Genomic DNA, 139,986 nt, shown 5'->3' on the forward strand with positions numbered 1-139,986 from the left:
TTAATCCTGTTTACAGTTTATCTCTATCTATAATAATATTCAAGATAATAACCAAAAACAGCCAAATTTCCTTAAAATTACCAATTCAGGGGCAGCAACCCAACAACAGGTTGTCTGATTCATCTGAAAATTTCAGGGCAGATAGATCTTGACCTGATAAACAATATTACCCCCTGTCAGATTTGCTCTAAATGCTTTGGTTTTTGAGTTATAAGCCAAAAACTGCATTTGACCCCTATGTTCTATTTTTAGCAATGGCGACCATGTTTGTTGATAGATCAAAACTTCGGATACAATTTATAAATTAGATACCCTAAGGAACATTCAGTTAAAGTTTGAAAGTATTTGGCCCAGTAGTTTCAGAGGAGAAGATTCTTGAAATAGTTTACGACGACAGACGACGACAGACGACGGACGACAGACGACAGACGACAGACGACAGACGACGGACGACAACGGACGCCAAGTGATGGCATAAGCTCACTTGTCCCTTTGGGACAGGTGAGCTAAAAATAGATCTTTTGTTAGCTTAATGTTAAAAAGTTGTTTTATAAAGTTACATGGAATCTAGAAATATTTTAATCATGGTCTAAACATAAACACAGGTTGGATATGAGGATATCTCATTTTGAAAATATAATTATATAACAAATAAGAAAGTGAATACACAAATTATTTCATAATATGCTTCTCAAAGAGTCTACAAAATTTTCAAAAAGCAGACATGATTCAACGAACAAAATTCTTTTAATATGTCATCAGAGTATTATTCTATTCAACCATTACAGACTTTCAATTGATGGAAGCATTGATTCTTTGTGTCTCTTCTGTTTTGGCACATGGTATGCTAAATCATTATCTATCAAGATTTCTGCTGTTTAAATTTAGTGGCCATTGTAGAATTTTCTTTCTTCATTTGTTGGTAATCAGACGTGATCTTTTCTAGATTGGTTAACACCTTACTCTTACTCTCATGTTCAATCTGAAAAAGAAAATAGAACAGGAATTTAACAAACGAACACCTTGATCATAGACATGCTGAAATAACTGCAAATTCCTCATTTATATAAAAAAAGAAGATGTGGTATGATTGCCAATGAGAAGACTATCCACAAAAGACCAAAATGACACAGACATTAACAACTATAGGTCACCGTACGGCCTTCAACAATGAGCAAAGCCCATACCACATAGTCGGCTATAAAAGGCCCCAATAAGACAATGTAAAACAATTCAAACGAGAAAACTAACGACCTTATTTTTGTAAAAAAAATGAACAAAAAACAAATATGTAACACATAAACAAACCACAACCACAGAATTACAGGCTCCTAATATATTTTGTGATATTCTAAATATTGTAAAAATTGTGACAGGATAGAATTTTGAAAATATAAAAACTTGCATTTTATAAAAAAAATTGAAACTTTTTTTTCAGGCAGCATTTGTAATTAACTAGACTTATCCAACATAAGTTTAATACACCATTTTCTACATTAGGAATATGACAGTTGTTATCTTTTCGTTTTGATGTGGATGAGCTTTTGATTTTGCCATTTAATTTATATGGACTTTCTGTTTTTGAATTTTCCTCAGAAAAGTTTTTTTTGTGATTTTTTTTTTTAATTGAAAAGAATGTTGAACTTAATACCTGGTTTAGACATATCCCTTTGGTCTGGAAGAATGACTCTCTATCAGTAATAGTAAAGAATATGTACTTTTCATAACTTTTGTTGAAATCATATTTAAATCATAATTATTAAGTAGCTTTAACAGCTGCAGAATCACAATTAGATATGATTTTATCAAAAGAACACAATTAACATATATACTAATTGACAAATCAGATTTTTTTTAAATGATGTGACTGTTGGTTCATCAATAGTCAATTAGATTCTGAGGGGCAATTTTACACTGTATTTAGTACTGTTTTAAATGAGAGAAAAAAAATAACTCGTACCTGGTCCTCTAATTCTCTTATCTCTCTCATAATCGTACCAGTTTGTGTAACTGTTTGAATAAGCTGTTCAAAATTCTGTGAATAAATATATCTGTTAATGACCATGTTTGTTTAGAGGAATATTATAATAGGAATCAATATAGATTCAAGATGGAATAACAAGAATTACAAACTATTTTTAGGTTCTTTTTAGTTATAAAGACAAATACAGAGATTGTTGTTGGTGACTCCAAGGAGTTACACCATATACTGTAAACAAACATATTTTTGAGAGCGATTTATGTTTGAAACTTTCATTAGTAGCAAATTAATGTGAATATAAATAGTAGCAAATATGTAAAAATTGAATCTTTCGGTATTTAACACCATAATGTAAGTAAGAATATTATGAGATAAAATAGCTGCAAAGTGGACAAGAAAGGAGGGGGAGGACAGGGGTAAGAGAGACAGGGAGAAAGGGGGTAGGAGAAAGGAGAAAGGGGGTGGGAGAAAGGAGAAAGGGGGTAGGAGAAAGGAGAGGAAGGCTGGGAGAAAGGAGAAAAAGTTGGAGAAAGGAGAAAAAATAAAATATCTCTCCTTTTAAAAAAATTTCTAATATTTCAAGAAAAAATATCTCAAAAGGAGATGTTTTATTCTAATGGGAGAAAGGAGAACGGGATAGGAGAAAGGAGAAGAGGGGTGGGAGAAGGGAAAAGGGTACCCCCCTGTCTTCCCCCTCAGAAAGGGTTAAATGCAAAATAAAGTATCCAGGAGAATAAGTTGGTTCATTAAAAGTGAAAAGCTAAAAATGTCAATAACCAGTAATGCTAAAATCCTATTAATAAAATTTCCTTGTTTTAAAGATATACCTCATGTAATGCTGCTAAATTCCTGTATGCTTTCTTCACAGATTCATCCTTTTTAGCATCCTGTTAATAAGAAACACAAATCAATAACTTTTAAACCTAATTGGATTATCACTGACAGAGATTGACATAAAGCCTTATCTACAACCAAATGTATGTATTGTTCTCAATTTGTTACTACCCAGAATCCCATCACACCATGTGTCAGTTGAACTCTTTATAAATCAAAACCAGATATATCTAGGCATTATATTTTTCTAAATATATAGCTGCTATAATTTGCAATAATTACCTATGCATTAAATAAGTGTGAAAATAAACTATTCATCAATAAAAAATTGTGTGTTTAGCAAAGAAGCTGAAAATTGCAATTTTCAAGTCTTCCTTGTTCCATAGTCTGGGTATTTGCAATCTCCCACACTTAAGGTAAACATGCTACTTGAGGTAACAGAGGCAATTCTATGAAATATCAGAACACTATAATAACAAACTTACCCTGAATATAAGTTCATCTGTAACAGTAAATGTTCGATCCAGTTTACCAGACAACATGTTGATTTCTTTCTGTACTGATCTGGTGTCTACCAATACCTAGGAATAAACATAATGATAATGATAGTCTTCCTAACAATTTGGGAGAGGTAGAAACATGAAGGACATATACTAAGTTATTTGTTAAATTCCAACTGTGTATTAAATACTTATCTAATATGTGGTCTATAGCATAAAAAAAATACATCAGTAGGAAATAACTAGAGGCTCTAAAGAGCCTGTGTCGCTCACCTTGGTCTATGTGCATATTAAACAAAGGACACAAATGGATTCATGACAAAATTGTATTTTGGTGATGGTGATGTGTTTGAAGTTCTTTCTTTACTGAACGATTTTGCTTCTTACAATTATATCTATAATGAACTTTGCCCATTAGTAACAGAGAACTATATTTGGTAAAAATTTACATAAATTTACCAAATTAATGAAAATTGTTAAAAATTGACTATAAAGGGCAATAACTCCTTAAGGGGTCAACTGACCATTTTGGTCATGTTGACTTATTTGTAGATCTTACTTTGCTGAACATTATTGCTGTTTACAATTTATCTCTATCTATAATAATATTCAAGATAATAACCAAAAACAGCAAAATTTCCTCAAAATTACCAACTCAGGGGCAGCAACCCAACAACCGATTGACCGATTCATCTGAAAATTTCAGGGCAGATAGATCTTGACCTGATAAACATTTTTATTCCATGTCAGATTTCCTCAAAATGCTTTGGTTTTTGAGTTATAAGCCAAAAACTGCATTTTACCCCTATGTTCTATTTTTAGCGGTGGCGGCCATCTTGGTTGGTTGACCAGGTCATGCCACACATTTTTTAAACTAGATACCCCAAAGATGATTGTGGCCAAGTTTGGATTAATTTGGCCCAGTAGTTTCAGAGGAGAAGATTTTTGTAAAAGATTACTTTAATTTACGAAAAATGGTTAAAAATTGACTATAAAGGGCAATAACTCCTAAACGGGTCAACTGACCATTTTGGTCATGTTGACTTATTTGTAGATCTTACTTTGCTGAACATTATTGCTGTTTACAGTTTATCTCTATCTATAATAATATTCAAGATAATAACCAAAAACAGCAAAATTTCCTCAAAATTACCAATTCAGGGGCAGCAACCCAACAACCGATTGACCGATTCATCTGAAAATTTCAGAGCAGATAGATCTTGACCTGATAAACATTTTTATCCCATGTCAGATTTCCTCAAAATGCTTTGGTTTTTGAGTTATAAGCCAAAAACTGCATTTTACCCCTTTGTTCTATTTTTAGCCGTGGCGGCCATCTTGGTTGGTTGACCAATTCATGCCACACATTTTTTAAACTAGATACCCCAAAGACGATTGTGGCCAAGTTTGGATTAATTTGGCCCAGTAGTTTCAGAGGAGAAGATTTTTGTAAAAGATTACTTTTATTAACGAAAAATGGTTAAAAATTGACTATAAAGGGCAATAACTCCTAAACGGGTCAACTGACCATTTTGGTCATGTTGACTTATTTGTAGATCTTACTTTGCTGAACATTATTGCTGTTTACAGTTTACCTCTATCTATAATAATATTCAAGATAATAACCAAAAACAGCAAAATTTCCTCAAAATTACCAATTCAGGGGCAGCAACCCAACAACCGATTGACCGATTCATCTGAAAATTTCAGGGCAGATAGATCTTGACCTGATAAACATTTTTACCCCATGTCAGATTTGCTCTAAATGCTTTGGTTTTTGAGTTATAAGCCAAAAACTGCATTTTACCCCTATGTTCTATTTTTAGCTGTGGCGGCCATCTTGGTTGGTTGACCGGGTCACGCCACACATTTTTTAAACTAGATACCCCAATGATGATTGTGGCCAAGTTTGGTTTGATTTGGCCCAGTAGTTTCAGAGGAGAAGATTTTTGTAAAAGTTAACGACGACGGACGATGGACGACGACGGACGACGGACGCCGGACGCAAAGTGATGGGAATAGCTCACTTGGCCCTTCGGGCCAGGTGAGCTAAAAAATCAATTAATATTACCCAAACATTTTTTTTTATCAAGGTCAAGCAAAATTAAAATGTAGGTCAATGTAACCCAATAGACAATTTTCGAGTTCGATGCATTTCCATCAAAAACTTTGGTTTTAGTGAACATCACTTGTGCATTTAGGAGCATCGTTACTTTTGTTCCCATGTTGAGAGAGTGGTTGGAAAACTAGGATGCTATATTGCTGAATTATTCGGCAAATTGAATTCTCACAATTTACAATCAAAACTGCTGTCATTAGGGAATTGTGATAAAGTACCTACAGAACAAACATTATTTCTAGTTTATCCTGCACAATGATGATCACTAAGACACTTGATGAACCTTAATAGTGCAGGGATACAGGCATTCCCCTCTATCTGGTAAATGACATCATAAAGGCGCGCATAATTGACAAGTTTTTTCCTGTAAAGGACAAACTCAAAAGTGGTCTATTTTTTTTCAATGGGATGTATTGCATAAGAAGATAACATAGATATAGGTTCTGCAGAAGGGATTAATGGAAAATAATATATTAAGTGAGTTAATTCTTTACCCAAAATCCTTACAAACACTTTTATTCCTGTCCTACTTCTCAAAATCAGTTTATGTTTGTTAAATTTGTGATGTTAAGTTAATGTCTCAATAATGTTTAAAATAAGCACAATATTTCAATATATTATAATAGATGTATAAATGAGAATAGAGCATGGCAAGAAAGAATAATTTCTTCAATAACAATGAAATAAATACAGTTTACATATATATACGTATAAGATTTATTTTTAAATGAACCTTTATTCATTGAAATATGTTATAGATCAAAGCCATGAAAGTTGATAACCCTTTAATGTATCATAAAAAGAGACTGCAACCGTAGAATATAAATGGTTTTTTTTCCCAAAAAAATATTGACCTTTACAAAAGTCTGAAAAAAAAGTGGACTTCATCCATTCAAATAGATGAGGGTAAATAAACTTTGTTTAAGCCACAGATAAGGCATTTAACACCTATTCAATTTAAGAAGCATCTGCAATGCATATGTGATGAGCAATATACTGTACTTTATACCATTAACTAATGTATTTTAGACTTTATACCTGGTTAATGCCGTCTTTTTGTTTTTTGATATTTGACACAATCTCCATGATTCGTTTTGTATAAGCTGACCTGTTGACATCTTTTGTCATTCTCTCATATTCTGCTATCTATAAATACAAAAACAATTAGATGAAACAGTTAAAGGGGCACTAGCTGTCAAATTCATTGTAACCGATTTGACTCAAATTCTCATATTTGGTTTATAACAATGTAAAACATTTATCCAAACTATCAAAAGTCTAAAATAAACAGTTTACAGAGCATGGGGTAGATAATATATAGGTTCGTTTCGTGTGTATTTTAGTCCAGACGCCATCTAATTAACTATCGATTTGACCTCAGATGACCATATAAGCGATGTAAACAAAAATAAAGATACGAATAGATTAAACCAACACGTGCAATTGGATTTTTATAGGTCTGTTTGATTTTATTTTATAGATTAAAAATAGATGTTTCTCATTGTTTTTAACCGTATAAGAATGATTTTATGTGCATCGAATTAGTAATCAAATGATTTACCGTAGTTTCACTTTCATTGTTGACATTCTTTTTCTTTAAATAACCAGTACACGTACAATGCATGCGTTGTCAATCTCTAGCTAGGGGTTAACTTGAAGTTCACATGAATACCGGTTAGAATGAGGTCGACTAATTCACTTGCAAGTGAATGAGTTAAATATTATGTTTAATCGCTTATTTTAACAAAATTAAAGCAAATTGATTGCTAAAAGCAAATTATTATTTCATTATTCCAATTTGATTAATGATCGATCTAAAAAAAAATCATACTTTATTTTTTTTATATATCGTAGCTAGTGCCCCTTTAACTTTAAAAAATATAAATTTTATTTAGATGCCATTTTTTGTATACATGAATTATTTTTAGGTAGTATAATCTTTGATTTTAAACAATGGTAGATAAAGGCATGCTTTATGTACTTTTTTATGGCTGAAACTTCTTAAAAATTATGGTTTTTTTTCTTTCACAATTATGGACAATTATGGAGCTCCTTTCCTTGAACACCTAATCTGCTCTTGATGAGGTACAAGCACTGACCAATTGTTTTTGTAACTCCTCTTTCTGTCTAGCATCATCTGCCACTTCTTTCATTTTTGATCGGAATGCTTTTATCTCTTCTAACTTCTTCTCTGCTTCAGACTAAAAAGTAATACAATATATATCAATAATAGCAATAATGGTCCCTTCAAATAATTAAATTTTCATCATAGAGTATGTTCTTTTAATTCAAGCAAAATATTGTACATACATATGAGGGAGGATAGGAGGGGTCCTGATCTTAAAAACACGAAATCCCGAAATCCCGGGCTTAAAAATACGAAATCCCGAGGTCCCGAAATCCGAGAAAAAGAATTCCCGGATCCCGAAAGGGTCAATCCCGAAATCCCGAGCTTAAAAACACCCAATCCCGGAGTCCTGATAAAGGTCCTATCCCCCCTCACATATGTATAAATCAACAAATCATACTGCAGATTCCTTTATTTTTATGGTTACCAAATTCTGTGAATTAAAAGACATGTTTTTCACCTGAAATTTTGAGTCTGTAATTATGACAAATTATTTATGCAAGTTCATTGGAAAATTTGTATTTTCTTGTACACTTGAATTCTTGGTTTACCTTAAGGTCAAGTAACAGTAAATGAACGCCAGTCGGAATAAGTAAAAACCTTTAAAATTTAAGAAAAGGAAATGAACTACATAAATATACTGGTCATAAATTCTCAGCTGTGTCAAGCAGTTAGTCAACGACAACAGTTGACACAAAACGATTTTACATTTAAATTAATTAACCTTGAAGTTCTCCTAGGTTGCAACAATCATTTAATATTTATACAGCATATATTTTTTTGGATTATAACAACTAAATTATTGACATAAGTGATGTTTCGCGATTATGAACCCATCACTACATTTTGCATTCCACGTTTTTGTTTTTTGTTATGGTGTTTTCTTTCACGTCCGCAATTTCGAGGTTAAAAATAGAACAGAAATCTTTAAATAGATGCATGTATAAAAAGTATATTGTTTGAAGCGTTAAACCTGGTATATTCTCGGAATAAAAGAACATTCAGTGGATCCTTAAATTTTTTTCCTTTGTATTGATTCCTATAGTTTTCTCCTCAAGGAAATTGTAATATAGCCTGTATAGGTAAAAAAATTAACCGAATAAAAAATAGACATGTACCCTGCAAGTCTATCGATCATGTCTAGATCATTATCTACTACTATATATCTACTAAAAACAAATATGCACACACACTTTCTGTACTTAAAGTAAAATGAAAATTTCGTAAGTAGTCAGTACTTCAATAAAACAACAACCAGACAACAAAACCAGGCAGAATAGAGACATGTACCCTGAAAGTAGCATCTCAACTTGAATATAGAATAGAACAGTTTTCAATTCTATTTCACTGAATAACTTGAGGGTCGAGAACGATATTCTATCGATCATGTCTATATCATACTACTACTATATCTATACTAAAATCTACTAAAAAAAATATGCACACACACTTTCTGTACATAAAGTAAAATGACAATCCCGTAAGTAGTCAGTACTTCAATAAGACAACAGCCAGGCAAAAAAAAAATCAAAATCAAAAGGAAAAGACATCGATGATGATATGCATTTGTGAAGATGGACTATAACAAAACATACAATTTCCAGTCTGTGTTTTTTGTTGTTAGGGGGATTCTGGTAGCCAGTTAAACATTAATATGTACATCTGTTTTTATGTCATGTCTAAACCTCCGTATCTTTAGTTATTTTGTAAATGTTTTACACGATGTATCACCTTACTATAAAGACAAAGTCTCGAGAGAAAGCGAAATTCAGAGACAGAAACACATTAATTTATTGTCACATATTATTAGATCTAAAAGGGGGATTTAGAATAAAGGATACTGGCTAATGTAAAAATTGAACAAAAGAAATAAAGTTTGCAAAATTATAAAGAATAACAATGGAAAATAAAATAATAATTGAATGTAATACATATCACAGACAAGAAACATGTAGAGATTAAAGATATAATTTTATTATAGAAGAATTTTACAATTATTTTTTTTGAGGATTTAATAGAATAAGCGTTATATTTAAAGGTAAAGAACATTTAGGTTCACACTTCATGCAGACTCTTATAGTATAATCGTTGGATTATCTCGGTGTGTTCTGTGATAAAAAAAAAATATCACTGGTCAATTTAAAGGATGTTGTAAGTATTGCAATTTATTCATTTTTTCCTGTTCCTTTAACTTCCATTTTTATTGAGGTTTAAATCAATCAAAGCCTTAGTTTAATTTAGTTTTCTGTTATTACTACCCCCCTTTTTTGTCGCATGTTGTGTATCATGTACTGGTTCTGTATATGCTTCGAGCATACCCTTGAACACTGTTGGAGCCAGAACTTTAACATTTCTATAGACTTGTATACAATAATTTGTATACACATAAAAAAAAGATGTCAGTTTGTATGCATGTTTTTCTGTTAACTTGCAGATGTATTTATAACCGCACACCACTGTTTCAAGAATTTGTAGAATCTGATATAATGTTGTTTATATATGCCATGTTATGCAGCAGTATATGGACAGAATACGTTCTGTCGTGATATAGTACCAAAAACAAGCTATTACATGTCCCGCTGCTAAAGTTACCGGTTTTAAGTGGCTAAATCATATATATCGGAAAGGAGAAATAATGCAAACAGATGACATGCAAGATAGTCGAAGAGATTTACGAATTGGTTACCCAAAAATGAAAAGTTCAACTATCTCCCATAAGAGCAAATAATATTAAAAATCAAAACCCTGAAAACATGCACACCTTTAGTATTTTTGTACAAACTTACATCAAAGTGAAAACTTCCTAGGATTTAAACTGTATGAGGAGTTGTGCGGAAAAACTATATAGATATAGGAAGATATGTATATCCATAATGGGACGGAAGGGCGGAAGGGCGGACGGACGGACAGATGGACAAGGGTAAGACAATATGACCCCCCCCCCCCCCACTTTCAGTTTTAAAAAAATATTGCTTCAATCTTATCTTTTATTAAATCAAGCCATAATAGGAATGATTAAATCTATTTTTATGTTTTTACTATTTTTTACATGTATGTACTAACAAAGTATTTTTGTCTAAATTAATATTTTTCTTCAACATGTACATATTGGTAATGAACATATTGGTTTTTTTCAACATTAAATTTTCTTTAAAATAAGTGTCTATAAAAGACCGTCTGATTTAGGGTTTACGGAATACAGAATTACGGGCAAAAATTGCAGAATAAAGAGCAAAAACAGAAAATAAAGAAAAGAGAATAATGGGGTGCTAAAATATAAAGAATATAGAATACTGGTAATACAAAATAAAAACCAATGATAATTATCCAGACTCTTTAATATGATAAAAAGAATCTATCAATACAAAACAAATATTCATCGTGCATAATCAACACGAAGAACGTTGGAAATTATTAGCATGACGTTATGTAATAAAAGTGACGACGTCAAGATTTTTGATTTTTTTTTGCCAAAATGTTGAGTTTGCGTCGCTTCTACAGGGAAAACGAATATTTTTTTAAAGCATCATCTAATTTGCAAGACAAAGAGAAAGAACATATTAATTTTTAAAAATATTCTATGGAGCGGTTCATGTGATTTATTCAGGAAACCGAAAATTGTTGAAGAAAAATATTGATTTTCCCTATATATTCAACGTAATTTAGTGCCCTATCGGACCATTTTAAAAACGGATTTTTCTCGAAAACGAAGTCAGTGACATATACTTTTTTTTTACATTTTCTGATGTATATTTTCAATATATAATTGAGTTGAAAATTTAAAAAAAATCTATGGACTGGTCATTTACTGATCCTTGACCTTAAACAATGAAAAAGCAATATTTAGAACTCCGCATTTACAATTATCCACAATGTATCACTCTTAAACAGAATTAATGATAATTGACTTAATATCAATCAATAAAATAGCAAATAGTTGTGGCATGCAATTGACAACCCATAAAAGATTATAAATGTACATTCATGCACTCAAATGAATGTTTATCAGTTTCATCTCCTTCCAAATGAAAAAGTTTATTAACATCTCTATTTACAATTAATTTACCTCTTTCTTTGAGTTAAGATCTTTAAGTTCCCTGTACTGTTCTATCAATGGTGCTCTGTGTTTCTCCCATTGATTAGCTAAGGTTACCAGTCGTTGTGCACTACTATCTACAACTGACTGTTAAAAATATAAAAATCTGGTTTTGAATTAAAGAGCTTAAACTTTGTGAAATGGTAACATTAACTTACTTATTGACATTGTTTTTCACATCATGCTTGTATAAATTACATAAAAGATTATCAATTTGATAAATTTATGGTAAAAGTAGTATTTTATGGTGCATTTAAACTATGGTGTTTTTGTTTGTATGGTTTAATTTTTTATTTCAGAGTGTGGTTAAAGCTGGGGAATGCATTTCATTGTCATTGAAGAAATTACTTGTTCTTGCCATGATCTATGCTATTTTAGTGTCAGTTCCCTACAGGCATTAATTCTGTTTTTCATTTCTTTACCTGTATTTTGGTAATATTATTTTCAGCATCAGGTAACAAATCCAGTGTGCGTTTCTTGACTTTATAAGACTCTTCTTTATCTTGGTTCTGTTGTAATAGTGTTGACATTTGATCTTCCATTTGTTTCATTGAAGCTGTAAGCTTTTTAGATTCAAGTTCTAAATTGTCTATTTTTGATATTAAATTGTTATATTCTGTTTTTATATTTTCTATATCCTCTTCTCTTTCTTTTTGGAGTTCCTAAAATTAAAGAACATTATCTGTCTATCGTTGGTTAACAAAGCTAAATAATACAATAAAGATGAGAGTATATGGAATTCAAATGAGGTATATTGAAGTAATATTTGCACATCAGTTAAAACATGATTATTCCAGGTACAAACAGACAATGATGGGAGTACAAACAATCAAGACAACACAAATTCCAAGCACTTCAACAAGAAACTTCTATCTAAATTCACCATTTTATCAGAAGATTCACCATTTAAGGTGGTACCTAACACTACAGGGAGATAACTCTGTAAAATCAGCTAAACGTTTTAATTACGTTGTGTTGTTTAGGGAATATTAACCAGTGTAATTTTTCTGATAAAAACAGTTGGTTAAAATTTTTTGAAATTTTTATATTTTTGTCAAATGGTCAAAGTAAATACTTTGTCAAAATTTTATGAAAATTAAACAAGCCAAATTAATTCTAGTTAATGTGTTGAGTACCACCTTAATAGGAATTAACAATAATAAAGTAATTTCATTATGATGTATACATTTCAGAAAGCCTGATCATTTATGGTTAATGCAGACCATTTAACAGTTCCACTTCAAGTGTTGTTTAGTTTCCAATTTGAATCTTTATGTTTTTACATTTAAGCTTATTTATATGTTCTGAAGATTAGTGTACTTCCATTTTTACTGAACTAGTACACATTTTTGTTTAGAGCCTAGCTGAAGCCCGCCTCAAAGTGTGGGATTTTCTGTGTTAAAGACCCATTGGTGGCCTTTGGCTGTATTCTGTTCTTTGGTTGGGCTGTTGCATCTATGACAAATTCCAAATTTCCACTCTCTATATTATTTAAACACTTTATGTAGTGATATATATGTCATGTACAAGTTGCGATATTGTACAGTTTATAACATGTACAAAAATTTTGTACAGGTTATAATTTGTACAATGCAAAAATACAATTTATAACATGTACAAAAGTACCTCATACTTGTTATAACATGTACAAAATATTTCTTAAACATGGTTTTAGCCTGTACAAAATTGCAAACATATATACCTAGAGTACCAAGAAATAATAAAATTACCAATTTCTATTTATACCACTGATACCTGCTCTATTCCCCGTTAGTTTCTTACCTCCTCTGTATGACCTTTATCTATATCAGGTTTCTGTATCTGTGATAATGTCTTCTCTTCATCCTGAAAATTACAATTCAGAATAGCAATTAGGTGTTAGATAAATGATTGCAAGTTTCATTGTACGGTGGCAGTCTTATTGGATAAAAATAAAGATAGCACTTGTTTACAAGACAACAACTGTAACCCTATAATAACAGTTCTTGTTGAGTATCTAAAAGGTTAAAATTTTATTGTTGAATAATTCTTTAGATTTTCTGTCTTTTTTTTACTATGAAATGTTCAAAATCAGTGCATCTTTTGTAGCTTCATAATATGGGTGTACAATTGTTTTATTAAACATATATTTCTATATTGAAGCCAAGGATCATAAGGTTAGGAATTAAAGACATCAATTACTACAAAATATATATATATATACATATTTTCAACTGAAATTCCTGTTGTGAATAAAGGTGTGACTTTATTCTAATTTTCAGGGAAATAAATAAAGTAACATCATGAAAAGGAAGGGAGATAACTCATTAACTTTTTAATGGTCAGCTACAAATCAAACTGTCAATCATAAATAGAAAGAACATTTAGACATAATGAAACAACTTTAATTATTAAGAAATGATTTAGAAAAAAATACATTTAAAAAAAGTAAACTAATCTATCTTACATAACAGCATAAATGTCATTTTTAAATAGCATACCTTTCCATAAATAAGTTGTTCAGTATGTGTAAACCTTGACCCTTTAGTCTTTGCAGAACCAGATGATCTGTTACCCATTGCATCTATCATCTGTTGTAGGTCCATGGCAGATTTTGATGAAGTTAAATCTCCACTCCTCTGAACATCTGACCTTAAATTGTCTTTCAATCTTTTCTGTATTCTTTGTCTTTTCCTGGCTCTGTATTCCTAAATTGAAAATTAAAATGAACTTGAAAAGCGAAACATATTTACTAAAAATTTATATAACTTTGGAGCTAGTCAAGTTTCCACTTTCATCAGAGTTGATCAGAGTCATTATGTTTCCCCCTTTTTTTTAATAAAAAAATAGCAAGAGGGTGAAATAAATGTGAAGTACATGTTCATGGGTAATAAAACCTCAAGGTTTTATGCTTTACTTTGGCATAAATAATTAAACTTCTTTTCAAATTCATAAAGTTCTATTTCACAAACACATGTACATGTATGACATGTATGGTCACAATGAATCCAGAGAACAATCATCTCTAAGGCCACAATTAAAAATATTTTGGTTTGCCCAAACCCTACCTAAGGTTGAGACAGTGGATAGGTAGGTAGGTAGGCATTTTCTTTTTTTTTTTATTTAAAGAAATTTACATATCGGATGTTTATTAGTCTTCATGCCTATCTGATTAAAAAAAAAAATCTTCAAATCAGGACAATAAAAGAATTTGAGTACCGGTAGGCAGCTTTTTTTGGGTAGGTAGGGTTTGGGCAAACAAACCTATTCTTTTTTATGGCCTAAAACTAATATATAAACCAAATATGGACTACATAAAATCAAATAACCAGTTTTTCAAGAGATAACTCTCTTAAACATATTGTAACTTTACCAATCAATAAATATTAATTTAATAATGAATGTATATATTTCATTTTCTTTTTTATTTCATATATCTAGAGGGTAAAAGGTTATGATACAATTGAAAGTTTCCCTCAGTTTCATTGGACATGTTTGACACCAAATATGACATGTGAGTAAAGTAAGACTGAATTTTTGTTTAACAAAATTTGATACTCTCGAAAATCTCTTAAAGGATTGTAAAGTACCTGTTCTGAGAGTCTTGAAGGAAGACCAATTGTATTCCATTCATTTTCCCATTCTTGTTGTGCAGTTAGTTCTGAGGCCAAATCCTCCATGACAGATGGCGCTGTATCACAGTGATGTATAGTTTGATTGGTAATGTATGGAAGACTTTCAGAATAATAGGATCTTACTTCTACAAACAAATGTTACATTTTTGTAAGGAAAACTTATAGTAGACTTACGGAGGTACCAAACTTCTTGATTAGAATTAATATGGCTCATTCAATTTTCATAAAATTTTGACAAAATACTTAATGCGACCATTGACAAATATATAAAAATTACAGAAATTAGAATCACACACTTTATCGACAGAAAATTTTTCATTGGCTATATAGCAGTTTGACAAACACCAATTTTGATCATCGAGAAGCTTAATACTTCCTTAACAACTTGATGTAGACATTCAGCAGCTTTTTACAGAGTTATCTCCCTGTAGTATTAGAACCACTTTAAACTAAACATACTTTGACATATCAATTGTTACATGAAATGTTATAAACTTTACATTTGTGTCATGTAAATAATCTCTGTATCCTCTTATTTCAATATTGCAATCACTTAAAATCTTGATCATATTCCATGATATTGGATCAAACCTTATGAATTTTATTGTTGTTAGGTTTCCTTGACAATGATTTTTTTATCTTACCTTTTGATATTTTCTTTGTTAGGTCCCCCATACCATGTGGAGACCTTACATGGCAGGAATGATATTTACAGGCAGATAAAGCACCCTAAAATAGAAATATTAAAACACAGGGTAATAAAAAAAAATTGATAATATCAGGAACCTTTTAAAAACAACAGGTTTTTGCAACTACAAAATTTGTATATTTTTTAGGAATCTTTTATAATAAAGAAATATAGATTCCTACACTGCAACAAGTGTATTACGATATTTCTCCACTCGAGACCGTTAAATTTTATTATTTAAAGCGCGAGGCTTGCTGAGCATTTTAAATAATTAAATTTAACTGTCGAGAGTGGAGAAATATCGTAATACACGAGTTATAGTGTCGGAATCTGTTTCTCTGATGACTTTAATCATTCTTTTTCAAAGATTTTCAGAAACTTGTGTTCTTTATATGCGACGTCATCAGGCAAGGTCGCCTTTTTTCATGACGTCACAATAGGAAAATTTTGAAGAAAACAAAACATTTTGACGTCATAATCAAATTTCGAGATCAATCATTTGCCGAGAACAAATTTTTCACTAGTGAGGAGAATTATAGTATAACTAATCGCCGTATTTGAATATAAAAAATAAGACAACGCGTGACCGAACGACGCATGGATTAAACGAGTGCGCAGCAAGAGTTTAATCCATAGCGGCGTTCAGTCACAAGTTGTCTTATTTTTGATATTCAAATACGGCGATTAGTTTTTCTTTTTATTACATTGGCAAATGGCTTTTTTTTAATGAAATTAATTTACAAAATGTAAGGAACTATATCTTTTTCCTACGCATTGACAATTTGTTTTGATCCGACGTTATCGACGTCTTGACAACGCCTATTGTTGTATGACGTCAGAGAGTGAAATAACCACGTTTATTTCACATGTGAAATTATCGGTTTTTATCTAACTGGGAAATCAATGTAATTCATTGCAACCAATGTAATAAATATTTTTCTCACACCAGTCAGGAAATGTGAAAATAGAACAAAAATTAGAGAAACTACAAATCATATGATAAAGTGTTTTTCTTAATCAACTACACCATACCATATATACAAGACATGCACAAAAATACATTCTAAGATCTACATAATAAGATAATAATGTCAAACAAGTTAATAAAGCAAATAAATGCAGAAAAAGAGCTATATACTAAATGTTTACTTTCCATCATAAATCACTTTTTGACACAAGTAGAAAGTATGCTCGCATGAATTGGTTTTTAATAAGGCCTGTTTCATGAAATCACATGAGATACACATAAAAGGATCTCTTCAAATACAAACATTGCAATTGTGGTTTTCAACCTGTGAAAATGTTTATAACAGCCAATTATAAAAACATATGTCATACATTTCGTACAATACAGTCCAAATAATCCTTACCTCTTTTTGCCAGACTGGAGGTTTTCCTCTCCATGTTATATTTTTGCTCTTTAAATATGGAGGCACCCACGGAGAGTCGAGATATCTTGCTACAGAGGCAGATATTGTTCTTTGCAATAATGCAGAAGCACCTAAACACAAGAAATAATAAAATTACCAATTTCTATTTATATAATACATGTATATATATTAAGAGAACTGGAAATATTTTTATAGAACATAATATCGAGAATGGTCTTTTTGCCAATTCCATAATTGTATCCTGAATTTACAGATTCGTTTGAAAGAGTTCCCTTTAAAGGGTCATACCATTTTCATTAACAAGCTGTGCCTAATTCATGTAATCAGTTTTTTTAAACTTTTTTTTACAATTAATCTTTTCAGAAGCTTTAAAAAATCTACTTATAGTATATTCATTAAAATTACTAGAAACCTCTCTCAAAATTTCAGGGAACAGCCTTTTGGTCCAGTTGAGAAACAGACTACAATTGGCAAAAAGAAACAACTTGTGTTAAAAAGTGTAAAAAAAATACTAATATCAGCAAGTGGCAAAAGAATAAAAAAGTTGTAAAGCGTGGTAATTCAATATTGTAATTTAAAGATGGCTTTGTAAACCGTGGTAATTCAATATTGTAATTTAAAGATGGCTTTGTAAACCGTGGTAATTCAATATTGTAATTTAAAGATGGCTTTGTAAACCGTGGTAATTCAATATTGTAATTTAAAGATGGCTTTGTAAACCGTGGTAATTCAATATTGTAATTTAAAGATGGCTTTGTAAACCGTGGTAATTCAATATTGTAATTTAAAGATGGCTTTGTAAACCGCATACCTGTCAACTGACCCGGATTCTGCGGGTGTGACCCGAGATTTTCACAATTCTGAGGGATCACCCGGATCACCCGCCGGGTCATTGAAATAACCCGGAAATTCCAAAAATGACCCGATTTCACCCGTATTTCTTAGCCTTGAGATTGATTTTCATAAGTAATATTCCTTTGAAATACCGGCAAATTCGTAATTCTTCCATGAACATGCAGTTCATCTAGCTATGTAAACTGTCAAATTAAGTGACCCATTAAGTGCATGGCTTCACTTGACAGCTTTGGTGTCAAACACACTGATGATTAACACCAATTACCTTAGCTTTAAGTCGTAAATAAATTGCCCTGTTGTTTTACAAAGATATTTCAACTAAGAGTTACTTCCCCTTATTTGTCACCATTCAAAATTATTCCTTATATTTACGTTTTATGGGTGAAAAAGATTAAATCCTTATAATATAAAATTCAAATACATATATTAAAAATTACTTTTCATTATTTTTATACCTTTATACAATTTTAAAAAAAAAGTTGAAAATTATTTTTTACATTTATACTTCCTTTAACTGTATTACTATATTTTATCATAGTCTAATTTCCTTGTTAATTGATGGATGAATGTTCCTACATGTAATACCCCTACATGGTATGATTAAAGGCTAGTGGTCTCATTTTAAAATTACAATACAAAAATAAATTTTAGATGATGACAAAAAGTAAAGAACATAAAACTGTGATACACAAGTTTATAAAAATCTTTAAAAGTGTAATGAAATAATAATAAATAAGATTTAAAATGACTTAACCAAGTGAACATGCATTGATGTTTTGGTATCTTTGATATACATTATAACAAAATGTACCATAAATACTGAAATTCAGCTCGAAAAAGTTTGTACACGTTATGACCTGAGATTTGATTCTTCAATGCAGGTCATGACCTGCATTTTCATCGTCACAGGTTGACAGGTATGAAACCGTGGTAATTCAATATTGTAATTTAAAGATGGCTTTGTAAACCGTGGTAATTCAATATTGTAATTTAAAGATGGCTTTGTAAACCGTGGTAATTCAATATTGTAATTAAAAGATGGCTTTGTAAACCGTGGTAATTCAATATTGTAATTTAAAGATGGCTTTGTAAACCGTGGTAATTCAATATTGTTATTAAAAGATGGCTTGATTGTTCACTGGACGTTTACTAGGTCCAACAAATTTTTTACTGAAAACTAAAACTTTTAATTCTCTGAAATTTTGATATGAACATTCTGTTCACAAAATATTTAATGTCATGATGTTTGAATGAGAATGGATTTTTTTTTTTAAATTAGGTTCTTGATTGGGGGTATCATTCCATTTATCTCTTATTATTTTTGTTCTATATTTTGCAGATCAAGCCCTTTGTTCTCTTATCTGTAAACCTCATCCAGACCCTCTAATATCAGGTTTTCTCACTAAGAATTTTAAAGTCCAGTGATTCGTAAATTTTGGCCATGGTGAGTCTAGAAGTGAGAAGATGAAATTTTATTGATTTATGATATTATATCTATATATAATAAAAGTCTACATGACATAACTAGAGGCTCTAAAAAGCCTGTGTCGCTCACCTTGGTCTTGTGCATATTAAATAATGGACACGAATAAATTCATGACATAATTGTGTTTTGGTGATAGTGATGTGTTTGTAGATCTTACTTTACTGAACATTCTTGTTGCTACAATTATCTCTGTCTATAATGAACTTGGCCCAGTAATTAAAGTGGAAAATATTTTCTACAAATTTACAAAAATTTATGAAAAATGTTAAAAATTAACTATAAAGGGTAATAACTCCTTAAGGGGTCAATTGACCATTTTGGTCATGCTGACTTATTTGTAAATCTTACTTTGCTGAACATTATTGCTGTTTACAGTTTATCTCTATCTATAATAATATTCAAGATAATAACCAAAAACAGCAAAATTTCCTTAAAATTACCAATTCAGGGGCAGTAACCCAACAACAGGTTGTCCGATTCTTCTGAAAATTTCTTGACCTTATAAACACTTTAACTGCATGTCAGATTTGCTCTAAATGCTTTGGTTTTTGAGTTATAAGCTAAAAACTGCATTTTACCCCTATGTTCTATTTTTAGCCATGGCGGCCATCTTGGTTGGTTGGCCGGGTCATGCCACGCATTTTTTAAACTAGATATCCCAAAGATGATTGTGGCCAAGTTTGGATTAATTTGGCCCAGTAGTTTCAGAGGAGAAGATTTTTGTAAAAGATTACTAAGATTTACGAAAAATGGTTAAAAATTGACTATAAAGGTCAATAACTCCTAAAGGGGTCAACTGACCATTTTGGTCATGTTGACTTATTTGTAAATCTTACTTTGCTGAACATTATTGCTGATTACAGTTTATCTCTATCTATAATAATATTCAAGATAATAGCCAAAAACAGCAAAAATTCCCTAAAATTACCAGTTCAGGGGCAGCAACCCAATAACGGGTTGTCGGATTCATCTGAAAATTTGAGGGCAGATAGATCTTGACCTGATAAACAATTTTACCCCGTGTCAGATTTGCTCTAAATGCTTTGGTTTTTGAGTTATAAGCCAAAAACTGCATTTTACCCCTATGTTCTATTTTTAGCCATGGCGGCCATCTTGGTTGGTTGGGTGGGTCACACCACACATTTTTTAAACTAGATACCCAAATGATGATTGTGGCCAAGTTTGGCTTAATTTGGCCCAGTAGTTTCAGAGGAGAAGATTTTTGTAAAAGTTAACGACGATGGACGACGGACGACAGACGACGGACGACGACGCCGGACGCCAAGTGATAGGAAAAGCTCACTTGGCCCCCTCGGGCCAGGTGAGCTAAAAAGGGCAAGGAAATGACATCAAATTTTAATTTTATTAATTATTTTTTAACTTTTGCTATAAATTGATATATGTGCTCAGTTGGTGCAACATTTTACAATTTTGATGCATCTTTTGATTAACAAGTTTTGAAAATGATGAGTCCAAACAGATTTTGTCCAGGACTCATGGGCTCACCTAAGTGAGAAACCTGACTAAATCAATAAATAGAATATCAAACCTAATGGTTCCTCTTCTGTTTCAACTTTATCTTTAGGCAGTTTATCAATGAGAAACATGAACACTTTTCTAATTTCTGTTTCATTGGAATATAAAAATGTCTGGTAACCAATTTCTCCTTTGTATCCAAGTTCCTGGAAAGAAAGTATTTCTTTAAAAAAGGCTACATAAAACAAACAACTGATAAAAATTTAAAAGAGAAAGACCAGTAACTCTAGATGAAAATACTTGAAAGTTATTTGGCTTTGATATAATGACAAGCACAAATTTGATATTTTGAGTACTAGTACTTTAATAAATCTGATAAAGAAGACAATATTACAAAGCTTTAATTTGATTTTATTTTGCTTTTATATATCAAATATCAACAAATAATAAAATTAGAGGACACAATTAATTCTTTACTTATGTCTAAGTCATTGTATTTTTTCAGAACGGAAACATTAACTTGTAAATATTCCATGTTGAAGTGATCGCCTTCACTTTTATTTCCCCTCTACATGTATAGCACAAATAAAACTAAAAGGAGAAGAAAAAAAACTCAATTAAACAAAAAAAAGACATCTGATTTTCTTGTGTCAAATATGTGATGATGTCTTTTTTTTCACTCACAGTAATAGAAGCATGTATACCTGTATAATAGATGCCAAACTGGTTCCTGTTCTGAATCTAGCAGACATTCCACTTGGTAGGGAGTTTGGAAGGTCGACTTCATTGTTAATTACTTTGAGACAACGTATAGCAGACGACACAATTAATTCTGTACTAAACTGTCTCAAACTCTGGATGTCTTCGTCCAAATCACTAAAAGCAGGAAAAAATATGACAGAATAGAAACATGAGTTGTAATTTTTGTAAAGGAATATGCCATGTTTGCAAAATACACCTATAGAGGTGTTTAACAGTGTTCTTTAAAGAACCATGGTGTTATATTTTTTCCCATGGTCCTGTCCAAATAGATTTTATAACATAATCATGATAATGTATTATAAATGTATTGCTACATTATTTTCATGATTTAAGGGAAATAGTACTACATGTATTTCAATACCAGTGGTACTGTTTAAAAATACTGGGTTCAACACTACGACCAGTTTATTCGTCTTTTTGTTGTTAAAAGTTATTAGTAAATTGTGATGTGTAATGTTGTATCAGTGGCTGATGTATGAATGCATGTTGATAGCGATTAATTAATTGATGTTCATTTAATGTCCAGTGGCAAATAGTTCATGCATGTTCAGGTTGATTAGGATATATATAGACACAATAGACCAATTTAGAAATGGTGTTTCACTACATCATGGATATTGATTATACATAATTGCAGAACTTGCCACCTAGCCTTATATTTAAAGATTAAAAAATTGTAATGTCACACAATTTTCCCCTATAAAAAGTGCTTTCTCACAGAGGTGTTGTATAGAACACTTTGACTTTGTAATATTTCATTTAAATGTAAAATTGGATAACTAGACAACGCAATTAGAATTGCTAAATATAGTTTGAAATGAAGACGAATTTGGGGATAGTATAGAGAGTGTTAAAGGTTGTTTTTACCATCCGATCACATTTAGAGAGTGAATAACAATTTTATCCACCTCCTCCATCTTGTAACGTCATGTGATCAATCTATAAATAACTACCGGCAAATATTTATGTTTTTCGCCTCTTCTGAATCTTTAGCATATTATTTTTATATTGATTCACTTTAATATATTTAAATGTTATAATTCCAAATAAAAAACATAGTTTTTAACATTTTAAAAATATATTATCCCTTTTATTTGCTGCGGTACTGTTTGTAAACAATAATGGTGGACAACAAGCACTAGCATTCCAGAATACATAATATTTTCCGTGCAAACACCTTATTTCGAGAACATAGAACTCCCCTTTGATAAGATATCTCCAGAAAAAACTTACTGAATTGAAAATCAATAACTATGGACGATGAAGAAGTTGATTTTCTAAAGGATCAGGGTTAGTTTCAGGCGGGTCACAAGTTTAGACCTGTGTAAATGCATAATTTAAAAAAAAATTATCATGATTCTTGTACTTGTTTCCAAAAATAGCAAGAAATCTCCTCAATTTCCCAAATGATTCTTCATACCGGTTTTTAATTGGAAACATCTGAACCTTTCTGTGTAAATTTTTGAAAGTAGCACCAAGTATTTGTAAAGATTAGTATACAAATCCTTGGTAGCAAGTCATAGACAAATACTACAATATAAATCAGAGGGGCTTGTACATTTGTATCATAGATGCCATAAGCTGTGGTCACACCTTAACGGATAGCTGGAACAGATGCAGAACATATGAAAAAAAAGTTTCCGTTGACAAAATTTTTATCGGTTGGGAATCAGTTGGTGTACTGACCATATAAAATGGACTAGTAACGAATGACGAACGGACACACACAATATATGATAGGTACAAGAAACAGATACTTACCGGACAGAATGGATGTTGAACATACATCCAACAGATGAGTACTGCATAAAGCGTACACCTCACAGAAGCGTTCTGGATAAAACAAATGAACAAGATAAGCGTAAAATTAAATGCGTTTATATTAATACCATGACCTTAAAATAATTAAAAAGTTTACGTGTAACTTGTTTTAGTTTATACATGTAGTCTAGAAGGTTTATAGAATTTGCAACATTTAAGTTCAGTCTGGCCTAAATAAGAGCTGCTTGATAGTGAAGACTTGCTTTTACTCCATAATCCATCATGAATAATGAAAATTTATGACATTCAAGAAATCTGACATACCAATAATTGGCATTTTTAACACGAAGTTTTCAATTGGCATTTATTTGTTTTACATTCGATATGTATCCGTTTTATCTGTTATCTTACCATTCATGTCCTTTTCACATTCATTCATCATCCATTTTATGCGTTATACGCCCGTTATAAGTCTGGTAGAAGTCCATTGGCGAATTGGTCTACTGGACCTCCAAAAGATGTATAACAAACAAGTTACGAATACAAAACAGAAACAAAACGGACGACTACCGGACGTTAAACGGACACTTCATCCGTAAGACATCTGTTCAAAGTTAAAATTGCTCAAAATTTTGCACAAGACTGAATGGAAGACGACCAGACATGATCCAATATGGACATATATCAAACAGATATGAACAGACTTCTAACTGACTCGAATAGTTTGAAAAAAAGTTATACGTTCAGTGTCTGTTTGTGCTATCGGGTAAGGTGTGATTGAGGCTTTAGGGTGGAATAATATGCCAGTTGACTGAAATGCCAGGGGAAAAAATTAACGGTCGCCCAGTCGCCAATGGCGACCAGAAATTGACCTGGGCGATCTTTTTACTCAGTTGTGGTAGCCCAGGTGGCGAATTGAAAACAAGTTCTTGACTGACTGAAATTCGCCATTTACCGTGACTCCAAGTACTGGCTACTTCACGGACAAAAATGTAAATTCAAAAAGAAAAATCTTTTTAAAATGTATTGCATCAAAGTCGCGGTCGCGATAAACAAGGATGTCAAATCAGTGTTTACCTGTGACTAAATATAGTTCACGTTAATTCAGGTCACTGATTGGTCGTCTATTTAAAGTCGGAATGTATTGTATGCTTGCAAGGATAACAAGAGAGGTGTTCCGATGGTCATTAACACTATAAAGCAATCACGGTTTTGGCTTCAAGAAAGCGAAGAAAGCCAGGGAAGATGACAATAGCATGTCATGAAGTAATATCAGTCAAATAAAAGAAAGTATGATATATATAATGCTGCTAAGAATCTGGAAAACAGTACCTTTTGTAGTTAAATTTTCAAAGCCCACGTGGTGTACAGAGAATGAAGGTCAAAAACGAAAGTAGAGTATTGTCGACCACAATAAATAACATTTATAGTTAAAAATGATTTATGTTTCTTACTAACTGAACAGTTTACAAAAAAAAAAAGAAAATCAGAGAAGATATCAAGTTCATGACAACGCTTTTGGAATACATGAAATAGTCGCGAAAAAAGGGGGGGGGGGGTTCATTTGTTTACAAATGTACGTAGTTTAATACGCAAAATGAATCGACCAAGATATTTAATAAATAAGATTATTATAGAAATAAAATGAAATATTTCATCTATCATCTTCATGTATTCCAGAACAGAGAATTCTTTAGTTGTCTTTAAAAGATATGTAAAAAAATTCTTGTACACAAGGCATGAAGATTCCCATTTTGCAAATGATTTTTTTTTTTAATGAAATTTGATTGAAGTCAACAACAAAGATAATAAAAAAATAACTTTTTCCCAGGCATTTAAATCACCTCGAGGTATGCTCAGAATGCAGGATTTTGAGTCTGAAATTTCAAAATTTTCTTAGGAGGCATGCCCCCAAGCCCTACCTAGGAAGTTCAGTCCGCTTTGCGGGCTTCACCGGTGATAGTAAAATTATGTGGGCTACTGACTTTTTGTCTGGGCTAACTGATTTTCAAGTCTAGTAGCCCAGGTGGCTACTGGCCTTCATAAGTTAATTTTGACCCCTGAATGCGTATATATACACAATGTAGATCACATACCAGTCAACTGGCAAATATTTCTGCCCAAAAACCATCTATGAAACATTAGCCCATGTGGATAAATGTGTACAGTGTCAGTAAATGCTTGGTACAAGGATTTTTTTTTAAACTCCCAAAAACACACTATGAACTCAAGAACCATGATTGTCAATGAGACATATTTATTTCAATGTTGAGGAAAAAGTTCATCTTATTCATTTTATTTTTGTTTTCAGTCAAGAGACTAAGTGAACAACTCCAGAAATATAGAAATGTAACTGCTGAAAGTGTTGGTGATGAGGTAAGGATTTTATTTTATTTGTATTTCAATCTTTGTCTCCATATTTCAGACAATTGATAAGTGACTCATGTAAGATTTTTAAAAAAACATGAAATTATCAACTGATGTTTAATACTGGTTTAATTAAACTATGTAATGTTTTTAATTTTTACACTTTGTTTAAAATATTTAATATGTGTATGCACAAATGCAGAGTTAAGAGTTTGATATTATTTTCATGTCATTTAATCATCTTTAAGATTCTTTATATTTGCCTGCAATCTACTCAATATGATAAGAATACATGTATATATAATGGATATTCCCCCAAATGGCCCATTCAGCCAGCGACACAAATAAACCACAAAGACTAGAGGTTACCATATGCTGTATGGCCTTCATTTGATATAAGAAACATTTCTATACCACATACATGTATGAAGCTGTGAATTTATCAGTATTTTGGACAAGTTGTGTGAGAATTAATTTACCTAAATTACCAAAGATTGGTATCAATATAAAAAGTATAGAGATTTGATATGGTTGTCAATGGGACAAATATTTACTAGGGACCATAGGATGAATATGTGAATAACTATAACCCACTGTACGACTTCCAACAGTGAGAAAATGCATACCTTGTAGTAAGCTATACAGAGCCTCAATGTGACAAAATATAAAAACCAACAACCTGATTATGCTTAAAACATTTTTTTTTAATAACACAAAATATGGCAGACAGCATTCACACAACAAACAACATTTACTGAATAAACAGAACCTGAGTACCTTAAAAACATAAAAAATAGTGAAATAGCAAAAACATCCATTGGCAAGATGTCTCACTGGCAAAATTTCTGTTTACAAATAGTGTCAACTCAGCTTTTGAAATTATATTGTTGAATATATAATTACAGCAATTATATTGTTGAATTTGTAATTACAGCAATTATATTGTTGAATTAGTAATTACAGCAATTATATTGTTGAACTTGTAATTACAGCAATTATATTGTTGAATTTTCAATTACAGCAAGGAGCTTTGGATGGAGATGCTCCTGTTGCACCTTGGCTTACTGACAAAAGGTACTGATACGATTAATTAAATAAATGAATTATGGATGATCTTTGATATGATAGTATTAAACAAATGTGGCAAGTTCAATTTGATATTTTTAAAACTTTACAACAAAACACTTATATATATATATATATATCAATGTTTTGAATGGTAAATCAAATGTATTTGTTTAATAATTTGAAAGTTTAAAAGAATTGCTTATGAATTTGATATAATTTTGATTGGTCAATATTTCTTTTTCGTTTATAGCTGAGAATGATATATTTTTAATTTCCAGTGTTTTGTCTACATTTATATTTATAGCTGATCAGAATGATATATTGTCCTATGTTTTGTCTATATTGATTATGTTGATTGCTGAGAATGGTATATTTTTATTTTCCAGTGTTTTGTCTACATTTATATTTATAGCTGATCAGAATGATATATTTTCCAGTGTTTTGTCTATATTGATCATGTTGATTGCTGAGAATGGTATATTTTTATTTTCCAGTGTTTTGTCTCTATTGATAGCTGAGAACATTTTATTTTTTATTTTCCAGTCTTTTGTCACCATTGATAGCTGAATATGATCAACAGTTCCAGGCTCTGTTGGAAGAGAAAGAAATTCTGAGAGTAAGTTCATAAATTCATGCAGCAATTATCTTGTCAATCATTCAATAGTTATCAAGGGTACCAGGATTATAATTTAATACACCAAATGCACATTTCCTCTACGATCCAATCAAAATAGTTTTAAAGCCAAACAAGTACAAAGTTGAAGAGCATTGAGGACCCAAAATTCCAATAAGTTGTGCCAAATACATCTAAGGTACTGTAAATTCAGAAATTATTGTGTGCATTTATTATTGCGATTTTGTCATTTTAGACTTAAAGGGAAACTTCGCAAAAAAATCAAAAATTGATATTATGTTCATTCTGTATAAAAATGCTCAAATTCATAGATATTAAAGTTTTATTCCACTAGAAAAGCGATCACCATCGATTTTAAATTTAGAGTATCAATTCTCTGCGATCCGCCATTTTGTCTTCTTTCCCGATTAATAAAAACGATATGTCTATAAACCACAAAGAAACAAAACTACAGTAACCGATGTAGTCGTAATTGCGTGTCGATATCTTGTCAATCGTACGGTTGTTTTATCCGACTAACTAACTTGATACGAAAAATATTCTTACTTTTTTTAAATTACCATGGTCTGTTGTTTTTAAACTGTTGATATTGGAATTAGGTGAAAAGTCAAAGTTGAAATCATAAATAAGTGTTCCGTGAAAATTGTTTTCGAAAATCTAATTTGTTCATAATTCTTTAAAGTAATAAACAAATATATTTTGATCTTCCCTCATCTGATCACCAGCATGGCTAACGGTATTACTTCCAAAGGTATTGTGAGGGGTGTGAGGTGACACGTCCAGGTATTCAAGCGATTTCCCGTCGGGCTTGCAAGTTCATGCATCGTTTCACTTCTGCAGGTATTGATCAGTGTACACGGCTGATAACTTATAACTTATAACTTTCCATTTTGAACTATCAGATGAATAATATACAACTCTGTCTTACTTGTCATTACTAAACTCATACGCTTGTTTATAAATAACATTTCTGGTATAAAGAATATAATTCATAAACATATAAATAATACCCAAAAAATAAGATTTGATGAAATTAAAATCTATTTAAATATTTTTTCCAAGGGTGAATTTGGGAAAATGTAATATATAGTCATTGTCAATAGTGAAGGACAGATTGGAACATACCAGAAATATTGATTTGAAAAATGAACGCACTTGACGACGATTCGTTTATACGACTGGATAGAAAGTTACGGAACTATAGCGCAATTTAAAATATATACATGTATACATTGAACATAAGAAAAAATATATATTTTGAATAAATTGGGGTAAAAGTTTTGTAAATAGACTAGTCCACGTATGCTAACAGTATGTAATCATCGAATGTCGATAGACTATTGTATACCAAAAGAAGAAGAAGAAGAAGAAGAGAACCAATTTGATTTAAATACAGGTCGATGTATAACTTGCTTTGGTTCATCGAAGTTGTGGACATAGTATTATCACAGATTTATATTTCAATAAGATTGTTCTCGAACAAAGGAAGGAATTCGTCATCACAATTGTTATATATGCCACTGGACGGACACTAATTATAAAAATAAATTGCTTGTCCGCTAAATAGGGGTATTCTTGTCAGATAAAAGACTTTTAGTTATATTAAAAAAATAGGGAAATATGACATTAAATTGGTTCTGTCTTCTTTTTTTTAACATCGTTAAAAAGATGTGTGTCTAAGGTGAACGCCACAAGAACCCTGTAATACTAGTACGAGAGTATAACATGTAAACATTCCTTCTTAATAATATGGTTGAATTGGAAATCTTTTCATACAGATTGACAACTCATGGTCCGATATGCATGTAATATTTGCCACATGACGCCCATAGTTCTTTCTACCATTATCATCTTATTCTTTAATATTGCTGTTAACATCGATGGTTCACACCCAAGCAAAATGGGAGTGATGTACCTTCAGAGCTTCTCCGTGTTATAACTTGTGAATCTTAAAATATAGACGAAATTTCGGTATTGAAATGAATCTACATCTCACAAACAGGATGTTTAAATAATGATTTTGAGTAATCCCCTAACGAACCAATATAAACGTATGGCAAGATATAACCATGATTGAAGGAATTTAGTTTTTGTCAGACGCAAGAACTCATCACTATCATAAACGTATACGTATATATGCATGCAGTTTCAAATATCAAGAACAAGCTGTGGATGTCGATAGTCCGTTTTCTAACTGTTCAGAGTTAGACATGTCACTTGTTCATTCTTGGAAGCCTTCATATTCCCCGTCCAACTATTGGAACTCTTTCTGGTTGTGTTGACTGTATATGCTTGTATGGTTATTCTGTCGTTCAAGTTATCTGTACAACTGGTTGCATTTCCTCTCCTTTCCCAACAAACAAACTAACGAAACGCTACTAGTCTGCTTTCTCTGGAGCTCATCCTCAATGGCGCTTATACGTCAGGAAACTTACATGTATACTAATAATGATTGTTTCAAGAACAACGATGTAGGGACGAACTATTCTAATTTCGTCAATATCAGTTATGCATGACTAAAATATAAGTTTTATTACAACAACTGTATTTGGTCTCGAATGTATGTTAACTAATTAATGTGTTTTTATAGACTAGCTCAAATCCTCATCCAAATAATATAATCTATATGTAATAATCGTTTCCTACCACACCGAGATTTAATGCCAAGCGGTAGACATATTTTAGGTACTACATGATTAAGTAATTAAATGAACAATATTATTGATAACAATAATTAATCATTAATGTGCAAAGATTAAAAAACAACAGTAGTTTTTCTTTATTTGTACGTATTATATTCCGCTTCAGTAGAGTTATCTTCAAATAGTTTCAGATATTAATTAATACATGGGTTTCAAAAGTCTAAATGTAAGTATTCTCATACATTTTTTTGCCTAATAAAGACAATCAAAATGCTTTGGTAAAGCTATTTCTAATTTCTAAGTTCCCCTTTTTTATGAGACATAAATCAAGGACAAGAGGTGTATATCATTTCATTCTGACGCATGAATTAAGTTTCCCGTCTTTAACCGAAAATTGTTTATTTCTTAGTAAATTAATTTATTTGAATTCAAATAAATAATAGCACCAAATATAATTAAATAATTCCACGGCGATCTATTTTCATTTGTCACCAACTTGAATATGTATTTTAAATGTGTGTATTAAATGCTCCCTTGTTTTATAATCCACTGATCCGAATAGACAGTCACACCTGGCAAGGTGTGCCCTAGAGGCGTGGTTAACATGATACCGAAGTGCAAATAACAATTTACCTTTCAACAAGCCATCTACGAGTTTTGCCACAGAACCGTGAATACACAAATCGTATAAACCTAGTCATAAGCAGAGACAGTAAAAGGTCAATAAGAGTACACCAACATATTGTCTTTACAGATTATTGTACTTTAATTTGTTCACCTTATCAGTCCGAAAATGCATTAATTAAAAATAAATTTATAACATTTTGTGTTGTCTAAAAAAAAATTAATTTGAATATATACGTTTAACATAGAAAATTTATCTCATGAATATGTACAATTGCACGTCTGTACGTTTTATCTTCTTATTATCGGCTGGTTATTAGATAAAGCAGAAGTCATCTTTTTCACATTGTTTTTTATGCCCCATTTATGGGCATTATGTTTTCTGGTCTGTGTGTCCGTCCGTTCGTCTGTTACTCTTCAGGTTAAAGTTTTTGGTCAAGGTAGTTTTTGATGAAGTTGAAGTCCAATCAACTTCAAACTTAGTACACATGTTCCCTATGATATGATCTTTCTAATTTTAATGCCAAATTAGAGATTTTTCCCCCATTTTCACAGTCAACTGAACATAGAAAATGATAGTGCGAATGGGGCATCCTTGTACTGGGGAAAAATTCTTGTTTCTTTTCTTTTAAGGCACATGATCCATGTCTGACAAATGTTTTATTTTGGTTTAATACAGGCTGCATTATTGTCCTTTTAAACATATTTATGACTTTAAAGAAATCTTAATTTCAAATTTTATAGGGTGAGTTGGACAAACTCCGTCCAGAACTGCGAAGATTGATGGATGAAAACAAAAAACTGGTAGGAGATATGAAAGAAAGATTAGAGAACCAGTTAGATACTGATATGGATGATGAAGGAGGCTTCCAACCTGTAACAGACCAGGAACAAGTCATGAGTAATCTAAACATGCAGGTGGAAACATCCTTACAGGTAAAACATATTTTTAATTATAATGGTAATAGAGATATGATATCATTGATATTTATTTCATTAAGTTCCAAAGCAAAGAAGAGCAAGGTAGCCTTAGAACATCAAGGCTGTTGGGAGGTTTTATATCAGTGAAATTGCATGTCAGACTTAAATTTCTCAATGTCACTGAATTTTATCTGAGTTTGAAATCCTTGATTATTTTCAGTTATCTATTTGAAACTTTATTAAGGTGGTATTGGGAGTCTAAATTAAAAACAATACTTTGCCAAAATGTAGTTTATATTGTGATATGTTCAAAAATAAAATAAAAATGATGGTCACTGGGCATTTTCTCAAGCAGCAGGTTGTGAAAAAATTACACATTTGTATGGATTATACAGGAAAAAACATTTATGTGACTAGACGCTAAAAATTGTAAAATAAAATACCAGAAATTAGCTTTTAGTAAATGCTTTGAGAGAGCCATATCTCTTGCACTTAAAAGACTCATTTGTAGATTTCAAAAAAGAGCAGGCTAATGCCACTACAAGACAGTACTCACTACCGCAAAGTGGAAAGGGATTAATATAAGTTGCAAAACTTGTTTCCCAATCCACTTTAAATAAATATGTTTAAACTAAAATATAAAATAGCAAAATTTCATGTAGATTCCATCAGAAATGCACTATTTCAGAGTTCTCACCACCTAAAAATGCTAATTTTAAAAACATTTAAAAATGAAAATTTAGATTAGTGATCTACGTTCCTCATCAAATTTTTCTTATTCTATTGAAAATCTAGACCTTTGGTTCTTTGTTATTTTCAATCCAAGATGGTGAAAGACACCCATACCACCTTAAGGGGTTTCGCGGGTATAAACCAATTTTTTTTTTCTAATATAGGATTTCCCTTTATTTTTCTTTAAATGATCTTCATCTTATACTTAATAGAAAAATAAAATAAAAACATGAGGTCACCGTTCATTTAAGCTCACAATCTGCCTTTGAGAGAATACATTTTTGTAAATTTACTTTTTTTCTGTTGAACTAATAGGGGTAATAAAGATAATATCGAAATAAAAAAAGAACTAAATTACAGAAATCACCCAAATTTTACAATAGTTTAGTTTAAGTACAGCTTATTTAAAAAAAATAATAAAAAATATAGGTCACCGATGAGTTAAAGAGTTTTGCATCAAAGGGAGATAATTTGGAGCTTTTCAATGATATATGCAATTTGAAAGTCATCTGGGGCCAAAACGAATTGACTTTTTGGAATGACTTTTGTTCCGTATGATAAAGTAACAACTAATAAAGTAAAAAATGAAATTTGTGATGAAAACAAAACAAAACAAACAAAAATTCTGAAATGTTTATACCCACGAGCCTCCGTAAGTAGCTTTTATTAGATTTTTCCTTTCCATTTATGGGAAAATGAGATTTTCCTTCATTGACTTTACAACCATAGTCATAATTACTTGCTTTTTTTACAAATGCAGATGGCAAATTTCTTTGAAATAACCCTGCTAAAAAAAAACTATAGCAGGGAAACACAAAAAAAAACTATAGCAGGGAAACACAAAACCACCATAGTTTTCTTTTTCTCTTTCTCTCACAAAATTGAGAAATCATATTATATATTTTCAGGAAAAGGAAGCTGCTATGGAGAGATGGAGAGAAGCTGAAATGGAAATAGACAGGCTACAGAAAGAATTACAGGTAACATTCATTAAACAACAGAAACAAGTTCTATAGCATTCATTCATATAGCAGAAAGAAAAAAAATGTGTTTAAAGAAAATTAATAACCTCCATTAAAAGTATATTGCAACCTTACAACATAGGACAACCAAAACAAACATCTAGAGAACCATACATTCTGTAACAAATGGACAAACAATCATACTTGTTTTAAATTAATGCAAATAAAGACAGAAAAGTATGTTAATGTCAATGTAAAAGGAATAGATAGAAAATTCATTATTTAGAAAGCATGGTATACATTTTCCAATTTTCTTATTTTTAGAATGAGAAGGATAGTCATCAGTGGAGAATAGTTGAAGATCAGGCTACCAGAGTATGTATTCTAATTAACCTGCTTGTTTATTTGTCGTAATGTCATTTTCTGTTCATTCATAGTGTGTAGTGTTTGTCTTTCATATTGAAGTAATTCAGTGTATGCAGGGAATAATATTGGCTTTTACAGTAAGTACTGCAGATTCATTATTTTTCGTTGGATACCAATTTTTGTGGATTCATCATTTTTTGTTGGATACCAATTTTCATGGATTTTGTGGTATCCGGTGAACCAGGCCTTGCGGTCATAAAACTTTCGAGCACGATTTTTGTACTCAGACTCGAGAATCAACCAATCAAAATGCTGGATTTCATGTTTCGAGCATGATTTGTGTGCTCCAAGCACTGAGCAAAGTTTTATGACTTCAACCCCAGGAATTTAAATACTCAAAGATTTACAAAATTTCTATAGGCTTTGTATTCAGAGATTGGCAAAACCAGGAAAAATTAAATATCTATGAAAATGCAAGTTTTCTTCAATCCCTTAAAATAGATATCTCATAAATAAATGAATCCACAGTATAACCTAAAAATATCCCAATTAAATAGATCAAGTACACATGACCAACACTGTGAACCAACTAGTTTTCCCATGTAGAAAAAATAATGCAAATATATTCAGTTGTCAGTGTTCCAGCTAGGTTTTCAAAAGGGCAGGGTGCACTTGTAAAATGGGAAAGTTGGATCATCTCATGATATTAAGACATCACCATAAATAGAAATAAAAAAAAATGCAGCAAAATTGGCTGTAATGGACTAACTATGAAAAAAGAATCTGCAAAAATATATTGCTTTACAGTATTGTCAAATATTTACATAAGAACGAGCTTGGGTAATCATTTATAGATGTGAACTTTGAAAACAAAATAATATAATTTAGAATATGTAGCAAATGACTTCAGAGTAAGCCATCTTAATTTGGTAAAAATAAAAGCATCCAAAATACATTTTGATGTAATGAAAATAAATTCTGATAAAACATGTGACAGTGTATTTAACACAATTATGTTGATGATCTTTAATGTCTAAATGTTCATAATATTTCCAGTGTTATTTTCACTCCTCCACATATTCAGTCAATATAAATATTTATCAAACATTAAGTAGTAATGTAATTGTAAGGAAACCCAGGTGCTTCGGATGAATAATTAAGCAGTTCTTTTACAGCTTTTAAAACAATAGAGAATAGTACATGGCAAGTTCTGTATCGGTTTCACCCTCAACCAAAACCTAAAGGCCCTCTGGATGATACGACATATGCTACAGATTTTACCATGTATTATTCTCTATAGAAATAATTATTAATACAAAGATGTAATCCCTGATATTTATCTTTCAATAGATGCAATCAGAGTATCAAGAATCAGTTGCAGTATTAAACAGAGAAATTGAAGAACTCCAATTAGACAGCAGGTATTCAATCGATTTTTTTTATTTTCTTACATATTTTGACATATTTTAGTAAAGAATGTGCAAAATATAAAATTCGAATTAATTTTCCCAAAATATTAGTTATTTTTTATTTGATTTAGAAGTTGTACACACATTTTGACACAGCCTCGCGCTTTAAATAATAAAATTTAACTGTCTCAAGTGGAGAAATAGCGTAATACATTTGTTGCAGTGTAGGAATCTATATATCTACCTTTAGCGCAAACGTTTTAATACACAAAAATGGCTGTTCCGTGTTAAGACCAACTTATATATACTGCCAGATGATTTCAAATTTCGACATCAAACTCCCCAGTTGACAAAGGCCAAGATTCAGATACAATGTATTTATCTCTATTCTTCAGCAAAATAAACAAATCAGTCTATTTCAACTAATTTTTCCTAGTAAAATTTCATAAAATAAAAATTGCACGAAATGATGTTATTGTCTTAACATGGCAACGAAACAAGGTGACGTCACAAGTATTTTTCCGTAAACAAAAAATCAAATGTAAACACCAGGTTTTTTAAAAAGCTTCATGTACGCCTCAGAACGAATAAAATTACATTGGAAGAAAATATATAAGTGAAAAATGCTTTTAAAAAAGTATACTAATCATTGAATTATATAATATAACTAATATTATCAAAATTAGGTAAAACGGCTTTCACATTTAACAAAATTACCGAATTTGTCCTATTAGAATCAAAATGATTCATGGCAGCCATAGATTTGTTTTCATTTAACCATGGGTTGGGCATTTATATTCTTATTTTACCGCACGCTAACGCTCAATGTAAAAGAAAGTAATTGAAAAATAAATGCCCAACCCATGGTTAAATGAAAACAAATCTACGGCTGCCATGAAATATCTATTATTTACTATTAAATAGATGTAAATTTTTCAAATCTCCAGATTGATAGTTCTCTATCCTTTGGTAAGATTTAGACATCATGTAATTTTATGAAGCCCTTTCATGGTGAAGAACCAGCATGCACAAGAAAATTTTGAAAATATTACTTTATTTTGTGTGCTAACTTGCTTACTGCACTTACCATTTAGATACAATATGGGGTTCAACTTTCAAGGATAAATTAACTTTGTAAAATTGTTTTTAAATAATACATGGTTATTAGTTTTTTTATATATTTTACAAACTAATTTTTTCAGAGAAGCCAAACATGAATTGGAAAAAGCCATTTCAGAATTAAAAGAATTAAAAAAAGAAAATAAAGATTTTGAGCAGAAGTTACAATGGAAGGTATCAATTTTTTATTCATTTACTAAAGGATATGAAGATGGCATTTTTAGACAAAAGTATATATTGAATTTTGTAATTTTCTGTTCCTTTTGTCAGTGTAAAAATCAATGGATAATACAGAAAAGATATACTCTAGATGGAGCATTGTCATCAGATTCAAAGAAAAATACTGTCAAGTGCTTTTGTGGAAAATTGAAGTGCAGTCAGTTTTCTGATTGCTTTTTTAATCCTTTTCATGAATCAAGCTTGTAGTTTAACACAATACTAGTCTAAACTATAAAAAAAAAAATAAAAAAAATAACAACATCCTGGTAACGTCGTGGAAATTCAATTATTATGGTCAACTTGTTTTGTCCCTTAGAATAATGTCTTCAGAACAATATGAAGATATGAAACATATAGAATAATGTCTTCAGAACAATATGAAGATATGAAACATACAATGAAGTACTTAAAATGAAGGTACTGAAAGGTTAACAGGAAATGACGTCACAATAATAGGTATGACGACGTTAAAAGAAAAGTGAAAGTAAAAGTAAATACTAAATTGGAAAGTATCATTTGGACAAAATGGACAACACTTCACTGGACATTTGGTACCATTTCAACATATATCATAAAATTTTCACCTGTTCTTATATGGACTTTTAAATCACAATTATTTCAGAACTTTGTCATTTTATGTATGAGCATATTGATTACAGGACCAGGATATAGCAGACATCATAATGAAGGAAGGGATGTCAGATAGCCATATACGTGAAATGAAAAGATTACTGGATGAAAGCAATCATAAGTATGTTATAATATTTACATGACTGTACATTACTTTTAACAACTGTATTAGTCCTTCTATAATCCTTTGTTATGTTTTAGTTTCTACTGATATAAGTATAATTACTTAATCAGTTGAAAACTTTTTTTCTTTTAAAAAGCTGTAATGTTTGGTATTTTCCAGAAAAATAGGTCATTGGGGTTCAACAACACTTTTTTTATACCCCACCACCTATTATTTGATTTCATCCAAATTAATAACAACAAAAATATCATATGGTGTCTAACTCTCATATACACTTGTTCTTGGAATAGCGCTTTTAATATGTGTTGTCAAAGAATTCTGTTTCAAGGTGTTACTCTCAAATAGCATTGATGTGTTCAAAGTGTAAGCAATAATCTATGTATCAGATTTCATGCAAAAAATATATATATATATATATGACTGGTAACAAGTAAGCATTTGCAACATTAAAATTATATATATATTTATAAATTAGAATGAATTGGACCTGACCATATCCTAACTGGATAGAAGAGAAAGGTGGCTTTATATTTGAGCCTTATAAATATATTTCAATTGACTTTACAGATTATCTCAAGTTAATAGAGAGTTGGAAGAAACTAAAACAGATAAAGCTGGACTTGAAGCAAGAATAAAAGAGGCACAGAAAAGATAGTAAGTCATTAGAAGTTATGGCAAGGCTACAAATATTTCTATAAATGTCGTAGATTTATGAAAAACTTTTATTTTTTAAAAGTTTGTATTTCCAAAATATTTTGTAAAAATCAAATTAATTTATTTAAAAAGATGTAAAAATAATTAATAAATTTTTAATAAACAAGTTTTGGTAGAATGAATCCGTCATTATGTCATAATTTTACAAAACAAATATTGGAATGTGGTGTATAAGTTGAGTTTACTGTGGATTCATTTATTTTCTTGGGTACCAATTTTCGTTGCTTGATGAAAACTTGCATGTTTGTGAATATTTGATTTTACAGTTTCGCCAAAATGTGCATATTGCCTTATAGAAAATATGTAATTCATTAAATACTTAATTTTGTGGTTTACATGTACCAGTGGCGGATCCAGGGGGAGTTTCCGGGGGTTGGAACGCCCCCTTTTTTTTTGGACGATCAATGCATTTGAATGGGGACATATAGATGGAACCCCCCTTTGTCCTGGGTTGGAACCCCCCCCCCTTCCCCCCTTTTTTAAAATGGCTGGATCCGCCACTGCATGTACCCATGAAATCCAAGAATAATAATGAATCCAAAGAATCATATCTGTGGTCTAAATTATATCTTTATATCTATCTTACCAGGGCATTTTAGAACAACCTTTGACAGGGATATCTACCTCAGTGCTGTTCCAGCATTGGTTGTATATGGGTAGGGGTTTGGCTTTTTTTTTAAATATACTGCAGAAAGATAGCCTGGACAATAATACTAAATAATTGAAAATTAAGACTTAATTACTTATGATTCTTATAGAATCAATGAATTACTGATATTATAATTATAAATGCTAACTTAGTAAAACAAAAATAGGTATTTATTCCTGTCAAACAACATTTGGTAAATAGACCTTGATACTCTAGTACCTGGTAAAATACACACAAATCATGTGACATTAGTTTATCCAATCATTATTCTTGCAGTGGTGATATGGAACAGAGAGAATTAGATGCTGTCGCACAAGTCAGAGATGCAGTACAAATGGTAGAGAAAGCTATGATGGAAAAAGAACAGGTTGGTATATATTCCTATGATGACTTTATATTTCAACTTTAAGCCTGTCATATTTAAAAAGAAATGGATGTCTAGCTTTGGTATATATGGTTACCTAACAAAATATTTTTATGTTTCCACCGTAGTGGTAGCGGAGGGGGCATTAAGTTTTACTCTTGTTTTTGTTCATCCCAAATTTGGTTTGTAACTTTAGTTTGCCTCATTTTAATATTATAAAAATTATACAAAATGCTTCTTTCTAAAAAACAAAACAAATTTAAATTTTGGTGGCCTCACTTTTACCTTTCTAGAGTTATGCCCCTTTACAAATGGATAAAATCCTGGATTTTTCATTTACAATTTCTAACATAAGTATGCCTAAACTAAATGTTATGAAATGTATACAAAATGCTTTTTACCACAAAACTCAGATCAAGTTTTTGGGTAGGAATACATTATCAGTTCCTGCGTTATGTCCCTTTATAACAATATATGCAAGTTGGGGCATCATCTGTGTCTTATGAACACATTTCCCATTTATTTTAGAACATGTATTGATGAGATGCTGTCTCAGTATCCATTACCCTTATTGTCCTTGCTCTACTACTTATACATCAGTTTTATTTAAATTTAAGCATGTTGTTTCTTTTTAATTGTATAGGCAGAGATAGATCTGAAGCAGAGAGAAGAAGAGGCTGACTCGTTACAGGAAGCTATCAGCAAATTAATCAATGAAGCAGGACTTAAAACCAGACAAGAGGTCAATATTTTATTACATAGAATAAAAGTATTTGTTGTTTTTTTGTTTTTTTTTAATTATGTAATTAGACTTTTCAATTCATATCCTCCTCCTCCTTCCAAAAAAATATGGAAAGGGAACAAGGATTTATTTAGTTGAATTTACCCCCCAAAAAAATCAAAATAAAAAAAGGCAAAATTGTATGTATAATTGAAACAAACAAAAACACACACAGCAGAGGAGATGAGAATAAACAATTAATTCTATTCAGTTCAATGGACTGCATTAGTTAAAGGGTGATAAAAGATAAGTTTCAGTCTATTATGAATTTTATATATTTTGTTATTATCTGAAAGTATTTTAAATTTAAATCATTTGTCTGTTTACTTGTATTGTATCAGACTTCCGTTAAAATTAATGAGTTTAGGAAAACATTTATTGTAAGTTTTTATCTACCTTTCAACATAAAAGAGTAAGATAAAAATCCTTTCATAAAAGATTAACTTTTAAATTGTAATACAGTCAGTTAAGGGTAGTTTTCTTAACAATTTTCGTTGCTACCTGCATTATCAATACAATGCTTTGTTATCAAAGTTTTGATTTTATTTTTTCAAGGTTGATCTTGTAAGGAACCAGTGCAATGAAAGAATTACAAAACTCACTCAGGAATTAAATAACTTGGAAATGGTAAGTATTGCAGTCACAATTATATACAACTTTTGAATATTCATCTTTTAAAGTGCCAGTCTTTGTAAGAATCAGACAATTTAGGTAAAAATTAAAACATGATTAGAAAAAACCCACCTAGCTAATCATGCTATTTAATACTAACCATCATCCTGAGTTAAAAAGTATTAGTCTTTCGTTTGTGTTTGTCTGGTAATATCAAATAACTTGGATAGAAAATTGGTTAGAATGATAGCAAATTACAGAGTTATCTCCCCTTATTTGTTAATTTCAAGTGCATTTCAACCAAATTGTATCTTCTATTACCAGAACAGAAAATGGAAATGAATGTTATTTTTGTGCATAACTACATATTATGAACTGAAATTAGTGTCAAATAGGGTGGGTTTTTTTGGTCATGTTTTTACCACTGCCTGATTCTTAGGCAGACTGGCACTTTAAAAATAATTTACCAGTTATTGTAAAATTCATAATTATGTCGTATTATATCATACTCCAGCATTGAAGCAAGGGAAATATAACAAACTTCTTTTCTGTTCATCTGTTTGTCCAACAAATTTGTTCTTCACAATTTTCTCAAAATTTTTTCATATTTGTTCACCAGCTTGACAATGTTCAAGATACAATATATATCTATTTGAGTTTTTTTAGAAAACATTTTAGAGAAGTTTGATTTGATGCTAATTAGATCATGAAATCAATACTAACTTAAACTGCTTAATGAAAGAGTCCTGGTACCAACTGTTGTAATGAGCCAATCATAGAACTGGTTGCAAAACAGGACAACAGAATTTTTGGTATCTATATAATATTTACAATGGCTTGAAAAAAAAAATCATGTTTTGCCTTGCAAAAAGAGATAACTTTAATCCTACAATCGGCCAACTAATAAATTCATGTTTGCTTTCTGTGTACTTGTACAAATTACGTCTCCTTTGGACAATGAATTAGAACTTAACAACTAAAGTTTTAAGTGTTTGATTTTAATTTCTGGATAAAAACAATACATTACATTGTCCGTAAATATGAAATTTATTTGTACACGCTATAAAACAGAAAAAAGTTAAGCAATCAACACTTTTCATAAATCTCATACAAATAACAAAAAGTATTTTCAGACAATATACAAATATTGTATATATATATGTATTTATATTTCAGGAAGGTGCTGACTTAAAAGAACAAGTAACAAGAGCCATCAGGGATAAAAGAAATGTGGAAGCTGAGTTGGAAAAGGTATGGTTACATTTCATTATCTTAGATATTGGACAGCAGTTGCTACTTTATAACATTGATATTTGTCAGTGTATTGTCCTTATCAAGGAAAAATTAGTACTAAGTTTTACAATATTTGTAGAGGAAACACTGCTAAGAAGCAAAAACATAAACAAAGGTTTAGTTAGAAAAAAAATGAAAACACGTTTTAAATTGCATGTGTCCGAAGGGCTTTTCTGGATTTACCTTCATCAGGAAACGCTCAAGGCTGAATATTTAAAATCCAGGATAGTATGAAGACAGAAAACATTGAAGAGCTATAAACCAAAAAGAACCTAAAAAATAGTCAACAAGTTGCACATAGACTGGCACATTCACACTTTTTAATATTCCTTGATTTTTCTGCTGTACTAAACATTTTTCTTTACTGAGGCTAAATACATGAAACAGAGCCAGACATTTTTCTATTCTTTATAAAATGTAAACATTTCTATCCTTTTCTTGACAGTTCCATCATGACCAGAAAGTTTCTGGAGCTAAGGATAAAGCTTCATTTGAAGACATGAACAGAAGAGCTATAGCTGCTGAAAGGTCAAGAGATGATTTGGAGGTCAAAGTTGAAAATCAACATAGTGCACTTAAAAAGGCAGAAATGAAGTAAGTAAAGATATATATAATTTAAATGGAGTGATAAATAAAGCATTACAAAAATAGCAAATACATAGATCATTTATAAAGTGCAAATACAAAATAGAAAATTTCCAGTTGAAATTACAAAAAAAAGAGAAACTAGTGAAATGATCATTTGCATGAAAAGCCAACTGAAGGAAATTATATAAAATCTCATCTAATTTGATGTAAATTATATTTTATTTGTTATCTGAATTATCAGCATTTTTTGTTAGGATTTTCAATCTTATTTTATTATTTTAAAGCAATCAACAAATTACAACCCAAACTGAGGTTCAGTTAGCCCAGTTGAAGGAGAGAATGTCTGGAATGGAACAAGAGTTTGAGTTCCTGAATGACGACAGAATGAGATTACAAAACGATAATGATGATCTTAAGAAAAGAATGCTGGCAGCTGAAAAAGAAAAAGAATCAGCTCTTAGGAAGTGTCAGAAAGAGGTAAATAGTCAAAATAATGGGTTTCATTTCTCATTTCAACAAACCTTCTGAAAAAAAACACAAACAAAACTTTTTATAGATGATGATAGGATGACAGGGTGTTTTTCAACTAATTGAACCACTTCAAATGTGCAAAAGATATTCCCTTGTTCAAAATAGTTTGTACAGATCAGCAATATTGATGCAAAAGGCATACTCGCTTTTCAAATCATGAAATTAAACCACCACACAAAATTTTACTCATTGAATTCACTAACATAACAAATCACCAACATGTCCACATTAACTATTTATATATGACAACAAACCAACATATTATTACTGAGTATTTTTTGAGATAATACAAGCACTATGAGATTTAAAAAACTGAAAATGAAAATTAAGGTGGTACCAAACACCTTGACTTAAATTAATTTGGCTCATTTAATTTTGATAAAATATTTTACTTTGACCCTCTGACAAAAATCTATAAAATAAAAAAGAATTGAACCACATTTTATAAGAAATTTTTTATTGAATATATGGAGCAGTTTAACAAACACTAATTTTAATCATTGAGAAGCTTAATATTTCAATTACAATAGAACTTGATTAAAACGTTCAGCTGATATTAAGTGGTATATCCCTGTAATGTTATGTAAAACCTTAAATCGATTCTGATTGTGTTTAAGTTTTCACATACAATGTCATATCTATTTTAAGATGACAATATTTGAACATGAGCAGCAACAAAAATTACAGGAATATGAAACGAGACTACAGTGTTCAGAAGATGCTAGTCGATCAACTGTTGGTGAATTAAGAAATTTATTAACAGGTCAACAGAGAATGTGTGCTAGGTATATAAACATTTTTTTATAGACAAAATAGATGATATTGAATAAGTGTAAATTAGAATGTTGTTTGAGGGGTTGTTTTATAGACTGTATGTATTCTAAAACTTGCTAAAGTCTGTGGATAATCTAATCTCTGAAATTAAATTAAATTTTCTAAAATCACTTTTGGAGATCTAAACATTACGTTTTGCAACAAGAAATGAGATATGTAAATTCTTAAAATGTAGTTCATTTATTCAAGTTCTGTATTATATGCAACATTTAAAAAGATATCACAAAATTTCAAGTTTGCAGATTCAATAATACTGGTACATAATATATTAAAATTTAAAGCAATTTACCATTACATTTTTACCCCATGCAGTTACAATCAACATGGGAAAAAATTTTTTTTTTTATATTTTAGATGGAAGGAAGAATGTCAATCAATAACAGAAAAATTTGAACAAAAAATAAAAGATGTTCGATCAGAACTTAGTCATGTGAAAAAGAGAAATGATGAACTGACATCATTACTTAGAGAAAGTCAAGAGAAAACATTAGAGGTATATCATTGAATTTTTACAAACCTTCTCAGAGGTTTTTTTAATATTTGATTATTTGGCCAGTATATTGATTATTTGATAACCAGAACAAATATTTCAGGATTATTTGATAATCTCGATCTTGTTTAAAAAAATTATTAATGATTATTTTATAATTTTGGCAGAAATGTGATCATGTTAATATCAATTGGACCCACACCCCCACCCCCCATGAGAGGATTCATTTACAACTGTATTTTTTCATTCTCACAATAAATCTTCTCAAGGAAAATCCTTGGGTTTTTTTAATTATTTTTAGGAAAATTTATTTTGCAACATTTATAATTTTAAAATGCATAACTAGAAATTTGTGTTTAGTAATCATTGGTTGAGCTATCTTTGTTTAATAAGATGCTGAAAATATATAATATACAGATATAAACAATACCAAATTTTCACATTTTTTCAAAATGGTCACAAACCTTCAAATTTGCAATTTCTTCAATGAAAAATGCACAAAAAATATAAAACTACCCATTACACTTTGGTTTTGTACATTTCATGAGCAGAAGATTATATAATTTAGTCAAATACCAACTTTTAACCCCATTAAAGTATCATACTTTACATAAATTTCAAGAAAATCAACCAAAAACTGACCAAAAAGGACTCATTTTTGCGGAAATACCTCCATAGGAAATTAAAAATGCTGATTTTAAGTTTTCCTCAAGTTAGATTTTATGGGACTCTTTTTCTGTGTATATTAATGGCATAATGCTATAGATTAGAACTAAAACATTTTCTGTTGCAATTAGTTTGAGGTAAATCTTAGTTTGACTGCATCATTTGACTTTAAAATGTTTTAATAGGCAGAAAGAATGATAACAGATTATGCAAAAAACATAAGAAGAATGGAAGAAAGAGTCAGAGATTCAGAAAGCAGAGCATCAGAAGCTTCTAAACAGGTATATTTGTGTGGTTTTGCAGGGACAACTTCTTTCAACATCTGCCTCATTCTTGTTACACTTTCTGTGAACAAGTATTTTATGCTGTAAAATAGGCTTTAACAAATTTTCTGCAAATGCTGATACATGAAATTGTGCACTTACTATTGTAATTTTTTTTATATGAGTAAATTATAGCTAAATTGAAATGAAAAATGTTTATAAGTTTTAAAACTTTTAGTTTATTAAAAGTATGAATAAAAGGAGTTGTTGTGCATATGTCAAGGAGACAGAAACACATAACACAAGAAGATTATTATTTACGGGTATTAGAAATTTGACCCAAAAGGACAACACTTCATATAATAAATGAAACTATGTACTATGTAACTTACTATGTCAAATTTTTACCGCTGAATTCATTGTGATATAATATTTATTCTCTTGAGATGGGTAACTCTGACAAATTTGAAGATCTTTCAATACTGAGTGCCACTATGATCTTAAGAGAGTTATCTTCTAATGTCAATTTTCCTCAAAATTGTTGAAAAAAGTATAAATCAAAAAATAATATTGAAATTTACAACAATTTTTTATGCCCCACCTACGATAGTTAGAGGGGCATTATGTTTTCTGGTCTGTGCCTCCGTTCGTCCGTCCGTCCGTCCGGTTAAAGTTTTTGGTCGAGGTAGTTTTTGATGAAGTTAAAGTTACATCAACTTGAAACTTAGTACACATGTTCCCTATGATATGATCTTTCTAATTTTAATTCCAAATTAAAGTTTTGACCCCAATTTCACGGTCCACTGAACATAGAAAATGATAGTGGGAGTGGGGCATCCGTGTACTATGGACACATTCTTGTTTTGTAAAAAATAACATTTACAACAACTAGATGCTATTTCTCTTTTCAGTTGGCCAGGCATTCTATGAGAGAAAGAAAAATGCAAAATGAAAGAAAAAGTTTATTATTAGAATTGAATACTTCAACAAGATCTGTAAGGTAATACATTAGTTAACAATAATAGAACCACTATTGGACTTAATGATTTTGGTGATAAAGCAAGTGACCATGGTCCTTCGTTTAATCCACTCTGGGTTTAAAGCTGATATTTGCTGAGTCTCTGCTAAGATTGCAGCATTAATGAGTTAGAACAAAGATAAAATTCAGTGGGAAAGCCACAGATCAGTTCTGCGCCTCCTTCCATATGACGTAACGGCCAAAAAATCAAGGGCGACAATCGCGATTTTTACGTAGACGGCGATAGTATCGCGCCATCTCGGTAATTTGTTTACATCGTGTACGTGTGATTTTTCAAGAAATTTACTATTAAAGAAAATTAAACTTGTGTCATTTCATCATTAATTAGTTATATAGGTAAGTTTTACAGGTGACTATGCTATATTTTCTTCTTAGGAGATTTTATTTTACAAGAAACAAACATCTGAAACTGGCAAGACACGTTGTTATTTTGGAAGATAAAAATATGGCGGGTGTTTTCCGCTTCTGAAAATAACTGACACATTCGCATCCTATTGGCTATTTAAATATAAAATGACCAAAAATAGTATCTATGATGATAGGAGTCCCTAAATATTTGCATAAATACCCATCACTCCTTGTAAAATTGTAACTGAGGCTGCGAAAAGGAAGCACATAAATCGACGCCATTTTTCAACAGATTAAGGTTTCTGAGCTCACGAAATCCTACTATTATTACTTTTAATGGTTAGTAGAAAGATATCAACATTATCCATAACATAATTCATTGATCAGATCGGGTTATGGCTATATGTTTGCCTCTTTTAGGATGCTGAAATCCATTAAATTCCCCCAGACCACACGAAATAAACGCCCCTTTTTCAGCCCGAGACTTCAATTTTGATTAAAACTTGAATTTTGGCATGTCAATGTTAGCTTTATAATTTTAATTAAATTATTACGGTTGTGTTAAGCATTTGTGCTGATTTGTTTGGTTGTCTCAAATAGTATAAAGGTCAATCAAATGGTTTTATATTATTATTTTTGAACCCAAAAAGTGTGTGACAAAAACAAAAACAAACAAAATAAAATTATAGGAAAAATATAACAACTACATAAGTATAGTTTAATTTTATCCTAAACCTCTATCCATCATTTCTTACAGATAGTACAGGGTGAGGGTTCACAAAATAGGGAACCAGGGGTGGATACAGCCATTTTGAAAAGGGGTTCCCTACCCAGGATAAAGGGGGGTTCCAAGTTCCAACTAAATGTCCCCTTTCAAATGCATTGATTGTCCATAAAAAGGGGAGATTCCAATCCCGGAACCCTATCCCTGGATATGCCACTGGGAACTATGGCTAAAAGTATAAAAAAAATTGGAGAACTATGACTAAAGGAACAAAGAATAGAGAAAATTGACTGTAATAAGGAATAGAGCAAATGACATGCTAGTCAAAATAATATGACGTCTGACAAGGCTATTTTCATTTTATTTTTTTATCTAGGACACCTTCCTACGCATCCCAGAAAAATGTTATAAAACATCCTAGCCAGACGTCATAATATTATTTGAACTATTGATGTGCTAATTTATATATTGAGAAAAGAGAAATGATGGACAAAAAGTATAAAAAAAATAGAAACAAATGAGCGTAAAGAATAAATGATAAAGTAATGGAAAACACCCCATCCAGACCCTTGTTTATCTGAACAACAGAACTATTATTTTTGCTGAATAGTGCATATAGGCATTTCCCATTTGAATGGTTTTACAGTAGTAATTTTAGGGCCCTTTTTAGCTTGTTGTTCGGTGTGAGCCAAGGCTCCGTGTTGAAGGCCGTACATTGACCTATATTGGTTTACTTTTATAATTTGTTATTTGGATGGAGAGTTGTCTCATTGGCACTAACACCACATCTTCCTATATCTATGTAAAATATCTTTTAAAGATTTCAGGTATATGAAATATTAACCAGTAGGACAGTATAAATTCTGTCCCTCCTTCCATGCAAAAAAAAACCAAATTATGTGATTTATTGTTGAATTTTATTGCCACATTCAGTATTGGCTAGGTGTTGTGGCCAGGTTTTATTGGTGGTGGATACATTTAATATCTATTACTGGTATGAAGAATATAAGATATGAATGATTGAATGAAAAGTTACCTTTTAAATAACAGATACATGTAAGATAATTTAATGTTGCATATTAAGTAATACTTTATTTAAACATTATTTAATATACCTATTAAAAAGATTGATATGTTATTATGTTGATGGATTTAAGATATTGAAGTAAATGAATAAATAAATAGAAAATTTGTGTTGCTGTATATGATTATTAACTTTTCTTGATGGAGGGCAGGACTTTTTCGGGACGTTTGGATTGGGTGTTTTTAAGCTCAGGATTTTCTTTCGTGATTTTTTTTTTGAAATTTGGGACCTCAGAAGATCATGTTTTTAGCCCGAGATTTTGGGATCAGGACCCCTGCAACATCCCCCACCTCCTTCTTTGACATATAATATAAAGTCAGTAAAAATATATCAATTATTTACATCAAAAGTCTAAAATAATTTCTTTATTTTTGTTGAATCATATAAACCTCCTTTTGATTATTTAAGATTAAAATAAGAAAGATTTCAATTTAAATGAAATGATAACACACATCTGAAAACAATCATAGTATATACATTATGAGATTTTCTCATGTTTAAAGGCTTTCATGTAGCAAAAAAATGCCTATATATCCACTCCAAATGAGTATTTTGGGATAGTTGTCTCATTGGCAATTATTCACATCTGATTAGTTTTCCATTAGTAAAATTCAAATAAAAAGCATTCAATTCCAATTTAAATGTGAACCTTCTCATTCTTGGACCACATAGAAATTTGTAGACAATTAAAATATATTATAATTTCATATAACAACTGTAGAAAAGTTCGAAATTATTTTCATTTGATAATATCATCTGCATATATTATATATTTTCAGATAACAATAGGAATAAGAAGAGCAGGATTTCTATTTTGAGGATTTACATGTATGGGACAGAGGACTATTTGACTTGATTTTACTTTTAACTTGGACTTTTTAACAATAATACTCTTAAATTATTTAAAATATTTTATACGTATGTTTCATTTTAACATTATTTTTATGACTATTTATTTATCATTTAATAAACGTTTATTTCTAAACATTTTTATATTTTTAAATATACAATGTGAAACACTCATTTTATATTGATAACGTGGGGTAAATGTACATGAGACAATAATGCTGTTGCAATACAATAAAACTTATTGTCATTGAAAAACCTGAGATTCATAGATGCAAAGCTAGCATATTCATAGGGGTCCCTTTTGTGGTTGATTAAATAGGGAATCACTGGAGCGGGCCCCTCTTAAGTCAGTCAGAAGCCCCCTAGAAAAAGTTCTGGATCCGTCACTGATATCAGGCATATACATGTATGTACTGTAGTATTTGAGACATAAAAAAAATCAAAGATATAAAAAGTAAACTTGATGGTCTTTAATGATTGATTAGGTGTGAAGGACTGAAATAGAAAGGTTTTGAAATCGTTCAGTTCTCCTAGACATAGTGAGGTATCCTTGAGGTCTCTCAAATGGCCTATCATGACGACTTTTCACTGTTTTTCTGAAGTGTGGTAACCCCTGTACCTAAATAAATCATTTTCAGTAGTCTCTCTTTTTTTCATACTTTTTTGATGAAAAGTCTAAACTAATATTCAAATTAGAAAAAAGAAAACTGAGCAACTTGAACCCACAACATACAATTGATATCAGGTGTTCTGGAAGAGTAAGTAGATCCTGCTCCTTGTGTAGTATTAGGAATAAGATGTCCTGGTGCTCTTTTCCTATATGTTATCACATGATTTTGCAAATTATTGCAATTGTGTGCTTTTTAAGAATGGAGAAAAATGTGTGAAAAAGTATTATATTGCATAAAAATCAGCACACAGATATAGGAATGGTATGATTCTGATTAAACTATAGATCCTGTGTCCAAGCTTTGTTTTCTTGTAGATTGGTGTAAAATAAAAATGTGGGTCAAGCATTAATATCAATGCAACAAAACAGGATCCCCAAAATCAGAGTGAGACTTTCATATGCAAATTTCAAAGTAGACCTTAGAAGTGATACAGCATTTTGTTAATGCTTTAAATGGTCATATAGCTCTGACATGTATTAAGAATTGGATGTACTAGGCATTGTGCATTCCTATTGAATGTTACTCTCAAGTTTTTAAGAGTTAAACATGCCCCACGGCCCAGACACACTCAAACATGAATGGTTAGTGTACACCATGTTGCTTGATATGCATGATAAGGACAGGACAGACATCAAATTATAAACATGTGTGAGTGTCAACTTCCAACTTGCTTAGTTTTTTTTTTTATATAAACAACAAGAACGAATACTTAAAATCAAGTGAAAATTATAGATGCATCAGATTAATATTTGTTGATTGGTACTTTTTTTAATTGACAAGTTGATTTCAGATTAATATTTACTGAATCAAAGAATGACTAACCATTAACCTACAAAAAATGGCTTAAAACAAAGATTAACTGAGTGCTTACACTTTGCACATGCGTAGGATTTTTATCCAGACAATAACTTTTGACTTACCCCTTCAGCTGAAATTTTTGAAAAGTTGGGGAAAAAAAGGGGGGTTCTTCCAGACAACTGAAGTCATTTATATGGACAAATTCGTTCATAGATTAACCTAGTTTCAATGTACTACATACATCTGTTACACACTGCAGCATAATTAAATAACTACAGAAAATGTAATACTGCGAGGAGTTTGAGCAGTCTGAGCAACATGAAAAACATCAACAAATGACGGTGTAAAGCCTTCAACCCATCATCATTTTTAAGTAAAATATATTTAAAATCCTGGAATCATCATCACCCTTCATTGTCTCAATCAGTTTCGTGGTTAAAAACTGTAAAATATGACATAATTTGCTTAATTTTGCGCCGAAATAACTCCAAAAACGTTAGAAAAGTGTTGAATTTTGACCTCCGGTTGAAGTATTTATTATGTAAACAAGACACAGAGTGACGGGGAATCCTATACATAGTCATGTGCCCATATGTTTCTGGGTCACATTTATTTATATCTCGACCAATGAAAAGCTTTAGGATGCATTTGTGTCAGTTCCTAGCAAACAGGGGGATTACCCGCGGTTTTTTGGAAATCTACGGAGGACGTCTTTTGATTTATCATATTTCAGTAACGCAGCACTTATTTTAATACCTATTTTGGCAGTCGTGTGACAAAATCTATTCTAATGAAAAATTAACCTCAAATACTGATGGATGTTTAGTTGTTTTAATAAATTTATTGTCTGAAGCACAGGCTATGTTTTTGTTTACACGCTGGTTACAGCGCCACCTCAAAATTTTTAGATTATCTCCCCTTTCCCGCGTGACCACCGGAAGTAGCTCTTCAATGTCACTGGCTTTCCCACTGATTGAGAATGGAAATGGTGAATGTGTCATAGAGATAAAAAAAAAAAAAAAACACTAAAGAACTAAAAACAGCCCAAGGCCACCAATTGGTCTTCAACTCAGCGAGAAAATCCAGCACCAAGAGGCAGGTTTCAGATGGCCCCTGAATTAAAATGTGTTCTAATTCAGAGAAAATGCATGTCATATAAATTAATCAAACTTTTAAAAAAAACACAAGTTGAGACTAATGAAGGTCAGAGTCTCCTAACTTAGGACAGACACAACAATGTGTCTTGGTTTTTATAAGGTCAGAATATTATTACAAATTAGGTAACATTTTTTGATAAAGACTGTCATCTTAAACGCTGACACACTAAAATGAGGTATTTCATTTAATCTAGTACAATGTACAAGGCAATGTCTATTCATATCTCAGTACAATATTATTGTGATATTTTCCACTGGATTCTTTTAGCCATCAATTCTGTGTCTGGAACAGTCTTGCGACAAAGAATTTTGAAAAAGTTTCACTTTGTTCATCGTAACACATTTCAACTCATTTTAAACTGCTCCTTTCTCTTACTTCTAAAACAATCTCTTACATTTCTTTTTTTTTTCTTTGCATTTTCATCAATAAAAGATATCAAAATCTGTAACTTGCTGTCCAAAAGATGTTTTAAATAAACACAATTCATTCTTTAATCATTTGTGTCATACATATATATACTGTATCTTTATATTCATATTGTATTTTAGTGTACCAATCATGCAATAACTAATGGATTCTTCTTGAGGTACAATTATGGTGATTGATTTGTGGACATTACCTTTATTTTCCTACCTTTCAGTTACCGGTATTTGAGTTTCTCTTTGTCACCTATCGTATACTTGAAATGCAATCTTCATGCATTCAAAACCTTATGGAACTCTTATGGGACTGGCTTGATATCTAAATCTTCCAAGGCTTATCACTACCTTTTTGATACACAAAATAGTGCATTGATCATGTAAACATTCTACACATCCTATCCATGAACATTTCCAAAAAAATATCGATGTAAAATATGCTCAGATATTCAAGGCACAAAATTATGTTACATTTGTCAAGAAAATGACATAACTTTTGCCAGATGCAGGAATCTAATATCTGTTCTAAAAATATAAATGATGTCATTGTTAAAGTCATCTTTAAAAATTGGAGTTATCTGCCTTTGTCTAGAATTGCTGTTAAATCAACTACAACCAATGTAACTCGAATACTTCAGGCCCTTTCCGTGTCCGATTTTCTCCCACACAAGGGCTTGAACTCCTTATGATCATTGGCCGTGTCGCCTGCTCTCTGTGAGAGAGAGCCAATCAGTGGCGATCAGGATATGAGTCTGTGCAACTCTCTTAAAATTGTCTTACCAAACACGTGTGTTCAATTAACACAAATCTGATAATAATTAATTAACATCAATTAACATCAGTTTACATCATTTATCATCAATTAACATCCGCAACTCCTTCTTCTTTAGCTGCCAATTTAAATCAAAATTCCCATATTGCAAAGCGGTGTGAATTTTCTGGTTGACGGTCTTGATCGAGGAAGACGTTCAGGCGTTAATGTAGCCTTCGTAGATCAGCGGAATATAACGACTGAATTATTCGGGTTACAACCAATGCAATATTTAATTTTACTTCCCACTGATAAATTACCTTCAGTGTTTTAAGCACTATGGTTTTAGGAAAGAGGAAGGATAATCGGTAAAGAAAAGAATGGATTTGATTTTATCACCTTTATATACCTTCCCTTCAGTTATTTGAGTTTATCCATCACCATTCAAATACTTCCACTCATTATTTTATGAAAGAGGTATGATAATGGCTAAAGAAAAAAAATTGTTTAGATTTTTTTTTTCCCTTGTAAAAAAATGCCATTATCCTATCTTGAATTTTGTTATATTATGACAGCATGAACGTATCAAAGTTTCCAAATATACTCAACACTGGCCATTGTTATCCTTTCACACTCCTGAAGAACCAGAGTGTGAAAAATTTTAAATCTGTGAAAAAAGTAATTATCACATGTATTATTTTTATTTGGTAAAAATGCTACTATACACTTGACATGCAATGGCTTATGACTTGTAAACCTGCTTTTAGTAATCATGCATGATAACCATATTTAAAAACCTAATATCAATCAAATATATACTGTTAATAACTTTAAGAGTCAACCTTTTACAAAACAGCATTTTCATTATTTCTTAATAATGTACAACTTTAATAACATACTAATTGTTTATAGACAGGTAAGGTATGATACTGACTTATTTGTGCACAATGCATTTTTCTATGTTAACCATGATATTCTGAAAAGTGAAATTTCAAAGGTTATGAATGCAAAATAAAATAATAGAATCTTGTCTTATGTTAATAATAAAAGTAATACCATATTTTAATTCCATCTTTCAGAAATAATGATCTGTTGATAGGCGGATTATTGTCAAGTCCAAAATCAAAGCTTCAAGACACATCATACTTAAACGGCAGCCTAAACAAAGATGATCCATTATCAGACAGATGATATTAACACAGTATTTGTATTCAATGCAATGTTAAAACTCAGGAAAAATTCATATCAAAGTTTTGGATTGAGTTCCATGGTATTTCCATATATCTGTGATAAATGCAATAGTGCCATGCCGGAAGCTTGTATGAGAAATCAAAGAAGATTTCTGGTAAAAACTGATCAAGATGTATTTTATTATAGTCATCAATTATATTTGAAAAAGATTAATTGATTGGTTAGGACTAATATGTGTATACTCAATGAAAGCCTGTATAAATTTACAACATTATATTTGAGCAATAGTTTAATTTTAGAGTACCGGTAGATAGTATTTCAAACCAAACAGCTAAAGTTGAATAATAATACTCTTTGCATCTGTTAGTGTGATATACTTTCCTGGCTGGAATGGGCTGGCACTATCATTTGGTTTTCATAAATTGAGTGTTAAGCACACACGTATTTCTAACAGTCACATTTGGGTTCAACTTAAAATATGTAAAAGTTAATATAAAACATTCATGGTGTTGATGGTATTACATTTCGTAAAGTTTTTACTGCCAAATTTCATGGATTTAGTTGTTTTGTGGTTTTGGTAACTGTCTTCCATACCCCTGCTTTAAATAAGTGGGGGTATACTGATATACCCCTGTCTGTCTGTCTGTCCGTCTTTTATGTCTAGATTTAAATTTGATCAGTTCTTCAAAATGTTAAGCCAAATTGCTGAAAGTTCATTCAAATTCATGATAACTATGAAATAAATGCAATACCACACAACAAATAAAACTAGCCAATCTAGTAGTGCTATATTGATTTATTTTTAAATATCCTTCATTATGAAAAAAATGTATTTTTTATTTTTGTAATGTTATTGTTTACAAATATATTTAAATATAAATATTCAAACTGCTTGTCTATTATTATTCATTACGCCAATGTTGTCTTTTATAACAGTAGAAACCAAGGGACATTTAGAACTCATAAGTTAAAAAAAAAACCAGACAATGCCTTAACTAAACCACAAACAAATTCAAAGAATACTTAATAGAAAACTGTCCCACCAAAAACTGGAGCTGAACTGAGATGCTTAAGATGTGGCATCTTTTGTGTTTTAAGCTTGTCAAGTTTTGTCGAAAAGATCATTCATGGATCAATACCACTGCCAGAAACATGCAAATACAAACATGATGTAATGAGGGACAGAATATTAAAATAATTGAGAATTAAACTTATTGTAAGTTCTTAATTATTCTAGGGTACTCATTTCAGTGGAAAAGGGATTAACAATTGAAATGTTCCATAGTATGTGTATTTTCTGGTTAGTTTTTGTCATCACTCGACAGCAGCCATTGTCTTTCAGTTTATTTTGTGTTACCTTAATTTTTTTTTTATCTCCACTAGACTACCAATTATTGCCAAACTTAAATTGAATATCCAAGTCTTTGTTTCCACTGCTGTTGCTTATAATAGAACGTAAAAGTACTACAAGTTTTGGCTTATATCCACAAAATTGGAGCTGTTAGGGTAATAATGATCAACAGGTAAGGTCTATCTACTATTGAATTCTGAAAAATCAGACAACCCAATATGGAGTTATTGCCCCTGAAATGTCAATTCTTAGAAACAATCACAGTTTTTGGCTAGTATTTTAGTAACTCAATACAGTTTGAGCAGACCTAAGCAGATCAACATCAACAGCAAGTCGTGGAACACATAAATCTGACAATCAATTTTGGAGTTACTGCCCTTTGAAATACAATCACTTTCATAAAATCACTATGAAAGTGCAGATGATGTCCTCAAGTTACATCATTTATACATATGGAGAATATTTTAAAATATCAATCAAAGTGTTCATTCAACAAATAGGTTATTACAAATTGATGGCATTATGAGAGGAAATTAAAGGTGATATCTGCATTCCTGAGGGTAAGAACAGCTGACTACTAGATGCTGCAGCAAAATAGAATTATGTGTTAAAGTGGTCTACATTATACGTTAACATTTTTACATAGAGAGGAATTAAGGACAGATATACAACTTATTGGATATATTATAAGTTGTTATTTTACAAATATATTAGGGCATCACCAGTCTAAATATTTACAGAAACTAGTGGCTCCCAGAAGCTTGAATTGTTTTAACTGGAGAACATATCCAGCAATACAATCCTAGTACACAACAGTAGCAACTATTAAAGTAAAAATGTTACAAGGTTTAATACAGATTAGATTGTAATGTTATTCACGAAAAATGTTCAAGTAATTTAAAGACTATAACCCACACAAAAAGTCAATTCACACTTCCTATCACTTCATTTTCTTTAAAAAGAGCTGATTGACAATTTTAGTCATATTTGACTTGTTTAAAGATTTTGTTTTCTCATTGTTTTTGCTGATTGCAATTTAACTTATTTTTTTCTATAAAATCGCCAGAAAAGCCCAAAATTCGTATAAACTTGGATTCAAGGACAATAACTATTTTAAGAACGGGATTGTTGATTAACAGGATGTTTGCACATTATATGTTTCAAAGATTGTAAAACAACTTGTTCTTCCTTGCTTCCCCATGCTCAGTATGGCTGTGATGCTAGGTTATCAATTGATGATCTAGTAGAACAACACGTACATATACTGGTGTTTTAAATCATGCTGCTGATTGATCAGAACAACATGTACATATACTGGTGTTTTAAATCATGTTGCTGATTGCATATTTGGATTCATTCAACAATTCTTTCTTAATATCATATTGATTTGGAACAACAGAAACACAAGCAGGATGCAGACGAACATGCTAAAGAACCAACTTTTAATATTTGAGACAACGTTTGGTTATAAGATCTTACAAGTCAGGCTGTGAGAAATTGGTACTTGTGGAGTTGGTCACATTGAGTTGTATTCAAAACTGAAGTTAATTATGAAATTGATAGTTGTAATAATAACGAAATCCCCGAAAAACTGTCCATTCAAACAGATTCTTGCTTTAGATGTTTGTTGACCAAAACGATCATCAACGAGTAGATATTGACAATGATCGATTTCATAGCTGATTGCGAATAATACAAGACAAGAGACGACCATTTCATATTATGGTGGTCTAGGAGCATTTGCAGATTGACTATTCGTTTTTGGAAAATGACGCAGTCATTGTTCCATTACTGGCGACCTGAACTTCATTAAATTTCTCTGCCTACCGCGCTTGGTTTCGTATTTACTATTTTCTATACAAACTGGAATTTGCTTGTGTTATCATTATGCATGAGAGGTCATTGTGTAGTAATCAGCCAGGAACCAGTTTACAAACTAACTGGTTTCTGCTTGTATTCCTTTACACTCGAACAAAGTGTTGTAGTTTGACGGGAACCAGTTTAGAATTTGTAAACTACAAAACGTAATCGGTTATTGTTCATTCCGTTTTGGTGTTTCATACCGACTTTTATGGTTTGAATAAGCTAAAGACTCTTCAAACATTAATGTGATAGGTATATTAAAGACTGTTTTACAAAAGGATGGAACTGTTTTGCTTTCAAAGTCGTACTATAGTGATATCTGTTATGTACGGATTTCCACTCTCACCGGTTAATTTCTTCTTTTACACGTGCTTTTGAAACTTCCTGTTTAAACATCGCAAGTTTTAAAATTGTTTTTTGAGTGAATTTAACTTATTTTAACAATCATGAAGCGTTCCAGAATCATTTTCAAGCAGTTTCTTCTTCTCTTTGATGATGGAAAATAGGTTTTTCTCAAGAAAATACCGCAAACGATCGCAGAGGAATTGAAACGTACAAGTCAAGTCGGCACCTTGTTAAATTGGCATCTAGTCAAATCGGCACCTATTTGACGTCAATTCGGCATCCAATAATATTAGATTATTACATGGAATTTTTCATATCGCATGTATTATCAGCCCTAGGTTCAATATCAGCCCAAGAGCCGCATGGCTCGAGGGCTGATATTGACCGAGGGCTGATAATACATGCGATATGAAAAATGACATGTTATGATCTTTTTATCATATGCTTCAACAATGGAGAAAAATAACATATCATATATATTGATCCTTTTACGTGGTTCCCAAATAGAAGTTCAAAGATTGAAAAGTTCACGGTCGTGGGACCCAAATTTAGTACATTCGATATCAAATCTTTCTACCATATGCCTCAACAGAGGAGAAAACATTTTTAATATGGACGACTCGACAAACTCCTAAAAAAAAACCAACAATATACATAGTGAGCACTGTTTGGAAAAGTCTACCTTTTCAAAGTAACTTTCTAAATTATGTTTGAAACTTATAAAGAATGCATTTATTTAATAATTTGTTTGTTTGTTTTTTTATTTTTTTTTTTTTGTTATTATATTACACAATATACTTTTCAGTATCTAAATAATTGTTTTGTACACTATTTCGTAATGTTTTTCACTGAAAACGTAGCATTGAGGTGTATTTTCCGGAATTTGCCGAGTATCACCGGAATGCCGTGTGATAACGTTACGGAAAGGCATGTGATAACAATCGAAGCATGTGATAAACTTTTCATATCAGCCCGCTAAGCACCAATTCGAAAAATATGGAATTTACGTTAATTTAATGCTATTATCATACAGTAAAAATCATATGTTATTTAGTCTAAGTATATGATAATATTTGTTATAATATTTTCTATTCAATTAATTAATAACTGTTACCAAGTACATAGTGAATATGTTGTTGTGTATTTAGGTAAACAACGAAACCAAAGTGAAATTATGTTGTTGTGTATAAAGGTAAACAACGAAGCCCTTACCCAAGCTGTTGTTTTAACAATTAGACAATTATTAAAATAAAATGGAAAACTATGAGTCCCTTTCAATAAATCAAACTTTCATGCCAAATAATAAGCAAATTTAAGGTGTTTTTTTTTCAGTAAAGTTTAAAAAGCATTAAACAAACAATCCTGTAAAATGCTCAACTGGTTTAAATAATGCATAAAAATATCCAATATCTCATGTATTGGTCCAAATATTTATGACGTCTGGCAAGGCTATTTTATTTTTTTTCTGTGATGTCTTCCTACGAAGTTCGTAGGAAGGCGTCCCAGAAAAAAATTAACATAGCCTTGCGGTCATAAAAGGTGTCCCAGAATAAAATTTAAAAAGCCTTGCCAGACGTAATAACTATTTTGACTACTCATATGTATATCATTAAAAATACACCAAAAAAGTCATTAAGTTGAGAAAAATAAATATATACAAAATGTACATGAACACCCAAAAATGTGAAAGTTAGTATTTAACTCTTTTTGCTTAAATACTGAAAAAAATTCTGGCAACCCCTTACTTATTTTTACTCTTTTTGCTTAAAATACTGTTAAAATTTATATTTAGCATGGGTGACGAATTGACTATATCAGGTGCTGATTTGTCCAGGTGCCAATTTAACCAGGTGCCGGTTTGACTAGAAATTACCTGAGTTTCATTAGACCTTTGATAACAGTAACAAAAAGATTATTTACTTAATATTTTGTGGGAGAAGGGGGTTCAGACTATGTGGTATCAGGTCTGTTCGCGCCCAATACACTTTCGCACCCTACATGTTCGCACCTCGCACGTTCGCACCCAAGGTCCGTTTGCACTCTACTCATTCGCGCCCAATTTTAATTCAAATTCAAGTTGAATAATTGGAAAATCATGATTGTTGTTTTAAATTGCTTTGGTGTAAATACTGAATGTATTTATAGCTTGGTATGAGTAAAACATTGAAGATTTTAAAGGAAAAACACAAAAGATAATTGTTTTTAACAGCTTGGTCCCTTTGATCTGAAACAACGAAACAATAAAATATAGGAACCAAAATATAGCAATCCACTATTATAACCAAAACATGATAAAATCTATTCAACACACAGAAAAAAACATAGTCAGAATCTCACTTCGTTTTGAAAGAAGTCAATGAAACAAAGTTATAGCAATACACTAACCATAACATGATTAAGAGTTATTCAACACAAAATAAAACGTTGACAAAATACCACTTTATTTAGAAAGGATTATTATAATTTTTAACAATACGCTTTCTAAAACATGATTAAGATTTATTCAACACAAAAAAAAATGCTGTCTCACTTTATTTTGAGACAATGACAACAATTATACTTATAAGAAAACACTTGCTTACAGAGTTATTAAACACAAAACCAATTAAGATTGGGTGCGAACATGTAGGGTGTGAAAGTGAAAGGGGCGAACATGAGTGGGCGCGAACAGACCCGGATTCAGACTATGTACCAGTGAGAAATATACAAGCCTTTCTACGGTATTTATTTGTACAATTCAGGTAGTCTTGACCTATTCATTTGTCTTAAAAAACAGACAGTTGTCACCTTCACTTCACACACACACACATATACGAATACCAATTATATACCTACGAGACATGTTGCATTGTTAAACTAATTACGGTATGTGAAAATCAAGACTTGCATAAAAACTATCCCAATATTAGAGACAGTGGCGTCATTTTTCTTCAGAGCTTTCAGCTCTTTGATTATGTATATGCGTGCATGCTAAGCCTTGCTTGTCATCATTTCTTACTTGCAGCTCTTTGCAGACCATTTTAAAATCGTTGGTTACTGTCTATAGATACTTTGTGATATTTAAAATGATATAATAAAAAGTTCATGGATTATCAATGGTCAGATCAATTTAATTTCTGACCAGGTTCTGTCATTTGAGAACTAATTTTAAAGGACGTTGTGCTTCATTTAGACAAATAAAATATTATGGTTACTGTCAGTATAATATCATGTGGCAAAAAATGTGGCGATATTGGAATTAACATTGTCAAGTGTTTGCTACATGATATACAAAAGATATGTTTCCAACTCTCATGTGTTCTAGTGTTTGCCAATCTAGTTGTTTTATGTTCGTGAACTCTCATGTGTTCTAGTGTTTGCAAATCTAGTTGTTTTATGATCGTGTGTTCTAGTGTTTGCCAATCTAGTTCTGTTCTTAAAACAGGGTACATTGTAAAGTAAACCCCTGTGACGATAATGACAGCCTGTCGTTAAACATTTTTCGTATTGCTGGAATTGTTGTTGCTGGTATGAGTCCCAACCAGAGCTGGCATAATCGGGGACAGGGCCTCACTAAAGTTGTGTAAGTCTGGCTCTACAAAACTTACGGACAATTCCCCTGAGGTATCTATATGCAGGAATTCAGCTGATATTGTGACTTTCGCTGTTGTCTGGTTTAAATGAAAATATGAATATAACCTCATGAAGCAATAGAATACTCGCACAGTATATAGTTTGTGCATATGAATGGAAAACATAAAATACTAAGGTTTTGTTTTTGTTTTTGTGTCAGGTTTTTGTTTTTGTTTGTTTTTGTTTTTGTTTTTTGTTTTTGTTTGTTTTTGTTTGTTTTTGTTTGTTTTTGTTTGTTATTTTTTTTTTATCTCAGCAATAAAATAGCGAAGGTATGTAGTTATTGACCAGTCCGTCCGTATGCAATATACCAAACTATTATAGCAATATGGTTATATTCATATTAGGCGAAAGATGCCATAGGGGCGCAAAACACAAACTGGCAATAACAAGGAGAGAAAAAAAAAACGATCGAAAGACAAACAACATGCAGCATATAATAAAAAGAACACCACAAAATAGAAAACTATAAATACTGAGCAACACAAACCCGCATAAACCTGGGATGATCTGCTAATGGTACTCCGTAAGGTAAGCAGATTCATGGGTTCCATAAGTGACAATTGATGAGCAAAATCCATACAGCAAAGCAAGCTATAAAATTACCCCTACATGACAAATATAAACAATTTATAATAAGATACTAACTACATAGTTCCGAAAGTAGTGAAGAATCTAGCAACGAAGACAAGGAACTGGATACCAAACGATGACAGAGAGAATTCCATGCGAAATATAAACGATATATAATCAGAGGCGGATTAAGGAGGGGACAGGGGAGGGGTTCGCCCCATGCCTTGATTATGGAGCTACGTATATGTGATAAAGAATAGAAGTTATACGCACAGGGACTCGATTAGCATATTAAACTTTTGCATGTTTAGCAATCATGGTTTTTTAGATGTTTTTTGAAATTCGTATTTTCTGTTAATTTGTATCATAGTTCATTATTTACGTTTTTAACGTTGAAATCAATATTTCTTCGTTCTCTAGCAATGTGCAGTTTTCTATCCATATCCGTATGTATATAGGATTTTTCGCTATACGTTTATGGATGACGGTGCATGGCTAGAAAACGAAGAAATATTGATGTCAACGTTTAAAAAGTTAACACTGTAATACTAATAAACAAAAAATACGAAAACACATTTGAAAAACATTGATCAACAATAGTTTAATTTGCTATAAACTGATTCCCTGTGCTTTTACGTATCACTCTAAACGCTCTCCTCTTTTTGAACTAAAATCTTGTATCTGACCTGATATATTGACCAGTGTGGACACTGTGTAATTTCCTGTTTTAACGTTGGATGTTGGACACAGTGCATACAGAAATAATGCCATAATATCTGAGTCAACAAGCAGCATGGGTTCAAAATCAGATTCGATTGAAAGACAAAAGTCTGAAACTGATAATCTGAAGATCCTACGGCTAATTTCAAACCAGCTGTATGAGAAAAGTTTGAAGATCTCACATTGTTGTCGGCCGTCTAAATTTCAGATAAGTATATATTTATCTTTAAGAATGAAGTTGCGTTTGCCGGAGTAGAGAAAATTAAACAACCTTGAATATAAATGATAATCGCCTGTTAGTGTTTATTTTATTTGACTGTCATTCTACAATCAGATTTTTTACTTTATAATAACTGTATTTGCTATCCCATCGCCAACCAATCTCTGATGAAGACATCTCCATAGTAACAGAAATTATGATTTAAAAAGCTAAGTAAAACTAACCAACCGTCATACATTAAAAAAAGATATGATAAGATCAACAAGATTGATGGCTTTAAATAGTTTTACAATTTATCACTGTTGTACTTTGGGAAAAATAATACGACACGTTTCAAATTTTTGGAAATATAATACGGCACGTTTCAACTTAGCCATGTTCTCAGCACATTGCATTGCATCAGATACGTCTTAAATCTAGATGCAATGACCTTTCTATCAAACTTTAACAAAGTCTTATATTCAAGAAGCTCCAGATCTACAAGTTATACACTAAAACACTTGTAAGTATACAAATGCATTCAGATTGTAACTAGTTATTTATTCTGTGAATGTCCTATCAATTACCCCACGGATATAAATGTGCTCATTTATATAAAAAAAAGCAGATAAAAGTGTCTTTATTATGTCGAAAAATGGAAAGACTTGATATAATTAGTTAGTAAAATTAATTGATGTACAGGATTATAAATGTCTGCTGGAGATCGAAGCATGTGAAAAATAAATGTTCTCGCGAATAGTACACTACTTTTAAAGTTTTATTTATGTTTTTCAGGACGGTCATTTATCAAGGAGAGTATCCAGTAAAAAAAATCAACAGTATACAAAGGAGGTAAAAGAGAAAAATGCATGTTTTATTGGTATATCTTTTTTTATTGTCATTACGACAGCATACGCATGTATGTAATGATCTACAAATTAAGATTTTTTCGAACACCCATGCTTTAGTATTAGTAACCCAGTTGTGGAGCCAGAACTTTTTATAAGGACTGACTGCCATAAGAGGGGTCCGCTACAATCATACTCCAGTGATTTCCAATTTAAACAGCCATTTTTTTCAGACGACTAGAACTGAGGGGGCCTGGCCCCATCAGTGGCGGATCCAAAAGGGGGGGGGGGGGTTCCGGGGGTTGGAACCCCTTTTTTTGGCCGATCAATGCATTTGAATTATATTAAATGAATTATAATTGGAACCCCCCTTTCCCCCCTTTACTCTGGGTTGGGAACCCCCTTTTTAAAATGGCTGGATCCGCCACTGCCCATGCCCTCTCGACCCATCTATGTAAACGTCAATGTCTCTTATCATTTGCAGATCGAAATGGGGGCTGCGGGGATTGGAACCCTCTTTTTCATCATTATTTTTTTTTTGAATCGAGAAATATGTTTAGAAACCCCGTTTTATAGGACTTGCAAAAATGTGGTGGACCCCCTTTTCCCTTTAACGCTGGATCCGAGCCTGTTGACTAGTTACATTCAAATTATAGTACGAACCTAATACGTAAAATGAGAGATAAATATAAATGGTTACAAAACTGATTTTGAATACTAGATTAAGGGCTTATTAATGAATTTTATGACCAAAAGCAAATATGAACGATTTAAATACCTGCAGAAGATGATAAAGTAAAGAAACATTTCATGTTTTCAACCCCACAGTTTAAACACTGTTTGTTGGGTGGATATTAACAATGTATTGCCCATCTACATGAAATTAAATTGTTCATTTCAATCAACATGACCAATAATTAAAAATACAGTGCATTTCAATTATTACATGTGCTGATAATGGGAGTACTTAAACATCTTTCCCAATTGAGTTAAGTTGCCACATCAAAGTCTAGGAAACTTTTTAATTTCCTAACATGCCTAAGACAAAAAAAAACATTTTATTTAGGTCCAGACATTTCTTATTAATTCCAGGTAAACAGAGTTGTCTTTCTTTTAAACACAACCATACTTGGGAATTCCTTATGAATATTATGATACCTGGTTCAGTTTGCACCAAAAACTTTTCTAACTTCTTGTTGGAAGACCAATATTCTACCATTTTTCTTATATGTCAGATGAGGACCACCTCTGGTAGGGGGATTTTTATGGCTACATTAAAGACCCATTGGTGGCCTTAATATGTTGTCTGCTCCTTCTTCAGGTTGTTGTCTCTTTGACATATTCCCCATTTCCATTCTCAATTTTATTGTCATCATATTAAATTTATTGTAGAATGGAAGAATTTAATGACCCAGAAGTAGAGGAGACCCAGGTCAACATTCCAGAGATGTTAGAACTCCAGGTATCAGAGATAGAGATGCTTCAGAGTATGTTCCCAAACAGTGGGGAACTGAGGTTAGACGACCCTGCAGTTATGGTAGAGATAAGACAATATCTTGATGGCAAATTAGCATATGACTACCTACAGAACAGGATAGGGTTTACACTGAAAATAACACCAGGAAATCAGAAGGTAATTTATAATAATTTTGAAATCTTTTCCCTTTTATATACATGATATAGGAAAAAGAAGATGTGGTATGATTGCCAATGAGACGACTCTTTACTAGAGCCCAAATGACACAGAAATTGACAACTAAAGGTCATATTCTGTCTTCAACAATGAACAGAAATTTGGGCATATTGTTTATTTTTTAAATATCTAAATATTCTAAATCAGAGTACCCATGATTTCCATCATCAGAATTATTTGCTTAAAATAAAAGAAACTTATGTATGTTACTGATCCCCTGTCATTGATGAGGTAGCAATGGAGAGTACATTTGTAATAGATAGACCACTAAGCACTTCACAAATAATTGAAAAGAGAAACATGAACTCAACCATAAACCATGGGTTAACTCAAGGGTCTCAAAAGGGCATATTCTTTAGTTCTTGCTCCCCTAGTGCATTGGTATATTGTTGATGGCAATCAAATTAGTGACGTCAGGTCAGGGAAACTCTGAAGACAGGAGGTCAGGGAAACTCTGAAGGCAGGACTGCACTCCAAAATGTCAACTGTTCTTTATGATTATTGTCAATATAAAAAAGAAGATGTGGTATGATTGCCAATGAGACAAGTATCCACAAAAGACCAAAATGACACAGACATTAACATTTAAAGGTCACCGTACGGCAATAATATTACTATTCTATATCAATTATCTTTACAAGCTTGCTATATCAGTTGACTATAAAAGTTGGCTTTACAAATATGCTACCTGTATATCAATTGACTATACATGTACATGTGTGCAAAATCAATTGATAATTGGAATTTAAATTGTTTTTTCAATTGTAGGTGACTATTGAAGTTGTCTGCCTTTATCCACATGAATACCCTAGTGTTGCTCCATGCGTCTTCACCCGTTGTGAGCAGATGGACAGAAACAGCCATAGTCAATTAAATGAGGATTTACAGCAGTATATTCTTGGGGTCGATAGAGGAGAAATCTGCATGTTCTCTGTTATAGAATGGATACAAGAAAATTTTGTAAAATACCTGAAGAAACAACCAGCAACAAAAACTAAAAAGAAAGATATTGAATATGATAAAACATTCTCAAGACTATGGATTTATAGTCATCACTTATTTAGTAAATTTAAGCGTAGAGACATTGTAGACTGGGCTCACGAAATGAAACTCACTGGTTTTAGTTTACCCGGAAAACCGGGAATAATTTGTGTTGAGGGAAATAGTCAAAATGTTGATGATTATTGGTCAAGATTAAGGGCGCTTGCTTGGAAAAAGATTGTTATACGTGAAAGAGAAGATAATGCTATTGGGAAGAAAAATCTTAATGAATTTCATAAATTTGATGGATTTGAAGAAAAAGTTTTTGAAGTGCGTGCTGCTAGAGGACGCGAATATCGTATGGATATGGGTTTATTTTGTGATTTTTTAAATGAACATAATTGTGGACATATATTTAGTTGTTATTTTGGTGTTGATGGAAAAGGGACTTCATTATCAGTTACCTGAAACATTTTTTAATAATCATGTTTTAATTGATTTTTTTTCTTTTTTATTATTCTGTAAATAGATTTCAGTGTTGTAAATAAATTTAGCTTTAGTCTTTTTTGTGTTTTTTATATACCTGTTTATGGAACTATTATTGTATATCGTTGCAACAGGTAGGAAAATAACTCAGGAACACTTCATAGTTGAGCCAATTTGTATGAAACTTTGGTGAATTGTTTATGATTATTGTCATGAGCTTCTTTTAGATTTTATAAATTTAAGTTTCTATGTTTCATAGTCATTGGGTTTTATTATTAAAAAACAGGGATTTTTACTCCTGTGACTTTTTGTTGCAGAATGTAAGACATATTAAGAGTAACAAGATGTCTATATTTGGTTTACATGTTAGTCAGACTGGTTCATCTTGACCTCAACCTCATTTCTTGGATTAGCGACTTATTTTGTGGTCAAGACTGTATCTCAGATACTATAAGCAGTAGGTCAACTATATTTGGAGTACGGAATTATTGTTGGATGTAGTTAGTTATGTACTGCTGTCAGGCAGGTTTCATCTAACCTTTACCTTATTTTCATTGTCCATTGCTATGTTTTCATAGTTTTAGTCTGTTTCTTAAATAAAGTGAATAAGAAATAGGTTTGCAATATTTGGTGTATTGAATTATTGTAAGGTGTACTTGTCTGTCTTGTCTGGCAGACTTTATCGACTTTGACATCATTTTCATTGGTCAGTTTTGTTTTTCTGGTTCAGTGTTTCTCAGATACAATAAGAAATAGGTTTGCAATATTTGGTGTATTGAATTATTGTAAGGTGTACTTGTCTGTCTTGTCTGGCAGACTTAATTGACTTTGACATCATTTTCATTGGTCAGTTTTGTTTTTCTGGTTCAGTGTTTCTCAGATACAATAAGAAATAGGTTTGCAATATTTGATGTATTGAATTATTGTAAGGTGTACTTGTCTGTCTTGTCTGGCAGACTTAATTGACTTTGACATCATTTTCATTGGTCAGTTTTGTTTTTCTGGTTCAGTGTTTCTCAGATACAATAAGTAATAGGTTGACAATATTTTATTGATGGAATTATTACAAGTTGTATTTGTCTGTCTGACAGGTTTTATCTGACCTTAACCTTATTTTCATTGTTTATTGGTCAATGTTGTTTTTATGGTAAAAGTTGTTTCCCAGATACGACACTGTGTTTGGTGAATGTAAAAAATGCAATGTGTATATGTCCATCTGGCAGAATTTATCGGACTTTGCCTCATTTTAATGGTTCATTGGCCATGGTTAGTTTTCTTTCTCCGACACTTTCAGCAATATGTAAACTATATAGGGTGTAAGGAGTGATTGTAAGGCACATGACTATCTGACAGCGTTCATCTGACCTTAACCTCATTTACATAGATCAACAATATTGTTAATTTAATTTTTCACCAAGACTTCAGCAATTTAATTATTTCAATGAAGTTTTGAAAATATTTGATTGACACTATAATCTAACTTGCCTCAGACATTGCTGGTATAAACCTATGATATAAGTTTCATAAAAATCTAACGAGGATTGTACACAGGAGAGAGCTAGCAATGCTGTTTTCTATTTAAAGTTAATGTTTCCAAGGGCCATAACTATGTTATAGTTTATTAGCACTAATTTCGAAACTCGTCTGAGACATTGCTGATATAAATATATAAATTTTATAAAAATCTGGCAAGAATTGTACATGTGAGAGCACTTACAAGAATAGATTGACAGACTCCTGTTATGTCTATGTTCCGCCACATGGGGGACAATAACCAAGTAAAAAGGTTTTTTTTTTGTAGTTTTGTAGTGAACTTGTGGAAAGTTGACAATGAACATAGAAAATGAGACAGTACCTTGACCTATAATGGTTTACTTTTACAAATTGTGACTTGGATGGAGAGTTGTCTCATTGGCACTCATACCACATCTTCTTGTATCTATATACAAATTGTGGTGAACCCTGATGGAGGGACAGTTATACCTCACAGTGGTTCTATAAATCCATAACAAAAATCCAATTCCATCCTCTATCTGCATCAAATGAGAAGATATATTTTCATTGTACATTGTAATATTATGGTTACACCGTCTCGCCAAAAGCGTTTTACCACAAAATATACCGTCTTTTGGTATGTATAGTGCGCACCCCTTTGTGGTCCAAGAAACGAGAGAAAAAAGTTTATTGGTCATATAATACTCCTAGACATTTTCAGAAAAGTTACAGCTCCAAAATCGGTAAACAGGAAGTTTTTTAAATGGACAGCAATGTCAAGGAATTCCGTACGGAATAACTAATTAATTTGAAATTGACATACGAAAGTATGGTTACCCTATAAACAGCAATAAATACTACACAAACACTATTTTACTGAGATGTTTTAATGAGTTTATAGTACAATGTACATTATCTATGCATGATGTAAAGAAAAAATATATATCAAATATTGAACAGAAAAAAATCAATCATAATATTAGCATATGAAAGAGAAATGTCAGAAATATTCATTTTCATTTTTACAGGAAATAAGAAATATTTTAACAGCACATTGCCTTGATTGTTAAATGCATGTACAACATGTCTTTTTAAATAGCACTGAAAAACACAGATATAAAGAAATAATGTAAGTTAAGGATCACAGAATAAAAACTAAATGTGATTAAACCTTTTCAACAAGAAATGTACAAATAATTAGAAACTAGAAAATAATAAGGAATCCCAAAAATTTTACATAGTCTTAACAAAAACTAATCATAAATCTTTCATATAAATCTACTGAAAATACAAAAGCTCTTTTATTCAAATATCTAAAGAAGAAAAATCTATTTATTCCTTAAGAAAGAACCATAAAAAAGAAAGAAAAGCTACTGCTTTTGAATACAAAAAAACATACATAAACTTTAAATGTTACAACTTCAACAGTTTCATACAACCATTTTACTCTACAAAATAATATAATATTCTTAAAGACAGACGAGAAATTCTTTCAAATAAGGATAAATTACACAAAATAAAGTATTACCCTTACAGGTAAATGAGTTGAATTAAGAAACTGAACACTATACTTGCTTCCTATTCCAACAAATTCAAAGGGAAGTAATAAATATCTGAATGGTGTGAACAAGTTTTGTAATGGCTCTAACTGATGTTAAGTCCAAAGAGAGGTTATAAAAATGTGTATGGTTTGCGGATGACTTGTTAGAGAAAATTTATTTGTTGCTATTAATTACTGATGACATGTACAGCTCTTTTCACAAAAATCTTTCGAGTAAAACTTATTCTTGTTAGTAATTTCAGGACAACTTAGGGACGACATCATAAGATCGATGTAGGATAAAAAACTTAAATCAAATAGTTTGGGCGGGGGGGGGGGGGGGGGGGGGGGGGTTCAACATGGCTGCAAGTTTTGTTAATCCAAAATCGATTTTACATATATTCATATAGGTAAATCAATGTTTCCTAAATTAAGTTACGAGGGGGCGTGGGGTAGGGAGGTCAGTGAAAAAACTATGTGAATTAAGTTTTTTTATCCTACATTGAACTTTTGATGTCGTCCCTTAAGATCCTATGATATTTTGTGAAAAAAGTTGCTAAATAAATAACCAAACGTCATTCATAACTTTTCTATGAAGAAATTTGAAAATAATATTACTTCTGGAAATATTAAGAACAGAATATGTGGTCATTAGTATGTATTTGTTAAATGGGTTTAAAAAAAACTTTGACATTGTAATGTAAAGCATTTAAATATTTAATATTTAGTTTGAATTATGAATGAACTCGTACAATAAAGATATCACATACATTTATTATAGCACAGTTTGATTTTGTTCGAAACAACAATTTGATTAGATTATGTAATAAAATGTCCAACAAAAATTGACTCATAATAAAATCTTGTTCAATAAATCCAAACAAAAAGTTTTTTCTCTTCTGAAGTTGAAACAAATTATTCACTATTATTCAAACACATCACTGACAGGATTTCCAACAATATATAACAACATATAAACAGACGTCCATTCAAACAATACACTATAGATGTCAAGAAAGATTTACACAACATTAGGGCTATTCCATTAAAATGTATGTGGGAGGGAAGGAAGGAAAGTTTAGTTATTGAATTTGGGTTGTGGGTCTTGTTTCAGTATGCATCTTTTACCATTATGTAAAATTATGTAAAATATTTTTTTTGGTTGTATAGATATTTCGAAAGTCCTTTCCTACCCTCCTACATACATTTTAATGGAATACACCTTGACAATATATCACACAATAGGACAATACACTACACAGAAAGTATCTTCAAAAAATAATCCTACTCATGAGCTTTTGTTGTTGCAGTCTGCATGGTTAGCCACTAGTCCGATGCCCTAGACTAGTAAAATTTCATTCGGACTAGTAAGTTTTTCCAAAACTTTGTTTGGCCAAATAAGAAAAATGTCAGAATATTGGTCTTCGGTCTAGTAGTTGAAAAAGTTTTTGGTGCAGACTGTAATGTTGTATTACCAAGAGAATAATAAAAAAGTCCCTACTATTTTAGAATTCTTGTCACTCTTAATAACTGCAATATATAAACAACACTGATTTGTTTCCAAACAATATCAAAAGATGTTTTTCTTTCTCAGATCGACACTGTCACAACAATTATCATGTTCACATACCAAAGCACATTACATACAAACCATTTTCTTTCACAACATCACATTTCAGATCTTAACAACTATATTTATAATTTGAAAAAAAAAATATAAGTTTGGCAGATTTAAGTACTAAATCGTTTAGTAATCATTAATGGAGAAAATACTTTATATTAACAAAATAGAACATATAAAATTGCATATATCTATATAAAAATTCAAAATAAATTCTAACACTTCATGCATAACATAGCTTTAAATTTTTAACAATAAAATTTATTTAAAGCAAACAAGGTTTTGGCAATTTTCATTATAACATATAGCAAAATAAAACAAATCTTAACATATTTTTAATTGTAATGCAAAACCCCAATGTTCCTTCCCCTCATACAGTTACCATGGTTACTCTTATTAGGTTGTCTAAAAATCTACAAAATCCCATGTCCAATCATAGCAGCACTTTATATTATTACAGGAATTGGTATCCCACAAGTTTAAACATTTTGTGGACATAATGTTATATGAACAGATTTGACTGGTTCAGAAATCAGATGTCCAACAAGTTAAGCCTTAAATGGACTTGCTAATTTAATAGAGTAAATAAATTTAAAAGGTTGGCCTATCAGGGAAGTTAAATAGGGGTTTGTTTAGTTTTCCCTCTATAAAGTAAGCTTGTCACAGACAAGCTTCTATATATTCCTGTTACAACATAAACAAACTAAAGCCCAGCATTGTAAACAATACAATAACATGAACTGACAGATGCACAATCAGAAATTTATTACATAATGTATAAATAGCATTGAAATTATTTTTAGCGACAGGTACACTGTTTTATAATATAATATTCACAAACAGTTAATTTCTTCAGTAAAGATTTTACTCTTGACTATTAAATCTCATTTTCCAATTGAAAAATTAACTTGTTCAATAATTATTGCCCTGGTTTCTCAAAACATTTTTGAGAAAAAGAAACACACGATATCATAATATATAACTTTAATTTGACTCCTATAATGGCACATGCTTCGTTCTAATGCTGTAACAGCACCTTCATACTATAAGTAAAACTTGTAGAAAAGGAAGACATTTTTTATAAACAAAGCAAAAACTATAAAAAAAAAAAAAAAAAAAATGATCATCTTTTGGTTTTAGGTTTCGAAATTTGACAATTCGACAATAGGTATTAAAGGAGATGTGACATGATTTTTTTTTGATTTTTTTTTTTTTAAATAAATATTTATTTATACATAATTACCCCAAAAAAACATCGATAACAATATAATTATCGTTTAAATGGATAAAAAATAAATTTAAATGTATCGATCTGTCGACATACTAATTATGCATATTTCAATCCCGGAAGTCACTCAGAACGAGGCTGTGACGTCAGTGGTTACATCAATCATATTTGACTGACGGGTGTAAAGGCATAATAAGCGCAATTTCATATTCGAATATCTTCCAACAAAACCCATGACAGTGATTAAAAATGGTTCTGTGTTCTGCCAGTAGATGCAACAATAGGCATAAGGACAATTTGATAAAAAAAAAATCCGTTTTCTGAGTAACCCGCAGACTAGTCCCAGGAAGAGATAGGACTTCCTTCCGTGCACTAGTCATAGACTTTGTTCCGCCCACTTTACAAATGCATGTTACGATCGTGACACAGAAGTTATGAAGAATCTCGAGGGATGTCCTACCATGAAGCCAAAACTTCGTCCAAATGCGGTACCTGACATTCCATTGACACAACCAACAACAGCTGAGCCCCACCTAAGCGGGGAGCTTGTGAGAAGCGGAGAATGGCTGAGGGAGAAAAAAAAATCTTTTTCTTCGCAAACATTTTTTGCGTCACTTATTAATAATTTTTTTAATAGTTTAGTCATATTTGTGTATAATTTTATAGCCAAATATATCTCAATGTTTAAAATTTGGTATTGTGTACCTCCTGCGTGTACCTCACTACCTGTTCACGTGTGCAGGTGTGTACACTGAAATTGGACATAATAAATTAAAAGTCATCAACATCGATCAGAAGTTACAGGCATGAGGCACACTTTCTCTGCAGTGCTGGGTTACCTTTGAAGTTGAAAGCTACAGGTGTCATGCCCCCGGGTGGTGATATATTTATATATGACATCGGCAATACGCACTATTGCGTAACATGCGTCGAATCTGTGTACATCCATGATCACCTGCTGGGTGCACAGGTGAGGTTGGAAAATATACTAGAGCAATGGTTACAGATATAAGTTACGTAATGCATATCTGTTTAACCTGTTTGAATAAACAATAGTCAATACCTTACTGTCGGATATGGGGGTTTACAGAATAGAGAAAAGAGGACTGACAGTGCAGCTTAAAAAAGGGGGCGGATACAAAATAATGTGTTTGTGAATTTACTTAGTAAAGAATGGAGTATAATAATAGTAGATAAGCAAAATAAATAGAGAAAAATAAATAGAGAATTAAGAAGAAATGCTTCTAAAGTAAATAATTAATAATAAAAAAAAAAGCCTGTCAGTCCCCATAACTAATACATAACCTGTAGTGGGTACATAAATTTCCTTCTGAGTTTTCTAATAAAAATTAGGCAGGTATGAAGGGTGTATTGCAATAAGTTATTAGTACTTACCTATTCTATTTATTTATTAAAAATCATTTTATTTCTTAATAAAAAATAAATTGTGAAGAGATATCAAGTGATGCTTTTAAAATGACAGACCATTGATGCAAGGTTATCGTGGTGAAAATTATATGCAAAAGGTGACTTGAATGAGAAACAAATATTTTGGCTAGTGAATGTATGCAAGTCTTTATATTGCATAAGACATGGAGATGAATAACATAGTTTTAACTTAAATAATGCAGATAAATCCAATTGATACAGACCTGGGAGTAGTAGATAATGTATAAGTATAGACTGAGTTAGTTAAAACATATTTTACTTGCTGAATTAAAGCAAAAAGGATTAGACACAAGTAAATCATACTTATGAAGTCTTCTCCATAATACAATATAAAATTACAATAATAGTATGATATAATGGACATGCATATAAGGAAAACAGTTTATAGAATAATACTAGCTTTCATACGTAAAAAAGAGAAAAAGAAAGTTTGTAAAGTCATATGATTCTGTGACGGTCACGTGTGTACTGATGATGACAATAATGTTCCGTGCCAGTAACAATAACCTCTATCAAGGCATAAAAAAACTGTTTGACCATTTTATGAAATTTTGAACATGTTTGAAAATTTGAATATTTTGTTCATTCGAAAGTTCCAAGTGTCCGCAAATTAATAGTTTTGTATCTAAAACAATGTTTTCGGATAGCCAGTTGAGATTATTGAATAAGGTTTTTCTACATAATGCGTATTTTGGACAAACAAAGAAGTAATGGTAGACATCATCAATATCTGACCCACAATGACAAGAAGGATCATTTATAAATTTATAATATTAGCTCTAAATAGATCATTGTTTAAGAGTGAAGGGGAACATCTCAATTGCGTTAGGTCATATTCAATTTCCTTGGGCCGTACAAATGAAACGTTTCAATTTTACATAATGGCCTATCGTTTTTTTAATTCTTTCTGTTATGCATTACTGCTCTCTGTTTTCTGTCGTGTAGATAATCCTGAAACCAATTCAATAAGTTTCCGTCAATACCATAAGCTTTCATTTTAAATATAAGGCCCCTATGCCAAAGTTTGTCGAAGTTGAAGAGAAGTCACAAAATACAAAACAATTTATAGACTGAGGAAATACCACACGGAAAAAATATCACAAAAAATAAGCCAGTACTCATAGAACATTTTCAATGGGATTATTATGGAGGAGAAAAAGACATATGAATATATATTACTGTTTTAAAACTTCTTTAAATCTTACTTATAATACCCCCCCCCCCTCCCCCCCCCCTGTTATGTCATACTTATTACACATTTATTTGGGGCAGCTTTAGTAATTCAAATTTTACACCCAACACTCTTGGTAAGGTGATAGGTAATTTATGACGATTGTTGAGAATTGTTTTTAAATTATAAGAGAGTGATCTTGAAATATTTTATTTTATTACATTTATTCATTTTCGAGTTTAGGAAATTTTTCATGAAGCTTGATTAATGAAAAAAATGAAAATTTAAATCATGCAAAGGATATAATTCATGCCACAATGAAGCCATTTATAGATACCAAGCAACTTTGACATGTTGTTTTTATAACAATTATTTGATCAATATTGATATCTATTTTGAATAAATTTTAGTAACAAAGTTACTTAATATATAATAGATCAAGAATTTTGAATTTTTTAAAATTATTTTTTCTTGTTATATGAAAAATAATTTCGAAAATAAATTGTGACTTTTTGTCCTGTGAATTTTTGTCCGTGACTTTTTGGCTGTGACTTTTTGTCCTGTGACTTTCTGTCCTACATTATTTATGACCTGTCTTTTTGTATTATTAAATGTAATTCAATTACCTGTTAAACGTAAACATTTTTAAGAAATATCTCTTTATTTTTGGTGAAATTAATTATTGATATATTATATCGGCATTGCTTGAAAGATCGTCAATGTCGGATGACGAATTTATATCTTCTACTTGATTATTTTCAACAAGTAACGGCTCAAACTGATACGGTTGAATATCTATAGTTTGAGAATTGCCTTGAAAACTGCTGTCAACACCGTCCATTGTTTAATTTTACAGGAATATGATCGACTTCGTCCTTTTTGAGACATTTTCTCAGATTGTATCCACTGACGTCATCACGATCACGTGACCGGTATCTCATTAAAAATCAAAGATTACGACAAGCGCTGGATTCTTTGACCATTAAAAGGCCATTAAATGAGGTTTTGACAAGAAAAAATTATTACAATATGTTATTTGACCAATATTTATTAATTAATTAAAAAAAAAAAAAAAAAAAAAAATTGTGTCACGTCTCCTTTAATGTGTAATCCTGAAAAGCACAGATGGATCATAAATTTAAACTGCACTTTTTACTGCATTTGCAAACAAGGTTTTACATTAAGTTTTATAAAAGATTTAGCCATTGTAAATATCTAACTTAAATTGATCACAATAGGTGTCTGGGATTTCTCAGATAGATCTTAATGAATCATTTATTAATTATCTCCCCTTATTTCTGTGAAAGATATTTTATCAATTCTCAAATGATGTTGTATAAAATCTAAATACTTTCCCCTATCAGCGATGAGAGGAATCAAACTTTATTCAATGTGATTTTGCAGCATACCACAATTGTTTGAAAAGGATAAGCCTTGAATTATAATAAAATCTAATTTCCAAGGACGTTTTTCTCTACTCCCCCTCCCCCACCCATTAAAGAAATATATTTTCTCTAGTCAATAAATCCTATCCAGATCCTCAGCTATTGGTTAACATTTTAATGATAAAAATACATGTTCAAAATGGAAATTTTTATAATCAAGAATGTTTTCACTGCTTAGCAGTTTTAATATAAGCAAAATAAAAGTGTATGATAACGAAATGCTGTTAACGATAACAAAACCTCTAGTTTTCCTTGCTGTACTTTGTACTATAATTATTATACGTAAAACTTTCAAAATCATACATACAAGCATTTTATGTACATGCACAAAAACCCTTTCTCAATCATATTTAAATTAAAAAGAAAAAAGAACAAAAACAAAAGTACACATAAATGACGTATAAAAAGCATAAAAATATTGCAAAATGGGTTGTTCAAAAAACGAGATTGACTTTGTGAAATATGAATAAATGCATATATAACACATGATTGCTGCAAAATGTTTTTGATCATACATATAATGTATAAACATAAAAATAGACCAAAAGATCATATGTAACCAGTACGAAAACTGATTCAAACTTTTCACTTATCGGTTTTATATTTGGTGTTAATTTTGCTTTAGAAATATCAAACAGAAATACTTGTACCAAAAATACATGAGGATGCTAAGCATTTTCATTATTTGTAATATTTCATACTGAAACACTAACCATCTCAATTTGGTTAGATCTACTATTATTAAAGTAGCGTTCATATAATTTGAAATATTTGTAGTAAAGTGTTAACAATTATGTAAGTTCTTTGGGTTTCTTAATGACCCTTTTCTAAAGTCCTTTACAACAGAAACTATAAATGTGTGAACCAAATTTCTTGACTGTGGTAATGTTTTAGCATTAATCAGAGATGATATGGTGTTGAAATGAACTGTATTCTTTCAATACTTTTGTATGCAACATAAAGTCACCTCTATGAAAGCTTTTCATCTATCAAAGCAATGTCTTGGATTATGCCTATATAGATTAAATTAGGTTTAAATAGAACTTGCATTGATGACAATTCGAAACAGGTTTACACAATAATGGTTTTTGTTCTAAAAATATGTAAATATTCTGGTTAGTTGATGAAGTCTTTGACAAACTGCATGGTTTATGTTCAGTTCAAAAGTTAGGTTTCATCAAACATCCTTCACATATTAAAATGGTCTGGAATCATATTAAGTTTTTTTACACAAACAAATTTGACCAATTTCTTAACATTTCAATTAATACAATAATTCAATTTCTACTACCCTATTATGACCTTTGCACTTTAATGAGATTGCTAGTCAAATGACTTTTATTATGATACAGATGAGATTGGATTATGTGGCGAGCCCATTTGTGTAAGGACTTTATCTAACCATTGTAAAGGTCCATTTAAATGAATTTCAATCCAACATGGAGTACTGGTCACATCTTGTCGATGGTACTCGGCTCCCCATCCTTTAACGAAGCTCATACGAATAGTACACATTTTAGTAAGTTCATATACAGCTTCAAAACCATGGTTAACTGACTGACTTAGAAGTGCTGCGAATTCTTGGTTGTTGAAGATTTTCAGACTACATCCCGGGGGGATTTTACACACGGTGGTAGGATGAAAACCGTGGTGATAATTACAGTTACGGCTCTGTACAAATATGCTGCTGTCACTTAAACATTCGGCAAAAACCTCACCGCCAACATAATAAAGATGTACACCTGAAAAAAAAAAAAAAAAAAAAAATTTCATAAGAAATATAAGTAATTTTTGACAATATTTTTTTCACATTTGATTCATAATCATTCCTGGATTTCAGGTGTTAATGTCAACCACTTATTTATTTTCATCAGGTTTGTATTGGGAAGTAATTCAAAACATTAAGGTAAGTATATATAATAAGGTTTAACCCAGCTACATTCTGTATGTGCCTTTACCAAGCCAAGAGCAAGTAAATCAATGGTTGTAATAGGTTGATAGGTTGCTGTTTGTAATAACTCAAGGCCATGCACCTTATTGCAGAATCTATGCAGCTTGACCTTTTGACATCATTCAACAATCACTTTTCCATTTAGGCCTCAGATATTTCTGATTGTGATGACAAATTTTGACAGGAACCTTTGTGATGTCCAGCAATGACTAATATATAACAATAAGGTGTATTGGTTCCTGTTTTTGTTGTTGTACATTTTCTCATGTCATGGCCTTTTATAGGTGACTATCTACTGAGGTATATGTTTTACTCATTATCATTGCTGTACTGTAACCTATAGTTGTGTACACCCAAATCGTTTGGAAATTGTCTCATTAGCATCAAACATCATGTTCTTAAACTGCAATATTTCGTACCATTTTTTAAACACCTTTAACCCTCTTGTCACTTTATTTTATAATTAATACCAGGAAATTGTGGTAAAAGATTCCTACTTCAACATTTGATCTGCAAAATTTATTGAATTTCATACAGTAAATATTTTGTAATTGAGCTATCTCGCAGAAAATAAAAAGACACAAACAAGGCCATACCTTTACTTATATGACGTCTAGTATTTTCTATAGTTGAATTTCTGTTGACATTAGACAAGAGACCTAGACAGAATCGGTCAGCATTATTTGACGGGTCAGTGAATCCGTCCACTACAATACTGGTCTGTGAAGCATGGAATGCCTCTCCTACTCTGTTGTTTAGTTCATAGTACACTATAGAGCACCAGTACTGGGGTTCCTGGTAAGTCACAGGCTGTAAGTCCACTGAAATTATAAATGCTGATTTGTTACCAAATATATGAAATGTACAGAAATGATCAATCAATGTTAATTATAACCAAATGTATGAAGTTTGCCAAAGAATTTAAAGTTTGGCACAGTATAAACTATAACAATTAGTTTAGTAACGTTTTAACTGTTACTAAGTTGTTAATGTTTTACGATATTGTGTAATCACATATTTTTTGCTTATTATCTCTGCAAGTGTACTGTACTTATAACTGTTGTCTACAAAGCATAATAATTACAAAACTAAAATTCAAACTACCTTCAATTGAACAAGATACTGTGTATTTTCTTAGTCCATTGGTACATCTGGATGATTCAATAAACTATAACAAGCTGTTTAAGCAGAATGTAAGATGAACATTGAAAACTTTACTTAATAAAAATAACAGTGTGTGTTGATAGGTTATTAGGTTTTCTGTGAGTTTTGTATACTGTTTGTTTGTGCTTGTCTTTTTTGCAATGGTGTTGTTATTTCTTATTCACTTATGAGTTCAATAATTCCTCTTGTTTATTTTTCATCCTTTTTTAACATCAGCGATAACAGCATGGACAGAAAAAGACATGTGAAAAACTCAACATGACTTGTGTTATAATCAATTATTTTATTCTATTTTGTATGGACAAGAACAAGAGTTGCATATTCTGACTTTCCATTTTTTGGGGTTAATTCAGACCTTAAAGCATAGAAACTTTTTATTAATTAATTTACAACAATATATACCTCCCGAAGGCATGGTATCCATTGGAGTAGGTGGTGGTCGTCGTGTACCATGTTGTAGGTTTACAGTTTGTTGACTATGTGGATTATGCGAGTTGTCATCGTGTGGTTGGTAAGCAGGAGGAGGAGTGCCAGCTGTAATAGTATATAATATAATGTTAAAATATTCATTGACAAATGTAAGGTTAAGATATTCGTTTATAAATGTAAAGTTAAAGTACTCATAGTTGAAAACAAAGTTGAACATTAGGTTAAAATATTCATTCATGAAATGTAAGGTGAAGATATTCGTTTATAAATGTAAAGTTAAAGTACTCATAGTTGAAAACAAAGTTGAACATTAGGTTAAAATATTATAATTGTTAAATGCATTTTTATATTAGGTTAAAATATTCATTCATGAATGTAAGGTTAAAATATTTGTTCAGAAATGTAAAATAGAACAGCTACTGAGATAATGTAATCTAACTAATTTTCATGATTTTTGAATGTAGGAAAATAATGCAAATATAAATTCATGTATTGCATTTTTATGTATTATATAGTGTGTCAAATGCATTTACCTCAAATATTTCAATTTTATATCTATAACAGAAATTTATGCAAATCTTTGGTGATAATATACATTGTGTAAATGTTTCTTAACATTTGGTTGTAGTGTTAGCATAGTAAAGTAAGTGTGGTAACAACAAATTCAGCAACTCGTTTTCATTTATTAAGGGACATAACTTGAGAAATGCCACCCAAATTTGAACTTGGTCTGTGTACCTAGGAAACCATAAGGGTTTCTTATGGTTTCCTGGTCCAGAACTACATACCTGGTAAACCATATGGACTGCCTGGTCCAGAACTAGCAGGAGAATGTGGTCCCTGTTGTGACTGTTGGTGGAAGCCATTAGGATCAAAGCTAACATTCTGTGGCATAGAAGGTTCCGGTGACTGTTGGAAAGGTGGTAAGGACGACTGGCCTGGACCGGATGGGTACTCGCTATACCTTGGGACTAACACTGGGGGTAGCACTGAAAAATGAAAACAAAGATTGCTAATTAAACTCATTTACATTTTATTATTTTAATAATATTTACCAACATTTTTGTCATATCATTAATCACTGTTATTATAATTATCACCCTTTCTGATACAATGGAAATCTTTATTCTTGACAACCAATATTTTGCAAAGAATGCAGTTGTTGTATTTTGAAATAGAAATAATAGTCAACCAATATTTTGCAAAGAATGCAGTTGTTGTATTTTGAAATAGAAATAATAGTCAACCAATATGTTGCAAAGAATGCAGTTGTTGTATTCTGAAATAGAAATAATAGTCAACCAATATTTTGCAAAGAATGCAGTTGTAATGTTGTATTTTGAAATAGAAATAATAGTTAACCAATATTTTGCAAAGAATGCAGTTGTTGTATTTTGAAATAGAAATAATAGTCAACCAATATTTTGCAAAGAATGCAGTTGTTGTATTTTGAAATAGAAATAATAGTCAACCAATATTTTGCAAAGAATGCAGTTGTTGTATTTTGAAATAGAAATAATAGTCAACCAATATTTTGCAAAGAATGCAGTTGTTGTATTTTGAAATAGAAATAATAGTCAACCAATATTTTGCAAAGAATGCAGTTGTTGTATTTTGAAATAGAAATAATAGTCAACCAATATTTTGCAAAGAATGCAGTTGTTGTATTTTGAAATAGAAATAATAGTCAACCAATATTTTGCAAAGAATGCAGTTGTTGTATTTTGAAATAGAAATAATAGTCAACCAAGTCCCACATGGAACAATCAACTCTGAACTATTTCGATTATCTGAGGTTGGAGTTTTCCAAGATTGTGAGTTACATAATGATAATGTTTTCTGCTTTCATTTTCAACTTTGTATGTTCAGGTGGAAGATGCATTTGCATCTTAACATTCCAATTTTGTTTCAAAATAATTTTACTACATACTGGCCAATAATGTCATTATCAGATAATCTTGTACATGTAAATCTGTTCACTTACAATGAAACTTTGCAACCCAAATTTTTAAAGTAATATCAGATAAGACCTTGAAAATGTATGTACATATATGCTACATGTATTTATTTCTGTACTCAATGACGTCTATAAAACTAAAAAAATTTAAATTAACTGATCATGTGGATTTTACAGTTTTCCTAATTGTTCAAATCTTATTTCACCTGCCAAGTATTTACATCAAACAGAAAGACCCATGTGTTTCTATATGAAAATTAACTTTCTGATCAATATTTTAATGCAATATTGAAGAATTTATCACAAACATATATCTGTTGTCATTCAAATCTTCAAAGGACGTGCTGTCAGTAAACAGAAACTATCAATTTACAACATGAACAACTTATTTATTTTTTGACAAAATTCCTAGCTCTAGGTTACAGTTAAAAGGCATTAATAACCTAGATCCAATATATGTCTTGATGTATAATTTTTTTTTTTTGAAAATCTGCGTAGGCACCTGTATGTTTAAGTTTAATGAGTACAAGTTATATAACAATTTATAACACTGTAATCCAATAGCTTGAGTTTATTAAAAAATAAATTACCCAAATCAAATCAATAATCTTCCAATATGTTATATCATCTTGATTAAAGATATTTAACAAAATCAGATAGACCTGTGGGGTATCAGTTCACAAATATCAGTTTATCGTTAAGTTGTTGTGCTGACTATCGTTTTAACATGTACAGAAAGTATCAGACCATTTGTAGTTCTTTGAAAATTTTATAGAAAACACATCTAAAGCATGTTAAAATTACAGTAACTGAATCAACGTATCATATTTTTATAATAAATATATATATTTCATCTTTTTCAAACAATTTCATTAAGAATTAGCTTTCACCATTTGATATGCCAAGATATGTATAAATTTACGGAAGTAAAAATCTGATCAAAAGTGTAATTTGTAGCAATTTTTAAAGGTGGATCCAAGATTTGATGTTGGGGTGCTGAAAATATCAGGTTTGGGGTCAATAGGGGACCATACATGTATTTTGAAAAAAGAATTGACTAATTTATTTTCACATCACATATTTTTCACTCTAAAGTGTTGGGTCATGTGATTCCATGCCTATTTATAATTTTAAATTAATTTTCCACTCAACTATGAAGCCCTAATATACTGCATACATGTACATGATGTACTTGATCTAAAATATTTGTACTCAGTTTTTTTTTTAGATAAAAGTTATCTGAAAACAGCATTCCCTGTCATAGAAATCTCATGCCAAATTTTCGGTTCTAAATACATGCACATGTGTGTATTGATTGTGCACCTATTTGTTTCTTCTAATATCTCTAATTAATCTGATACACCTTACTAACACCTGACATATGCTATAAATTGATAACACACGGTTTTTAATTACGAAAATTTATATATCGCCCGATAGTATACACAAATTTTTAACCAAAATTTATAAATCAAATTAATATCTTACGAAATTAATACCTCTTAAAAGCAGGTGAGAAGTCACATGTACGATTGTGAATAATTTCAGCCTATTATGATTCATGTACGTATCAATTTTCAAGCATATCAGTTTAACTACGTATATGCATGTCTGTAACAAATATTTCACATTTGTGAATAAAAAGAGAGTTAAGTGCATCTGTACATGTATTAAGGTGTTTAAAACATGTAATGTTAAAACATATCTGTAACAACATGTCATGTTAATACATCTCTAACTTTTAAGTTCATTCAAACTTGTATGAATCTTTTTTTTATGAACATGACAAAACCAAAAATTGAACCAATTTTTATCATGTTAAGGGCTTAAAAATTACATTTCAAGGATGTTCTTGTGGTACAATATAAGTTATATGGTTCGCTACTGACCCCGTACGGATCCATAGAGGGTTAGTTAAATCCAGAGGGGGTGAGGCCGGAGGCCGAGTCCCCTATGAATTTTATTCACCCTCTATGGATCCGTAGGGGGTCAGTAGTTAACCGTTTAACGAATTTATCGGACGCTGGACTTTTTCTACGGCGTTTTGTTGAAAAATAAACAATGAAACACAACAACATTAATAGATGACGTCGCCATTAACGCGTCATGAACCCCATATGAAACCTACTAACCCCATACGGTCTCATAGGGGTCACCACGTGACGGCATTTAACCAATCACAACATGATAATTCATCTGTGGTCCGATAACTGTATATGTATGGGCAACACCTCAAATGTTTATATTTTTTTCTTCATTATTTTTACTATGAAGATTTAACTGACATAACGACATTATTACCTTTGGTTTAGGATATTGAAATTATTGTTCTTTCTTAGCTGAACTCTTAGTCTTTAATATCTAAAGAAACACTGGGAACCTGAATCACTCACCTTGCAAAAATATGTCATGTTGACTTTTACCTTTTACGAATGAAATTCTTTTTATTTTTTCTTGAAACAAATTTATATCAAATCAGTGTAATCTTTGCATAATTTGCAAATTTTATGTCATGTTTCTGATCAAGGGCCTGCCCTTCATGGGACAGATGGACTGAGTGCAAATCCATAGTCCCCTGTGACTTCATCGGTAGGGGACTAATAATTGACCTTATAAAATGATGTCTTACCTGGACTTTCTACTCGTTTATAATGGTAAGGATTAATACACACTTCCTTCTGTTTAGCACTAAATGGAAAATCACAACATTCTAAGGGCTTCAGTTCGTGGTGGCTCTGTAGATCAGGCCATCGCCATACACGGCAGTATATAACATGTGGCAGTCCTTTTCTGTGAGATACTTGGAGTCTACCATCTAAAGAACGTGGAATGGTCACACATTTACTTGATTGTCCTGGGCAGCTTAAAGCTTTTTCTAGATCCTCGAGAGCCCCTTTCTTTTTCTTTAGTTTTTTGACAAGAGAATCTACAGCTTTTTCTGCCCATTTTTCTTCTTCATCTCCTTGTTTCCATCCTAATAGTCTTTTTACAGCAGGACTTGTGAAGGAGAATAAACTATTTAGACTGGATATAGGGGAGGACATCCCTCAAATCTGAAACGATAAATCAAATGTAGTATTTTAAAATACATGTAGGACAATAAAATTAATTTCTAAGGGTTTTTGGGAACTAATCCCCACAAAATGTCCACTTCAATTCAATATTTTCATTTAAAAGACAGGCATAAATGAAATACACTTAATCAAACAGTGTGGCATACATGTAGATTCATAACATAGAATACTTAAAATACATACATTGTGACTTTTTGCAGAAGCAGATGAGTCATTTTTTTCTCTCATTTCTATCAAACTACATGTGCTAATCTAAATAATAGAAGATGTCAGGCATATTATCAGGAGTGATGCAGCAACCCAAAAACCTTAAACATCTAAAGTAATCTGTAGTTAAGTGTCTTAAACAGAAGATGAATATCTAAACAAAATGTCAACCTTACCTTATAAAAATTATGAAGAAATTTTTATCGGAACAGAAACACACCAAACAACAATATTCTATTGCAGTTTCTTTTGTCAATCCCTTCACTTAGTATGCTGAACACATCTTAGTAATACTGAGAAAAGTGTACATTGTGAAATGTTATACTGCAGTTCAAAGTCAGGGGGCACCTGTTGTGTATTACATCAAAACATTCAGGTGTACGTTACATGATGTATGTTACAGGTGCACAACTATTATTAAACAGAACTTGACCTAAACATTACTCCATCTACAGGATATTGTAATTGAAACATTTAATCACACCACTTCTCACTTTCAGGCTAGTTTAACAATTCAAAATTTAAACTTCGCAATTTGATTTCTTGGAGGGGTTTCTATTTTTAAAGGGGCGAGGTGGAATTAATAAAATCATGAACCTTTTAGGGGTGTGTGGTGGTTATAAAAATAATCTTAAATCGCGTAAAAATACATAAACTGAGCCCTGACTTTTTAAATTGTTTTCAGGCTTGTAAAATTCTACTCTACAAGCCAACAGAAACCAAAGTTCTAAAATTTTCAAATATTGAGCATCAGCCTTGTGGACTGAAAAGTTTATCGCAAAGCCTTGGAAGTATATATCTGCAAGATATCAGTTTTTCTTTTAATCCCCCATCGGATAACACAAACACTTATAAAGACTTCTAAAGTTGAGATTAAAGCCAGACTATCAGAGAGTCATGACCCCAAATAACCCTCCACAGAGTCATCCTGGCTATGGGCCTGTAATATGGCACATTATTCCTAAGCTTGAAATAAAACATTAGACCTGTACTAACTCTGGTTAATGGTAAATGCACAAAAGACTATCTGTACTCTAACACAACATGACCCTATAGTTGACAATTTTATTACTGTTTTACATCAGTGTCACAAATCTGACAAAACGTTCTATATTTAAAACCAACTAGGTCAACAAAACTGTTAACAGACAAATGACATAATATGAGGCCTAAAAAACAAAACAAGTTACTAATAACTAAATGCACTTACAAATTCAAAATATTTCTGTAAAAGTTTTAAAATAAAGGTAAACAAATTAAATTAAAAAGAATATGTTTTAATACAAAATTTAAACTTGTCAACTTCATCATGTTCAGATGAGAAATAAAACTTTTAATAAGAATAAGAATAAGACTAAGAATATTTTATTTCCAATTAAAGGGCCCTATAAAGAGCTTTCATGACATTACATACAAGTACGTAAAATTAGACATAAATTAATACTTTCCATAGAGAAGACTATGTTGTCCATTAATAAATACAAAATTAAAAAGATTGAAAACAAAAATGAGCTATTCAACTAAAATATTTTTTTTCTCTGTTGACGGGGAGACATAAATATTCATGAATATGATGAATATATTTATATAATCACGATAATATATAAACATGTACATTTTATATGAAAACAATGAAAAGTTACCTATATACAATGCTTACATAAATATTATACACTTTAACAAACAACTTTAAGTCAGCTTACTTTTAGTGAAAATAATCCATAGAATTAACAAACAAATATAATTCTACATTATATAAATCAGTCAGCAATGAAAGAAACTACTCATGGAAAGATAAAATCCTTTTGGTGTGTGGTTTCCCTTCAGGGTAATAACACATAAATAAAATATCATGTTTAAAATTTTATTGCCTTCTGCTGACTGTACTATTAAACAATAAAAGCAGAAAAAACAATTTACATGCAAGACAGAAAATTTATGTTACGTTTGTTATCTATACAGGTATTCAAGAATTGAGACGAACCTTATTTAATTGCCACTCTACCTTAACCATGAAAATGGGGATGACATAATAAATTTACCAACAATCAAGAAAGTCTTTACACTGATAAAATTTTGATAGATTATTTCACTGTTGAACAAACATATAATGTTCAAGTCAATTAGTACCTATAAGTCTAGACACAGGGGCTCACTATAAACTTTTATGGGATTAAAGGGAAGAAGCTGCCTTATATAGAGATAAAAATATCATAATTTTCATATAAAAATTTTAAATAATTTGAAAAGATTTTTTTATTGAAAAATATAGGTTTATTGCTTTTAGTTACAGAATATTGATTGTTACTGATTGCACTTTTTATCCTTATTTTACATGTTCTGTGGTTAATGCACCAGAGTAAAAACTTACTCAACCATGATTTGACAAATTTCGTGACAATGTTTATAAACTTTCAGGTCATACAGTACTTCATATATTAGGACAATTAACAGAGTGCAATTGATGATTATAAATATTGGGGACAAAAAAAAAATCAACATGGTTGAAATTTCAAACAAATAAAATAGGTATCAAATAATAAATGTCCGCCCATGATTTTTTATTGTTTACCATAACTTTGGAAAACAGTTTTGATTTATTCATTATAAACAAATCTATATATAAACATTGATACAAAGACTTTTTGTAACAGTGTCTACTTGGACCTTGATAAATTACATCTAGTTTGTTGATGAAAACAAAGTACATTGTACTTAGTGTTAGCACTTATTGCTGATACATGTATTTGTATTGTCAGCAAATACTTTCTTAAATGGTGCTTTTTGTAAATTTATTTATGAAATAACAGCTGTTGTTTAATCAGAGTGTTATATCTATTTGTGATTTTAATTGCACTTAAAATATATGGCCATGGGGTTCCATGGATTTTCTTAGTAAATATTTAGGTTACTTATTTATCATTCCTATGGATTTCGAAGAAAATTTTCCAAAGTTTTGAGCAATTGTTTTTGAAAATCTCCAGTCTGTTAGGTGTACCGTAAATAAATTGCTTCGCTGAGTACAGCTTGATACGACCTCAAAGGTCGAACCCTGAACAGTTGGGGCAAGTATGGACACAACATTCAAGCTTGATACAGCTCTGAATTTGGATTGGGATTAAATAGTTGACACAGCATAGGTTTCTGACATAGAATGAATGTGGTCTAAAAACTTAAAAATTTTAAAATGGACATTTACCTTTTATGGTCCCAATATCCAAAATCTAAATACATGGTTAGATTCAGCATATCAAAGAACCACAAGAATTCAATTTTTGATGAAATCAAATTAAATTCAATTTATGATCCTTTAGACCTCAATGTGGACCGATTTGATAACTGTGCCCATATACAACAAGAGGCTGTCAGAGTGACAGATAACAGGATTTCTTTACATTTATTTATGTCCTGGCATTTTTCAATATCACAAGAACCATAACTGATGAACGGTGAAAGTGAAAATTATCAATATCAAATTTGACCTCAGACATTTCGTAATCAGTAACAACATATTAAAATTTAAAAAGCTTTGGTTGAACGGTTCATGAGTTAATACACAGACACGATTGGTCACACCATTTTTCAATCTTTCAAAAACCCTAACTCCTAAACGGTAAAAGTCAAAATCGTCATTATTGAACTTAACTTCATTTTGTCAACAGTAACAACATCTTAAAATTTTAAAAATTTGAACAGTTTATGAGTAAATGCATGGACACGACTGGAAAGCAATTTTTCAATATTTCAAGAACCATAACTCCTGAAGGGTAAAAGTCAAAATCGTCATAAGTGAACTTGACCTCCATTTTGTCATCAGTAACAACATACTAAAATTTAAAAAGCTTTGGTTGAACCGTTCATGAGTAAATGCACGGACACGACTGGAAACACCATTTTTCAATCTTTCAAGAACCAGAACTCCTGAAGGGTAAAAGTTAAAATCATCATAAGTGAACTTGAACTCCATTTTGTTGTCAGTAACAACATATCAAAATTTTAAAAGCTTTGGTTGAACGCTTCATGAATAAATGCACGGACAACATTTGGCTGCCACACGCCCGGTCGCCCAACCGACCGCCTGCCATACATCTCCAAATCAATAACCGACATTTTTGTCACAAAAATCGGGTTAAAATTTAAGTACAGGTTCAGATTATCATATCAAAGAACCCCAATAATTCAATTTTTTGGATGAAATCAAACAAAGTTTAATTTTGGACCCTTTTGGCCCCTAATTTCTAAACTGTAAAAATGGGAACAAAACTCCAAAAATCAATCTCAACCTTTCTTTTGTGGCCATAAACCTTGTGTTTAAATTTTATAGATTTCTATTAACTTATATCAAAGTTATTTTGCGAAAAACCAAAAAAATGCTTATTATTCCTAAACTGTTTGGACCAAAACTCCCAAAAATGAAAATCAATCCCAACCTTCCTTTTGTTGTCATAAACGGTGTGTTTAAATTTCATGTATTGCTCTTTACTTATAACCAAATGTCTTCAGAAGATGTGATACCAATATACGATCATACATGTAGCTGGACAGTCTCCCGACTCTGATCCATAGATTGCACAAATATTTCAATGGCGGACAAGAAAACTTTACAAAAACTAAACAATGTTTGGCATGCAATTTGGAAAGGAATATGACGTTTATAAAGCAATAAATGAATAACAAATTTACTTCAGGGTCTCTGTAAAGTGAGAAATAAAATGCTTCACTGAGCGCAGCCTGATAAAGTGATATGACCGCAGAGGTTGAGCCCTGAACAGTTGGGGTTGGACACAATATTCAAGCTTGATACTGTCTGATTTTGGATTGTGATCTAAATGTATAATTTTTTACATAATTTAAGTTTCTGACAAAAAAAACAAATGTCAAGATCTTACAAATCTATTGTGCAATACAGTGCAATTAAAGATTTCTTCTTGAAACTTTTCAAAAACTTGAAATTTGAAAATTAAAAAAAAAAAATGTCAGGTGCTTTAATAATTGACAGTTTTGAGTTTTGCTCATTTTTGATGGCCGTATAGTGACCTATCATTGCTAACATCCACTTGGACTCTAGTGAATAGTTGTCTCAATGGCAATCATACCACATTTCAGGCCTCAATTCTGCTCATTAAATGTCTTTCCCCCCTTAAAATAACGTTTAAAATTTAGTTTTTACCTTCCAACCTGCTCTGTCAAACTAATGCTTTCAGTAAGCTGACAAATCCCCTCATGTGAACCCCTTCTCTGTTTCAGTTGAAGAATCAAAGATTATGACTCTAGACTTTAATCTATCATTGGCGGCGGAGATAAAGGCAAAAAAAAAAATCCGAACTCATGCATCAATATTTTTTTATGAGTTCTACATAGGAAATAAGTAACCATTTGTAACATCACAAAGATTACATGCAATATTTAATTTACAAAATATACGATAAGGACATCAACTGTCAAAGCTAGGCAATAATATAGACAAAAATGATAAAAATGTGTTCCTCAAAATACAGATTTTGTTCCGTTTCCTTGTGTTTCTTTTCATTTCTCCATGTTTCCTTTTGTTTCGCTCAGTTTCGTTTCTGTTCTGTTTCTCACTTTACAGGGACCTTTTACTTAGGCAACTTTCACCACGTTTAAATGTAGTAACAGGCTTATTATGCCAAAATTAAGAACGATTTCGAGTAATGCGGAAGTGATAAATATTGTCTACATGAAATAACATGGAACTAGCTTTAGTCAGTCGCCATTCTATCAGTGAAAACAAAACACCATGATCAGATCTCAATCCAGATAATGGCAAGGCTAAAGGGCACATGGCGTCAAATTTTTCAGAAGAAAAAGGGCATGGTGTCCATTAATAAGGCATGACATTGCGCTATTTTAAATTGTTTTAGATAAAACACTATCACTTTAAGCCAACTATGGTAGTATCTATCTACATGTATGTTCAGTGGACCATGAAATTTGGGTCAAATCTCTAATTTGGCATATCATTGGGAACATGTGTACTAAATTTCAAGTTTATTGGACTTCAACTTCAACAAAAACTACCTTGACCAAAACTTTATCCTGAAGACAGACTGATGGACACACAGAACGAAAAAACATAATGCCCTGGTTATTTAATGCCCATAAATGAGGTTGCAGTGGCGGATCCAGAACTTTTCCTAAGGGGGGGCCCGCTCCAGTCATGCTTCAATGATTCCCTATATAATCAACCAAATTTTTTCCACGAAAGGGGGGGGGCCCGGGCCCCCCTGGATCCGCCTAGGCATAAAAATACAGAGCTCCGAGGGGCCCGGCCCCCCCTGGATCCGCCTATGCATAAAAATACAGAGCTCCGAGAAAACTTCAAAACAGAAAGTCTGTAACCGAATGGCAAAAGCTCAAGCTAATGGATTATGATAACAACTGTCATATTCTTAACTATAAAGTACAGGCATTTTCTTATGTAGAAAATGGTACACTAAACTTGGTTCTATAGCTAGCAAAATTACATAAAATTAACACACTATATTTTGGGAATCAGTACCCTACCTACCCTATTTTTTTCAAAGATGTACATGTAATAGAAAACACACATATTATTTTTTTTTGCCCCAGACAGAAAAAAATAGAGAGCCCTTGTTTTTTAATTTATTTTTTCTTCTACCTCCTTTTTTTTCTTCTTGCATCTTATAATGGTTTTGAAAGACATTGAATATTCAGTGCCATCACACTTTTAGCCAAAATATTTAGTAAGAGTTATTGTCGTAATACTGTTTTTCTTGTCTTCAACAGTAAAATAAACAATACCCCCTTGCATTGGAAATCCTAAGTCCTCCAACAAAGAAAATATGATTCACAGGTCAAGGTTTTGTTCTAACTTTGTTATATTACTTGTAATGAATAAGACTGTTTCTAAGAGACTGTCAAATATTAAAAAATCTTTTATTCCAAAGTAATTAGGATTTAGACCAAAATAAAAAAGAAGCAATCATATTTTTGGGAGGCCTAAATTAGCAATTTACCCCATGTTGGTACATTTGTAGCTACATGTGTATATATATCATGTACATGTATATAAGATCATATAACATGTATAAGGAGCAGCACCATTTAAAAGATTATTTTAATAACTGGATATACTCCTGTTCTGATTGTGACCAAGTGCTAAGTTTGTCCAGAAGTTTTAGAGAAGAATTTTGTAAACATTAACAGATGTCACAACTATGATGGATGCAAGTGATGAGAAAAAATACCATACCCCCTTCTGTCTTTAGAAGTTCAATGATTGTTCCCTAAACATTTTCCATCTGAACTTATTATTTCATTTTAGACAAAAACTATATGTTAATGTAGCCTATGACATTCATCCTGAACATACATGTATTTATCAAAGTTGTACAAAATGGAACATGTAAAATTTGTTTGTGTATAGTTAACACGTGTTTGGTTAATTTTTGTAAGGTCGGTTCGATTAGGATATTGAGTTCATGCACAAGTGAACTCATGTGGTTTAAAGTCATTCCAGCCATTGCAGTCAAAGTGTACAGTAGCATTTTGCAAAGTAAATAATATTATTAATCATATTATTTATTTTCAGATTTGTGGACCACAAGTATGGGGAAACCAGCACAAGCTGCTTAATAGCTATATATTTATATGAACTTTCAACAAGAGTATACTCATATTTATAATAAAATGTGCACTTGTCTCTGCAAGTGGCGTCTCCCATGTAAGAGTTTGTGGTTATTTGATAAATATTTAATGTTCGTTTGAGTTTATGAATTAGAATTTAAATGAAATATTTGCCACTGGACGTTAAGCAACCAACAACCAAATATATATATATATATATATGTAGTAGGACATTGTCTTGGTATAAAGCTGGCATTTAAGGTAGGGCCTTCCTCATATTACACAAGAGTGCACACACTGAAATGTCTCGCCTTCTTTACTAATCCTTGATACTATCTTGATAGACCTAAATATAAAGCTTTATTACAACTGTCACATAAACTCAACATTAACCAAGAAAATGAAACATTGATTAATGAACCATGAAAATGAGGTCAAGGTCAGATGAACCATGCCAGGCAGACATGTACAGCTAACAATTCTTCATTACAACAAATATAGTTGACTTATTGCTTATAAATAAAGAAAAACAGACCAAAACACAAACACTTAAAACTTAGCAATGGACCGTGAAAATGAGGTCAAGGTCAAATAAAACCTGTGTAACCAACATATAGATCATAAAATATTTCCATTACACCAAATATAGTTGACCTAATGCATAAAGTATTAGAAAAATAGACCAAAACTAAAAAACTTAACTTTGACCACTGAACCATGAAAATGAGGTCAAGGTCAGATGACACCTGTCAGCTAGACATGTACACCTTACAATCATTCCCTACATCAATTATAGTAGACCTATTGCATATAGTATAAGAAAAACAGACCAAAACACAAAAACTTAACTATAACCACTGAACCATGAAAATGAGGTCAAGGTCAGATGACACCTGCCAGTTGGACATGTACACCTTACAGTCCTTCCATACAACGAATATACTAGCCCTATTGCTTATAGTATCTGAGATATGGACTTGACCACCAAAACTTAACCTTGTTCACTGATCCATGAAATGAGGTCGAGGTCAAGTGAAACCGGTCTGACAGGCATGAGGACCTTGCAAGGTACGCACATACCAAATATAGTTGTCCAATTACTTATAATAAGAGAGAATTTAACATTACAAAAAATCTGAACTTTTTTTTCAAGTAGTCACTGAACCATGAAAATGAGGTCAAGGACATTGGACATGTGACTGACGGAAAGTTCGTAACATGAGGCATCTATATACAAAGTATGAAGCATCCAGGTCTTCTACCTTCTAAAATATAAAGCTTTTAAGAAGTGAGCTAACACCGCCGCCGCCGCCGCCGCCGCCGCCGTAGCCGCCGCCGCCGGATCACTATCCCTATGTCGAGCTTTCTGCAACAAAAGTTGCAGGCTCGACAAAAAATGTAGGACTTAAGTGATTAAAATGGTGACATTGTGGCAGATTCTTGGGTCAAGTGCTGCAGATCCGAAACAAGGATAAGGTCTATTATGTGTTTTGGTATTACATAGTTTTTATTTGATGTAAGTTTTTACATAAATAAATTTTTATTTACAATTTTATCAATACATGTTTTTTTGTTATTTTTAAGTAGTTCACAAGATCACATCACATGTATATCTAAAATAGATCACAAGAGACATATAAAGTATATCATTTATGTAAATTACATGAGGTATATTTCTAGGTGTCAACTAATCATACCAACTAAAAATAATCTATGTATTTCTTTTACTTAACAGCCAAAAAAAAATATGCCAAAAAAAACCTAAACACTTAGAACTGCATCTGTCTTTCACTTTCAGTACTGTTCCAGACCTTATGCTTCTTCATTGTAAAGGAATGTCACATATTAAACAAAACAAATCAAAAGTGTGTATTGCAATAAATCATGGCCTAGTAAAGAAGAAAGCAAAAAATAAACAAAGTCAAAGGTCTCAAACAGGCCCCAGTTCCCTTATTTTTGGAAACTGAAGAACTTGTCATTCATCTAATGAACAAGAAACACTGACATGTCTACAGAATCTCTTTTAGATGTTATATAACAAATCAATAAAGTTTGTTAAAACTGTTATTTCAATACAAATGAAATTTAATTCTTATTTTGGACAACGTGTGGAGCTAGACAAACTGTGTTGACACATTCACAAACGTTAAGATAATTACATTTCTACCTTTTGATGTGTTCGCTGTCCAGCCAATCAACAATTAACGCCTTCAGTTAATTATTGGTCATTAATTAATCGATCAATTTGGAAGTGTGTTGAGATAATTGCATACAAATTTCCACTGTACTGTGTATGGCGACAGAATGACTGAGAGCCGAATCACTCAAATACAATCCTTTGAATTAATGCTCATCCGGAAGTAACCTCTCATTTCCCATAATTTTAAGAAAACAATACTTTTGATATTACGTTAGATATTTTTCAAATACTTTAACCGTAATATACCGTCAACAAAAAGTATACCAAACTTGACTTTGTTTCAAAATTTTTACCGGGAAAGATACTTTGACTGCCGAACTCATTTTCAGGCGGATAGTTTCTAAATAAGATTTGTGACTAGGGGGCACTGGCGACAGGTTGACGGCTTCTAATAAATTCAATCCAGTGCCGATGAAATGCACCCATAGCACTGTAGTAGGTCAGAAAAACACAACGCCAATTGTAGAAAATAAAAGTTAGTTTATAAATATTCACACTGCCAAATTTACCTGTTTCTGTTTGTAGTAAGTTCACAGTTGTTTCCCGTGTTTTGTTCTTACCTCCCCTGTCTGGGATTCCCCTTTTTAAAAGATAAACAAAGATTTGCACATGGATTTGGGTCGGACAAAATAAGGTATTCATGAAGTATAATAAAACTTTGAACCAAAAGATCTTCGCATCATGGTATCCCTATATCATATTTTAATAACTTACAACGGACGTAATAACAAATCCATTATGACATCTAATTATAGATCTTGAAAATGAAAGGCTATAAATTAGTATAAAGTTATGCTGTGCATGCTGCCTTGGAATTCAATCATTCATCCATCATCCATACCATTCAATCCGGTCAATAACAGCCGAACGGACGTGCTGGGCCAGCTCTCCTTTATCTGTATCTGTAGTGGTACGTGTAGAATCCTATTAAGGCTTTTATACACGCTATCCTTTATCCGCTATCTTCAATGAGGGTTTACTTTTAGATGATCAACGACTTACTACTTTAGATGACAGAAACCAATCCAAGGCTGTACAGTTAACGTTGTTGTTGGAGTTTATTCCTGCTTTAACATGCAAACCAAATCTCATTGTAGATGGGGGAGTGTTATGCCGATTGACGTCCGACGGCTGTATTCTAGGTATTAGATGATTGACCTTCATTTCACTGCCTCATGGCTTTGGTCCTGATAATGCTTCCTGTCATCTTTAATACCACGTGCAAGACTCATCTACCAGTACTCCATCATCGAGGTTAACAGGCTGCCAAGCTGACCAAACTGACCCTAAAAGCAGCCGTTGTGAAGAAATAACATCAAAATAGTCAACACCTGTTCCTGACCCATGGCAGAAAATATATATATAAGGTTGTCTTCTCTCTCCTCTCCTTTTCCTAATAGTAGTTGACTGGGTCGGTAAATCAGCCTACAAAGATCCAAAAGGCATCGGATGGACCCTCACAACACGTCTTGAAGATCTTGAATTTGCCGATGACATTTGTGCACTATCCCATCGCTTTCAAGATGCACAACATCAGACAAATAGTCTTGAAACAGTAGCAAAACAAACAGGCCTATATACATCAATGCACAGAAAACTAAATCAATGAGGCTAAATACAAACCAGCAAGATTGTCTTAAGATCGACGACTCTACTGTTGAAGATGTACAACAATTCACCTATCTTGGAAGTATTGTCAGTACATCAGGAGGCACAGACGAAGACATATCGGCAAGAAAAAAGAAAGCACAACAGGTATTTTCCATGCTGAAACCTGTTTGGAGGAGTAATGCTTTAAGAACTAGCACAAAGTTAAGGATATTTACCACCAATGTCAAATCTGTACTCTTATACGGATCAGAAACCTGGAGAGAAACAGCTGCATCCATCAAATCTATCCAGACTTTTGTCAATAAATGTTTGAGAAACATCCTCAACATCAGATGGCCAAACAAAATATCCAACAATGAGTTATGGAGAAGAACCAAACAACAGCCAACAACCCAGACAATAAGAGCAAGAAAGTGGAAGTGGAACGGGCATACCCTAAGAAAAAAAAGACGCACACATTACCAAGCAAGCCCTAGAATGGAACCCCCAAGGACATTGAGAAAGGGGAAGGCCAAAAAACAGCTGGCGCAGGGGACTAACAACCGAGCTGAGTAAAATTGGGATGAAGTGGATTAAAGTCATATGAAACCTCAAATTAAAAAAAAATGATGCATATGTTTTTTATAACTAAATGAATAGTATTCATTATACAACTTATGTACATATACTTTTTTCTGTCAGAGGAAAATTCTTTAATTTGTCCACATTTAGAAGAAGTTTACTTATTTTTATTTGCTTGCTTCCAGGAAGCAATTCACCGAAATATTTTCCTTATGCATAGTGACCTGAGCGTAACCCTCCTCGTAAAAATCCGGTGATCGCAATACGCATGGATCTGTCATTTAAATAAACAATTATCTGATTGTACATGTTAAACATGTGCTCAGTACCCATGTTTTTTGTTATTTGTTTACTATAAGGTGACAATCGGTAAAATTCGACTTCAAAACACGGCATTTAATGAGCAGCCATATTTGTTAAATCACAACAGACCGAGAGAAAAAAAATTGACGATTATACCATATATTTGCGTAAAAAATGATAAAGTCGTGCACAGATGGCTAAGTCGATGATATATACATGCATTGGTTCAAGAATTGGATAAACATTATTTTTCACCACTCACTCTTTTCATATGACTTTAAGTCAAGTAAGTCATGTTGGCTATGGAGTGTCAAATTACAGGGCCAATGAAGGGCATAAAATCAGTTGCAACTGATTGACATCATTGGTAATTACAACAATAATCATCACAATCAATGTACAATCATTGTACATGTAAATGTCCATTTAGTATATATTATTATTAGCATTGGTCAGAATCAGATCCAACAACAATAATTGTGAATTAAAGATTACAGATACATTATATGCATTCATTCTCAAATTATCTACTAGATTTAGTGTCAATAAAATTATTTATACCTGATCTCCTTTATTTGAAACAGTCTCCAATACATATATACATAGTCATTTGTAACAGCCCATTTTTGTCAAGCCCTAAAGTTTTGTTGAAAAAGCGAGACATAGCAATCCTACATTCCATTGTCATTGTTGTACTTGTTGGCGTTGTCCACAAATATTCAATCTGTGGTTAAAGTTTATGAAATTTAAGAACTTTTTTAACTATCCTGGATTTCTACCAAACGTGGACAGAAGCTTGTTCATGTTGTTTATGATCATAAGATAGTATCCAGAAGTAAATTTTGTAAACAAAATTTTTTTAACTATCCTGGATTTCTACCAAACTTCAACAGAACCTTGTTTATGATCAAAAGCTAGTATATATATATATTGAAATTTTGATGAAATTTTGTTCCTGTTTTTCCGTATTTTACTTATAAACGGACTTAGTTTTTCCTCCAGTTAACATTACATACAGTCAGCAGTTAAAAGTTTTTTAAACATTTATTAGATTCATAAACTATTCTGGATTTTTACCAAACTTGGACAGAAGCTTCTTACAATCAAAAGATAGTATCTAGAGGAATATTTAGATTTTCCCTCCTTATTTTTGTTGAGCCTGTGATAAACACCAAAAGAAGGGGAGACACTGGGTTCCGCGGAACCCTTACAAATTTTTTTCATAAGGGTTAAGATTTCTTGGGTCAAGAGCCATAAAAATTTGGATTTTTTTTTAAGTTTTCATTATTATTACAAATGTTAGAAATGTGTTGAGAATATAATAATTAATATAATGAATTGACTTCATTTAACATAATAAGTTCTCTTTTATATTGCAGATTTTGACTGAAGGTGACAATGTGCTAGATAGAATATGGCTTCTAACATAATATATCTCGAAGGAAAAGCAATTGATGATGAAACAATTTTAGTCCCATTGTCATCTGCAGCCCTTCTGTTTGTTGTTCAATACTGCAGCCCTGAATCATTCAGTTTAAAATTTACAAGGAAAAATTTAGACGAGGCTTATTGTTTTAAAATCAGTCGTGATACTTTAGATAAAACAGAACATGTGTTTGACACTGATGATGAACAAGACTGTTTGCTTCCAGTTATACGACAGACAGATGATATTTGGGTCAGATCAGGGTTATGTGGAACCATAAGATACATTGTGTCACAGGCACATATTGATAGACCGCAAGAGCATCTAGACGATCTTTTGGTATGGGTTCTTTATCATCACATATTCATAGCTAAACTCTCTTTTTGACAATGAAAATTAGATAGAAATTAGAAATTATAATAATTATATTTTGATTAAAACTTGAGATTTTTTTATGTACTCAGAAATTTTAGCCATTTGTAAATGTTTGAAATTTTTCTTATTTTTATCTCATTATAATAAATTCTTTATTTCAGTTGGTAAATTTTGAGTTATGATAATAGTCAATTTATATGTTTTGATCATTTTTGGACTTGTACCTGAAGGCCAAGCAAGAAATCTCTTCACAATTTTGTAATGTTAGTTTTTTTTTTTTAATTCGAGTAAGGATATTATTCTATTCAATCAGTTAGTTAGAACAGTTCACAATTGATTTAACATTTTGCAAAAAGGCAATTTATAATTTTACCTTATAGTTGATTGTTATTCTTTAGAATATGAATATTATTAAAGCTGAGCTATGAAATTATTCTTTATTACATATAATACTTTAACATTTCAAGTAGAATAAGCCAATTATAATTCTGTAAGTTTTCGACTGAGAGCTAATTTTTCGACACATGGTATGAATTGATAAGTATTTCCTGTCATTGTTACATAGTTACATTGTAATTTAATTAGAAAAAAGGTGATTCATATAAGTAAATCCACTTTAGATAAGCTTTCAAAAGTGATTATATTTCACGATAAGTCTTTTTCAAGGATCTGATTTTAATGATTTTATCATTAGATGTAAACAATGTAAATATGCATACTTTCTTGATAATACTTCCAGATAATGTAGTACTTTAACTTTTTTTTTTTTTTTTACATTGTAACTTATTGAATGCAATTTATATATTAGATTTTCTCTGATTTTATTGATTGAAAAATAGATATCTATTTATTATTTGAGACAATTAAATATATTAGTTTCCTATTTTGATAGGTTTCCTCTTGCTTTACATGTAGAAACAAAAGTTGATGCTTTTACTTTATTTTAATAATTATTATCACGATATAAAAAATACTTATGATTCCAAAAGTTATGAAACATTTATTCAGTGATGTAATTCTCTGTTTCTGAAACTAAAATATTTTGGTTAATTATGTCAATTGCATACGTCAAAACATTTTGATTGATAAACAGTGTCCTAAATAATAGATACATGTACATGTATTTGGCCAAAGATTTGAAGTTACCTTCAACTTAGTGCACGAGCAATAATTGGTTGATGAGTGTTTAATGCAATGTTGACCACATCATATTTACTATATCACAGCCACTATATAAGCAACAACCTTACCTCTAACCCTTTAGATTTTGAAATGGCAAATTGTGAATTTCAGTGGTGAAAATCTTTATCTTTAAATTATTTATGGACGCAAATTTGGAAGTTGGTCCTTAATAAAACATTTTCTGCTTGCATTAACCAACATAATGTTTATGAAGCTTTTAAACCTTAATCATAAATGTCTTGAAAGGTCCACGTGTGTGGTCAAATAGATCCAAGTGTGTGGTCAAATAGATCCACGTGTGTGGTCAAATAGATCCACGTGTGTGGTCAAATAGATCCACGTGTGTGGTCAAATAGATCCACATGTGGGGTCAAATAGATCCAAAAAGATAACAGCCATTAAAATAAAATTAAGAATGGAAATGGGGAATGTGCCAAAGAGACAACAACCCGACAATAGAACAGACAACAGCAGAAGGTCAGCAACAGGTCATCAATGTAGAAGAAATTCCCACACCTGGAGGCATCCTTCAGCTGGCCCCTAAACAAATATATATACTAGTTCAATGATAGTGAACGCCATACTAAACTCCAAATGAATATAGAAACTGAATAAATGTTTGAAGCTATTAGTAATTTTAGCACTGTAAACAATAAATGGTTGACTACTATTTTTTTGTATGTTATAAGTAACAGTTTGTTTTAATATATTTTACAGGGTTTCAGAGGAGGCAGTTTGAAAGCTTGTGCTGAGGTGAGTTTCAATCCTTGTTACACTATATTATGTAGATATAATGAAGATGTGGTATGAGTGACAATGAGACAACTCTCCATCTAAGTCACAATTTGTAAAAATAAACAATTATAGGCCAAAGTATGGTCTTCAACATGGAGCCTTGGCTAATACCTAACAGCAATCTATAAAAGGGCCCAAAATGACTAGTGTAAAACCAATCAAATGGGAGATCAAAGGGTCTTATCTATATAAAAAAGAGAAATGAGAAACACCACATCTACAAACAACAACCACTGAACATCAGATTTCTAACTTAAGACAGGTGCAAACAAATGCAGCGGGTTTAAACGTTTAATAGGTACATGTACCAATCTTAACCCTTATCTGAAACAATAGTGTAACACCACTACATAAAAAGACACACTATGAAATACCAATGTACATTTGTAAATGGCTTAACTCAATCAAAAGACATATTAACCCATTGTGAACATACTCTGAAGGAATAAATTTGATCTATGATACAATGTAAATATAAAATCAATAACATAAGGGGTGAATAAATAAAGGTGACAATAGTATTATGACTGCTGTGAGATGTTATACAATTTAAAAAAAACCAACTACATTGTGTATAACCTGTAAAAATCATAATTTCAGGTCAACTAAAAGGAGTAGGTCCAGTAAATATGGCAAATTTACAAAATTGTTAAAATCATTAATGTAAACTTTTAGTTATTTATAAATTGAAAAGTAGAATGCTTCTGCTACATAAATATGAGCTGTTTTTGACAATACAATGCACATATATCTGGTACTAGCATTGTGAAGTCATGCTAAATTACTGAAATCTTCACAATTTTAACATTTTAGTTAAATATTAGACGGTTTCCGTCTAAAATGAAAGTGGCCGCATTTGTGTTCATTCTTTATATTGAAATGTAAGTTGTATTTGATTATAATACATAACATATAAAAAGGTTAAGGATAAACACGGATGTGGCCACTTTCAATTTTGACAAAAACCATCTGAAAAGTAACATTTTTGACATATTTGATAGATTTTTCATATGTTAGCTTGAATTAGAGAGTTTTTAATGACTAAATCCGTTAAAATCGTTCACATACACTAATCGAATCAAATGAAGTAGACACTTAAGTGTTTAAAAAGTGTCCAAAATCTTTCGTCAGATGAACCTGAAATTTGAGGCCAAAATCGGCCTTTACCGGACCTACTCCTTTGTAGATTTAAAATTTTATCCTGAAGACTGCATATTAATGTATTGATTATACAATAGCTTAAGGAGTATTTCCAATAAGGATGCAATACCAGCCCCCCCCCCCCTATTTCTAGCTAAAATTTCAAATAGTTATGCCAGATTTATTGAAATAATCATAAAAACATGATAGTTGATATTTGTCACTGGACATTAAGCAAACAACAATCAATCATCACAAAGTATATCAAACAGTTCACTATCTTGAGGTATAATTTACATTATAATAGTTCCACAATGTGTATCCAATATGAAAAGGACATTCATAAGAATATCTGACTTGAATTTCATTGATGAAATATTCGTTTTCACACTGCATTAATACTTTAAACCTGATGATTTTTTTTTATAGAAAAATTCCTATTCGAATCAAGTATTAGAGAAAAAAAATCCACGGAGGAAAGGGTTAACGAATTTCCAATTTTTACAAAATTTTATAATGAGTATGTATTGTTTATATTAAGGTTTCTGGTTGGACAAAGTTATGTGAGGTAGAATTACCAGATACAGTTACCCAGCTGGTTAATAAAATAAGGTAATTATTAGACATCAGTGTTCTAGCTAGGATTACAGGACAGAAAAGGCAGTTTTATGACACACCTATGATAGAAGGGGGGCATTTTGTGGTTTGCCTGTCTGTCCCACTTCTAGTCAGAGCTTTTGGTCAAGGTAGTTTTTGATGAAGTTGAAGCCAAATTTGATTTTTGACCCAAATTTCACAGTACAGAGCAAGCATAGAAAATATTAGTGAGAGTGGAGCATCAGTGTACTATGGACACATTCTTGTTAAAATTTAGGTGACTTGAGCAAGCTTTCAGATTCTTGTCGGAAAAGAAACATTTATGATTATAGACATGATAAATGACCAAATTTGAAACAATTAATTTTTCAAGAAAAAATGTTTAATTTCACACAGAAAGACCATACTAAAAATTAATGAAATTGATTCCAATTTGCCTATGTTTTTTATGTTACTGTGACATTTTGAAATAAAAATAACACTATAAATTTTACGTGCCTGAAATGCTTTTCTGGATAAATGTTGATTGAAATGCTCAAACCAAAAAACAAAAAAACGAACGCCAAGGATGATAAATATTTGAAAACTTGATGACCTACAAGACAAAAAGGGGCCAAAAAAAGAAAGCTAAATCAGTTGGAGCAACTGATTCTCAATAACTTCTGAATTTAAAAACGAGAATTAAAAAAAAATTGAAATAAATCATGCCAGTACCAAAGCACTGACCACTGATCTGATGATAACATTTAGAACTAGCAGTAATTATTGGTTAATATGTTTTACAGGAATGAGGAATCAAAGGTATTTTCTCTACCAGAAGACTTAATGAAATTAGAATGGCATTTCTTAAAACCACCAAAAATACACAATGATGATAAAACGAAAAGACCTTTTCTAAAACAGATCCAGAAAGAGGCTGATAATCTGAAAACTGAAGAAGATGTGACAGAGTTTCAGTACAATAGGGAAATTCATAATCCACATGGTGTGACAAAGTTTTATGTTAATGTAAACGCTGAGTACGAAACAGTTCGTTCGAAAACAAATAACAGAAATATAAAATATAGAAAGGAAAAGAAAAGCAATTCTGTGATAAATGGTGGCAGTGATGGAGAAATTGTTCAGGACAATAGCAGTGTTAATAATTTGAAAAATTTGTTGAAGAAGATGACTATTGATAATCTTGAATTTTCTCATTTATACTCTGAAGGGACTACTATTACAATGGCTGACCTTATACTTTATACAAATATCTATCATTTATTTGTAAGTACAATATATTTTGTAAGAACTGTTAGAATTTACTAAAAGATCCATAAAAAAGCATAATAATGAACAAAAATACCTTAGACAATGTTGGACACAAGAAAATTAATTATAAGAAAAACAATACTCCACAAAATAAAAAGTTTTAAACCCTTAATACTGAAAGAAAAAAATTGCTTGAAACAAGAGGTGATTTCTGGTGTTTTTTTTTTTTAAAGATATTAACAGCAGATGATCAGTTTCTTCCTTTATTTATATGCAAAAAAAAACCAACCCAAATTAGTGTCACACTATAAATTTCAGTTAATACTTTATAATGAATCTTCTACATGTAGTTATAAACTTTGGAAATAAATTAATTAATATGGGCCAACTTTTATTTTTCTAGGAAAGTTTCGATTTTAAAATTGCATCAGTTCAGCATCATTTAAAACATATTATCACATGGTTTGATCACATGACCAGCCTTCCCAGGGTTCATCAGACAGCAATTCAGTGTGGATACAAACTGGGCAAGCTTGCAAAGAACAGAAATATGACTAGTCCAATAGAGTTTACTGTGGAAGAAGGCTTATTTGAGAAGATAAATGAAGATGAAATGGAACTAAGGTTGGATACTAATGACTGCCTTTCAAATATATACAATAGGTCCTCTTTAAAATAAAAAAGCTCAAAATTTTCATTATAAGAATAGAAATAATTCTACTATGCCATGCTCTATGCTCATTTTAACATAGAATGGCATTATATTTGTCAATTTGAAACCTTCGTATGCTTGGTATTAAGATAATGACAAATATAATGCTTACCCATGTTAAAATGGGCATAGGCATGGCTTGACAGAATTATTTCTGAACTATTTTTTTGGTCCTAATTTTAAAGGAGACAATTCAAGAAAAAAAAATCAAAATTTTAAACTCGCATAACAAATAAATGTTAGTGATTTAACTACAACGAGTCAATAAATCTTTACGCTAAAACTTTTCCTAATTACTGATATGTCATTTCAATGTTTGGAAAAGTTGACAGTTGTTTATATTACCAACTGCAGATTAGCATTTGTTGCTATAAATAAGAGTGCAAAATAGATGTCCTTTTTCAGAATTGACCTGTTATCATACATAATTATATTAAAAATTTTTTTCCTATTTCAGTCGTATGAGTAGAGGAAAGTACAGGCCTATTAAACCAGATGTATGGAGTGCCTTAGATAAAGTTGTGGTTGGTGATTTTTTTTTACCATTATTTTTCATATTTCATTATGAAACCAAATGAAAGGAAAAGTTGTAACAATTTAATTTTTAACGACTAGACAAAAAAACAGTGGATATATTCGTATCTACAAACAGATTCAGCAGTTATTTCTCATCCTGAATATTTCAGAATCCATTCTCAATAAAAGTCAGTTTTTAAAATAGTTCAATCTTAAACTAGAAAAAAAGCGAATGTATTTAACTTCCTTTCTAATTCTTATTGGGAATTTGTGTAATGCAAAGACACATTAACTTCTGAGACTAAAAATTTCTGATATGATGTTTATTCTAAAAGTAGATAAAGGTCTATTTTTCTCTTTTTTAGAAAGGTGAAATCCAGATAGAAACAGGAATACACCCAAGGGGAGATAATACTGCTATATTATGGTCAGAAGTACCAGAAGGAGTTGATCCAGGATTAGGTAAGGCATACAAAAAGAGCTGATACATGTACTGCATGCACAGAAAGATTTGAGCATGACGCCCAAAATAAGGTTGATCTTCCTTAAAATATTTATCTTGAAAGAAATTTAAAATCAACTTTTGTGGTATACATCGTTACAATTAGAAGCTAAAAGTACATTGTGTTAATGCAAAATATCTTGAATAAAAAGATGAATGCATCAACTTGAGTTAATGACTTTTTTTAGAGTGTAAAAAAACTACTACTAATTTGTACTGAACCCTTCTGAGTTTTAGAACACTCATTGCCAAAATATTTTTAGAATTATGGGAAAATATATACATGTATATTCAAATGGATACCTAATATTGTTAATTTCTTATTTTCTTAGATCTTCCAAAGAAGCGACTGTTGAGAAAATGTGAGCAGCTAGAAAACTTAGTGACAGCTGTATTAGAGCTTGCCAAACCTAGAGATGTGATTGTAGATTTTTGCAGTGGTGGGGTATGGTGTTTTTAATGGTTTAAACAGATATTAGACCGTTGGTTTTCCCGTTTGAATGATTTTACACTAGTAATTAAGGGGCCCTTTATAGCTTGTTGTTCGGTGTGAGCCAAGGCTCCTTGTTGAAAGCTGTACATTGACCTATAATGGTTTACTTTTATAAATTGTTATTTGGATGGAGAGTTGTCTCATTGGCACCCACACCACATCTTCCTATATCTTTTTGAAATTCTTTCTGCTTTGAAGTTTTGTATGTTGGACTAACCAGCATGAAATTGTAAATATATGTAGAAAATAAAGCACAACAAACAAACTCAAAACTGTCAGTCCATTGTTTAGTCTTTTCATTTACATGACAAAAAAATGTAAATAGTATGATTTACTGTTTTAATCAAGTGCAGAAACAACCATATATTGTGGGCAAACATTCCTGATTCCATGATATAGACAATGTCCATTAAAAACATAGAAAATAAAAGAAACTTCCAATTTTACTTTATGTCAAACATTTCCTGTATGTATCTTTTTCATTACCAAGAGATCTTTAATTTACAGGGTCATCTTGGAATTGCAGTTGCTCATTTCCTTCCTGAATGCAAAGTAAGTATTATTTGACCACTTTATGTGATTACTGAAGCAGATTCTATATAAATTCTAACAAATCCATAGGGCACATGTTTACAGCTAAAGGATTTGAAATACAACCTATTAGTTTAACCTGCATGGCATTAGGAAAGGAAAAATTCTAAATTAAAGTAGTGCCTGCTCCAGATGGTTATTATAACATAAATAAATTAACACATAATATGTCCAAAGCGTCTTTCCTTTGGTTCTTAATGTGGTTTTATGGAACAGGCTAGTAATTCAACAAACATGAAATTATTATACATGTTCCAAATTAAAAATGAAATTACAAGGGTATGATGAAAGATCACCAACTATTTGGTATGCATATGTTTTACTGTGGATTCATTTATTTTCGTGGGTACCAATTTTCGTGGATTAAGAAAAACTTGCATATTCGTGGATATTTAATTTCGTGGTTTTGCTGAAGTCTGCATACAAACCTATAGAAAAATTATCATTCGTTGAATATTTAATTTCGTGGTTTGACTGTGCCCACGAAATCCACGAAAATTGGTATCCAACGAATAATAATGAATCCACAGTAATCTTATACTACCAGCAAATGCTGGTTTCTGCTGGTTCTAGAAAGTAAGAAGACTTATATTTAGTTTTATTCCAGGTATACTTGATAGAAAATAAAGAAGAATCTCTGATAAGAGCCAAACAAAGAATTAATAAACTGAACATGAAGAATGTGGTTATTTACCAGGTAAAATTATTGACCAGAACATAAAATGCTATTTAAAGTTTTTAAAGGAAGACTTGTATGAAACAAGAAATTTCTGGTTGAACCTTATTTACAGCATTACAGTGATATAATTTAATGTTAACCCAAGGATGTCATGATAATAACAAATATTCAATAATTTATGTAAAAATATAATCATTTTGGGGTTCTAACATCAAAAGGAACATTATGAATATGAATAAAAAGAGATATTTAGTATATTAGACCACAAGCCAACAACAAAATTAACCAAGTGATGTCTTGAGGGCAAAATACAGTCTTAATGGAAAGACAGATGTCTATTCAATCTGTAAGTTAGATGTATTATACATTCACTTTTGAAAAAAGCATCATTTATGAAAATGATGTTTTAGTAAAATCACACATTTAACAAATCAGCTCAGTACAGCCATTAACAACAAGTCAAACAAGCTGTTGGTTTTAAAATCAGGTTTATAATACAAATTTGTCTTCTTTTTTTCCAGTGCAATCAGGATTATTTTAGAGGAAAGTTTGACATAGGAATGTGTTTACATGCTTGTGGAGTGGCTACTGATATGGTGTTGAAACAGTGTTTACAAAACAACGCATCATTTGTTATCTGCCCTTGTTGCTATGGTGGCATACAAAACACTCATTTAATGACTTATCCAACAAGCAAATATTACAAGGATTCTGGGATAGTATATAAGGTAAAATTGATTTATTGCAAAGGTAATAAAATATTTCCCCAGTTTGAGTAGCTTTTGAAAATATATTATTGGTATAGAAAAAAATGCATCGCATGTCATTTTTTGAGTTGATACATGTAATTTCATCTACTTATGATTTTTTTTTCGTCATGTTAATTGAAAATAAATTAAGTTTAAATGAAGTGAATGCACTCAATTATAGGTAATTGTATGATTTCCAACGATGAGAAATAGCCTATACCATATAGTTGGTATATAAAATGATCACTAATTATCCGTTTTAAAGTTCATTAATGTGAATTAAGTTTGGGTGGTTCCAATTTACATGGATGGAGAAAAGTGTAAATTAAGTGATACTGGGTTTCTTGGTTTTTACATTTACAGCTCTAGATCCTCTAAAATAAGCACTAGATGAATGATATAGAATCCATATTTATAAATGATTCATCATATTGTTTAACACTAATTTATATTGATTTTTGTAGGATTTTTTAACTTTAGGACATGCAGCAGATCAGACAGAATTCAAATTGGTTTTAGAGGAACAAGGTATGCTGTCAGTTATTGCATTAACACTTACAAATTATTAACATTTTCTTTGAACTGGTCATTAAAATATATATTTTTTTTGGTCTGCATTCATTCATCCGTCTGTCTGTCTCTATGTCTGACCCGCTACAGGTTAAAGTTTTTGGTCGATATATTTTTTGATGAAGTTAAAATGTCCAATCGACTTGAAACTTAGTACACATGTTCCTGATATTTTTGATCTTCCTAATTTTAATTGGCAAGTGAAGAATTTTGACCCCAATTTCACAGTCCACTGAGCATAGAAAATGATAGTGTGAGTGGGGCATCCATGTACTATGGACACATTCTTGTTTTCAAATGATGCTTGACCTAAAACTTAACTTAATGAGAAAGCAGAAAATGAAAGTACTAAAAAAATGCATATAATTCAAATATATTGTGTACAACATAAATATTCAGTATACATATGTATTAAACGGATTGAAAAATAGGTGCTACAGTTAATGCTTTCACGATATTAAGATAAAGTCACATTATGAAATGATTTTCAGCCATAATCTTGTGTTTACCAGGTAGTTAATATGCTGTCAATTTATTTTACAGGTAAATATTATGTATTGTTGATATTGTGTATATTTATATTACAGGTAAATATTGTGTATTGTTGATATTGTGTATATTTATATTACAGGTAAATATTGTGTAGTGTTGATATTGTGTATATTTATATTACAGGTAAATATTGTGCCAACCTGGTGGACACCGACAGAGCAGCTTTAGCTAAAGAACATGGTTACAAAGTGACACTGTGTTCTCTCAATCCATTAACATGTACACCTAAAAACAATTTGTTGATTGGTATAGCACCTGAACAGAAAACTGAACCATCCTGACAAAAAAATAAAATAGATGCTTAATTTATAGATTTCTTGTTATTTATTTGTAAAACTACAAGTTTACACCCAAGAGGGGTTTTATCCTGCAATCCCATTGTCTGATTGTTGAACATATATTATTTGTAACGCTCTTCTCACACTACTGAACATAATGACTTCATATTTGGTTATATTTTTGTCACTCTCTTCTCACCCTGCTGAACATAATGACTTCATATTTGGTTAGCCGCTTGATAGTGATGAGTTGTTAAATATGAGAATTTTTGGCAGAGATCAGATACCTGCTTCTTGTTAACCTATTCAATGAGCTTTTCAATATATAGATTTTCTCAAATACCTCTCAACAGAATAGAGACAATAAAGATATTTTGTCAGCAGCTCAACAGTAATTAGTTTTAATGTTTTTAATCGTTGGACACTTTTCAAATCTGCAAGACCCCACTTCCTGTTTTCTGATACTTTGCGATACAATTGTAGGCAGGTGCATTCTTTTAAATAGTTAACCTATTTCTTATAGAAACAGACATATCCAGGGAAAATTACAAGCCATACATATACAAAGTATCTGAAAACATACTAAACTGGGAAACTAAACATTGACCATTAAACCATGAAAATGAGTCTAAGGTTTGATGAACCCTGCCAGATCAACACGTACACATTACAATTCAATACACTAAATATAGTTAACATTTTGTTTATAGTATATGAGAAACAGACCAAAACACAAAAACCAAACACCCACCGATGAACCATGCAAATCAGGTCAAGGTCATATAAAACCTACCAGTCTGACATGTACACCTTACAACCAATCAATACACCAAATATAGTTGACCTACTGCCTCTAAATCTGAGATACTGAACAAATTAAGCACACTAAATTCAATCAATAAATGATATGCAATAAAAACCCAATTACAATTTATTAACTAGAAATATGACCTTGACCTTAGGTTAAGGTCTGGACAGTTATGAACAATAGCATTTATTTTCTTTCTGACTTTCAATCACATGTTAAAACAACTTTATTATTAATATTTATTTTACAATTCTATACAATTATACTATGAACATTTTGTCAAAAATAAATTAGGATAAAATCTAAGTCCTTCTACACTCTCATCTCGACAAACTCCACCAACTTTTTCTGTCAACAGTAATCTGAAAAATATCACAGAAATAATAAGTTTAACATGTCTGGAAATATCTACCATTCACAAATTCTAGTTTGTATCATTTTGATCATGTTGATTTGATAAAATAAATAGAAATGCAATATTTTTTTTTACACTAAAGTTACAACTATTTTCTTCAACTTTCATTACAGCTGATTGCATTGAGTGTGTAGCTAAAGGTAATATCTTTGGTTAGCTTGCTTGCTAGCTAAACCGTGAAGTCATTATTGGATAAGGTATACTACCCTCCTTTCGAAGTAGCCTAGTCCTACAGACTATACCGGTAGATAGATTATCTGTCATACTTGTCTACTCTTACAGGAGGGAAGTTTACATAACCTAATAATGACTTCACGGTTCAGCTAGCAAGCAAGCTAACCAAAGATAATACCTTTACCTACACACTCAATGCAACCAGCTGTAATAACATTATTAAGTTTGGTTGTTGGGAACATTGGACATAATTCTAAAGCTATATTCAAATGAATTAATGTGTAATTATTGATGTTGTGGTTTTTCCAAAAAAAAATCAAATTAATGAACAATTGTTATTTGAAGCCAACAGCTGAAATGGGGAAATGTCATTTGTTGTCCCTAAATACAGTCTGCAATTGTTTTGTTTTACTTTTTTTCCTGCAACAAGTCAAAAAGGCAATACTATTTCTTGCTTCAGTCGGGTCAATTTGTAATTGTTGTAAAAGTCTCTTATGTCATTAGCAAGATATATCCCTGAGTCAACTTGTTATCTGAATCTCGCTTCAGGAAAGACAGCAATCATACAATCCATCAACATTGTCTTCATTTTTGGTCAGTCTGGTAATTATTTTTGACATCAATAACTTAACTCCTTTGGGGCACTTACATTTAGGCAACTTTATCTTTATGTGGAGTAAAATTTACCCCAAAACTACCAGAGTAACCTACCTTTCCTTTGCCAATATCACAGATATTCCAGCATTTTGAGATAATTCTTCTGAAGTCATTGACTGGTGTTCTTCCACCTAAAAATATAAAACTACAGTTAATCATTTTGTGAAACACATAGGTTAATTGAAACTTTCAGTCTCTATTAAAAAACAAATTCTACTACAAAATAAACAGTCGATATTGGGTTCCCAGAATAATACAAAAGAAGTAAACATAGAATAAATTGTAATAATCAAAATAATATGGAACCAATTATACAACTTTATTTTTTAAAGCTGATTAAAAGCCAACTGTGTCAAAATTCAAGTCATTTTTTTTTTTAAAACAAATGCAATGTTGATTGATTGATTGTTGGTTGCTTAACGTCCAGTGGCAATGCAATGTTGACGGTTGTACCATGATCAATAGTTGTTTAATAACCACGACATTTGGTTCCTGATGGAACATTGTCGTTTTTGCAATCATATCACATCTCCTTATTTTAAATGTCTGACCAAAGGGAAATAATTCACAATTTTAACACTACAAAATACAGATCTAATTATTAAACACAAAAAAAACACTTTACAGAATAAAAATAATCATTTTAAAAATGTCATTCCATGTGATTTTTGAAAACATTTAGTTCATACTCCCACAGTATTCCTAACTTACAGTTTTTGTTGTATCTTTAATGATTTGCTCTTCATCATGAGATTGTAGTTGTAACACCATTACTCCACTATCAAATGTCTTCAATCTGTATCAATGTTAGAAACAAAAATAATTGTAAAACATTCAGAGAGTCTTATACAATTTGCGAAGTGTAAACCAAAGGAAAAGAAATCTAACGAACCAATCAGATATAAGTATTTGTAGAGCTGCAAATTCCAATTGGATAGTACTAAGATATGCCAGTCTTGGAGGCCAGCAGGCAGTGCATTCAAAGACTCATAGAACTTAAGTTAAGCCTTCCCAATTTGATTTATGTTTCCGTCGGAAAACGTATTGAAGTGCAGAACAATAGTTATACCCTAATACATATACTGTGGATTTATTTTTATTAGTGGTATACCAATTTTCGTGGGTTTCGTGGGTCACAGTGAACCACGAATTTAAAAATTCAACGAAGAATAATCCAGAGAAATGTGTATGGAGTCGGATGTTTATTTCCGGTTATGTAATGCAGTTCTAGTATAGTGTTGACTAGCGATAAACATTGTAACATAACACATGTTTTTTATTGAAAGAAGATACATGTATTTTGATTAAATCAATAATAAATATATCGAATATCAGTGATAATTTACTTTTTAAAATTGATTAAAACTGTTCATGGAAAATAACTGCAAGTTGTTAATTACCGTGTCATAGTTTGGTTTACCAGTGATTAAAAATCAATAGGATTAAGTAGGGGATATTGCCCGTAGGTAATATTGTTTATGACAGGAACATTTATTTTCACACCTTATACTTATATCACTGTTTATTATATCGTGATTAGGGAAATGAGCTTCCAATCATAAAATTTTGAATGCCTTATAGAATTCAGACAAGAATTTATAAATTTTAAAACAAACAAATAATTAGTTGTCCCTGTCCATTATTGTAATCAAAGTGTAATCAATGAACACTTTAACCTAGAATGACCAAGCGAGGATTTTGACAATTCAAAACTTTTTCAATAAATTCCTTCCTTCTTTTTTGTTTTGTTTTATTATTGATCAAACCAAGGAGGTTATATGATCTCCTAAATCAAAAAGAAATCCACAAATTACGTATCTAATTTTTTGTTGTTGTTATCAGCGATCCACGAATTTACATATACCACAAAATGTCTTTTTTTCTCTATCCACGAAAATTGATACCCACGAAAATAAATGAATCACAGTACTGTGGATACATTTATTTTCGTGGATATCAATTTTCATGGATTGCTGAAAACTTGCATATTCGTGGATATTTGATTTCGTGGTTTTGACAATCTCTGTATATAAAGATTATTGGCAATATGTTGTTCGTTGAACATTTGAATTTGTGGTTCACCTGTAACAACGAAACCCACGAAAATTGGTAACCAACGAATAATAATGAATCCACAGTAGTTGGAAGTGATAAGTTATAAGCCGACTTTTCATTAGTTGTATGTAGAATCAAGCACTGAAACAGTTATAACACCTATGCTAAGTGTATTTCTTTGATCAATGAGATAGAGATGTTATTTTGACTCAGGGTTAATAGAGCATCAGCAATTTTAAACAATTTGAACACTTATTATAAATGAAAATATCACTGTTGAGATACATAATTAAATTGGATATTGTAAAATGACCTTAATGAACTACTAACCTTAAAGGTAACCTTAAGATCTCCAGCATTTCACAGGCATTAATTAAATCTTCAGGAGATAATAACTGAAATTAAAGAAGTAGACAATTAAATACTATATAACTAGATGTATTGAGATTTCCTGCTCACCAATGTATACCCAACATCATGTTTTAGAAAGGAAATACATCTTGTGGATAATTTTCATTGTGGTTATCAATTTTGTTGATTCAGGCTATGTTGCATTTTCACGGATTTAAAACTAATTCTACATACAAGCCATAAGAAAATTAATCTTTTGTTAATCATTTCAATTTGTGGTTCACTTATATTCACAAAATACTCTGAAATGGGAACCACAATAATGATGTATCAGGGGCAAACCGTCATATATCACACTTTCATCTTTACACAATAACAAAACTTGAAAAATCTAAATCTTGTTGGAAAACCTATTCTGTTACAGTACTCCATATTTGAAATATAAAGACATTTATTAAAACTTTTTTTATATCTACCTCCATGCCTCTGGCTCTATTTACTCTACAATAAACATCTGTCAGAGTCATAATGCCTCCTGATTCCTAAATAAATAATATAGTTGAAGATATTTAATAAATTACTTTCATTTTTTCAGATTACTAAATGTATCATCTAGATTAGAAGCTTTCTGTTTGTTACTATAATTTTGCAACTGGCATACTCCTTCAATTATTTAAGTCTTTTGCCAAAAAAACTTTTTCCAGATGACTGGTTTGAAGTTTGGAATAAAGTGTAAGCTATTTGGGAATCTGTTGATATTGACTAGGAATTTGTTACACACAAATATTGATATCATAAAACAATAACTTTTTTTTAAGATGTAAGACATTTTCGTTTGGGAAATCAAAATTTTATGAGATGTCAGTGATTTCCGTGTCTTATGGCTAATCCAAGAAAAGATGTATGGGAAGGTTGCACATCTCTTGTTATTCATTTCTGAGGGTCATTGGGTGGAAGGAAGCAGGGGGTAGTTACAATAAAGTAAATTTGTGGGTAGTTTGGTTTACCATACTTTTTGATTTTGGAATTCAAGGACTAAACAGTCCCCTTGTAATAGTAAAATTTCTTCTTTGCCTATCCATAAAAAATTATGAATATGCTTTACATGGGTTTTGTAAATGATGTGAATATCATCACAGATGTTGATATATGCCATCGTTTATTTGTCATCATCAAAAATGCAGTAGGCCTCAGATCACAATTAATTCCCTTTGTTCGTGGTCTAGGAATATAGTTCCCAATTATTATATGGGCGTTTTTCAATAAAAGCGTTCCTTTCAGACCTAAAAAAAATGGAAAATCAACTAGTCTAAAATTTATTTTCAAGAGTTATTTTGAATACCTCTATTATAGACCTGTTTGTAAACAAAAAGTGTAATCTTAAATACTTTTTAAAATGATATTATTTTAATAATTTGTGTACTGTTTCGTAGGGACAAAAGTCCCCTACGAAACTGCTTCTAAACACACATATTTTTGCAATTTTAAATGTTTCCTATAGACATTCCAGTTTGTTTACGTTATATACTAGAAAAATCTCATTTTTTTCTGAATTGGAGAACCATTTTTTATTGATAAAGATTAGACAGTACTTCACATATGAAGGTACAACTCATGTAACGTAGTGGACATTTTGATGCGTTTCGTAGTGGACAAAAAGTTTCGTAGTTGACATCAACCCTATTCTATGTTAATAAAAACATAATAAAAATTACATGAAACTAACTTTTGTTATTTGCTTTGCACGAATATAATTGAAAAAAGAGTAAAAAAAGACTGCATGGTAGTGGTAGTGTCCACTACGAAACGTTTTTCTCCCAAACTTGTTTCGTAGGGGACCGTTTCGTAGGGGACGTATTCACATGTTTAATTTTTTTCTCACAACCCCAATATTGCAATAGTAACAAGACTGACTGTATCAAAGCGTTATTAAGCTGTACACTGATATTTTTTTCATAATTTTAAAACCAGTTACTGAAGGAGATTTGACCCGTTTCGTAGTGGACATTTACAAAAATACGGTATCACTCTGGTCCATTTGATGTGCTCAATTTTTCTTACCAACAGTTTAATTGCCGTTATAAAAGCATCACTTCTTTGTAAGACCCTAATGTTTATATCTCTTGCAAACAAAAAATTACATTGATTTTATAAAACTGTTTATAAGCAAGTTTTAATGACTTCGTTTCGTAGTGGACATTGTGTTAGGGACACACCTTCTAAAATAAAAAATCCTATGTTAAAAGCTGTTTATTAAAATATGTTGGCTCTAAACATACTTTTGAATTATTAAAAAACTTATATTAAGTAAAATTAATATTTATTTCTTCATTTTTTTACGATATTTGAGAGTATGAATGTTGAACAGGCGGTCTAGGGACATGCCATTTTGGTTGTTTTGGACCATTCAGGAATCAATATCTTATCAATCTCTCTAAAAAATAAACTGTTTCTTTGCTTACAATTGTTATATCTAATTCAATGTACTGACTGCACAAAAAATTACTTGCAAAGATCAAACACATTTTTTTTAAAGTGGCTGGGACAAGAAAGTATGTTTTTATTGAAAAACGCCCATATGGGGTATTTCTTCCCAAGTAATCTGTCTACTGTTTTCTTTGAATGTTTACTATTTAAGTGGTCCTATCAGTTGCATATATATTGAAATAAGTAAAATATGTAGAAAAAAATTATTGTTGAAAGTGAAAGTAGTGATTTGGCCAAAAAGAAAGTAGGGTAGAAATCAGCCTTCGTCATTTATTCAAGATTCAAATCCTACCATTGGCATGCTAATAGGGCCCTCAAAAGAAAAAGCACTGATGGATTGTCCTGGGACAAGCATATTTTTTTAGAATAATAATGGTCTATAAGCAGTTAAATTTATTTCATGTTTGTAGCGGTGCAAATTTTTTAATTCAATTTGACTTTAACTAAAAAATGCATTGTAGCCAAGGGGAAGAATAATTGTGTTCTGAGGCCAGTATACATAATCCTTGTTCCCTCTTGTTAAATTGAAGAATAATATATTGAAACAAAATTCTGACCTGATCATTTATACTAACCTTCAATGGATTCATTAATGCCTTTGACAATTCCTTAGCTAGTTCTGTGTTATATTTATCTCCTGTTCCATGGGTTTCCCTGGTAACAGGATTTGGTATGCCCATACTTAACAGGTAGGATTTAAACTTCACAGTCTAAAAATATGAAAGACTAGTAACATCTTGTTTAATTCACCTGAATACTTTAATGATAAACAAATCTTTGAACAAATGTTTTCCTCCAGAAATTTACTAAATGTCTGTTTGTGATGGCAAGGTTTGAGTTGAGGTCAGCAACCAATTGTTCCAAATGCTGACCACATTTATGGCAGCTTGCTAAATTTGGTAATACATGTATTTACCTTTTACAACACTTAATTTTTTTAATTTTTTTTCCTTTTAAAGAGTGTACAGACAAATGCTCAAACATGTCCAAAAATTTATTAGTGGTGAACTTTCAATATTTGTGAATTTATTTTAGCCAATGTCGTCTAATATGAGATAAAATGTATTTTGTGATGATACCTTAATGCATAGGGATCTTTATAGCAAGATCTGCAATTTCAAATCAAATCCAGTTTTAGAATTACAAATGGATTTTGTAAAATTTCTTAAAAATGGAGATTGCTACTTTCTCAAGCAAAGCTGACCTTCACAATATTTTTTTCAAATCATATCATGAAACCTTTTCTATTTGATGTTCTTAAACATTAAATTCAAAAATTTGCCTTACAAAAGTTTTCTTCTTGAGCATACATGATGAACTTTATTCCAGAAACATGAAGTGTCTGCACGTAAATCAGTATATCGTTTTTTCTATCAATATGCTAATCAACTGACAATTCAAATGAAACTTTCAGTTTAAGAACTTATGAATATCTTATTAAGCTAGGTTTTCCCTCAAGCAAAGATAATCATGGTCTTTTACTGACTTTATTTTTAGACCCTCTTAGTTTTGATGCGCACAAATGATTAAAGTTTGAGCATATCTGATGAAAGATATTCCAGACAACATGCTTTATGCAATTTCAAATTGGTATCATATTATTACTTTATTCTAAAAAAAAGTTGCAATAATATTTCACTAAAATAATTATATCTTAATAATATAAATAGTATGAGAAATTATAACACTTCAAAAATAAAATTGCAGAGTTTGTGCTTTTGTTATGAAGTGAATACAAGAAATGTCATTGGAGATCTAGTAAAATTTCAACCTGTACGTTACCTCATCCTCAGTTATGTCCCCTTGTTTATCTTTGATCTTTGTTGCTATGGTTTTTGATAATGCCACCATATCTTTAGCCTGAAAAGAAACAATTTATGTAGTCTATTGTTTCTACATGTATACAATATAGTTGTGTAATGAACTTGTACAATAATAAACTTAAGATAAAATAAAAGAATCATTTATCTTGTTTTGAGATAGGTGTATAGAAATGATAAAACCCATATAGTTTTAATCTACAACAGAAAAAAACATACCTTTTCTATAAGTTTGCTGAGGTCTTGAAATGACTGTGTTATATTAGTATCAGTAGCTTTCTGTTTCTGTTGTATTGATCTCTCTATACCCATAATGCCTCTGTGTCTTCCTGTCTGAAAACAATCATTTGACTTAAATAAAAAGTAATAAAAAATATTTAAAGAGAGCCTGTGACTGCTAAATTTGGCAATTTGTCTGTAGCAAAATGTGTAGCTAGATTATCCACTTGAAACAAACTTTTTGAAAAATGAAGATTACCATGATGAAAATGTTAATGTATTCTTAGTTTTGCATCAAAACTCAACTGATAAAATGACATTTATTTTTCTTTATACCGAAAATTGAACCAAAATATAAACTTCTTTGTCAAAGTTACTAAAGCATGAAATTTAGGTCAGTAACCAGATTGTTGCTGAATATCAAAAGTTATATACTGGGATTGTCTTTAGGATGCAAAAAAAAGTATACAAGGTGCATTTTTTAATGTTATGTATGAGTGGATCTAACCGCTGGGTAAAAAGCTTATGCATCGAAATTGAAAGTTAAAAACCCATGATAACATCCATGATTACAGTAAGACTTACTGCTACAGTTGGTTGAGCTTGTGGTATTGATTGCTGCCATCTTTTCTGTTGTAACTGCTCTGACAATTCCCTGAAAAACTACAACAATAAAATACTTAATATACTGGACATAATGTACATTTCTCTAGTAAATCAATTACTGTAAAGGTGCGTTATTTTAAAATAAACCATCATAACAAGTGTTTTACGATAAAAGTGCAGCAAACTCACAACAATGACAAATCTTTTAGTATCCTCAGACATCGTAATGGGTTAATGTTAAGATATACTATTTTAAATATGCTTTTATTTTCTAGTAAATTTTTAAATATTTTTGTGTTCTCAACATACAGTTGGACTCATACACACAAATCCATACAATATCTTCAGAATCAGGTTAGAAAAAAAACCAAAAAAGTATGCATGAACAAGGTATCTTTTAATGAGTAGATGAGGGTCCAGATGAATGGTCCTTTATTTTCTTTATTCTTGTATTTTTAGACCATTTTCTCTTTTTTCATATTCTCACATCCAGTCATTCTCTATTTTTTGTGCGTCTATTTTTCTCTAATCTGTGAAATTTGTCAATTCTTTGTTTTTCTCTTTTTGTCCATTATTCCCTATTCTGTATACCAAATCCAGACCCTCATAGATGTTGTTACTGCTCACATGCATAATTCAGAATCTACTGAGTGTCAGTCTTGTGATTAAGCTGTGAGGTAGTCTAAATTTCATAATTTTTCGATGTTATAACCCTGATAAAATTACCTCTCTTTCACCTGATTGTTTAAATGACAATTTGATGTAATTATATTTGCTTTGTCTGTTAGGTCCAGCTGGTTTGTTGCTTTCAGGGGAACTTAGATGTACCACTATCTTTGCACTGTACAAAATGGAAAAAAAAATTAAAATTATATTTTAGATGGGAAGTGTGTATAAAATATATTATATACATTCATTTTGTTAGATTATACTTTTTCACTCATTTGGTCTTTTTCAAAATTTTTGTTTGTGCTGTATTTAGACCACTCCTCAAAGAAATTTGCTTTACATGCACATGTATAATCAAAGAGCAGATTGCTCTGAGGGATACGATTGCCATTGTTTCATTGACACATGTATGCATGTAGCTGGATAATATTATTTTCAAAACTAATTCAAATGACAAACAGACATGTAAAATAGTTACAAAATAGCCAAACCCGGATAAAAGTGTATGAACAATGTAATTAGGTCTATTGTGTTTTATTTTTGTACTATCAATACCAAGTTTACTTTCCACAGCAGTCACCGACTGACTCAGAGTGAGAGATGTCAGAGAAGGTATTTTATTTCACTCATTGGTTATTATATTTTATTAAGTGTCTGTTAGCGATGCGCCGACGTATAGTCATCAATGTGCTGATGGATCGTCGTATGATGTAGATGTAGATGTAGATTTCAATTCGTATCTTATCACCTTTTTTCCTACGTTAATTCTCGGAGGAACCCCATTCCTAACTCTTTAAATATTTAATTTCCTTTGGGTCAGTCATCATGGCTCCTTTCCGTACACATTTATCGGTTTAAATTGCATTCGTTTTTAATATAATACGACGTTTATTGACAGAACGAGCTAATACTCGACGTCTTGTTTATATTCAGAATTCACGGAGTTACTACCGGAAGGGAGACTCGAAACGATAATATGGAAGACTCCATTTCGCCTGAAGGGGTGTTCTACGATGTGGAATATATTTATTTTAATCTAAATGATGCATATGATTTAAAATTATGCAACAACAATAACCCTCAATAGCAGACATACATAGAAAAGATCCCATGAGTTATAAATTAATTAATTGAGTGGGGAATCCAGAGCAACCATTCAATCTAAAACCCCTTAAAGTCAAGAAAACTATACGCATGCGCATAATGTCCAAATCAAACCCTGGGGCAAGATATATTAAATGCTTATTAAACGAACTAGATGGTTCTCAATTTCTTTATGGAAGTACAATCTCAAATATCAGTTTCATAACGGTAACATATAAGAAAAACTCCACTTCAGTTCTTTTATGACAGAAATAGATTTATCGGTATTCAGAGAACTCTCGCATTTTATCAAAACTGGGAATTCCCTCTGACGTGTTACTAAATTTATAACTACACTAAATATAAATACTGCTTAATTCTGATTTTCCGTGTTGTTAAAAACACACATCGAAGTCAAGGGAATTATCAAACATGAAGATTATGAAAAGAACATTATAGGAAAGTTGATTAAGTTCAATCCCTTTGTTTGTGTAATTTTTACCTTTTAAAGCAAGACAATCATAAGAATCTGAGATGTTCCTTAATGTTTAGAATAAAACGATTGACGTGAGGGAAATTGCTCTGAGCCACCGGTATAAGTCTACAGATTGCTTGAAAGCAATCGTATCCCAAAAATTGCGATTTTTATCCAAAGCAATCATAGGTTTGAATTTCGTTTTCAATTTAGAATTGTTTATATTTATTTCGTTTGGGTTTGTATTATATTTTTCCTCTGGTATTTATTATCTGTTTATCCTATTTCGACTCTTTAAAATTCAAGAGTCTATCCTAAATTTAGGTAAATTATATAGCCTTCCAAATCCTTTTTTGATCCCTAACATCACTGAAGAGACATTAATTGTCGAAATCTGGATATGGTGTTAAAATCTTTAAGCGCCTAATGTTTGTGGTTTACCATCTTTGCCGCAAGTTTTTATTGTTTTCCGTTTGGTATTAAATTAATATAAAGATCCATTTTGTTACATCTTTGTGAACAATTTATTTGGTATACCTGTTTTCTTATCAATATATCTGATATTACAAAGTAACATACCTTTTAGAAAATCCAGCTGCTTCTTGTTCCAAGAATATCACCAATGATAGAGGCAAGGATAATATTCTCGACTGAAAAATAAAGCAAATTATTAAAAGACTTGATTCACTTTCCTACAACGGTAAACGCTGTTTTTACAACTAAAAATTCATAATCTCATCATTAAAACACATCCAAGACTAGTCAGTAGTGGATAGATTTACTACACTGAACACTGGAAACTATTATTCAGTGATTGCCGTTTTTTTTATGTGGTTCACAAGTGTTTCTCGTTTTTTATTATTGTAAATTAGATGGTTTGTTATTATGTTTGAACAGTTTTACAATTGTTGTTTTTGGTACCTTTTATAGCTTGCTGTTTGGTGTAAGCCAAGGCACTGTGTTTTAACCTATAGTTTTTTTTTTACAAATTGTGACTTGGATGGAGGGTTATATCTTTGCTTTAAAACACTTACTCTGTTTTTAGGATCCTTCCATTGTAATCTATGTGTAGTCAGTGTTAGTAGGCCATGAACAAAAGAACTCTGAAAATAAAAATTATAAATACTACGGTAATGTAATATTGAAAACATTTAGTAAATATTATGTACTATGAATGTTTCTGTAGAATTTGTTTTGAGTAATTATGATTCAGTCTGGTTTTCTGGCTCAAAGATCAAATCCAGGTTAGCCTCTATTAAAAAAAAAAGTGCTGACGTTACAAATTTTTACCATAAAAAATAAACTGATTTCAACAAAATCATGATAAATTTTACCCCAAAAAGACAGTAATGATAATAATTTGAGACCTCTGACAAATCACGATAAGGATATTTTGACAGATCACGAAAAAACACTAACCAATTTTAAGCTAACAGGAGCTGAATATGACCGTTTGACCCTTGAAGATAAACAAAACTACTACTCTCCCATATTATTTTAATACAACCTAACATTTTGACGATTATAAAGCAATTATTTATACAGTGAGTGGTTCTTGTCTACTAAGTTCTCTAAATTCAGAAATTATTCCGTGCATTTATTGTTGCGATTTTGTCATTTTAGACTAAAATGCGATTTCAATGTTTGAGATATTTAGAAAAATCCTGTTTAAATCATACAAAAAATTTCGAATTGCCAGTTTGAATTATTGCGATTTCTGCCCGGTGTCCTAACACTCCCTGGTGTTGGAGTGGGGATTGTCCTTGTAAATATTGAACATTGTTAATACGTTTAATAGTGACACATCTCCATTAATTCACCTTATCGCTATTTGTCCGCCATTACTGATTATCACACAGGTTCCCGTAAAATTTTGATGTCATAAAACACAATATCTGACGCCACAATGGAAAAGTGATTGTTGTATGCGTCAAAAGTTCAAGCCACCAGGTCAGCCGGGATTAGGGATAAGGTGTATCAGGAAAGGGAGTCTACACAGATTCCACTGTACCCTTGCAGCTCTCGAAGGGATTTATGTACATACAGTGCAGTCCGGTGTATCTGTGCACCTAAGACTTATGACTTCACTTCATTCAACTAATAAAACCAATAATGGGATAATATTGTGTGAACACATTCATAACATACTTTTATTTCATAATATCTTCTGTTTGTATGGTTTCATCCTCTAGAATTTGTGTAATGTGTGTCCAAAATTAGGGAAACCCCTGTTCTGAGAGTTCCTCCAATGTCCGGTGATTTTGCGCATGTCTTCCAAAAATAGCTTATTTTGAATAAAGGAAAGGTTTTATACTACGAAATATAGCTGAGTTTGAACCCAACACACTGCCAAGGATACCAGGGATGATTCCAGGTGTTTTCAAATGGGTCCCTTGAACATCAAATTGGGAATTTTTATTCTAATTGGGAATTTTTTAAGCATAAAATCTAAGACGAAGTAACATTTTCCTGTAAAAACGGGAAATGTATATTATTAAGTTTAACCTGTACACTGATGTTCATGTAAGTTGTAACTTGTAACATTTTGAATAATTCTGGATGGGCTACTGTTATTACATGAATATCATTGAACATGATGCACTAGTCTATCATATTACCTATAGTTACCTAGGCCTATTACAAAAACATATATTTCAGCTAACATAAACCACTGAGAAAAATCATTCATCGGGTATTTTTTCAACAGCAGGTCATCTCTATAAATTTACCTTGATTCAAATGGAGTTCAAGTTGAACTGGTCAATTGTCAACTTCAGAAAAGCAATTACAAAAGTTCATATACTTGATAAGATATTTAAAGCATTGAACCAGTGTTCTTTAAAATTATTTGAATCATCTTCAGAACTTTTGAAATAGTTCCATAATGATGACATCGTATTTCATGAATGGTCTATCATCAACATTATTTTCAAAAAAACGCTCAAACTTTTGTCTTTTGAGGAAATAATTTCTTTTACAAAACAAGTTTTCATCATATTGCATAACCCGCTTTGCTGGGAGATCTGTTTTTTCGAGATCGGCGCCCATTAAACTTTATCAATCAATGTTATATCGAAATTTGAATTTTCTCTCTGCCGCGGTCTGCTTTGACACCCATTTTTATCAACCTGCTGGGCGATCTGCTTTTACAGGATCGAATACTCCTATAACATATTAATCAATTGAATTCGGCTGATAAAATTGTTTGCCAAATTTTGACTGTTAATAAAATGCGATCAGTGATATTGTTTGCCTCAAATAACAGCCGAAAATCGGCCTTTTCCCCTAGAGAAAATTCCCAATTACTGAAAAAAATGGCTTAAAATCCCTCCCAAAAAGTTTTACATTTTCCCCAAACAGTGATGGCATTGGTAGTAATGTTTGTAAATATCGTATTCATGTTATTATTTTGATATTAGAAAGCACTTTTGAGATCCGGTTTTCTGATCAGAATCATCATGGTGTTTGTAACACAGGTAGTTTTCAATGCATTAAGTACCATCATTGCTTCTGTTTCTTTCCCCTCTCCGAAAAGTATCTTTCAGGTTGAAAATGTCTGACAACCAAAATATAAATGAAAAAACAGTGCAAAAAGACAGCAAAGGTCAGCAAAAATCGGAGATGTGTTCAGAATAAAATATACAAATTTCCCAATTTCAATAAAAAATATGCATTTTTCCCAATGAAAAACGGTAGAGGTAGTTTTGAAAAAAGACAACAATATCACTGGCGATCGTAAAAATCATTCTTATCTGGATTTTAAAACGTTTTGACAACAAACTATGAAAAATTATAGTTGCCTTAATCGGTGACAGATACTTTTCCGGAAATATCGATTTTTATTTTATTTTCCTGAATTGGGAATTCATTTTCATGTACATTTTTTGGGGGCCGCTGGCCGAATTAAGGGCCGTTAAGCGGCCCTAAACTATATAGTGGAATCATCCCTGGATACACAGCAAAAATTATTTCAATCTGATATAAATTTGACTTAAATAAAACAATTTTTATCTGATGATGTAATTTTTTTAATGGACATTGGCCAAATATAGCAAATCACGGGATTGCAAGTATTAATTAACTCTTGAACTTATCAATTTTAATGTTTTTTATCCCTACGGGAAGCTATACGGGAGGCTAAAACAATAACAAGAACAATTTTGTTAGTGTTACTGTGTTGATATGACGAAATCAGCTAATGCGCCATATCACAGGCTGTGCGAACACCGGGGACGACTGTACATGTATACATAACCCAGTCTCATTTTTCGCAATAATTTTTAAATTTACAGTATTCCCTTTTTTAAACCAAGGACGTATAAATAACATACGTCCTTGTTTAAACCATAATGTGTAATTATTTTAGATTTTTTCTTTTTTATATTATCTCCCTTATATTTTAAGGTAAATTTTCCATTCTTGAAATAGAGATAAAGAAATAGGTCGAAATTGTAAGGGAGCATACTTTATCTTCTCCATCATAAAGTGAAACAACAGCTTGCTGACAGACAAAACTTTCACCAGGCTTGTCAAAAATATCGCTTTCGCTCCATTCTAATCGATCCATTTCCTGTTTACATTTTTAACTGGTTCCTTGCGTATTGATGATTTGGTTGCAATCCTAGCTCTAAAAGTATCTGGTTCCACCTTTTATGTAAACTCTAGAGAGGGCCGAAATAAGCAGCCATTGCAGACCAACTTGTCCTTCAAAATGCTTACAAGACTGCTTCCCGTCTCAAGACTAGCAATTAAAAATGCTCTTGGTAATTTTAATTTATTTAAGTTAAGTTCAGTGGCATGTGAAATAAACTTTACTATCGGTAAATTGTAGATTTGTATCCTTTTTTATGAATTTTTGAGATAAACAGATGAAGGTTAGTTTACTTTGTATGAACATGATAAAAAATATTTTCATGAATGCACATGCCGGTTTTTATCACATAGACGTCCAATGAAACAAAAAGTTCAATTAATAAGATTATTTTATTTAAGAATTGAATGCCTCTTTTTGTAACTTCATTGCCATTGGGGTGTAAAAGCATTGACCGAAGCACATTTTGTATGAAGCCCGAAAGCGCTTCATTCTAAAAATGTGCGCACAGTCAATGCTTTTACAACCTTATGAAGTTACAAAAAGAAGCATTCAATACTTATGATTACATTTTTTAGCTAGGATCATGAAAACACGATTTTTATCAAGTTTCATTTATTTCTCCTGTGCATTTTCTTCAATGATATTGTTGGCTTTTTTCAAAACTACCTCTACCCTTTTTTATTGGGAAAATACGCGTAATTTTCATCAAATTGGAAAATTTAGAATAAACCATGAATTTGACTGAAACTTCAATTTACAGACCCCTTTTCAAGAGCCAAACCCTGCTTTGAAATAAGACTCCTTATTGTCAGTGTGATACATAAATAGACCCTCAAATCTGCACATATAGTTATTTTAGGCATGAAAAACTTATAAATGAGTGTTTTTCAGTTTGAATTCACGAACAATTACTACTGAAACTGCACTGTTTGGGAAAAAAGTTGTCTTTTTGGGAATAATTTTAAGCCATTTTTTTTTCAAATTGGGATTCTTCTCCAGGGGAAAAAGCCTTTATTCTCCATTAATTTAAGGACAACAATATCACTGTTCTTGTGGGACCTCGTGTCATCATGAATGATAAATTTTATTGTGTAGTGCAATTGTGTGGTTATTCTACTCTCTGACATCACACAACAATAGGCGTTGTCAAGACGTCGATAACGGGAGATCAAAACAAATTGTTAATGCGTAGAAAAAAGATAAAGTTCCTTACATGTTTTACATTAATTTCTTTAAAAAAAGCCATTTGCCAATGTAATGAAAAGATAATCTAATTAAAGAATTCAAATATCGAAAAATATTCAACTGGTGACCGAACAACACTGATAATTAACTCATGCGCTACGTCCATTCGTGAATTAATGTGTTGTTTGGCCACTCGTTGAATATTTTTCTCTATTTGAATTCTTCGATTAGTAATTATTCTATAAATATTTCTGCATGGTCGGAAAATAAAATCTCATTAAACATGTGTAACTGGAGAGCATAATTCATCTTATGACTTCATGACTGAGCTAAAGAAGTAATTCCTTAGCTCAACCGCTTACGGCTGGCTAAGTATCTACCACATGTTCTAAGGGAAAGCAATTCCGTCACACATGTTTAAATAAAAAATCCTTATGTTGTAAATTTACTTATATAAGTATATTTTTTATTTTACCTTCAAAAGTAAATAAAAATTACTTGTACAAGTAGTACCCAGGGATCTCCATGGATGAAAATTGAACGATGGAGGAACTTTCACCATTACAAACCGTGTCTACGCTGTACAGTGTAGCGCGATGCTGTACAGTGTAGCGCGATCTGAAGTATTTTATCCCTCCATACAAGGAATGGTGAACATGCTAATTCATTGCTTATTTAAATTATATTTATTTGAACTTTCATTATAGAATTAGATGTATCAATATTATCATTTATTGCCGTTTTTAACCATTCAAATGCCAAGTCTCATGGTCCCCCCTTAGTCGAGAATGACTAAAAGCTGTCATGAAGGTCCCCATGTAGATTTCTTGTATTTTTATACGACCGCAAAAATTTTAATTTTTCGTCGTATATATTGCTATCACATTGGCGTCGTCGTCGTCCGAATACTTTTAGTTTTCGCACTCTAACTTTAGTAAAAGTGAATAGAAATCTATGAAATTTTAACACAAGGTTTATAACCACAAAAGGAAGGTTGGGATTGATTTTGGGAGTTTTGGTCCCTAAATTTTAGGAATTAGGGGCCAAAAAGGGCCCAAATAAGCATTTTCTTGGTTTTCGCACTATAACTTTAGTTTAAGTAAATAGAAATCTATGAAATTTTGACACAAGGTTTATGACCACAAAAGGAAGGTTGGGATTGATTTTGGGAGTTTTAGTTCAAACAGTTTAGGAATTAGGGGCCAAAAAAGGGCCCAAATAAGCATTATTCTTGGTTTTCGTACAATAACTTTAGTATAAGTAAATAGAAATCAATGAAATTTAAACACAAGGTTTATGACCACAAAAGGAAGGTTGGGATTGATTTTGGGAGTTGAGGTCTGAACAGTTTAGGAATTAGGGGCTAAAAAGGGGCCCAAGTAAGCATTATTCTTGGTTTTCGCACCATAACTTTAGTATAAGTAAATAGAAATCTTTGAAATTTAAACACAAGGTTTATGACCATAAAAGGAAGGTTGGGTTTGATTTTGAGAGTTTTGGTCCCAACAGCTTTTTAGGAATAAGGGGCCCAAAGGGTCCAAAATTGAACTTTGTTTGATTTCATAAAAAAATGAATAATTGGGGTTCTTTGATATGCCGGATCTAACTGTGTATGTAGATTCTTAATTTTTGGTCCCGTTTTCCAATTGGTCTACATTAAGGTCCAAAGGGTCCAAAATTAAACTTAGTTTGATTTTAACAAAAATTGAATCCTTGGGGTTCTTTGATATGCTGAATCTAAAAATGTACTTAGATTTTTGATTATTGGCCCAGTTTTCAAGTTGGTCCAAATCGGGGTCCAAAATTAAACTTTGTTTGATTTCATCAAAAATTGAATAATTGGGGTTCTTTGATATGCCAAATCTAACTGTGTATGTAGATACTTAATTTTTAGTCCCGTTTTCAAATTGGTCTACATTAAATACCAAAGGGTCCAAAATTAAACTAAGTTTGATTTTAATAAAAATTGAATTCTTTGGCTTTTTTGATATGCTGAATTTAATCATGTACTTAGATTTTTGATTATGGGCCCAGTTTTCAAGTTGGTTCAAATCAGGATCCAAAATTATTATATTAAGTATTGTGCAATAGCAAGAAATTTTCAATTGCACAGTATTCAGTAATAGCAAGAAATCTTCAATTGCACAGTATTGTGCAATAACAAGAAATTTTCAATTGCACAGTATTGCGCAATAGCAAGAAATATCTAATTGTGCAATAGCAAGAAATTTTCAATTGATTGGAGTTATCTTTCTTTGTCCAGAATAGTAGTTGAATCAACTTAAATCATTGTTTTATACAATACACAATGTATATTCACTTTTACTACCAACTGATAAATTAAAACAATCTTTACCATTCAGTGATAACAAGCACTTTTTGTTACATTTTAATATTTTATGATGTATTTAAATGAGTAGTTATTGTTGCAAACTCCATTAGAAATTTGAATTGAGATCAGTTTTGAAAAAAGGGAAAGGGGGATGTAAAAAAAAATGGGGGGGTTAAATTTTTCTCATTTCAGATTTCATAAATAAAAAGAAAATTCTTCAAACATTTTTTTGAGAGGATTAATATTCAACAGCATAGTGATTGCTCAAAGACGAAAAAATTATTTTAAGTTCATTAGACCACATTCATTCTGTGTCCAAAACCTATGCTGTGTCAACTATTTAATCACAATCCAAATTTAGAGCTGAATCCAGCTTGAATGTTGTGTCCATACTTGCCCCAACCGTTCAGGGTTCAACCTCTGCGGTCGTATAAAGCTGCACCCTGCGGAGCATCTGGTTGGTAATTGTTATTGGGGTTAAAAATCATATGATGTGGAGCTTATTTTTCATGGACACTGTCAAATTCAGAACCCATTACCGATTCGTACGGGTTATGTAAAAGAGATTTGTAAAGCAAACGTTGACAAATGAAAAGGTTTTTAATGACTTTATCTGGCAAATTGATGCTGTGCAACATGCATCTTTCGAGTCTGAATAGAAACCGGAAACGCGGATGTATCAATTTGATTGTAATATATGAAATGAATTCGGAATTACGATACGATATTTCTTTACAGGAAATATTTAAGTTTTTACTTTTAAACTTTTAAAGTAATTCTAAATTATCGTTATAGTAGTACTCGAGTTATTTGCGATGAAATAATATTTACTGTTTTTCGTCTTACTTTGTACTTCTTAAAAAAGGGGGATGCTGATTGCGTAAGTCAAAATAAAGCACGTGTTCGACTTGTTAAACTGTTTTCTTTGTAACTAGATTAATAATTTATTTATTTAATCTAAATCATCATAATCATTTGCTGAAACTTAGTTGATTAATTCGACAAATGGATCGTCTATCCTCAGATAGTATTCTCCTGTCTGGTTTGTTGATCTACCTGTACAAGCTCAGGTACAAGTGATTAGCGATCTTTGTGATGACAATTTAACGATGGCGGAAGACAATTTAACGATGGCGCAAGACAATTAACGATGGCGCGAGTCATTTGACGATGGCGCAAGACACTTGAACGATGGCGGGGCGCCATCGTTAAACAGGCCATGGAGATCCCTGAGTACCCCTGACTGTATTTAAAAATTTTCTCTGATTGTGCAGAGAATAAATACACATATGATACATAATTTTACTGTTAGCATGAAGTCTCACATATCCTTAGTGTTGTGGAAGGGAAATTATGCACTGCGTCATTGAATCAGCTTTTGAGAGAACTACTCTTTTGCTGAAAATTATTATATAAAATAGAAATTTATAACAAAAATCTTATGAATTAGGAAGGGTATGACTAAGGCCAGTAGGGGAAAATAACTCATGACAAGTTATTCTTCATGTTTTATTTCTAATTTTTCTTAAATCTTTGAGATTTTTTTTTCTAGTTCAAAATTATCCATGTTATATTTTCAATATATTTTTAGGGAGACAATCTGTCAGAAATATGGGTGGTCACATGTCTGAAAGAGAAATAGCTGTAATAACAAAGACCACAATGGATGATTTACCTCAGCCTACAGGATCCTGGCAGGAGGGATATCAAGCTAAATCTAGAAAACAAAACATGATGTTATTAGGGAATGTTTTGGCATTTGTCCTTATCCATTATGTGGTAAGTAATATTTCCTTCACACTTTTAAGAAGGAACTGCACATGCAGTGTTCTCCCTAGATATTTCATAAACAGGGAAGTTTGAAACATCATCTTTTTTCTAAAAATTATACATGTAGCATCACATCCATAAACATAATCTATAAGGATATAAACTTAGAAAGCATCACATTTAAGAAATATAGCATTACATTTCCATGATGCGAAAAGGACCTGGGCAGAACACTGTACATGTAGGTGTGATAGTCATAAGATTATTTATATCTGAAATAAAACTGAAGTTAAAAGAGATGTGAACTTTATAACTATACTTTCTTGCAATCATGCTTATCTGGGATCACCTCCAGCTTTTAAATGTTACTACAGGTTTCAACCCAGATCTTTAAAACTTTACAGAATGTTTGAACATAAAATGCATATATAGAATGCAGTTGTTGTTATGGAAATATAAGGATTTTTGTTTACCATTTTAAAGACTCTGAAATAAAGTAATTTCTTGAGCAAAATTATTGAGATCCATTTTGGGGCATTAAGTTTTCCCTTCAATGTCTATATGTCCTGAAATTGATTTTTTAATTCTCTTACTATTGCCACAACTAAATATTATGAACCTTATACAACTTATACACATTGCTTATTACATGTACTACATAACACAGATAAAATTAGAATTTTGGTTTATATCAGTTTAGAGTTATGCCTCTTTACAAATTTATGAAAAATTGCTAAATTTTTATCTCAATCAAATGTTATGAAACTTATACATATTTTACATAAAACAACAAAACACAGATAAAGTTTGAATTTTGTGGCGTCACTTTACATGTAACTGTTCCAGAGTTCCCTTTACAAATGGAAAAATTGCTGAATTTTTTGTCCCAGTTCTATAACTTAAGCTAGCATCAATTAAATGTTGTTAAACTTATACACAATGATTTTTACCACAAAATACAGTTCAATTTTAAAATTTTTGTGGTGTCACTTTTACCGTTCTAGAGTTGTGCCCTTTTACAAATTGAAAAATGGCTGAATATTTTGTTGCCTTCCTCTACCTTAAACTGCCTCAAAAATTTGTTTTGAAAGTTATACACAATGCTTATTACTACAAAACTTATGTCAAGTACGAATTTTGGTAGCATTAATTACTTAAATTGTTCTTGAGTCGTGCCCTATAAAACATTATATGCAAGGTGGGCATCATCTGTGTCCAATGGATACATTTCAGATTAATTTGGAATATGTGAAGAAGATGTAAATTTTCTACTGTCACACATTACAGCCGATTTCGAAGTAGCCAAGTCCAACAGACAGATAGATTGGTTATCTGTTGGACTAGTCTACTCTTAAAGTATGGTAGTTTATCTAACCTAACAATGACTTCTCGGTTCAGCTAACAAGCAAGCTTACCAAAGATATTACCTTTGGCTACACAATTAATAAAATCGACCGTAAGTAATCTTCAGCCTTTTGGATGTCCAGACTATATAAAAAAAAATGTGGTGTTATTGCCAATGAGACAACTCTTCACCGAGAGACCAAATGACACAGAAATTAACAGCAGACAAACTAGGTCACCATACTAGTCCATTCATGCAACTTGATAAAAATAAATGTTTTAATTTTATAGATGTTATCCGAGCCTGTAACCCGTGAAACATTGTCATATCCAGATCACAGAACAGTGGAGGTGGATTGGGATACACCAGATATACCACCAGTAGAAGTTGTTAGCGATGATTAAAAATGAACAGAAATAATGTTGTTGTGTTGAGGACAAAATTTTTGAAATCTTAAGTTTCTTTGGTAATAAAGTGTGACCAAGAAAATTGTTTATATTTTGTAATATTACCTTTCCTAAATCGTCTTGGTTTATGAATTGTTTACATATTATAAATTCAGAAATTATTGCAAAGTTTTTATTATTCCATAAACTAATGACGAGATGGGTTTCACAAAAATAAAAACCTGCAATTTGAATTGTGATCTTTATTTGAATGCAGCATTTTCTGAAATTTCATTAACTGGGTCAGTATGCGTAATTGATTTCCCATAGGCGGTAGTGGTACCATTTTCTTCTGTAGCTCAGTCCATATCATAAACTTTGATATGTATGATGACTAGTTTCATAGCTGAGACATTTTTATACGACCGCAAAATTTGAAAAATTTTTCGTCGTATATTGCTATCACGTTGGCGTCGTCGTCGTCGTCGTCGTCCGAATACTTTTAGTTTTCGCACTCTAACTTTAGTAAAAGTGAATGGAAATCTATGAAATTTTAACACAAGGTTTATGACCACAAAAGGAAGGTTGGTATTGATTTTGGGAGTTTTGGTCCCAACATTTTAGGAATTAGGGGCCAAAAAGGGCCCAAATAAGCATTTTCTTGGTTTTCGCACTATAACTTTAAGTTAATAGAAATCTATGAAATTTTGACACAAGGTTTATGACCTTAAAAGAACGGTTGGGATTGATTTTGGGAGTTTTGGTTTCAACAGTTTAGGAATTAGGGGCCAAAAAAGGGCCCAAATAAGCATTATTCTTGGTTTTCGCACAATAACTTATGTATAAGTAAATAGAAATCAATGAAATTTAAACACAATGTTTATGACCACAAAAGGAAGGTTGGGATTGATTTTTGGAGTTGAGGTCACAACAGTTTATGAATTAGGGGCCAAAAAGGGGCCCAAATAAGCATTATTTTTGGTTTTTGCACCATAACTTTAGTATAAGTAAATAGAAATCTATGAAATTTAATCACAAGGTTTATGACCATAAAAGGAAGGTTGGGTTTGATTTTGGGAGTTTTGGTCCCAACAGTTTAGGAATAAGGGGCCCAAAGGGTCCAAAATTGAACTTTGTGTGATTTCATCAAAAATTGAATAATTGGGGTTCTTTGATATGCCGAATCTAACTATGTATGTATATTCTTTATTTTTGGTCCCGTTTTCCAATTGGTCTACATTAAGGTCCAAAGGGTCCAAAATTAAACTTAGTTTGATTTTAACAAAAATTGAATCTTTGGGGTTCTTTGATATGCTGAATTTAAAAATGTACTTAGATTTTTAATTATTGGCCTAGTTTTCAAGTTGGTCCAAATGGGGGTCCAAAATTAAACTTTGTTTGATTTCATCAAAAATTGAATAAATGGGTTCTTTGATATGCCAAATCTAACTGTGTATGTAGATTCTTAATTTTTGGTCCAGTTTTCAAATTGGTCTACATTAAGGTCCAAAGGGTCCAAAATTAAACTAAGTTTGATTTTAACAAAAATTAAATTCTTGGACTTATTTGATATACTTTATCTAAACATGTACTTTGATTTTTGATTATGGGCCCAGTTTTCAAGTTGGTCCAAATCAGGATTCCATATCAAGTATTGTGCAATAGCAAGAAATTGCACAGTATTGCACAATAGCAAGAAATATCTAATTGCACAATATTGTGCAATAGCAATTAATTTTCAATTGGAGTTATCTTTCTTTGTATAGAATAGTAGTTGATAATATATGTTGGAAATTTGCCAGACATGACTATGATGTCATTTTCTATTTTTATTTTCCAATAACTTTATGTAAATAACTTCATTGGAAATTTGCCAATATAAAATGTTGCTGATGAAGCTTTTTTTCCTTATCTTATCTAAAATGTTTTTAGATAATGTATGTTGGACATTTGCCAGACATGACTATGATGTCATTTTCTATTTTTATTTGCCAATAACTTTATGTAAATAACTTCATTGGAAATTTGCCAATATTAAATGTTGCTGATGAAGTTTTTTTTATTGTTTTATACAATAAACAATGTATATTCACTTTCACTACCAACCAATCTTTACCATTCAGTGATAACAAGCACTTTATTATACATTTTAATATTTTATGATGTATTTAAAAGAGTAGTTATTGTTGCAAACTCCATTAGAAATTTGAATTGATATCAGTTTTGGAAAAAGGGAAACGGGGATGTGAAAAAAAATGGGGGGGGGGGGGGGGGTGTTAAATTTTTCTCATTTCAGATTTCATAAATAAAAAGAAAATTTCTTCAAACATTTTTTTTAGAGGATTAATATTCAACAGCATAGTGAATTGCTCAAAGGCAAAAAAAATGTTTTAAGTTCATTAGACCACATTATTCTGTGTCCGAAACCTATGCTGTGTCAATTATTTAATTTTAGATTTAAATAAGTTTGAAGAAGAAATCTTTAATTGATTTGTAAAATCTTGACATTTTTTTTGTGTAAAAAAACCCATGTAATGTCAAAAATTTGATCACAATCCAAATTCAGAGCTGTATCACGCTTGAATGTTTTGTCCATACTTGCCCCAACTGTTCAGGGTTCGACCTCTGCGGTCGTATAAAGCTGCGCCCTGCGGAGCACCTGGTTCACACATGTGGTTCAATTCTCTGGGTACAAAGTGAGATTAATTTTCTGTAAATCAGCACAACACAAAAATCATTTCATGATGCGGCTCCTAGTGGTAAAAATTCCTTTTTTTGACACAATACGGCTTGAAAATGTAATAACAGCATAGTTCTTACACATTTATTCTATGGTTCTCTACTTTCCAAATCAACACATATGGTTAAGCTCAGTCACTTGTTAAAAATAGAAACATGTCCAATATCACTACAGAAATTTTTTGTTGACACACAACTTTTGTGTTCCCAATTTGAGCCTTTGAGGTGCATTAGGGATAAAAACCCAACTGATATTACTTAAATGTACATTAATCAAGGATAGCAATAATAAAATGCACACAAATACCCCAAATATAGTGGTCCTATAGCTTATTATACCTAATAAACAGATCAAACCATGAATCTTAACATTGACCGATGAACCATGAAAATAAAGATAAAATGAACCCTGCAAGACAGACATTAACATGTACACCTTAAAAATACTCCATACATCAAATATAGTGGCTGATAAACTGACATGCCAGCAAAAATCTACCCATGAATGATCAAAATGAGGTTTAATGAAACCTGTCCGACACTTATGATCACCTTACAATCATTCCATACATAAAATATACTTGACCTATTGCCAATAGTATCTGAGAAATAGACCAAAAAACAAAAACTTAACATTGTCCAATTAACCATGAAAACAAAGTGAAGGTCAAATGAAACCTGCCAGTCAGACATGTACACCTGACAATCATTTTATACACCAAAGTATAGTAGCTTTATTGCTTCTAGTATCTAATGAAAAGACCATACCTCAAACACTAAACAATGTCCAATCAACCATGAAACTGAGGTCATGGTCAGATGAAACCTGTCAGTCAGACATGTACAACTTACAATTATTCCATACCCCAAATATAAATGACCTATTGCTTATAGTATCTAAAATATGGACTTGATCATGTTACCTGAAATGAATCATAAAACGCGCGTCTGGCGGACTAAATTATAATCCTGGTAACTTTGATAACTATTTAACTTTACCTTGATCACTGTTCCATGAAATGAAGTTGAGGTCATGTGAACATTACCTGAAGGACATGCAGAGCTTGCAAGGAAACTATATACCAAATGCAGTGATCCCGTAACTCATATTAAAGAGTATTTCACCTTAAAAAAAACAGCAATTTTTTTTCAAGCAGTCCCTGAACCATGAAGATCAGGTCAAGGACAATGGCCATATGACAGATGAAAATTTGCTACAAGAAATATTTGCATACGAGCTATGCAGCATTCAAGTATAGTAGGCTCTGAAATCTCAAGCATCATACAAATGGTTTACTCCAGTGCTGCTGGATTGTAATGCCTATGTCTCACATTCTGCAACAAAAATTAGACAAAAATAATTATCATCATAACATCACCATACTATAAGAGGGTTTAGGACTTTGTTGTCTATCCAAAAACCGGTTGAAATTGTCTTGATTCACTAGATTTGTACTATAATAACTACTATCAGCACACAAAAAAACATAACTGACACAAAATCTTAAACAAAGTGTGATAAAAGTTACTGAAAGCAAGTTAAAAGCCCGATCTAACTGTCTCTGTAGTCTAATTGCAGTAAACTAAATGGTATGGGTCAAATCTATTGACAGAACAAACTAGACTTGAAAATCAGTTTTTACTTATTCTCGCTTCACCCAATGCATTACGGATTGAGAGCGAGATCTTGGCCCAGAGTTTGAATAATGTACCACAGTTAAGAAGAAATGTCTCCCTCAACACTATAACCTTGTCCACTACAAGTGTACAGCATGTTAAAAAATCCAGCTCAGCATGTAGTTTTAGTAAAAAGCAGAATTAATAATCATATTGCATCAACATGTTCTCCTCCTGATATGAAGGTGATATTTACCACTGGAATGTTAAATATCAATATATCCATCAAAGCCCAATTTCAACTATTAACCAGAATTTTGTCAGTTACCGAAGATCAAGGTTTTTTCTCATGCACTGAAAAAGAAGTGTTTTCTATGATAGTGTATGAATATTTAGGATTTAGCATTAAACTTTCCACAAATAGAATCTAGTGACATTCAGATCTTTAGCATTAGATCATATATATACCGGTACATTATAACATTTTTTATTTCACTAAGAAATTTTTTTTTTACAATAAGAATGCCTATGCCACCACACAAGATCTTATCTGTCAAAAAAGATACAAACTAGATCTTTAACTTTTTTTATTATAAAACTTCAAACCTCTAAATGTGTCAGTACACTGCAAAAAGTACATTTACATGAAATTAAGTGTGAGAAGTATAACTCTGTGAGAAGAGTGTGAACAAGAACAAAATATGTGCAAATGATTGTAATTCAAGTATCTTTTGCACATTTCAGTCCAACAGTTACAAGTAATACATACTCTCACATATCATGCAATTTTATTAATCTAAATGATTTTTAGGGTTTTCAAATAGTAAAAAATGCACATAATCATGTCTACAAAAGAAGTGAGCATTCAGTAGATATAACAAGCAAATTCAGGACAGTAATGTTCAATGAGATATGAATATATACTGTATTTATTCTACATTGTAAACACAATGAGTCAGGCTTCTATTACAACTTGCTTTCCTAAGAGAGACATGGTATTCTGACTCAACAGACAACCCGTCTGCTCTAAGTATTAAATGTTGATTTCTCTGTCAGCAGCAAATTCCAATTTTAAAGTCTTTGGTGCAATCCAGTCAGGAATCATCCCAAGACTACCTGCACTTAAGTAGAGAACAAGATCAGTGATATTGGATAGAGGATAAGTGACAGAAATAAATTGCAATAAGGCCTAAAATAAAATATTGTTTGTTTCCCCAATCCCAACTGACCCTGCAAAAATGGTGCTACTCATAAAATTTTATTGTCAAAACTAAGTCAAATATTATTTTATTCATTTCTGATTTTCATGCTTGCTGGATCGTCTGATAACGTTCAAGCTTTTTGGAAAAATAAAATTATTTCCCTACCTACCTACCCACACCTGGCTCGGCAGGGTCAGGATTGGGGAAACAAACAATATATTAATCTAGGCCTAACTCATTCTGAACTTCTGCACCAGGATTTGGTCTTTATAGAGTTGAGACATCAAGTACAGTTCTTCCTAAGAACCATGCGATGGTGGTAAATGGGTTGTTTCAAAATCACTCCAAACAATTGTCACATTGTAGACCTGTATTTTGCTCAACAAAACTAAATACTTAAGAACTTTTAAAATTTGTACATATAATGTTAAAATGCGTAAAATATAGATATTTCAACAAATCACACACAACTTTTAATGTTATGATGTCACAGTTATGTCATTGTATATGCACTTTAATGAATATGAAGAAAAAAACTGAATTTATGCTGTTTTCAATTATTTTTTTTTTTGGCTCAAGC

The 139,986-nt window shown here is 31.4% G+C and overlaps 7 protein-coding genes and 1 long non-coding RNA gene across 15 annotated transcripts; 5 read left to right on the forward strand and 3 right to left on the reverse strand.

Annotated features, from left to right (window-relative positions):
- Nucleotides 1-561: 561 nt before the first annotated feature.
- On the reverse strand, nucleotides 562-22,874 carry LOC143042099 (coiled-coil domain-containing protein 22 homolog). The gene is made up of 16 exons (XM_076214346.1): nucleotides 22,798-22,874; nucleotides 21,873-22,044; nucleotides 21,242-21,374; nucleotides 17,331-17,461; nucleotides 15,917-16,001; nucleotides 15,228-15,397; nucleotides 14,139-14,345; nucleotides 13,441-13,503; nucleotides 12,081-12,320; nucleotides 11,629-11,745; nucleotides 7,534-7,635; nucleotides 6,473-6,580; nucleotides 3,301-3,396; nucleotides 2,809-2,868; nucleotides 1,961-2,035; nucleotides 562-982 (listed from the first exon to the last, which is right to left on the reverse strand). The coding sequence occupies exons 1-16, from the start codon at nucleotides 22,845-22,847 to the stop codon at nucleotides 863-865; spliced, it is 1,929 nt and encodes a 642-aa protein (XP_076070461.1). The 5' UTR covers nucleotides 22,848-22,874; the 3' UTR covers nucleotides 562-862.
- Nucleotides 22,875-23,039: 165 nt separating this feature from the next.
- Nucleotides 23,040-54,765, forward strand: LOC143042100 (sodium channel and clathrin linker 1-like). Its single transcript, XM_076214347.1, has 22 exons — nucleotides 23,040-23,220; nucleotides 26,003-26,067; nucleotides 27,080-27,132; nucleotides 27,670-27,742; nucleotides 31,771-31,962; nucleotides 33,588-33,659; nucleotides 33,966-34,016; nucleotides 35,358-35,428; nucleotides 36,619-36,709; nucleotides 37,414-37,505; nucleotides 38,076-38,162; nucleotides 39,148-39,238; nucleotides 39,879-39,977; nucleotides 40,572-40,643; nucleotides 41,805-41,879; nucleotides 42,367-42,515; nucleotides 42,794-42,986; nucleotides 43,689-43,825; nucleotides 44,229-44,367; nucleotides 45,216-45,311; nucleotides 46,205-46,293; nucleotides 54,214-54,765. The coding sequence occupies exons 1-22, from the start codon at nucleotides 23,184-23,186 to the stop codon at nucleotides 54,323-54,325; spliced, it is 2,136 nt and encodes a 711-aa protein (XP_076070462.1). The 5' UTR covers nucleotides 23,040-23,183; the 3' UTR covers nucleotides 54,326-54,765.
- On the forward strand, nucleotides 46,642-49,473 carry LOC143042101 (uncharacterized). Its single transcript, XR_012967880.1, has 2 exons — nucleotides 46,642-47,019; nucleotides 49,268-49,473. It is a non-coding gene; the product is annotated as an uncharacterized LOC143042101 (long non-coding RNA).
- Nucleotides 54,766-65,192: 10,427 nt separating the features above from the next.
- LOC143042102 (RWD domain-containing protein 2B-like) lies at nucleotides 65,193-67,074 on the forward strand. The gene is made up of 2 exons (XM_076214349.1): nucleotides 65,193-65,469; nucleotides 66,298-67,074. Exons 1-2 carry the CDS (start codon nucleotides 65,230-65,232, stop codon nucleotides 66,976-66,978), a joined length of 921 nt encoding a protein of 306 aa, XP_076070464.1. The 5' UTR covers nucleotides 65,193-65,229; the 3' UTR covers nucleotides 66,979-67,074.
- A 9,903-nt stretch (nucleotides 67,075-76,977) lies between these two features.
- LOC143042104 (mothers against decapentaplegic homolog 1-like) lies at nucleotides 76,978-95,660 on the reverse strand. Of its 6 annotated transcripts, none has more exons than XM_076214353.1 (6): nucleotides 95,502-95,660; nucleotides 85,075-85,498; nucleotides 81,277-81,477; nucleotides 80,462-80,593; nucleotides 79,492-79,716; nucleotides 76,978-78,686 (listed from the first exon to the last, which is right to left on the reverse strand). In XM_076214353.1, the coding sequence occupies exons 2-6, from the start codon at nucleotides 85,487-85,489 to the stop codon at nucleotides 78,286-78,288; spliced, it is 1,374 nt and encodes a 457-aa protein (XP_076070468.1). In that variant the 5' UTR covers nucleotides 85,490-85,498; nucleotides 95,502-95,660; the 3' UTR covers nucleotides 76,978-78,285. The 6 variants fall into 6 exon arrangements, with proteins under 6 accessions (XP_076070468.1, XP_076070469.1, XP_076070472.1 ...); XM_076214354.1 differs by having other exon boundaries at nucleotides 95,494-95,657; XM_076214357.1 differs by lacking the exon at nucleotides 95,502-95,660 and adding an exon at nucleotides 87,387-87,618.
- A 168-nt stretch (nucleotides 95,661-95,828) lies between these two features.
- LOC143042103 (glutathione S-transferase C-terminal domain-containing protein-like) lies at nucleotides 95,829-110,448 on the forward strand. 3 transcript variants are annotated; one of them, XM_076214352.1, is made up of 14 exons: nucleotides 95,829-95,973; nucleotides 99,389-99,774; nucleotides 101,710-101,745; nucleotides 103,469-103,539; nucleotides 104,310-104,790; nucleotides 105,179-105,399; nucleotides 105,945-106,011; nucleotides 106,369-106,465; nucleotides 106,838-106,950; nucleotides 107,506-107,550; nucleotides 108,197-108,286; nucleotides 108,790-108,996; nucleotides 109,482-109,545; nucleotides 110,263-110,448. In XM_076214352.1, exons 2-14 carry the CDS (start codon nucleotides 99,424-99,426, stop codon nucleotides 110,418-110,420), a joined length of 2,001 nt encoding a protein of 666 aa, XP_076070467.1. In that variant the 5' UTR covers nucleotides 95,829-95,973; nucleotides 99,389-99,423; the 3' UTR covers nucleotides 110,421-110,448. The 3 variants fall into 3 exon arrangements, with proteins under 3 accessions (XP_076070467.1, XP_076070465.1, XP_076070466.1); XM_076214350.1 differs by having other exon boundaries at nucleotides 95,830-96,009; XM_076214351.1 differs by lacking the exon at nucleotides 95,829-95,973 and adding an exon at nucleotides 96,075-96,168.
- A 1,002-nt stretch (nucleotides 110,449-111,450) lies between these two features.
- On the reverse strand, nucleotides 111,451-126,850 carry LOC143042106 (vacuolar protein-sorting-associated protein 36-like). The gene is made up of 13 exons (XM_076214359.1): nucleotides 126,702-126,850; nucleotides 123,271-123,339; nucleotides 122,816-122,886; nucleotides 120,736-120,850; nucleotides 119,989-120,066; nucleotides 119,404-119,517; nucleotides 119,147-119,224; nucleotides 117,940-118,074; nucleotides 115,354-115,419; nucleotides 114,857-114,921; nucleotides 113,183-113,267; nucleotides 112,526-112,602; nucleotides 111,451-111,587 (listed from the first exon to the last, which is right to left on the reverse strand). The coding sequence occupies exons 1-13, from the start codon at nucleotides 126,801-126,803 to the stop codon at nucleotides 111,491-111,493; spliced, it is 1,152 nt and encodes a 383-aa protein (XP_076070474.1). The 5' UTR covers nucleotides 126,804-126,850; the 3' UTR covers nucleotides 111,451-111,490.
- On the forward strand, nucleotides 126,843-133,954 carry LOC143042107 (uncharacterized). Its single transcript, XM_076214360.1, has 3 exons — nucleotides 126,843-126,999; nucleotides 131,939-132,126; nucleotides 133,753-133,954. The coding sequence occupies exons 1-3, from the start codon at nucleotides 126,948-126,950 to the stop codon at nucleotides 133,864-133,866; spliced, it is 354 nt and encodes a 117-aa protein (XP_076070475.1). The 5' UTR covers nucleotides 126,843-126,947; the 3' UTR covers nucleotides 133,867-133,954.
- Nucleotides 133,955-139,986: the final 6,032 nt, after the last annotated feature.

The sequence above is a fragment of the Mytilus galloprovincialis genome, chromosome 8 (genome assembly GCF_965363235.1).
Source record: "Mytilus galloprovincialis chromosome 8, xbMytGall1.hap1.1, whole genome shotgun sequence".
In the NCBI taxonomy this organism is placed as follows: Eukaryota; Metazoa; Mollusca; class Bivalvia; order Mytilida; family Mytilidae; genus Mytilus; species Mytilus galloprovincialis.

Coding starts and splice junctions, on each gene's coding strand:
- LOC143042107 (XM_076214360.1), top strand. CDS start 126,948: ATGCTTACAAGACTGCTTCCCGTCTCAAGACTAGCAATTAAAAATGCT. Junction 127,000..131,938: donor AGCAATTAAAAATGCTCTTG/GTAATTTTAATT, acceptor ATATATTTTTAG/GGAGACAATCTGTCAGAAAT. Junction 132,127..133,752: donor TTGTCCTTATCCATTATGTG/GTAAGTAATATT, acceptor TTAATTTTATAG/ATGTTATCCGAGCCTGTAAC.
- LOC143042104 (XM_076214353.1), bottom strand. CDS start 85,489: ATGTCCTCCCCTATATCCAGTCTAAATAGTTTATTCTCCTTCACAAGT. Junction 80,594..81,276: donor CAGTCCATATGGTTTACCAG/GTATGTAGTTCT, acceptor ATACTATTACAG/CTGGCACTCCTCCTCCTGCT. Junction 79,717..80,461: donor GGATACCATGCCTTCGGGAG/GTATATATTGTT, acceptor TTATAATTTCAG/TGGACTTACAGCCTGTGACT.
- LOC143042106 (XM_076214359.1), bottom strand. CDS start 126,803: ATGGATCGATTAGAATGGAGCGAAAGCGATATTTTTGACAAGCCTGGT. Junction 120,067..120,735: donor AACAATCAGGTGAAAGAGAG/GTAATTTTATCA, acceptor TTATTGTTGTAG/TTTTTCAGGGAATTGTCAGA. Junction 119,225..119,403: donor TCAGCAAACTTATAGAAAAG/GTATGTTTTTTT, acceptor GTTTCTTTTCAG/GCTAAAGATATGGTGGCATT.
- LOC143042099 (XM_076214346.1), bottom strand. CDS start 22,847: ATGGAGGAGGTGGATAAAATTGTTATTCACTCTCTAAATGTGATCGGA. Junction 14,346..15,227: donor CTTCAAGACTCTCAGAACAG/GTACTTTACAAT, acceptor TTTTCAATTTAG/GAATACAGAGCCAGGAAAAG. Junction 13,504..14,138: donor AACAACTTATTTATGGAAAG/GTATGCTATTTA, acceptor TGTAATTTTCAG/GATGAAGAGAAGACATTATC.
- LOC143042100 (XM_076214347.1), top strand. CDS start 23,184: ATGGACGATGAAGAAGTTGATTTTCTAAAGGATCAGG. Junction 27,743..31,770: donor AAGAGAAAGAAATTCTGAGA/GTAAGTTCATAA, acceptor CAAATTTTATAG/GGTGAGTTGGACAAACTCCG. Junction 36,710..37,413: donor AGCAGAAGTTACAATGGAAG/GTATCAATTTTT, acceptor TATTGATTACAG/GACCAGGATATAGCAGACAT.
- LOC143042102 (XM_076214349.1), top strand. CDS start 65,230: ATGGAAGAATTTAATGACCCAGAAGTAGAGGAGACCCAGGTCAACATT. Junction 65,470..66,297: donor TAACACCAGGAAATCAGAAG/GTAATTTATAAT, acceptor TTTCAATTGTAG/GTGACTATTGAAGTTGTCTG.
- LOC143042103 (XM_076214352.1), top strand. CDS start 99,424: ATGGCTTCTAACATAATATATCTCGAAGGAAAAGCAATTGATGATGAA. Junction 104,791..105,178: donor CAAATATCTATCATTTATTT/GTAAGTACAATA, acceptor TTATTTTTCTAG/GAAAGTTTCGATTTTAAAAT. Junction 106,012..106,368: donor GTGCCTTAGATAAAGTTGTG/GTTGGTGATTTT, acceptor TCTCTTTTTTAG/AAAGGTGAAATCCAGATAGA.